The sequence below is a fragment of the Sebastes umbrosus genome, chromosome 1 (genome assembly GCF_015220745.1).
Source record: "Sebastes umbrosus isolate fSebUmb1 chromosome 1, fSebUmb1.pri, whole genome shotgun sequence".
NCBI lineage: Eukaryota > Metazoa > Chordata > Actinopteri > Perciformes > Sebastidae > Sebastes > Sebastes umbrosus.
Genome location: NC_051269.1, coordinates 27,450,167 through 27,564,989, shown reverse-complemented (window position 1 = coordinate 27,564,989; position 114,823 = coordinate 27,450,167). Strand labels below are relative to the sequence as shown.

Sequence of the window (114,823 nt, the reverse complement as noted above, 5' to 3'; positions counted from 1 at the left end):
TATTGTGTTTTATCTATTATCATATTGTATTTTTGCTGTTGTTTTGTATAAGAATAGTAATTTTCTGCACTGATAGCTCCTTACATTGTGTGTGCGTGTGTGTGCATGTGTGTGTGTGCGTGTATGTGTGTGTATGTGAGTGTGTGTGCATGTGCGTGCGTGTGTGTATCCAAACAGTGGTTTTACCTCATAATAAAGATAAAAATAAAATGTAACTATATATTATACAAAAAACATAATAGATAAGTAGGCTAATCTATACCTTTATTAATCTTAATTATTAGTTATTATTGTTTATATTAGTAAGCTATTATTGTGTTTTTTTTTTTAAAAACGTATTATTATTTTTGCTGTTGTTTTGAATCAAAGTAGTAATTTTCTGCACTGAGAGCTCCTTACATTGATATGTGTGTGCGTGCGTGCGTGTGTGTGTGTGTGTGTGTGTGTGTGTGTGTGTGTGTGTGTGTGTGCGCGCGCGTGTGTCCAGATTGAAAGAGAAATCCAATGCTGCTAGGATCTTTGGGTCCCACTGATTATAACCCATCCCGGGGTAATTTTTCATCGGTGCTGGCTAATCTTTGTTCTTTGTGAAGATAATAAATAGCCTAATCGTTATCAGCGAGCTGCTGGAGGTGTCTGGGAGAATGGGGGTCTGATCTTCCCGGGAAATAGGCTCCAAAGTGCCGCAGAATAAATAGCATTTCTTATCTCTCTCTCCCAGATTATCGCCGCCTTTTCAACACTCGCACAACAAATACATCTAATGCAGCGAATGCATCATTTACTGGAGCAGATCTGTGTAAATGATAGATAGATAGATTAGAGGAAGAGGAGGAGGTGTGTTGGCTATTATTTACAAGTTTAATGTTCTGCATGTGCAAAGTCTTTATTCTGCCTATTTAGACTCTGCATAAATATACAGCTCGCTTTTCCATTATGTTTTAGGTTATCTGAAGGAGCCATCTGAGGTTCCGGTTCTTTGTTGTGGTATCTTATTTCTTTCATGTTGGATTTTTTACTGGATACGAGTTAAACAGACGCAGCCGCTTCCACCCAGGGAGGGAAATATATTTGAATAATGTTTTCATGTGTTGGAAATTTTGCACAAATAAAGAAAAAGAAAGAAAATGCGAGCAGGTATTAAACCATGGGTGTAAAGATGTCTGTTTACAAACAGGCCATAGATTTATACTTGATATTTGAAACTCATATGCCAGGAGTAGTGTGGAATATATGCACTTTATTTTATTTTATTATTTTATTATAAATCTTGCAGCACTTTATGAGGTTGTTTGGTTGCAATCCTGAAGCATTTAAATAATGAAAACAGTGAAGATGATTTGATAAGGCCATTAACCAAAGTCACATTTGACCAAAGTCTTATTATAACCCTCCTATTTTAACAAACTATTTAATAATTTCCTCAAAACATCTGCTTGTGCAGACATACCAATTTATGTTGAAGTATATTTTATATCCATATGCATGTTTCCATATTATTATTTGTACGCTAGATATTGTTATGTACATGCACAATATACCATGAATCAATTTAAGTTTAATTGTTTTGGAACTACATCTGTATATATGTATACATGTTCTTTTCTGTCAACATGAACTAATAAAAAGGTGTTCACAAAAAAACAACAACATCTACACCCAAATTTCAGTGAATGGAAATGTGAAACTTTAATTTCTGTGCTAATTTGTCTTGATTTAAAAGACAAAGACATATATTTAGAATTAAAAACACTTTATGAATAAGGTGAACATGTTGATAAAAAAGATAAATACTTTGTATCCATCACAAAAGTTGTATTTGCATGCTTCACACAAATATAAAAAAAAAAAATCAGTGTCCCGTTAGGCCCAAAGAATGAGGAGGAACCTATTTATTGTAGTGTTGAAGCATTGTGCATGGTGAGTGTGTGGGGAGTGACCAGTTATGGCAGAAAAGGTATTTTTCCATTATATACAAACTGGATGCTTAATAACTTGGCAGCTGCAGCAGCCCTGGGTGCTGCTGATGGTCTCCAGGGTAACGCAGATAACAGCGCAGTCATTTTCCATATCTTACAGTCTATTATATTCAAGGATTAGTTCTCCTTCCCGAAAAGGTCAAACATAAAGTCAAGCCAACCAGGAGTGCTCTTCCTCCTCTTCCTCCTCCTCCTTACAGTGACAGAGCATTTCACATTTTTTCATATTATCTAGTTAAACCAGTGTGGTGACCTTTGCTGACACGCTTTGATAGATGCAAACCTCCCACAGCCGACAACAAACCTCCCTGAATTATTTTCCTTTAATATTACAGGGACTCGTGTGTTTGTGGTGAGCGGTGATTTTTCTTTGGTTAACCATGGCTCTGCACTATAGTTATATGTTTCTGTTGTGTCTTATCCATCTAAAATCATAGTTCCTTCACCTCTTTTATTCACGGTGACACAAACAGTTCTTCCTCTTGACTCAAGAGACAAAACCAAAGATTAGACTATATAATACCTCCTCAGTGGTATTCAAGGATGTGCAGTACTTTAAGCCCTAATCATATGGATCCAAAGATTTGAGAATTTCTGGGATAGCAGGCTGATAGTCCAGGGGCCGTATTTGAGTTTGAAAGTCCTACAAATACAGGGCGTGTTAGTCCTAACTTTATGACTCCTATAGCTTTTGATCTGAGAGTATTTCACAAAGTATTTTAGTAAAAGTAGCTCCTAAATCTGAGAGAAGTTCAGGCAGTCCAGAGGACTCCTAAGATCTGCTCACAGTCAGCAATGGGCCTCATTGCTTCAGTGTTTAAGAAAAATACAACAATAATGAACCTTTAAAAGCATATTTTGATGGCTGGTGAGTTAATAAGAATCAAATCAACTCGCAAACAATCCAATAACACCAGAGATGACAGTTTGCTCACCGTTCCACTACTTGGACACTGAGAAAACTGTGCTGATGAACTTGAAATATTTCAGCTGTCTGTGAGAATTATTCCTGCAACCAAAAGTGTGCTCTTCATATTCACATTTGTCTGATAATTCATTGCACATTCAAAATAGTTACCAAATTAAATAGATAAATAAATAATAAAGCTGATTTCATGGCCATCGACAGATTACCTGTAGTGTAAATGTAAAATTGTCCCATCAAAGGACTATTCAATTTAATTTAGTCCAATTCTAAAAAATAAATAAATTGAAATGTAGTAAATTAAAAGATAATAAATTAAATAATTTAACTTTTTTGTTGAATTTGTTTACATTTAATTATTAATTAAATTTTTATTTAATCTATATTTTTTTATTTGATTTTATTATTAATTTATTTGAATTTGTCATACAATTTAATTTAATTTGATTTGATTTAGTAGTCAAAGTATAATGAGTAAATTGATTCAGAAACATGATGCCATCCAGAGGAGGCAGCATTGAGGCAACAGGTAAAAAATAAGGAACATTTGAAGTGGTGTAAAGTAACAAAGTATACATTTACTCAAGAACTGTACTTATGTACAATTTTGAGCTACTTGTACTTTACTTGAGTATTTCCATTTTCTGTACTTCTACTCCACTACAATTGCAGCTGTGGCTCTGGAGGTAGAGCGGTCATTAATTAATCAGAAGGTCGGTGGTTCGATCCCTGACCCCTGCATGTCAAAGTGTCCTTGGACTGAACGCCAAATTGCTCGCTGTGAGTGTACGTTCTGAAATTGGCCATTTTGCATAGTAGTTGAGTTGAGTACTTTAACCTTTGCTACTTTAATATATTTTGATGATAATACTTTTAAGTATAAGTGCATTTTTGAATGCAGGGCTTTTACTTGTAACACAGTACTACACAGTATTGTTGCTACTTTTTAAATGTTTATTAGGTTGTTTTGCAATTTTTCAACATAACACAAACAATCGTGTATATGCATCCCATCCCTCCCGTCCCCACAGCAGAGGTGAACAATGTAAAAAAAAGCGTTGGCGTTGAGCATTGGCCTTAGGAGATCATCGAATACAAAATAGGTATTGGGAAAGTTCAGAATACAAAAACAAAGGCGTTGAGCTACAAGGCACCACATGAACATAAGGTCTTGGCAAAATAAGACATTCAACATTCAATCCTGTGTAAACCCCTAACTCACCCCTCCCATTACAATACCAATGGGGGTCCTGCACTCCGTGCATGGTAGAACAAAAAAAACCTGTGTGAGTGTGTGCTTGCGTAAGTGCATATGTATACGGTGCATTCTGTCTACTTTTCTATGGCTTTAGTTGTCTTAGTTGATTAGATTTTCAGGGTTTCAGATTTTCAAAATCTAATCTTCTCTAGCTTGATGTAATATAATACATCCTTGATCCATCTACAGCGGGTAGGTGGTGATACGTTTCAATTTAAGACGTACAAAGCGTCTAGCTAGAGGAGAGGTAAAGAACATAATTCCATTAAAACCTCAGTAGGCATCATTGGGCAAAAATTCCATAATAACCTTTCAGCATATTGTAATTCAAGTGTTCTGAGAGAAAACTAGACTTCTGCTCCTCCTCATGGCTCTGTTTTCAGACTTTAAAATATCTGGCCTGTGACGGGAGACTTTGACCAATCACAGGTCATTTCAGAGAGAAAGCGTTCCTATTGAGCGTTCCTATTGGCTGTGCTCCGGCTGGTGGGCGGTGCACTACAAGATGTTTCTGAAAACATTTGAGGAGAGAAATAGGCATTACAGTAACAGAATATTGATTCATATTTGATCAGCGCAGCCTAGTTTGACCGATTGATTGGAGTTCGAGAGTGACTGACTCGTGGCTCTCTGGACAGCAGACTTCAGGTCAACTCTGATTGGTTGTTTTGCTCCAATCTGTGAAATCCTGCAGATGCCATTAGGACACCGGAGGACACAGAGGCACATGATTTTTTTTCAGATTACCCGTCTCATGCACTAATGTCAGGATATAGTGACCGTAAAAATAACTTTATTTAATCATATTTGCTCAATTTCTACCCACTGCAGCTTTAAGATACAGGGGAGTATTAGTCCTGGGGCAAGCGGTTAAGTAAAAGTTCTTCCACCTGAAGATTTTATTTTGAGTCCGGTCCAAGAGAGAGAGACCAGTCCATCACAGTCTGTGTTAAAAATGCCACATTTACTCTTAAGGACGGGTTAACAATGATAACTTTTACCTTAAACTGTCCTCTTTCCTTCCATTATGAGCTTAAATTATACAGTATTCATACTTTTTGTTAAACTGGACTCATAATCTCCTGTTAGAGCTGGTTTACACACATCCCACTGAAAGTTTGCAGTATCTTCTGAATGTCCCTACTTGATCTCTTACTTCACCGTGTGTAGTCTTGAGAAGAATCTCTACAAAGTCATTAAAGGTCAGAGGTGCACTACTTCACTTCCTGCCCAGAGAGCAGCAGGAAGTGAAAGTTTACAACACCTTGTCACTAACAACCTGTCAATCAAACTCTGCTTCACTCGAGCTGTCCAGGGAGTTGTAGAATTCAAAACACCTCTTTTTTTTCTCAACCTGTGAGTGTTCATCGGTTTCAGACATCGTGCCTTTATTTTGTCTTTATTTGAATCCAGTTCCTGTGGGAGTGTGTGTGTGTGCTGCTGAGCAAGTGTGCAAGGTCAACTGTGTGTAATAGTGTGTGTAAGAGGCAGTTACAGGTCAGGAAATATGTGCTAACTGGCCAGAGAACTGGAAAAGCTGCATATGGTCGCTTGAACTTTAATGTTATCTGCAAACTCTTGTGCTGAGTAGATGTTGAGAAATGTTTGACCTGCTGGTGGCGCTACGCACAAAGTTATGGGATCACTAAAGGCAATAGGATTCATCCTCTGGGAACCATGACTGTACTAGATTTTATGGCACTCCACCAGTGGACCACCTCTGGGTCTGAGAAGTGAAGCCAATGCAGAAATGCCTTAAACTTTCATTCTTTCTAATAGCCAGCAGGGGGCGACCCTACTTCTCACTTGATTTATTACCTCAGTAAACATTGTAAACATGAGTTTATGGTCTCAATCACTAGTTTCAAGTCTTGTTCAATACAGCATGATGTTCATTTAGTAAATTATGGTCCCATTTAGAGTCAAATAGACCATAAAGCAGGGGATGCTTTAGGGCGTGGCTACCTTGTGATTGACAGGTCGCTACCACGGCGTTGTCCGGTCTGAGAGTTGTCCGTGTTTCTGTCTTACAACTTTAACCCTTTCACTGTGTGTTTTCAGTTCATGAAAGTTAATTATAACCTTTTTGGTCGTCTGAAAATGTCTTATTCAGCATTCGGTTGTACTTAGCTCCACCCTCTGGTGTCACTTCTGGTTGTAAAAAAACAACATGGCAACGGCCAAAAACTAAGATGGTGACGGCCAAATTGCCGAATTTGTGGCTTCAAAACGGCAGTCTACAAACCAATGGGTGGCGTCACAGTGTCTACGTCCACTTGTTATATACAGTCTATGCAATCCACCTAATAGTTGTTGAGATATTTTGGTCTACCGACTGACTGACTGACCGACTGAGTGACTGACTGACTGACTGACTGACGTTGACATCCACAGAGCCATGAAGTTATCATGGAGCTCAGATAGACCAATACTGTCTGTTGCTTTTCCTCATGTTTTCTTTCAGTCATCCAGATTATTTGAGGCCATGTTTCATAGAGAAAACTGTGTGACAGCGATGGCCTTCACCTCCAACTAGAGCTGAAGCAAAATGATGCGTCCACTCCTTACATGACAAAGACTTTACTGCAGTATGTAAGAGCAGCTGTGTGCTTTATATTGTCTAAAGGTGGAGTTTCTGTGTGTGTGTGTGTGTGTGTGTGTGTGTGTGTGTGTGTGTAAGTCTAGGTGTGTTTGTGTGCATCTCTTTGCTCATTCTGTGTTTGATCCTCAGTGATTGCGAGTCTATAAATCCCCTGACTTTCCTCCTCCTGTGAAGAAATGTCTGCTGCTTTGCTTAAGCTGATTCTCCAGAGCTAACCCGTCCTGCCTGTCACACACGCACACACACACACACACACACACACACACGCGCACGCACGCACACACACACACACACACACACACACACACACACACACACACACACGCACACACACGCGCACCCACACACACACTTTACACACACACACAGACAGCGAATAAACTGGATCTGATCTATCTCTTCCACCGCTCTGTGTTCCTCTGTCTCTCGCTCTGTTCAAGTCATGAGATGCAGTTACAAGACGTGTGTGTGTGTGTGTGTTTGTGTGTGTGTGTGTGTGCGTGTGTTTGTGTGTGTGTGTTGGGGAAGAAGTGAAGTGCAGTATGAAGGATGTGGTAAAGCAGCCTAATGGTCAGCTGTGTTTCTCTTCTTCTCTGTCGCTTTCTCTCTTGCACCTGCAGAGAGTTGTGGCGGAGTGACAAAACACACGCACACACTGTTCGTGTTTCATAATTTTCGACAGACAGTGTGCATGTTTGTTGGTTTATTAATTGTCAAAACATTTTCCTGGTATTTCACGTGGATTACGATGAGCTGCTTCTGACCTGGTGGTTTCCTTTCATGTGTGTTTGCGTCAGTCGGCATTATCAGATTAGATAATCCTTTGATTTCAGGAATAGAGTCTGCCTGATCAGCATTCTCCATCTCGTCACCTTTCCTCTCGCTGCAGCATTTTCTCCTTCTTCTCCCCTCCACATCAGAGTGACAGTTAGGTGGATTATAATGGAAACAGTCAACAACAGAGATTCTGATACAAGCGGGAGCTAAAGAGGGCAACTGATGTGAAGCATCATCACCAAATATGCACCAGAATTCCTGGATATATATTTTATATTTTACATAAATAAAAATTGGTCACAAAAATATTTTAGAATAGGCACAAATTCACTTTTAAAGCTTACACATGATAAAAAAAACTCTATAACTGAGTTTTTGACACTGACATACATCACCTTACATAGTTGAGAATGATCAGATTTATAATGGTAGTGCATGTGATAGTTGCAAAAAAAATGCAAATAAAGATGAAACGATGTTGCATTCAAATATTTAATTGCAATTAATCGCATGTTTGTCCGTAGTTAATCATGATTAATCGCAAATGAATCACGCATTTTTTATCTGTTCAAAATGTACCTTAAAAGGAGATTTGTCAAGTATTTAATATTCTAATCAACATGGGGGTGGACAAATATGCTGCTTTATGCAAGGTATATATTTATTATTGGAAATCAATTACCAACACAAAACAATGACAAATATTGTCCAGAAACCCTCACAGGTACTGCATTTAGCATAAAAAATATGCTCAAATCATAACATGGCAAACTGCAGCCCAACAGGCAACAACAGCTGTCAGTGTGTCAGTGTGCTGACTTGACTATGACTTGCCCCAAACTGAATGTGATTATGATAAAGTGGGCATGTCTGTAAAGGGGAGACTCGTGGGTACCCATAGAACCCATTTTCATTCACATATCTTGAGGTCAGAGGTCAAGGGACCCCTTTGAAAATGGCATGACTGTTTTTCCTCGCCAAAATGTAGCGCACGTTTGGAGCGTTATTTAACCTCCTTCCCGACAAGCTAGCATGACATGGTTGGTACCGATGGATTCCTTAGGTTTTCTAGGTTCATATGATGTCAGTATCTTCTCTCTAGCTTTAAGAGAGCTACAACCACCGAAAGATGATTGCGTTAATGCATTAAAGAAATTAGTGGCGTTAAAATGATTAACACGTTATTATCGTGTTAACTTGGACAGCCCTAGTTTAAAACTTTGTTATCTTGACTTTTCAAACCTTAACAACATTTTAAGGCTTCAGTGTGTACAGCTAAAGCTGTGGGACAAGCCAGGTAGAATAAAGAGTGTCTGACAACCGCCGTTTACAACCACTTGGGAGAAATGAGTAGATTACTGTAGCATCAAGCAGACAACAAGTAGATGCTGCATTATGCTGAGTGTGAATTACATAAATATTTTAGTTCATTAAAATGTTACAAAACTTCACACACAACACAACACAGCCTCTAGTGTCTCTTCACCGCCCTGAATTTTTTTTTCACTTTCTTGTGCAAATCTAGAAATGACAAGAGATGGGAGTGAGGCCTGCCACATGGCGCTCTCTGTGTCCTCCCCTCCCTCCTCTCCCCTCCTCACCCCAGCTCCTCACCACATCAGGATACACTTGTTCTAGTGAATTCCGGTTTCAAACGGAACGCTGCTTTGCTCTGGTTTTCTGCAGGACCAGTATTAAAAGCAGGCACACATACTGTCTCTCGGTGGTCCTGTGGTCAGGGAGGGGGAGCCTCCAACGGCCTGTTAAACTTTCACACCTTTGAAACCTCACCCGCTCCTGCTTCCTCCCCCCTTAGCCGTCCTCCCCTCCTCATCCTCGTCAGCCCACATGCAAACCCTTATCACCATGAGAGCAGATTAAAGAATGAAAAGTTCCTTCCACTGCAGGCCGCAAAGCTCTTCACTTCCTCCCGCCTCTTTCACGCCTTCACATCATTGATTCCTTTTCTAGTGTAGACACACTGATGTTGAAGCTGTATAGTGAATACTCTAGATATCCATCACTAAAACTGTTGTTGTGAAGTTATAAAAAAGTCTTTAAATTTCTCAAACTCTTCACATTGTAATGTGTTTTTTGTCCTTTGACCTCCAACCTCATTTATGGCGCCCTAGTGTTGAAAAGAAGCACTACAAAGAGGGTTTTTTTGGGTTCGAGTTGACCCTCAAACCCCAACAGAAACTGTATTTTAACATTTTATAAGTCAAAACTGTCTTGTTTTTGCAGTGGTTCTGCTACACTCATCACCCTGAAGCATCAAAACCACTAAAAGAAATCACATTGTACTGAATTACATAGCTGTTAAATACACATACATATGACATCATTTACTTTCTCGCCCAGCAGTTTTCACATAAACATGACTCAGTTATTGTTTTCGACTGTTTATTTATATATAGAGCACAATATCTATTGTTCTGCAGTTTCTATAGTCGTAATGTTTCTGTCTCTTTGTGTTCGTGATGGAGTTGCAGTTTCTCATGTGAAAGTGCCAGAGAGACGAGGGAAAAATCATTCCCCAGATCTCCTCTTTGCTGAGCAACATTGCCACCTGGTGTTAAACAGACAGACTGGCTCTCTTATACTGTCTCTAAAAGTAGCCAAGATGAGAGCTGATGGGCTTCAAACTGTTTATCTGTGAAAGCTGGATGTATTCTTGCTCTATATGAAATACCTCACCATATTTTTGGTCCTCTCTGTAACTGAACTAAATCTGAGGAAGAACTGGAACTTACATTTTTACTAAAGTGAAATTGCAAAGTGTAAACTGAAGTCAGACTCTGCCTTCTGGGGTGACCTGGTGTCCCACTTTACGAGGGACTGCACTTTTATCCCTTGTACAACGTCCCATATATTGAGACGATGTCCCACATTTTCATTGGCTCTAGTTTTCAAAAGTCAAACCACTGCGGGACATATGCTTCTTTAAAATCTGGCTTTTATCCAATGACTGTGAAGAAAGAGAGGGAAGGCTGTCATCACGGCGCTGTGTTTGCTGTCAAACTGGGCACACGTGGGTCAAGTGCACGTTAAATTTTCACCGTCTTTGCTACGCTATGCCCAACGGAGAAAATTGTGAGTCACCGCAAAGTCACAAGTTATGTAGATTTAGGCGGAATATGATGGAAACTACCACAAAGAAAAAGAAGAGCAGCTACAACAAAGACTTTGAAACTACTTATAAGAATGTATAAGCTGGTGGAAGGCGATGCTCAGCGTTTTTTATGAAATTTGCCAGTTATTTTTTAATTTCACACAGGGGGGATACGACATGAAGCGACACAGTTCATGTGCAACTCAAAAAGAGATGTACTGATCTATGGATGCATTCGGGCAAAGCATAGAGATGTTAGAAGATAAGGGGCAGAATAGAAATGTTTATTATTTAAATTAGATAGACATTATATCAAAATTATAGACTAACTCTCAACCTTGGTAACGTGTCCCACATTGTCCCACGCAAACATGCTCTTTGTCCCACATTTGGTTTGTTGGGATCTGGTCACTCTACAGCCATCACACGTGATATTGTCACTATTGAGGCAGATTACTGGATGATCTGTAAAGCTGATCGTCATTAAAGTTGGATGGATTGATGGATGGATTTTGCCTGGATAAATACATGATGTGATTAAGAAACTAAAACTAAATGTTTTGCAGAGGCCATTTGGCTTTTGTTCATATTATCTCTTACGTTTCTGTGACCATCATGAGTATTCAAATCAGCTTTTGCATCAAACGACATCTTGTGAATGTGTTCTCAGCGTACTCTATAAGAGCCAACAAAGTGGTATAAAGATGAGTTATATGTCTGTTTTTAATCTGATGTCTTCTTGTGGCACGCAGTAATGAGTGACACAGGTCACAGGGGAATTTCCCTCAGAGGAGCGCGGTGTTTCTCAGAGGGATGTGCTGGCTAACCGCTGCCCAGGCTGGGCTTCCGGCCCTGGGGCAGCAGAGCCTGCCGGTACCCCTCACACCCTGCAGCAGCACCACTATCACCCCACTCCAGACACTGTGCCAGGATACTGTGGTGACACAACCCTGGGCCTCTGTTCCTCCCTTGTCAACAAGACTGATGGTGATGGATGCAGAGAGGATTAAAGAAGAGGACACATTGATATATAAAAAGACTGCAGCTCGGAGTATGAAGAATTACATTTATTTATTTTTGGGGGATGAATTGAGAATGAGGGATAAAATGAAAGAAAGAAAGGTGAAGATGAGTAGAAAATGACACAGAGTGGGTACAAGTGATTTATTTTCAAATCAGCACCTGAATTATCTTTTTTTAAGGTATCAAGCAGCATTTGAGAGATTCATCATGATGAGTATTTCTCAAAGACAGAAAAATGTATTTAGACCAACAGGACAATGTGTTCACTCTAAATTAACCAAATGTTACCAGTAATCCTCAGCCAAAATAAAGCTTTTCTCTGACTCTCCAGTATGATCAGGAGCCACCAGGGGGCACAACATGGAGCCTTTCACCTTTCAACCTTTATTTTCTCCAGTAATACAACACACACACACACACACACACACACACACACACACACACACAGGCAACATCAAATGAGAAAGCTGATATGTATAATGGCTTATATGGGTGATTGGGCTTGATTACTTATGATTAACTGTCTGCAGTGTGTGTGTTTGCATGTGTGTGTGTAAGACAGAGAAAAGGGGAAAAGGAGCTTGTGGCTGCATAACAATAATTAGGGCGGCATGATCAAACCGTCTTCATTGGAAGCCATTTTATTTCTAATGTGCACTTGTTTTAATGAAGTCAAGCACATCATGCACTACTTATCTGCTGAGAGAACTACTGAGTCTCCTGTGTGTGTGTTTCTGTGTGTGTGTGTGTGTGTGTGTGTGTGTGTGTGCACTGGATGTCCCAGTGTGTGTATAAGTAGTGTATGTGAAATACCATGGCTGGTCTGGAGTCTGCCCGCAGTGAGTCTGTGTGTTTAGATCAGAGCCCGCTGAGCCCCCTCGCTGGTTAATATTAGACACCCTGCTTGTCGGAGAGACTGACAGCTCATCGTGAACGCTGCTAAAATAAGTGCAGCCATCTACGCACACACTTTGAGACACACACACACACACACTCGCTGACCAACCGTCCCCACACCACGTCCACACACACAGACACAAGCATCACACGTGCACGGCCAAAGTCAGCGCACACACACCGACCCTAAACTCCCAGAAAAGCCTTTGGGAAGCACAGCCAGTGAGCGAGGCGCCCGCCTGACGCCAACTCCAAAAGGCAGGTGAGGCCGAGTGTGTGTTTGACTCGATAGTGGTGGGCGGTTTAGGGTAAAGCTCCTAACGGTCAGCATAAGTGTATCAGACTTAGACCTGGGAAAGTATGAGCAAGGTATGGTGAGAAAAATGGCTTCTCCAAAACTGGGCTTCTCTCTGTTTAGTGTCAAACCGTGAGCTTTGGGTTTGGCTCTGTATTAATATAGTTGGAGGCAGAACACAGGGGCCTGTGAGGAGACAGCTCACTGGCGCATGAAGTTTGAATTTGCGGAGCTGTGTATCACCCAGCTGTTAGAGCCCCCTGCAGGGTCACAATGACCTTTTAACCTCAGAGAGTTAGACATTTTTTATCATGGCATCATCAAATCTAAAGCCCCAGACACACCAACCCGACATCAAAGAACTAGCGGCAATGAAGGCCGCCTGTTGCATCGCCTTACATCACCTTTGTTTTGGCCGCCAAGTTGCACTCGAAGACACCGCAAAGACTACAGCCTACGGCAAGTTAGCACGTACGTTCTCCTGCGTGAGAGGAAATAACTCTCTTTAAATTACAAGAGCCCTCTGTGTTTTTCCTCTTGACTTTACTCGTTGACTTGCTTTCATCACATTTGTTTCGCTCATGCACTGATTTGTTTTAGCTGAACAGCCAATCAGAGGGATTTCTCTCACCGACGGGCATCGTCTCCGATTCAACAATCAGAATCAGCCAAAAAACCTCCAACACGGACAGACTAGAGCCGTCAGTGCGGGACACACTGCAAAAAACTAGGCTGATGGAAGCTCACCGACGGCCCCAAACAGTCCAACGGCAGACTGTCGGTTTGGTGTGTCAGGGCCTTAAAACACACATTAGGAACATTTCTATCGCCTCTCAACAGCTCTCAGCATGGCGACTGTGAGTCGCAGCTCGCAGCTAACAGTGCTAACAACAATAAACAGTGCAACCAATAGCGAAAGTGCGGTCAGGATGGCGCTATCAGCTGTAACCTCCGTATCAGAGCAGTGCAAAGCGGCGGCCGTGAGCTAGCCAGTGGGGCACGCTCACATGCACTAAAAGCATGCACGGCAGGCCCGGCTATGTCAACAAAACGAGGAGAAACTCAGATTATAACACACACAGAGGGAGAGCGACTTCATTCTCTGCTCAGGTAGACATTACTCTTCTATATCTTTACATAGCAAATAATCTCTGGATATCAAATTTAGCACCTTTAATCTTGTATTCTTGTAGGATCACTTTTATGAACAGTTTCATCTTAACTTGTTGTATGTCAATGTTTGGCATCACAATACAATCACCTTTTACGTGTAAACAATGATTGCATTTAGACACATGTCTCACCAGGCATCCTAGCGATTAATTAAAGTACCACAGAATTTTATTCTTAATGTACAACAAAAGATTCTGGAAATTAATTGCAATAACAACTCAACAAGCAGTTTTTTCACTTTCTATTTCTTTGTATCACCGCAATAGAGTAACGCCATGAGTATGGTTTTGTACGAGAGAAACCCTTTAATAAACAAAAGAGTGTAATATGGAGTGTAGCTTCAAACAGTCTGCTAGTGAATGTTTAGACATTATATTTTTTTTCTTTAATTTATTAGCTGCCCGCTGCATGTAACTGATAAGGAACATGAAAGCTGCTCTAAGTAGAGTGATGTCCTTCACAGTGACTAAAAATAAAACTGTGGTTGACATGATCATCTGTGAGAATTGTCACCATTATTTAGGATGTTCCGACAAAGTTCTTGGGTCTCGTCTTCATCTCCACCCTCTTGAAGGAGTAGCGTTCTCCAGTTCGTCCGTCTGTCAGGATGTACCACGCCCCCCAGTAGATCCCGTTGGTCACCCCGCTGTAGCGCCCACGGTAATACCGTCCATTCAGGTTAGCTGCCAGGCAGGCATCGAACCACCAGCCTGCACCGTAGTACTGACCACAGTTTCCACCCGCGTAACGGTCGTGGTCTCGGTCAGCCGTGCTGAAGGATCTGCCGTCGTGGTTGTAACGTTTGCTGTAGCTCAGTGCGTTGCCTGCATCGCCAGAGTACTCCCGCGCTGTTAGACGATACCTGGAAGACAGAGAAACAACATATGACACATTTGTGAGGGTTGTGCGTGAAATTCAACCCTGTGTCTCAACTTGCGTACTTCCGTACTGACACTTGCTATTTTGAGTACATAAGTTCGTTCACACTGACATGTATTGTAAAAGTTGGATAAGTGGTCAAAAAAGGAGTGTAGAACGCTGGACACTTCTCCCCCTCAATGGGGTGATCAATGATCACCGTCTTGGTTATACGTAGCGGAAGGAGAGATGATGGTGGCATATTTTCCAACATGCATGAAACGGAATACGCAAGTACATGGAAGTGTACTAACGGAAGTATCCGAATTCAGACACAGCACAAGTCTTTATGTGTGTACTGAGAAAACCAAGTGGATACACATTAAACGTGCTAAATGCGAGATTGGGAGCATATCTATTGCCTCCGCTCAGCTCTCAACATGGCTACAGCTGAGCCAGCATCTCATAGCTAGAGGTGCTAACAGTGAAAAAAAAAGGCAACACTGCTGACAGAGCTAACAGTGTAAACACTTCCGTGACGCGCCGTCGGTTTGGACGGCGTTATCAGCTGTAACCGCCGTATGAGAGCAGTGCAGAGCAGTGGCCACGAGCTAGCCAGTGGGGCATGCTCACACGCACGAACATGCACTAAAAGCACACACGGCCGGTTCTGAGTTGAGCAACTTCATTCTCTGCTCAGGTAGACATTACTCCTCTATATCTCTACATAGCAGATAGTTGTTTGCTGCTGTATTAATGCTCTGAATATTGTATAGAGCACCTTTAAACACAAACACAACCTGGCATGCACTGACCCTACTGCTAATACCACAACCCAGATTTGTGATGTCACTAACTTCCATGCACCAATCAGATTTTAGCAACATTTGAATCAACACAAACCCGATTAAACTACAACCACACAGATGCAATAAGGCAGATTCTGAGAGTTCAAATCTTTATAAATGATAACCAAGACATTTCTTTCTAAACTTTGTTTGTTGCCTATTTTCATTGGCTTTAAGATCATTAATTCCACCCATCTAGCTGTTGCAGAAAGTGTTTCACCTCTGTGCCTCTGAAGCCACTTTGAAGTGGTTGTAGGTAGCCTGGCGTTTCTGATGGTGCCAATCCTCCAGCTCAATGCGAAGTTGATGTTGGCCCATGGAAGTGAGGGCGTGCAGCGCTGCGTTCCCCAGCCAGTGTTCTCCCTGCGGACCGCCAAAGCCCTCCCGGTATTCCTGCCATGTCCTGTTGAAGTCCAACGAGCCGTCCCGCCGATTCTGGATCACCGTCCACCCACCACCCGCCGTCTCCATGTCACATTTAGCCTGAGTCAAAACAAAGACTTTGATATTATAAAGCCTAGATTTTCCACAGATAGCATACACATCTCTAAAAGAAGAGGAATAGGGTGGGGGTCCGTCTGCCTGGTTTATGAGTGTGGTGAATCTGAAATACCTCCAATGCCGGCCGGTGCAGGTCAGGCTGGATGGTGTAGATTCCATTCTCTTTGATCCCGAGCTTGTAAATCTCTGCACAGTCCTGAGGATGTAACCTCTCCAAGGGGGCAGCTGAGAAGCACACACAGTATATTTTTATTCAACTTATTTAAGCAACAATCGTATGATATGATCACTCCTGATGCCCTTACCTGTGGGTGGATATTGTGTGATGCTCTTCAGGAAAAGCAGCAGGTCTCTCTCCCCCTCTCTTCCTACAGCTGCACTCTCTGTCAACCCAGAGAAAGATTAGGTTATCAGAGAGACACCGGGGTTGAAAATAGAAGCTTTGTCTTTGTATACTACACAGAGGGGTTCCAGTTTGTATGACGACGCTTTAAATCTTCTCCACAACGTGAGCCATACAGTACGTGTGTCCGTGTGTGGATGTACATAGAGTTTTTCTCATCCTTCTCAGTGCAGTTAAATTCCTATGCACTCACCTATGACCGACACTTAGCAGGCCTCATTGAGGTTCTGTTTACTATGTGTGGGGGAGTGACTGCACTGGCATTTCTATGTGTGTGTTGCAGAGGTGGGGAGGGGATATAAATGTGTACTACTCACCCAGTCGTTTGGCCATCGCCCCAAGGGCCTGGCTATGACAGTGGAGGTCACACTCTGTCAGCACAGCTGCCATCAGTGCCAGGATGGCCCCTAGAGAGCTGTTCTCCTGGCTCCCGTGGCTCCAGGGGCCCCCTGTTTCCTGGAGAGAGCGCATGCAGCGCTGCAGCTGAACGAGACGCTCTTTGACACCTCCAGTCTGCAAAGACAGCGCTCGCAGGTACTTCTTGATACGACATTGTTACACACAATATTCGCCAAGGAAACTTCATATCCATAAGTGTTGAGTAAAATAATAATGCTGTTTTTAAATACAGAAAATCATGCATCCTTAAGTTTGGAAGATGACATCTGAACGGCTAATCCACACTCAAAACTCACAGCTCAGTGGCATGTTTTCCATCAATCTGTCTCTTACATTTACATCAGTCATTGTAGTCACGTCCCTCACACACACCTGTTGCTGCATGAGCTCAGCACAACCGTATGATGAGGACATTTTTAAAGCAGATCTAATTTTATCCCTTCTTTGATTGCTGACTGTCATTGCCTCATGGCTGTTAGGTGGTGCCAAGTTTAGTGCGCCGACTGTCCCGTGAGAAAGGACCTGTTGACCTGTTCCTGATAGTACACTGCTCAGTCTACAGTCTCAGGGGGTCGGCTCTGCTTCAACCCGTCCATCAATGTTTCTGAATCATCTCACTGTTACATGGCTGAGATTAAATGTTGCATTATCTGGCTTCTCTTAGAATAACATTTTAAAGAATAAGTCTCATTGGGACTACGACTATAAGCGATGTCACTCACCTTAGGCTGAACCTGGGGGACATCGTGCCTGTTCTCCACCCTCCGAGGAACATCTGAGATGGCTGGAAGTGAAAGCCCCATCCTGCAGGCTGCTGTCCCAGTTTGACCCTCACAGGCCCCGGTACCGACTCCTGCTCCCGTCCCGGGCTGGATGGGCGCAGCCACCAGACTGTCCCTGCAGGGAGGCTGCGTGCAGGCCGGAGACGCATCCGAGGACAGCAGCGCTCCCACGTACAGCGACAGCAGAGGAAGCAAACTGAGAGGGCCGAGTGGAATCATGGGAAAATGCAGAAATGCAGGCTGACCTTTGTCTTAAACTCAGGTGGTCCACCTTCTCCTCCAGGAGGAAAGCCTTCTTTCTCTGAGCTGTAAGTTGCTTTCCCTTTTGTTGTTGATAATTCTCAGAAAACTTTCACTTTCCGTTATATCTCAACAACTGCCTCCTCAGGTGGAATTTGTTTTGATATTTCTATTGTTGTCCTTGTCTGTCTTGTTTTCTACTTTTTGTGCTTCATTCATCCTCTTCTTCTTCTTCTTCCTCTTTTTCTTCTTCTTCTTCTTCTTTTTGCTTCAGTTCATCTCACTCCCGGTCCTCCTCTTCCTCCTGCTCTCTGTCTGTTAGTGAGGTTGCTTTGGCTCAGATTCCTAGATAACTGCGGCACTCTTTGCTGTCTGACACGGACTAATGCACCCACCCCCTGATGCACACACACACACACACACACACACACACACACACACACACACACACACACACACACACACACACACACACACACAATCTGTCCATCTCCTTAACTCATCTCATGCTCCCTCTCTTAGACTCCCACACAGCCACACACAGAGGTACATGTTTACACACACACATAGTTTAACATTACGCAAATATAAGCCAGTCTTTCACAGATTAATAGACCTTTATTAATGCTATGATTGAGCTCCTCACCTGCCTCTGTGATTATACCTGTCTCACACGCTGTATGTTCATGCAAGAATAACTTTTTATTCCTCTGGAGAACCCCATTCTGAACAGGCTTTTACCTCTTCTTACCCTTACCCATCGACGTGCATACGCTGCAATGTTTGTAAAGATAAAAAATGCAGCAGATGCTTAAAGTATGTGGCTCCTTTCGTCCTGTGCACCATTTTCTCACTCACGTCCTTTTGTGTCGCAGTATTTGTGTTTACAAACGGAGTTCCAAAGAGGCCATAAAGACTCTACATTCAATAGGAGCGAGAAGGCAGGAATTCCTCTATAAACACCAGTCATCAGGCACACTCCCACTAACAAGGAGCACAAACACACGCATGTAGACACACTTACACATGAACATGGAGCAGGACGAAATCAAGATGAGATCTCTGTTAGGTTTGATGAGGAAAAAAAATAATTTGGTGAAATTGTTGTTCTGATGAGCCAATGGCAGCGGAGTCTGTGAGTTTAAATAAAGATGTTAAAGAAGACTCAAAAGAGAGTCAAGATCCAAATTTTATTTTTCTAATAGGGCTGTCAAAGTTAACGCAAATTAGTTTTAATGCCACTAATTTCATTAACGCATTAACACAACTTATGATTTTCAATTAACCTCTAAAAAATCTGACGGGCCACCATCGGGCCCGACCGATATCCAATCTTTTGGAGGTTATAGTGAATCCATCGGTACCAACCATGTCATACTAGCTTGACGCGAAGGAGGTTAAATAACTCCAAACTCATGCTAAATTTTGGTGAGGAAAAATTGTCATGGCCATTTTCAAAGGGGTCCCTTGACCTAGAAATGAGTTCTATGGGTACACAGGAGTCTCCCCTTTACATACATGCCCACTTTATGATAATCACATGCAGTTTGAGGCAAGTCATAATCAAGTCAGCACACTGACACACTGACAGCTGTTGTTGCCTGTTGGGCTTGAGTTTGTCATATTATGATATGAGCATATCTTTTTATGCTAAATGCAGTACCTGTGAGGGTTTCTGGACAATATTTGTCAATGTTTTCAATTGTTAATTGATTTCCAATAATAAATATACACATACATTTGCATAAAGCAAGCATATTTGCCTACTCTTATGTTGAAGAGTATTAAATACTTGATAAAACTCCCTCTAAGGTACATTTTGAACAGATAAAAACTGTGTGATTAATTTGCATTAATCAAGATGATGGACTAACAGTCTGCAGATGGGATGTAAAGACTGACCTGCATTCCCGTCTTTACATGTTTCTGCAACACTTTGTTTTTGTGTTTAAAGGACAAGGACAGTCTTTCATGTATCACAGCAGCAGCTCACTCACCTATCTTTGACTTCACAGTAACACTTTCTCAGCACATTGTCGACACCACAGAGTGCTGCATCACTCTACAGAGGTCCAAAACATAAATGTGGGCTGATGTCTGGAACCACCAGTTCACTTGGTTCATTCATTCAAAGTGGGTTGACGCTGTCCTCTAGTGGTGGAGCATCACAGTTCTCCCTTTTGGCCATATGATGCACTGCAATGTACCTGAACCTTCACATCTTTGACGTGTTCTGTTGATCGTATAAAGATGAAAAAGCATCACTGGTGGGGAGAGGTATTAAAAGAAGAGGGCCCCCTCTTTAGTGTGAAGCTGTATGCACACACATATTTGGTGATAAAGATCATGGGATATGAGTGAAAGCTCCAGAAGGACTACTAAATGGACCTTGAGACTGTTTTCTCTGCTGCTGTTTTCCAAGGTTGAGAGTGAACTTTCAACCTCAGCTTTTAAAGGGGTTTCGTGGTCATATGGATTAGCCTACTACTCAGCCAAAGTCTCAGAAAATGACCCTGATGATGTCATCAGGGTCATCTCAACTTGGGCTCAAGGCACACACATTTTTAACAGACCTGTGTTTCAAACTGGGGGTGTGGGGTTTGAAAAAAGTGGGCATTTAGCAGTTGCATTGTGGAAATTGTGGCTACCCGTGTTTTGGGAGTTTGACCCACAGAGACTAAAAACTTGTATATCTCAGCCTCTGCTGCTTCGGTTTCGACCTATCTTTTATTTTAATCTGTTTTTGTGAGTCCCCAATCTTAAATTGCTGCAAAAATACTACTTTTACATCCACAAGTGGTGGGACCTAATAAAACTGAACCTCTATACCAATCATGATATGATTATTAAGCCTGTCAAATATTAACGCGTTACGCAAATTCATTTTAACGCTACTTATTTCTTTAATGCATTAACACAACTTGCAATTTTTAGGTTGTAGCGGCCTAAATTTTAAAGTTAGAACATGCTGGCATCATATGAAACTAGAAAACCTAAGAAATCCATTGGTACCAACCATGTCACATTAGCCTGTCGCGAAGGAGGCTAAATAACGCTCGCAATTAACTATGGACAATCATGCGATTAATCGCGATTAAATATTTTAATCGATTGACAGCAATAATGATTATATAACATGATATGCTGTAGGCTTATATATCTTAACGTTAATTCTACTTTAACTATGAATTAGATAGATAGATAGATAGATAATAACTTTATTGATCCCGAGGGAAATTCAAGTTTCCAGCATCACAGTTCCAAAGTGCAAAACATGTTAGTAAAAAGGCAGTAAAAAACGTTAGTAGTGCAAAGTACAAAGTACAAAAAAATATACCAGATATAAAAATACAAGGAGATGAAGAAAAACTTTTAAAAGTGAATATAGTGCAGGGTAACAACTGTGATACACGACTATTAAAAAAGTGAATATAGTGCAGAAGAGACTGTTTAAAATGAATATAGTGCAGGTTAACAGCTGTGATACACGACTATTAAAAAAGTGAATATAGAGCAGAAGAGACTGTTAAAAGTGAATATAATGCAGAAGAGACTGTTAAAAGTGAATATAATGCAGGGTAACAGCTGTGATACAGGACTATTAAAATGTATAGGCTATATGTAAATATTATTGATGACAAACCTGAAAACTGAAGTTGGGTCTTAACATATAACAGTTTTCAACTGTTGCTCCACCTACCAAAGACCCGAAACTGAACTCATTTCTGCAGAAATAATGCAGAACTTTATGATACTATTAAAAACAGAAGTGTGCTGCGTCAGTGGGCTTGCGTCTGACGTAGGACGCAGGTTGCGTTGTTGTTGGAGGAGGAAGTGAAAGGAGAAGAGAGAAGCAGCAGACAGACAGATAGTTAGCTCGCTGGTAGGACAGCCCTTTAAGCAAAGTGCCAAATTTACACACCAGTTTGTAGATAATCTGCCTTGTCAATTTAAGACACGGTTTTTGTTAGTTTTCACGCAAAAGGACGACACATTTAGCCAAGAATCTGAACCGCGGCGTTGCCAAATCATCGCTCTAGCTACCGAGTAGAGCTAGTAGCCATAGCTACCGAGTAGAGCTAGTAGCCATAGCTACCGGACCGTAACGCCTAGTTAGCCGCTACCGCTGACTGTCCTGAGACAACAACAGCCAGTCAGCTTCAGTCTGCTCGCTTCTCCGGTAACAAGTCGACTCTTCGGTGTGATACAAGTTGAAAGTAAGTTCTTAAAAACGACAACAAGTCTGTTCACATGTATTTAATGTTTGCTCACTCATCAAGTCAGTGTCCTGTTAACGATAACATCTAGCTAATGGTGGTGCAATCTTTGGTTGACAAAAACAAGGCCGGCCTCTGGCTCCTCTGGGTCGGCTCACACAGGGAGGAGAACCGAGGCTAAGAGGTCGAAAAAAGCACCGAAAAATCCTGTCAAATATTGACAAGAAGGAGTATTTGTTTTCTCTAAATACTTCACTTTTTACTTTGTGGATACAGAGAAGAAGGGGTCAACCTTTCACCTCAAAACTACCACTTCTTTCTGTGTGATTAATCATCATATAAAGGTGGACAACATGAGTTTATACATGTCTTCTGTCAACAGGCTGTATGATATAACTATATCCTGTCAAATGTTGACAGAAGGAGTATTGTTTTCTCTAAATACTTCACTTTTTACTTGGCTTATACAGAGAACAGATCAACCTTTCACCTCAAAACTACCACTTCTTTCTGTTTATTAATCATCATATAAGGGTGGACAACATGTCTTGATGGTTGTCGAGTTAACACATGTCTTCTGTCAACAGGCTGTATGTGAGAGACATATCCTGTGACTGTTTGTTGTGTTGCCAGGTAGACGGGACTCTATTATGTTTGTCTGTTTTTGTTTCGGTTGTGACTCACAGGGCACGCATGTACTCGTCCTTTTAATTGGTTTAAAGCTATTTAATTTAATAATCTCATATGGCTATACAACGCCTATATTGACCTACTTGTGCCAAAAAAAGCTTGCCAAGATTAAGTGTAACCTGACTACTATCCATATTGTTTTCAAGTTCAAAGGGTGTCTGACAATGTCATCTAACTTTATTTTTCTTTACTTTGTCATCACAATTAAAAGAGCCTGGCTTTAAAATAAAAAAAAAATGATTATCAGGATTATACTAACAAATTTCACAAATTGATAGCAAGTTTGAAGATGGCAAACTAAGAATGAAACAATTGTTTAACTTTATGTGTTGCCACAATTATTTATATTTGTGTAATTTTTAGGGATCAGGCGGAGCAGTTGTGCATCAAACTCATAATATTAAAGACAGGAAATTAAATACTACCTGAAAGAGATGGATTAAATGTACTTTTTCGGCAACACTTCCCTAAACTATCTGACCTTCTCCATTGGTTTTCAAAATCATACTAATTACATAAGAGTATGAAGACTGAGACATGTTACTGCTCAGTGATTTGGTTTTAATTATAAATTGTAGTTGGCAACTGGCAACCATATTCAAGTTTTACTCTATAAAATACCTGCCTGGTAGTTTGGATCAGCTTTAATTTGAGATATACTCATATCCAATGAGTTGACTTTTTTTTTAAATATATATTTATATATATAATTGTTCAGCACAACTTATGGTTATGTGGGCTCATCATGGTTTAAATGTCTGACTTTTTTTATAACACAGTTAACATTGTAGCACACACAGCTGCGTCTCATTTTACGCTGCACAGTGTACCTTCCAGTTTGTTCCACTGTATGGAGTACTTGTTTATAGTTGAACATCTACATTAGATAGTCTCAGAAAATAACCCTGATGATGTCGTCGATTATCTCAGCTACATTTTTAACAGACCTCTGTATCAAACTGGGGGTGTGGGCATTTAGGAGGCAGTTGCATTGTGGAAATTGTAGCTACCTGTTTTTTTGGGGACTTTGACCCATAGAGACTAAAAACCTGTAGGCTATATCTCTATATTCATTAATTTATTAATTATACTAGTTTGCAACTGGCAACCATATTCGAGTTTTAATCTTTAGTACCTGCTTGGTAGTTTGGATCAGCTCTAACTGTGATTATGCAAGCTTGTCATGGTTAAAATGCCTGAACTTGTTTTTCACAGTTAACATTGTAGCATACACAGCTGCGTCTCATTTTACGCTGCACAGTGTACCTTCCAGTTTGTTCCGCTGTTCGGAGTACGTTAGTGTTTACGTCTAGATTTGTCTGTAGGCTCATGTGGAAAGCAGTCTTTTTCTTCCAAACATTTATTTTCCATTTGATACAATCCTGAATTTAATTACAACAATGTTGTAAATGTAGGGAAACAGCTCCTTTTGAAAGCATTATTTTAAAGAAATCTTTTGCTACAGATGATATTATGTACCACCAACGCTGTAGAATAGTGCTTTAATCACACATTATTTTAGAATGATGTGTTTATTGTTCTCCATTCTATAAATATTGTTTATCACATGAGCACTAACTAATCATGTTACGTAGCTAACCAGGAAATAACAAATAAAGATAGCCTAACTTTATGACGTGGAGATGAGTTTGAGCATTGAGAAACATCTGAAGCCGTCTATATTTAGTCCAGAGTTTGTTTGTGTCTGTGGGTGTGCATGCATAATCTATATCAGAGGTGATCTGTGAATTCCAGCTGCCTGTGCCGGTGATTTATGGGCAGAGGGGGTAAATAAGTTTTGACTTTTACTTTAACGCATGACTTAAGCAGTGATGGGCAGTTGCCTCTGTAAACTGGTGATATTGTTTTTTACAAATGTATAAATACAGATATTTGCCCAGACATCGTTTTTGATCCTTAAATAATATAAATACATAGGAGATTAACCACGAACAATAGATGGATAAAACATCACAGTTAAAAGAGCGTGGTTTAAAAAATAATTTAATTATCAGGATTATACTAACAAATTTCACAAATTGATAGCCAGTTTGGAGATGGCAAACTAAGAATAAAACGATTGTTTAACTTTATGTGTTGCCGCAATTATTTATATTTGTCATTTTTAGGGATCGGGCGGAGCAAGTTGTGCATCAAACTCATAATAGTAATGGCAGGAAATTAAATACTACCTGAAAGAGATGGATCAAATGTATTTTTTCTGCAACACTTCTCTAAACTATCTGACCTTTTCAATATTTTTATGCAAAATCATGTAATAAATGTTTGCACAATTATTTAAGCTATTGTTAACAGCAGAACAATGGCAAACATATACATCCAGACACACATTATTTCATATTAGGACTGTTAATTGATTAAAATATGTAATCACGATTGTCCCTAGTTAATTGCGATTAATTGCAAATGAATCACACATTTTATCTGTTCAAAATGTACCTTAAAGGGAGATTTGTCAAGTATTTAATACTCTTATCAACATGGGTGTGGGCAAATATGATTGCTTTATGCAAATGTATGTATATATTTATTATTGGAAATCAATTAACAACACAAAACAATGACAAATATTGTCCAGAAACCCTCACAGGTACTGCATTTACCATAAAAAAAATATGCTCAAATCATAACATGGCAAACTCAATGTCAGTGTGTCAGTGTGTCAGTGTGCTGACTTGACTACGACTTGCCCCAAACTGCATGTGATTATCATAAAGTGGGCATGTCTGTAAAGGGGAGACTCATTGGTACCCATAGAACCCATTTTCATTCACATATCTTGAGGTCAGAGGTCAAGGGACCCTTTTGAAAATGGCCATGACAGTTTTTCATCGCCAAAATTTAGTGCAAGTTTGAAAAGTTTAAAATCATTCACAACAACCTAGTATGACATTAGATTGATTTCTTAGGTTATCTAGTTTCGCCTTAACTTCATTGTATAAATAACTTCAGTTTTTTTTCTTTATCGATATTCATTCAGTTTGTCACAAAATGCTCTGATAGTAGATATCTGCCTGTTAATGTTGGTGTACTAATGTATTTCTTGAGACAGAATAACTAAAGGTGGATAACATCCAGCTGATTTCTGAACCTCCTGTCAGAGATCATAGTCTGCACTCAGAAATCGATGTCTAACGCGTTGCTGTTTTTTTAAAGACCTGAGTTGAGTTTCTTTTGTAAACATGCAACTGCGGTCTGAGCATGCCTAGACTTCAGTGCTGTGCTGTTGTTCATGCTCCTGTCAGCTAATCAGTCACTACCATACTGTGCTTCACATACTGTTCTTCACAGTATAGCAGTCACTGGAGTGCTGTACTCATTCCTCTCAGAAAGAATGCAAGTGTACTTTCTAGTACCCGATGGGAACTGAAGTGTTTGTGTTTTATAGGCTTAGTTTCAGAATTTGGATTCAATTTATGGGCTTGGGTCATACCAAAAACCTGTTTGAGTTTATGGATTGGAATGTCTAAAACATCTTATGTGCTTTGTACATGATGTTTACTTACGTGACGAGCTGATGGGAAGTGGTCATGTTTTGTTAAACCGTCTAACAGGTTATCATGTTTCACTGCCAAAAAAGGAAGAATGTTATCATTTGTTTTCCCCCATAAGGGACAGAATTGTTCATTAAAGCCATTTTGTTTACTAATTGCAAACAATATTACACTCACAAATAAATCCGCCTATATATTTCTGTATACTATGTACTGTATACCTACCCACATATTAATTTGGCCTAGTGCTGGGCATACACTGTACGATTTTAGCCCGTTTCTGGCCCCCTAATTTTGAGCCGCACAACTCATTTTTGAGTCGGACTGAATTTCATCTTCGTCAGGCGTTTGCCGTGCAGTGTAAAGGGGCGACTGAGGCCCAATTAACTCCTCCCAACCGGCCGTTGGACAGTTGGATGAATCAGCTTTACTCACAGTTAAGATCACCTTCACTGTTATGAGGAAACATTGTATTATAGGCTACATATTCACATCAGACAGCTGCCATTCTCACCGACAGTATATGCATACAGTCTATGATGCACACCTACAGTAGACTTTCTAAGTTTTTATTCTCTTCAGTAGCAATATGCTCAAGTTGGCACAGATAAGACAGAAGTGTGAACAAAGATAAAGCACCCTCTTATGAAATCAAGGTTTATTTTGGTCTGTTTAGCCTATTTGTGTAAGGTTTTTACAGATAGCCCCGTAAGATTTGAACATAGCTGTTTTTTATGCCTCTGCCCCAACGTCAGACGTGTTTTCAAGTAGTCTGTCCCTCCGTACCATTCTCGTGAACCCGATTTCTCAGGAACACCGTGAGGGAACTTCTACACATTTGGCACTTGGATTTGGTGGTCAAAGGTCAAAGTCACTGTGACCTCACAAAACACATTTTCTAGCAATAAGTCTATAATTCATATGCTAATTTACAATTTCACACAAATGTCTAATAGGATAAAATGATGACGTGATGACATTTTGGATAGACAATGGCTTTAAACTGCAACTTAACTGGTTAGCGGAGGCATACAACCACAAGGCGGTAATTCTAGTTTTTGTTTATTTTACTGCCACACAGTTCATTTTGTAATATGAGTTTCCTCCATGAAAAGTGAAGCCATTATATTTTTGTCTGCCATGATTAAGTCTTTGAAAGTAGGGGGAATGACTTATTTTTGTAGGCCAACCAGGAAGTTAGCATCGCCCTGGCTCCCTCGACAAAAAGCCAATGGGATTTTTCCATTGGGTTTTGGATTATTGCAGAAAATGAACAGTGTGGCAAACACACGTTTATGATACTTCTCTTCAGCAATATAATCTTCACAAATGAACATCACTTTGATGATTTTTTGAAGCGTGAATGCAATCACCAGAAATAAAAAGCTGACGTTAGGCTATAAACTTAAATGTGATGACGTTTAGTAGTTTCGTTTAACCACTTGTTAGCAATTGCCTTTTTTAATACACATAAAGACTTCAAAGTTCACGAGTGTGGTATTTATTGATGTATTTTATATCGTAGAGCAAAACGTTAAAATCTCTTAATCTTGTGTTAACCACAGACCTTATTTCTAGGCAACTAAAAACCCATTAAAAAAACACATTGACTTCCAGACGAGGGTACCTGAAGTGCTAAAAAGATGACGGAGGCTCATCTTTGCTACTTTCTGGTATTTCTACAATTGCATGTTTAACTTCCTCACTTTTGTGGAAACGTGGTTGAATGAATCATCTCCCAGCTGCAGTTTAGAACTTTTCTAAATGAATCACAGCAGCTACAGGCGGGATAATACTTAATTTGCTCACTCAGTCATATGTTGGGCAATATTTCAGATATTGCTGACTTAATTTTGACAAGATGTGGAAGAAATGATGCACTCCACTGCCTAATGGTGAACTACAGTTCTTGCCAAAAGTCACATACTGAATCTGTGACTGACCCTAATCATTAGAGTTTATTGTTGCTTTGTTGGGAACATCAGAAAGTCATGTATGAAGACCTAGACATTAGGATTTTAGATACAAAATATATATGTACAGTGTCCCCTAGCTCATGTTGTATATGTAAGGGATAATGTACAGCGAGCCGGTCATTGTTGTGAAAGAATCCCCGACAGGGCGATGCTGCTATACATAGCAACGGTCTGCTATACATAGCAACGGTCTGCTATACATAGCAACGGTCTGCTATACATAGCAACGGTCTATTATACATAGCAGCGGTCTGTTATAGAGAAATTACAGACCGCAGAACGCCATGATTGACCAATCAGAATCGAGTATTCAACACAGCCGTGTAATAGGCTGTTGTAAATGATGGTCATTTTACATCAACATTGTATCTGACTGATAACTGAATATAGGATGATTGATGCTGTACTTAGATAAACACATGTAGTAGTAGGTTGTCTGCTTAGTGACCGCCATATCAGCAAAAACCGCCATATGAGCTCCTTGGTTTGGAATAGTAGTACAGAGAAGCAGTCAGTTGTCAAGGAGGTAACTTCCTGTCGTGCATGAGAGAGAAAGAATGATGTGTTCCTCGTGATTTGACCAACAGCTTAGAAAGCACATGACTGGAATGAATGGTATTCTAACCTGATTGGTCCAGGGGCAGAAAACTCTACACACAAATTTGTAGGCTAATGTTTTCCAAAGGGCCTGTCTGCATAGAAACAGATTCACCTTTGTATTGATTACATTGTCCCTGACCAATAGGAGACTGGTGATTAGGTTGTGACTTGCCATGACGAGGTTAGGAGGTGAGTACTGTCTGTATGCTTAACGTTTTGTTGTTTTTCTTTCTGCAGCTGTGGAAAAATGACGTCCAGGAAGAAAGTGCTCTTGAAAGTCATCATCCTGGGAGATTCTGGGTGAGTCAAAACAGGATATTTCTCTCCTACATGTCAAAACCAGCAATTCAGAGTATGAAACTATCCGTTAAGTCTGTTCTAAAAATAGTTTGGTGGGAAAAAACCTAAATGCTATTTTGGTTTTGAGTGAAATCATAGAAGACTGGTTGTATTGGTGTTACTTCCTTGCTGGCAGGAGTTATTATTCTGCCATAAGCTGTCTCTAGGCAGAACAGCCCTACAGTTTTTCAACCACTTTTTTTTTTACCTGTAGACCTACAGTAAGTAAGGGATAATGTACAGCGAGCAGAGGGGTTTTATTTCACAACAATGACCCACTATTTGTACATTATCCCGCTTATTACACGGCTACTTACTCAATAAATAAATAATTTGACACAAAAACGGTCCTCCAGAGTCCGACATCAGAACTGTATTCAACAAAGCCGTGTAATTATGGGACATAATCACTGTCATTACCTTTCATGCTAAGTACTGCATGGGATTGTGTGTGAAAAGTAATTGCATTGTTATGCAAAGACTATTGTAAGGGCACTTGATGTTTCACAGCCTTTCTTAAAAGGTTTAAGTTTAATAAACATTGTGATAATAGATACTAGAGCTGTGTGATATTGGAAAAATCTACTATTTTTTAATTGTTTCCTCCACTGACAATGTGACAATGTTTTGCCTGTGACATGTTCCTAAATTATTTACCATATTCTAATGGCTTGGTAATGTTTCTTCATGGCTAAAAAAATCCCCAAAAATGATGGCCAAGCGAGTGGAAACATTCATTGTGGTAAAAGTCAGAAAATTGCATCACTTTAACTGCAGCCTTTCAGGCATTGAAAAGGGAACATTAAGCTTAATATTATGAAACTACAATGAGCAAGATCCCAAACTGTGACCAGTATCTGTATCTTATTTCTCACAATATTGGACCCCAAGGGTGTGTTAATTTCAATGTCATTGCCTTTATCACATGGGTAAAGACCCTGTAGGTGGCTACGTCAGATTTCAGTCCGTCTGTAATGCCTTTTGGCTGCATTTACACTTTGCTTATTTGAGACGACTAAACGATCCTCTCAAGATGCATAAAGTGGTAAAAAGTGTGAATGGGGTCTTGATTACATCCATAAATCCCCCCATGCTCTAAATAAACATAGGTAATCTAATGACTGCATATTTCATACAAGCTACCAGTCAATGAATACCAACTTTTATTTTTGCTCTTGGTCTAACATCTACAGTATCTGTTATCCTGATGTTTGTTGTCTTCTACTCTCAGTGTTGGAAAGACCTCCCTCATGAACCAGTATGTGAACAAGAAGTTTAGTAACCAGTACAAAGCGACAATAGGAGCAGACTTCCTGACCAAGGAGGTGATGGTGGACGACCGACTCGTTACAATGCAGGTACAGTACAGCTGGGAAGGGAACGTCTTGGAGAATGAAACTTATTTGTAACTTTCTTCAGTGTTGTGCAAGTTCACACTTCACAAGAGCTAACGTCACACAGATTAAAATGAAGTAGTTCACTTTCATAGATCACAATTTAGAATTTTATATATATATATATATGCGAGTGGAAAGCATCCTCGCGAAGGAGCATTTCTGCTCCGTGTGCACAAATGCGGTCTTGCGAGCACGGGATTGTGACGAGCTCGACGCTCTCGCGTGCTAGCAACTAACACTTGCTCACTTGTCAAATTGACTTTGGAGGCGAGGATGGAATAGTGAGTGGCTGATATCTGACTCCGCTCCTTTGATTGCACTGCCATGGCTGCATGTCGGCCATACAGTACGTGAGCATCAATAACTGTCCCGGGAGCTAACAAGGCTCACGTTAACACTCATTAGTTGCAAACGGATATATTCTGATCATTGTTCACCAGAAACATGAGCACGTTCCATGCACAACACTGACTTCCTTTTACCAGACACCATGGTATCAGTGTTTTGCATTTTCTCCATGGTTGTTAATATTTGCAGCAGGCTTCTCCTCTGTTCTGTAATCTTGTCCATTTACTTAACTTTTCATCTCCTTGTCGTTGTTTAGATCTGGGACACAGCTGGCCAGGAAAGGTTCCAGTCTTTGGGTGTTGCGTTCTATCGTGGAGCAGACTGCTGCGTGCTGGTGTTTGATGTGACCGCACCCAACACCTTCAAGACACTCGACAGCTGGAGGGATGAGTTCCTGATCCAGGCCAGCCCTCGAGATCCTGAGAACTTCCCCTTCGTGGTGCTAGGCAACAAGATTGACTTGGAGAACAGACAGGTTAGTATTGCTGGATAATGCCTCCATGATGATGTAATCTTAGATAACTACCCATGCTGCATTCAAATGTCATCCCTCAAAGTTCTAAAACCCATTTCCAATGTCCACCCTAACAGGCTGTCTACACCTACACATGTTTCAGCTGTGTTTTTTTCTTCTGACATTCACACTTAACTACATTAATGGGTATTGAGCTGAGAGTGCTGTTGAAATGCTTCTGAGCACAACAGTGTGCTGTACAAAAGGAGTGAGGCGGAGCCCTCAAAGACTTAGATTGACATCACAGTCATAATCCACACAAGTGCCTGAGTTCAAGGGTATAAACACACACACATACAGGCTAAAACTGCTCTATGAGGAATGGCAGAGCACTTAGTGAAAAACACAGGAGTCACTTTACCTGTGCAAAGTAATTTCTGTTAGTAAAGGTCAAGTCTGGAGAAAAGGTTTGGGAACCACTGCCCTAACAGAACAAAGACCTTTGCACAGTGCTTGCTGCAAGGTACATTTTCCATTTGTTCTCGTCAGCTTTTTTGAACTTCTGTCATTTCAGTTTCTAATATTAAAGTTAATGTTCATGCAGAGGGTACGGAAAGAGATCAAAAGGTTGGAGAACCATAAGCAGCCTCGTGCAGCTCATTCTTTTTTGGGGAGGGATGCATTTTGCTTTTATGTAGGGAAGTACCGATATTGGATATCAGGCCAATAGTGACTCAGATAGCTGGATCGGCTATCAGTGACGATGGGGCCTATGCTATTCAGTTCAGTTCTATATGTATATAATAAATACATTATATACTGGACTAATTTGTTGCTGCATTAAAAAGGGTTTACACTTGAATTGTAATTCCTGTTAAGTTTTGAAGGTTTTTTACAAAGTTGCCGGTGCACGATTTATTGTTTTAAAATATCAATTCAGTAAATATATATCTATGTATTTATTTGTTACATTTTGATTTACAAAGTTAGAAAAGCAACATTTAAATCAAGCGTGATACACATTACACATAAAAGAATAATCCCAGTCACTTCCACACAGTGAGGCATACAGCTGATCAATTAAACACTGACTTTATTAATAATGATTTTTCTTTTGGAGACAACCACGAACCCATCCTTGTACATTCCAGCTCACCTTATTGATGAATCTCTTCCTGTTCATGCACACAGGTAACCACCAAAAGGGCCCAGGCTTGGTGTCAGAGTAAGAACAACATCCCCTACTTTGAGACCAGCGCCAAAGAAGCCATAAATGTAGAACAGGCATTCCAGACAATTGCACGTAACGCCCTCAAACAAGTGAGTTACAGTTGAAATGAAAAATGAAAGTATGCACTTTTACAGTCTTTATTACTTTGTCAGTTTACTGATTATTTTTCTCTCTTTTTCTGCCTGTCAGGAGACAGAGGTGGAGTTGTATAATGAATTCCCAGAGCCCATAAAACTGAATAGGAATGACGGAGCTAAACCTTCAGCAGAAAGCTGCAGCTGCTAAGGGACAACTTGGACCATCTTCTCACTTGGCTTTCTGAATCACCCCGTCACCGGTTACATCACCTGCACCTCACCCCCCAGGGAAAAGACTTCCCTACTGGTCTTCCTCCTTCACGCCACTTTTCATTCCATCGACACAACCCCTCACGCAGTACATGGAAGTACCTCCCCCACCCTCACTTAGTACACAAATTAATACACTAGCGTACACTCGCTGACAAATCCAGTGCTGAAAGATCACACGAGAGAGGAATGACACCCCTTCTGACCTCAAAGTCCCTGACGCGATAGTGAGTGATCTCCTGCCCCGACCACCCGCTGTTCTGACTTTGGCCCCCGACTCTCAAACCGAGGGGGCAAGATGGAGCCATGTTCAAAGAGTGCAATTGGGACCTCTAGATGGACTGGCTGAAGCTCTGTAATGTGAGATGATGTTGGCTAATGTCAGCATCCCACGTATCTTATTCTCTTTCTGTTTTCTCTTAGCTTTCTATTGCCTAGCTGTCAAAAAATAATCAAGTTGAACTATATATATATATATATATATATTTTAATTGGCTGATTTCTCAAGCCAATCTGAAACACATATTTGTTTTTTTGCACTTTCTTTTTATGTTTTTTGCCTTTAAATATTATAGAGGGATGACTGATTTTGGGCAACGTCTGCTACCACATGCCTTTTGGTAAGCTTCAAATTACACCTCCTCACTTGTTTTCCCTGTCAATTATGTCCCCTGAGAATCTGTTGGAACACTTTTGGTGATTGTACTGCCTTTTCCCTTCAAGTTTGTGCGTCAGTGGGTTTATAACTGCCTCACACTGCAGATGAAATGTTCCTAAGTAGACATTAAGTAAAAGCTGATAATGCAGTCACAGTGTAAAACATGGATTAATTCCTTGATATATTAATATTTGCCTTTTATGTAACATTACTTGTACTGCTACTATTACTGCTGTATATGTTATGTCCTTCATCAGACATCTTTCAACGCTATGGAATTACAATACGTGTCACCAACACAGCATACACCTGTCTTCTGTCATGTCTTTGTTATTGTTGTTCTCTCTCTATCTGCTTGTAGCTCAGGTTGGCTAAGTACTTAATATTTTTAACGGATTGTGCATTACGGTGTATAGATGGTAAAGGTAAAATGGCTGATGGATTCAACTGAAATGGATGTTCTCTCTTCCATTTAAAGAAAAGATCAAACTTTTTGCCCTGGTATTACTCCTCCTTATAGAAAAAAATCACTGCGATGCCAATGATGTTGTCAAAGAAAATTGGGACGTCAAATAATAAAACTCTTGAATATATCAATGGTCTCGCATTATGTGTCTCAGTTTCTGTTTGACTGTTTGATTCATTTCTTATAATTTCGTAATGCATCCACTTAGTGAGAGATATTATTTTTCTTGGCATTTGTATGTTTTCAAGTGTGACTTGAAAACATGAAATAGGACATTCTCACAGGAAACATTTTGACTTGAAAAACACAGTCGTGACAGTGAGCCAGCATGCACAATTCAGCCATCATTCATTTTCCTACATTTACAAGTCAAAATGTCCTCCATGAAAAAGGCCTCTTTGTGTGATGCTATACATGGATGAACTGCAGTGTTTAAAAAAACATGGTAAATGCCCCCACACCAAGGTTTTTTACTCCGTGGGCTTCAATACCCACACTGCCCTACTATCTCAAAATCATTCAATTGTTCATTTTATAGTGATTTCACTATGGATAAGACTAGTGCTGGAACTCAAAGTGAAAATAAGATAAACTGTTAAACAAATATTTGCTTAAAGTAATAAGCAGGTAGACTGGTATTACACGTTGTGTCTCCAATGAGCTCATTATTCTGTGGTGAGGAAAAAAGAAAACAGGAATTATTCTGCTTTTTCTTTCATTATAGTATTACTGAAAAGCACACAGTTTAATTACATGTATTGTAGATTCATAATATTTAAACAGAAGAAGCCTTGTGGACAATCATCTCAGTGCTTTAAGACTAATGAAAGGACAACATGCAAAGTCTCTCTTATGAAGAACTGAACATATATGATGATGACCCCTAGAGCTACTATGGCAGAGTGCAGTCTTATTATTATTTATTTATTTATTTATGCACATCTCTTTTGTTCCTTGAATTATTTTCTACCCCCTCTTTTATTTTTGTTATTATATATATATATATATTTTTTTTTTTTTATAATTTTAGTTATCTTTCCTATCCAATTGTGCCTTGTATGTTAGAAGTATTGAGTTTAGATTACAATGCCTTAATGTTTGTAAATGAATTATCTTCAATAGAAAAAAAATAAAAATAAAAAATAAAAAATAAAATAAAAAAAAATAATCTTTACACCAGAAGCAGCTCGGAGGCAGAGCTGAGTTCCGGTATGTTCAAGGACGGTGAAAAGAGGAGCTATCACGCATCATATCATCGAGTGCTACGCATGCACAGTCTGCACTGACCGCAGCTCCGGCTACACTGCGCATGCGTACCACGATATAGCTCAAGACCCGTGTCCTATCCTCTTTCAACAGCCCTTGGTATGTTCACAGAAAAGCCCTGACAAGTGCAGCTACTTCCGCCTTTAGCCGCCTCTCATCACACAGAGAAATGGTAAGAGACAAAACAAGACATAATGTGCTGATAAACAGACACAGTTTAACAGTTACTTGTCCGTCTTTGTCGATGTAAAGGACGTTAACGTTACCGCTCCTCGACGACACTGCAGGAAGGCGCAGCTCGGTTGCTAGGCAGCTAGTTAGCTACCAGCAGGCTAACGTTAGCTGGTCTCCTAGCTACAAGAGAACACATCCGAGATAATACAATCCTACTTCATCAAAGTACAGACATAATAGTGATTATGACAAGCTGGATATGCGTAATTCAATTCGTAGTTTCATATTAACAGCTTAGATTTCCACAATGATATTCTTCTTATGCACAATTCATCATTTCAGGTATCCACTACGTCATTCTTACCTAGGAAATATGACGTCACTTTTGCCATTCGTGTGTATTGGGTTTTATATTTCAGATAATCTACAGTGACATTTTTATTATCTAGAATAAACATTCTGGATATCTGCAATATAATTTCTTACTGTAGTGGGGCGGCATGGCTCCACATAACATAACAATTGTTCATGTTGCGATAAAAGCACCACATTTTGCAGATGTGTTGATATATTGGGAACAAAACTAGATATTGGGCCCCATCACAAACTCACACCCTGGTCAAGGCCTATGGAAAGGAGGCTGGGTCACGCGTCATCAACGCGTCTTATCTTTGGGGGTGAAACACATGCACAGTAAAATCCAGTCTGCACTCGCCGAAATTGAGCCAATTGCAAAGCACGACCGCAGCTTCAGTTACACTGCACATGCGTTATACCCCATACCCCAAGACCCATGTCCGATCGTGACCCAGCCTCCTTTCCATAGGCCTTGGTGGCCGTGGCAGCCATATTTCAAAGTGGCCACCAGCGGTGGGTCAAACTTTCCTATCCCATTAGACCCACATGCATCACCGGACAGAATCTGGTTTCTAGTAACCCTGAGAACCAAATAAAATACTCACTCACAATTACATGGAATTTTACAGAGAAATGGGTAATTTCATTATATTATAATTTGATTATAGTGCGACAAATTTTATTTAAAAAAAAAAAGTTAATATTCCTGGTTTAGATGTCATAGGTATGGAGATTGGAGCCTTAATTACCTCCACCAAGGCCGAAGGCCTAGGAAGGAGGTTATGTTTTCACCGGCGTTGGTTGGTGGGTTGGTTGGTTTGTTGGTTTGTCCGTTTGGAGGATTACTCCTTTTAAACAGAAATTCTGGTCAGATTGTACACATTGTACCTTCAAGGCCATTACAGCTTGTAAGGTCATTTGAGTAAAAAATGTTCAAATCTCCATGTGAATAGATGATATAGTAGACTCAGAGAGTTATCTAAACATTGTTTCATGTCAGGAGCACTTTCCTGGCACCATGGAGTTAAGATGAATTGCTGGTTGTGTCATGGGTAGACCCAACAGTAACAACCAGAAGCCCTCTCTAGGTCGAGACTTGAAACTTGTTGATCCACACGAATTCTCACAAGACGTTCTCAGTTGTACCTGCTGCCGGTAGATTCTTCTTTAGGAATGATTCTCATATACTCTTGCTCGCTTTCCTCCCTCAGACGGCAACCTTGCGCCCATATCTCAATGCAGTTCGTGCTACCCTGCAGGCCGCCCTCTGCCTGGAGAATTTCTCCTCGCAAGTGGTGGAGAGACACAACAAGCCAGAGGTGGAAGTACGGTGAGTCTTTCACCGCAACTTTGAGCGGTTAACACCCAGCAGTGATTAAATCTGAGTTTCACCTCTTCGTGCTTGTGGACTGACAGAAAATGAATCGTGTGTTTCTCCCTATTTATAGAAGTAGTAAAGAGTTGCTCCTCCAGCCTGTGATCATCAGCCGTAACGACAAGGAGAAAGTTTTGATCGAGGGCTCCATCAACTCTGTCAGAGTCAGCATCGCTGTCAAGCAGGTCGGTCTGGCTGCTGTCTGGGTGCCAAATGGTTATGATACAAAACACATGGTTGCTTACTAGAAATTAGTGATTAATATGATTGATGTAAAGATCAGAACTGTATCTGTAATCCTGACTATTCCTTTTAAATATTCTGCTGCTGCAGGCAGATGAGATTGAGAAGATTCTGTGCCATAAATTCATGCGTTTCATGATGATGAGAGCGGAGAACTTCTTCATCCTGAGGAGGAAACCAGTGGAGGTAAGTGGGCGGTGAAAGTGGGTCAGACACATTTACAGGGTTCCCACACATACTTATTCAGTTATGGAAAATTACTCAAAATAGCCTAATGTGGAAAACTGTTTTTAAAATGTTTTCCTATATGAACCGTTAAACATAGTTAACCCTGAATGACCTTGAGTGGGTATAACTTTTGAATGCATCTTGAATGTTCCAACTAGAGGAGACAGCAGAAACAAAACAATGATGTTCAAATGATGGTTGCCATTTTTTATATTTAAAGGTGCTAAATGCGAGATTGGGAGCATTTCTATTGCCTCCGCACGACTCTCAACAAAGCAGCCAACGGTGCTAACAACAACGCTGCTGACAGAGATAACAGTGTTAACCTGGGGGGGAACAGGAGGGTGGGCGCTACGCTCCGCGACTTCAGTCGGGAAGGCGTTATCAGCTGTAACTGCCGTATGAGAGCAGTGCAGGCCATGAGCTAGCCAGTGGGGCACGCTCACATGCACAAACATGCACTAAAAGCACGCCTGCCCGGCCCGGCGATGTCAGAAAAAACAAGCTCGGATTACCACACACACACACACAGAGGGAGAGAGACTTCATTCTCTGCTCAGGTAGACATTGCTCCTCTATATCTTTACATAGCAAATCGTTCTTGGATGCTTTATTAATGCTTTGAATATCATATAGAGCAGTGGTTTTCGAAGTGGGGTCAGGGACCCCCAGGCGTCCCTGAGAGGGTTCCAGGAGGTCCCCAGCAAAAAGGGGAATCATTTTTTTTTCCACTATAATTCCATCCATAACTAACACAATAACAGAAACTATGACTATTTTGGTCATGGGTTTCATACACTTTCTGTAATAAAACATCTAAAAGCAAAAGTCCCATCAGACGGTGAACCCAGGGACAAAATCTTATCACATGGGTGTCCGTGGTCTGAGTTGTGTCAGTTTAGGGGTCGTTGACATGAAAAAGTTTGTGAACCACTGGGTATAAAGCAGCTTTAAGCCACAAATGATTTCCAGAAAATGTCCTGTAAAATGATTTGTTGCAAGTTGCGGGAACCTTGATTAGTGCCTCTTTTTTTGTCCTCCGTCTTCATTTCGCAGGGCTACGACATCAGTTTTCTCATCACCAACTTTCACACAGAGCAGATGTACAAACACAAACTGGTGGACTTTGTCATTCATTTCATGGAGGAAATTGACAAGGAGATCAGTGAAATGAAGCTGTCTGTCAACGCCAGGGCTCGTATTGTCGCCGAAGAGTTCCTCAAAAATGTAAGTTGTGGTTTTTCTACATTTTTCTGTGTTTCTGTGCTCGCATCGACGCAGCATTATGCACAAGGGGTTTAGTTTTTGCATTATTTTTACATTCGGGTGTCTGAGTTACGTATGATAGGACTTTGATTCAGTCATGTATTATGCTGTTATTTTAGGGATATAATGTTATGTTGTTGTATGTGATTAAAGTCATATTGTTAGTAGAGAAAACGTTTATATAATTGTTATGTCTTTTAGATTTATTGTAGCTTAGACATTGTTTTTGTTTTCCCCTCACAGTTCTGAAAGAGAGAGAAAACCCGGGAATACATTCCTTTTGCAATCTTGGTCGTCACTGTGGAGATTTCGCATCACAGAGCAGAGACGAGACAAAATCAGCTGAGAGAAGTTGAGAAACATAACATGTACAGTAAAGATGTACAGGCCAATTGGGTATTGCCCTTTAACCTTAACATGCCCCTTTGCTCAAAAATATTGATTTTTGTACATAATGAATATTCACACAAGACATTAATATCTGCCTTTAGAACATTAGAAGTCAGGGCAGGTCCTTAAAAGCTATTTGTAGTCAATATTTATGAGCACAGGGTAATATGGATTTAAATTTAAATGTTTTTTTAATATATATATATACATATATATATATTATATGCACATACATTTAATTTAGCTATGTTTTGTTATGACAGCCCTTAAAACCACGAAGGCAATCAATTGGTGCACGTTTCTTGTATTAGTACACAAGTCCACAGAATAAACCCTATTGTAGATGGAAATAATTCAAATAGATATACTTGCTGAAAGTGAAGATAAATAAAAAACATTATTCTTTGTATTTTTGTGAATTTATAAAAAAATAAAAGCACAAACCACAGCTCTGACTTTACCCCAAACATTGGAGGTTTATTCAGATTTTCACAGCTGGAGAGAAACAAGGCATTTGGAATCATATTTTCAGTACAGTAATATACAATATCAAATGTACAACATTACAGAAATTGCAGTTCTCCAAAGAATGACATAGCTTATAATACATGTTGATTCACACACAAAATTTACAGCAAACAAACATGCGTGTGCAGTTTGCACGGCATCAGGCAGGCATTCATTTGAACGATAAAATCATTGGTCAATCACACGCTGCCTTTATAAGTGACAGACTTAATGACTGAAGATTTGTCATAGCGGTTCACTGTATTTCTGAAAAACTGAAGCCCCACAAAGTCAATCCCAAAAATCCTTTTTGGTTTCTGATTACAGAACACAAGCTACATCTGTGTGCAGAGTGTTGCATTTACAATGCTATTTCCATTTTTTGTAGTGAAAGGATTTTATCTTCACCACTGGAATGTTTTAAGATTTATATTAATCTTTGTTTACTCAGGGTAGATACACCGAGCACAATGGCTGCATTTTTAATATAATTCAACAGCTGTTTGTGTTTTCTGAAAAGTTTCTCCTCAACTGTTGGGATTAAGTACTTTGATCAAGAGCATCTTAACTGAATTGGTTACAGTTGTCGGGGGGGTAATGATACTTCATAAAGTAAAACCATCTCCAGAAACACTGGGAGCATATGGCAGTATACACAGTGCACAAAATACAGTAGATATTAAATGTGATCATGGAAAAAGGTGCAGAAAGTTAAGTTAAGGGAATATCATCAATTCAACAATAACAGTAGACCCACATATCAAAAATATTGGCATTTTCCTTTAGTTTTTCCTCACTGGGAGTCGAGCTACAGCACAGACGTATAAAAATGGATTACATTTATAGTGAGAGTGCTTTACGGTTTGAGTCTGGGCAGTTGAACAGGACCGGTCCAATAATACAGTTCAGAGGACCAAACAGAAAGTCTGATGAGGTTGCGGCTGGAACAGGAAGTGCAGGAGGTTAGAGGTGAGCCGGGACCGTCTGCAGAGCGTCTTCTGCGGTGCGCTTCACTTTCACATTCTGAAACAGTGATGAAAGAAAAGGACTGAGTTATAATCCTACATTCATTATGACATTTACATATTTTGTTCATTGACTACTTTTTGATATTCACATCTTGATCAAAAGTAAAAATGACTCGGATACAATTAGTTTAATTAAGGCAGAATTCATGCTTTCATCTAGTATTCATAGAATATATGAATGGACCTTATGGGTGCTGTTACAGTGGTTTTGAAATTACATCTTAAAAGTAGATTTACATTAAAACATGCTCACAGTTCAGAGCTCTTAAGTGCCACAGAACTATCTAAATTATTCATTTCAAATAAGCGACTTTAAGCAGGCAATACAGAAGTCAGTATTTTACTGTAGATAAAATACTTACTGCTTTATTGAGACAAATCACTCTATATCTTGCTGAACCACCACTGACATGTGACATGTAAAGCACTGTACTTATAGGCACATTATAATCATCGTCTGAGTGACAAAATAGCTGATCACTGATGTATTCACCAGAAGAAAGTAACAGGAGAAAGAGTGATTTTTTTGTTTTTCCAATTTAGATTTTTATGTTTACAATTATCTTCACAACACAAAAAGATCTGAAAAAAGTTACATTTAATGAAATAATTCAAGCATGTGTGTTCTCCAACAACCGGTTAACACTATTAGTAATTTACAGTAAACATCTTGATTCGAGTTGAGGTCTAGAGATTAAAATGTCGGTGGGCATTAACAGATTAACCCTTCACATTTAAGCAGAAAACAAGTTTTAACAGACAAAGTTAAGCTTAAAAAAAGCAACAACTGTAATGAAAATTAGATTGTGTCAACATATGCAGCAAAAACATATGTTGAGGTTAAATGTTTTTGTTACTTATATACATAACTATAAAAAACAGGTTTTATGTTAATACAAATCAGGGCAACATTCATTATTAAAAAAAACAATGATAAAAATGACATGGTATTTTAAGACACATTTAAAAACATTATTAATGGTTTGTTGTCATGTTCTCTCCATTCACCATTTATTCTGACACACACACACACATACGTTTGTATTTCTATACTTGTGAGGAACCTCTTTCCTTCGCCCCCTTAACCTAAACTGAATTTAAACCCAATTCTAAACTTGACCAAAACCAAGTCTGAACCCTCAAACAGCCCTTTGAAGGTCCAGCCCAAATGTCCTAAAAAATGTCCTCACTCCCAAAATCCAAGTCAAATTAGTCCTCACAAATGTAGACACACAGTACACACACACACACACAACTGAGGGATTTGTCCTAAAACTGGATTCCAGTTATGTAGTTCCTACAAAAGATGTAAAACGGAGGGAAATACGAGGTCCCTGAGAACTCAATGCACTGCAACTAGACAAAACACAAGCAAATGAAGAAAATATCTTCACCAATTTGACAGCACATGTGCAGAATTTAGGGGAAAAAGCTGCAAAGTGAGAAAGCACAACCAAATACAGAGATGCTGCAAGTCAGAACACAACAGAAAAGTAATGAACACACCTGGGACACGCTACTTGTTGCCATGGTTTGCATGATTCAGATATTTGCTGTTAATGTAGCGTTAGCCTTTTGCTGATTACTAGTTTACCAATACAATTCTGAAGCATGCAATGAGAATGTTTAGATAAAAAAAAGGTAAATTAGTTTATTTATATTAAGTGACAATAACTGTTTTTTTTAGAGCTAATTTCTGTTGTGTTCTGTGTGATTTGTAGAGTTTCTGTATTTGGTTGTGTTTTCTCTCTTCACTGCAGCGTTCAGTCTCATTTCATGGGCTTTTCTAATGTTGCAGTGCATTGAGCTCTCAGGGCCGGCTGCTCCGACTGAGAGACAAAAGTTAAATGAGAGAACGTTATAGCTGACAGGATGGAGGTAGGAGTGTAAATGGTAAGTGATGTCACAGTTGTCTTGATTGCTGTTGGGGATCACTGCTGGGTGAAGAGCGGGACGGATCAGCACTGATTGCTGGTTTGCTTCAAGAGGGAGGAGCAGACTAAACACGATGGAAGACATGCAATGTGTCTCTCCAGAAATCATTAAAGAAAGTCACACACAGCTTTTACAGTGGAGGTGTTTACTGCGAGGCATTCTCCCGAATCCGATGAAGTCTCCGGTGACAGATGAGCTGGAGGGAAAACGCTGTGAGGGGAATCACACCGGCAGCGGATTCAAGTTGGCTACGTCGTCTGCTGAGAGACATTTCTGAGTACTGCCTGGGATACCTACCTCTGGTCTGTCTCTATGTGTGTTCACAGAGTCCACGCCTAAATACACCGACTCCACTTTACATCCTGAGGAAGAGTAAGGAAAGTAAGAATTATTAATAGTTAGACCAAGTAGAGATCATTGGTCAAGTTATCTTTGGTCGTAATATTTGTCTCTAGTTGGCAGTAGGGATGCCAATTTTGAATTTTTCCTCAAACCGGTAGCCGACTCTCGTTAACCGACAAGATTAGTGCTTATTAGTGCTCAGCTTATTATTTCATTTTTAATATTTCAACTGATAGCATTAATCGGTCAAAATTTTTAATATCGGTTAACATCTCTACATAGGAGTGCAATTAAGAAATAAAAACAGAGTTATCCTATTATGTTTCAGACAAAATAATGCTACAGAAAACAAGGATGCACTTTTGGGTTACTTAGTGTGGAAGAATAATAATAGTCAATATTACAAGTCAATATAAGCCTAGAAATGACAGAACTCACCGTAAGCCATGGGGGTCAACTTCAACACCGTGTGCAAAGGGCACTTAAGATAAGGCAACTCATCTGTAGAGACAAACACAGAAAGTTATGAAACATCTTGGAAGTTTCAGGGTCAACGTGTACAGCATATTTTCATTTAAGGCTGCAAATGGGTCTTTTCAAGATGTTGCAATTTAACCAAAGAAAATATTTGTATGCCTCTGTGCCGGTGACAGCCTTCGACGAGCATTATGTTTTCGGGTTATCTATACCCATCTGTGAACGCGAAATCTCGCCTTGGACTCAAGGATGAACTTTCAACATACTACACTGACTTTTTTCGACATACTATACTATGATTTTTATTTCCATGAAATTTTTCCATATACTATACTATGACATTTTTTATGAAATTTTTCGACACAATATACTATGACTGTTTTCATGAAATTTTTCGACATACTATACTATGACTTTTTTTTAATGACATTTTTCAACATACTATATACTATGACGATTTTTCATGAAATGTTTTGACATAAAATACTGTGACTTTTTTTTTTCCAAGAAATTTTTCAAAGAACTATACTATGACTTTTTTCCATGAAAATGTTCAACATACTATACTATCATAAATCAGTAAATAATTAGAATATGTTTATACACTTTACAATTTTGTTTATGTCCTTCATACCTGCAGTCTTGTCCAGGAAATATGCAAGAAGACAACGCATGACAGCCTGGTGACAAACAACCAGAACATTCTCCTGTCTCTCCAACTCCATGATCACAGGCTCCAGTCGCTGCACCAGGTCTTCATAGGACTGACGGAAAAACACAGAGCCGTCAAAAACAGTTTACAGGACATAAACAAATCCATTCACCGCTAAAGAATAGTTACGAGACATCTGGAAGAATCAGGTTATCACCTCTCCTTTAGGATAGCGGTAGCGGTACTTGTCCTGGTCTCTCAGTGCAAACTCCTGAGGGAAATGCTCTTGGATCTCCTCGTACATCATTTCCTCACACACACCCTTTGTAAAGAGGGGAGGAGATATGTTTAGCTTGAGTTAACAAATGCTTAGAGGCTGTTGTATTAATTTTGATTAATACGGGAATCAACATACAGCATCTATTTCGTTGAGGGACTTCCACTGTTCGTATGGCCTTCCCAGGCTCTCCGCTGTCTGGATTGTCCTCTTCATCTGGCTGCTCCACACTTTTAGATCTTTGATGTTCTGGTCCTGGATGAATTTCCCCAGACTTTTGGCAAACTAGAACGCAAGAGACCAAATCCATCCATTGAGAACAATAATTTCTCTTCAAAAACCATACTGACATATCTACTAACTATAGCACTTTGTTGTACACGTTGTACCTTGAAAATCAATGCATTCTTATAGTAGGTAAATTTTACCCATTGGCGGTTTTAGGTATACAGCGACCCCTGGTGGTTCTAGTGTTAAACTCACACATGACTCGTGCTCTCATACAGACTCACCACACACACAAACACACACCTCTTTTCCTCTGGCGGACAAGCCAGAGTCTCCTCCGATCCTTCCCTTGATGTTGAGGTCGCTCTCCCCGTGGCGACACAGATAGATGGAGCGTGGCGTGATGTGGATGTTCATCAGGTAATAGACGATTCGGCTTTGGATGTGGTCAAGGACGCGGTTCACCAGGTAACGACAGCCCACGTCCATGATCTTTATGTAGGACAAATCCCTGGAGCAAGAGATTCAGTCAACTGTCTGCGATCTTGAGGAGGTAATTTAATCTGATCTGAAGTCATTTTGTGTTTCCTCACCTGTCCAGAACCTCGTCCAGAGGCTGGTAGGAGGACTCGTAACACTTGATCCTCTCCATGAAGTCCTCAATGGCCTCCTCTGTGTTGCAGTGTATGTAGTCTGGACTGCTCAACTTAACTTGCTACACAGGGAGAAACACAGGGAGAGGATGTGAGCAGAGAAAAGACGAAGTGCTGACACTGCTTTCAGCCATTTTCCTCATGGAGTTTGTTTGTTTAGATCTGAACCAGTCTTCTTGTTCTACACTTTCACTCTGACTAAGCCTTCATATGACCAAATTTTAAATTAAACTGCTCTTGGATTTGGACTAAAATGCCAGTGTGAAAATGCCCAAAAAACGTTGCAATGTCACGTTATCATTTGTATGGAGGACGGAATATAATAAATGAATAAATGACTTGATAAATAAATAAATAAATATGACAATTTAACTAAAATAAGTTTGGGGAAATTGTGCATAAATGCATGAATACATAAATAAATAAATACATACATTTAAAAATAAATATAAAATTACTAAAAATAAATAAATGCAAAAATAAATACATTTAAAATGTATGGAAAATAAATACATAAATAAATAAATAAAAGGGAAAATAAAACAGTAGAGTAAATAAATATGGGAAATAATATAAAGATAAATAAAGTACATACAATTAAAACAGAAATATCAATTTATGTCCCATTTTATGAATTAATTAATGGCTACATTTATTTTTAATATTATATTTGCTATATTTAATGACCTATTTATTTATTATCTATCAAGTTATTTATTTATTTAATTTTGGCAGGGTCCATCCTCTATACATCCTGTATGTAAGGAAGAGTGACAAAATAAAAACAGTACATTGTCTGCTTATTGTGTTTTCAATGATTTATACTGCATAGAATAAACAGAGAAAAGGCTTACCACTATATTTTGTGCAATGACGTCTGGGTCCTCACACACAGACTCCACAAAAAATACCTGCATTGATAAAACAATCTAGTAAACTTAGAGGCCATCAAGTCAAGATGACTGATTGAATTTGATAAAACCCTTCCTTGGTTAACGTACCTTGAACCCATTCTGCTCAGCGAACTTAACGATGGTCCCTCTTCTTTCTCTTGTTGTATTTGTGGCATCAAACACCTGAAATGGCAGGTAAAGAGATCATTATGCAGCTCTTATGTACAGTTGATGAATTGACATTATGATCATTTGCCATGGTGAACTCAGGGACAGCATCAAGGACTCACCGCCACCTGTCCTCCTTCGACACTCAGGTACTGCCGAACATCATTAAGTGCTGCCAACGCACACTGACTGTGGAAGGACAGCAGGCACAGAGTTAGTGAACTGCAAAGATCTGTAACATTTGTTAGCCAACTACATCGACTGCTGAACTTTCATTTAGGCTGGCACACTGTACAACATTTCAATCCTATCTTTAGGTGGTGTGTTGTAGACATTTTTCACGTGAAAAACAATATGAGACATCCTTGAATTATAAATGGCTTACACAAATTATAGTACAATGAACTTTACAGCCACAAACTACAGACCTAGGGCATTCAGAGGATGGATGGCTTTCCTAGGTATACTGACAGGACAGAAGTGCTCGCCACCCAATTGCTGAAAAATGCAATTCTTGCAGAAATCTCCAAATGTCAAAAGTTTTTGATACTAAATCACAGCATGGATTTTTCTATGGTGTTCCTCAAGGTCTTGGTGTCTTAATGTGGTATTCTGGAGGGATTATTATCAATTCTCAAGTGGTAAAAAAAGGTTAAATTTAGCACCAAATCTGTGTAACAAATGTTATCAACCCAAAAATTGCTCCAACAATTATACATAATAGAGCATGGGAATGGCCATCATATACTTCCATCATAATCTTCTAAATCCTTATATGCGTTCACAATTTATTTTAATTAATCAATTAATCAATCAATTATTTATTATTTAATCTTGTCACACAGTGCTGAGCTGCATCTCAAATTAATCTTCAGGTTCCCAGCTTTCAGATGATGTACACCACTTCTGTGACATGTGACATATACTGACAAAAATGGGTCTATGAAAAAGAGGAGGGGAGTGGAAAAGGTTAAAAAAAAATCTGTGTGCACAGTAAGTTAAAGTTGAACCAGACTCAACTCAAAATCTGGCAGGCAAACAGACAATTTGGGTAATATCATTAATGTAGTTTAGGTCCTAAAAACATACTTTTTCTGAAATGGACTACAGAATTATTTACAGAAATATAAGTTGTTGCCATCTGATCTATAGATATACGTCATGCAATAGTAGCACAGCCTTACATACTTTTCACTCAGCTTTTGCTCCAGTGCATTTATTTTCATATAATACCAATACTGTAGGATACAGTACTGTGGTATTATGTAATTACTGACTGTATATCAGGCTGGTCAACCGTATGTCGTAGAGAGCCAAAAGTCTGCAGGTTTTCATTCCATCCGGTCACCTCAGCAGGAGACTTCACAGACGACCTCCTCCTTTCTACTTGATGGAGTTATCAGTGGGTTAAGTCTTTGGTTGTAATGAAAACCTGCAGACTGTTGGCTCGTCACTGCTCATGGTTGGCCAATCAGAACAGACTTACCGTCTGATTTTTAACCCCTCTTCATTATCTGGACGGAAGAACTCAAAGGACTTGTAGATCTTCAGACACTCCCTCCGGTACTGGCCAACGTTGAACTCTGTTTCAGATGAACATTTTGTATTTTTAAAAAGATTGGAGTATAGCTTGTTTCTACTGTAAAGTTATATGTAAATATTAAATATTGTAATATGTGTGTATGTGATGGGGGTGCAGCTGGTACCTTTGGTTGGCACACCTATCCAGTTCAAGTAGCGCGTGAGCTTCTTTGAAATGTAAGTCTTCCCTCGAGCTGGAAGTCCGACAGTCACAATGAGGGTCGGGCAGTTTGTCATACACACTGTATGAGAGAGAGAGAAAAACACAGACTTGTAATGGATTTAACTCACTTCTCACACATTTAATTAGCTGAGCATGGCTTGTCAACATTATTCCATTCAGCAGGAGATTAATTAGTCTTGAAAGTTGCTAATAATTACACCAGATAGTGAGAACACTTCTGCGTGACAGTGACTCACATTTCTACAGAAAATCACTCCCCAGGAAGCGGCGATATCGTTACTACAACAACAGAAACAGTAAACAAACCACATGCTTCTCTAGACCATGAAACATTTTAATCAGCATTTCAGATTTATGTCCTATCGGGGCTCGAGACTAGCTCTTAAGGAGAATGAGATAAAGGGATGACAAATGAACAAACGACTGGATACCAGGATGAGATTAGCATGTACATGTAAACAGCAGAAGGTGTTGTCTCCAATTTGTCAACCCTCACGCACTTCTGAGGAAGCTGACCAGAGCTACAGGATGGTTAATTACAGACAGCAGCATCATGTTGAGAACAATAAAGATCTCCTTGTAAAGCATGCCGTACTGGGCTCCCAAGTACGGGGAAATTTGGAAGCTGTATCTCTGAACGTTGAGGGATGTTTTTGTAAATTACATTTTGTTATCTAAACATTTTGTTCTTATTCTTAAACCTGCAGCAGGCAGTATATTTTTGGCATCATTGGGCAACAATTCCATAATAAACTTTCAGCATATTGTAATTCAAGTGTTCTGAGAGATAAGTAGACTTATGCACCTCCTAATGGCTCTGTTTTCAGGCTTTAGGAACCGGGCATGCGATTAATCGATGCAGCTTTACCACATTTTGAATTCTGCTGACAAATTATTTCATCTAATTTCCTTTAATTGTTAATTGCTTTATTTATTAATTTGTTTTGAATTAAAACTCAAATTTTTAATACACTAGTTTAAAAGTATTGGCTCAAAATGCCAAATCCCAAAAGCTTATAGAACAAAAACCTTAGTAGTCACAACCCTGAGCACTTCCCCCTGCAGGACAGTGTCCTCCTTATGGTCACTGAGACACTCCCTCACCTCACAGACCACATGGGACAAAGGATTCATTAACAAAGAGACTCTTGCAGTGAGTAATGAATACTAGGCAAAAAAAGAGAAGATAAGTAGATACAGTTGAAGCAGGTGTTTAGTGCCGGATGCAGGACTTGACTGCTTGTTTGAAAAAGAAACAACAATGAAGAAAGCAGAGCTTGACTCAGCAAAAAACAAGACGACCAACAGAGAGAGAGCAAACCAGACTGAGAGCTTCAATAAAAACACAGCTGCAAGAGCGATTCAAATGCACCTCTGTCCATGTGATATTATGGGGCAAACTGGATTAGCTGGATTAGCTGATGCAACACATGCCCAGCACAAAAAAAGGCAAGAATATTCAGCACTTTATTCGTGCGCAGCATCTAAAACCACCGTGCGCAAATGGCACATAACGGAATATCTTTATGACAGACTGGAATTAGGAAAACATGAATAAAATGTAATATGATTAAAAAAAAAAAAAAAAAGGAGAATATTATAGCAGATGCACATCAACTGGAACTATGAAAACATTAATTAAATGTGATTTAAAAAATAAATTAAAAAAGGGGAATATTAGCAGATGCACATCAACTGGAACTATGAAAACATTAATTAAATGTGATTTAAAAAATAAATTAAAAAAGGGGAATATTAGCAGATGCACATCAACTGGAACTAGGAAAACATTAATAAAATGTAATATTATAAAAAAAAAAAAAAAAAAAAAAAAAAAGATTTGCAGATGCAACTCCCAGTCCCATCCTCTGCAGCACATGCCGGCTGCCGGCTGCATCTTACCGCGTCTCTGAGCTATGTGTCCGTTCCTGCTGCAGGGCATCCAGACCTTAATGAGCGGGTTCTGGGTGAGCTCTCCTGGAGAAGTCTCCCTCAGGAACTCCTCGTTGTCTAACATCCTGGATGCTGGATGATCAGTGATGTTACCCTGCTAGTGTGAGACTGATGGAGGGGTGGAGGATGGATGTCACATATCAGCTGAGAAACAGCAGTTTCTCGTTACCGTAACGACTGGAGACGGAGCGCAACACGTGAGTGAGTGAGGGAGCAAAACAAGGAGCCATGCAGGTACAGGATGCAACTTTGCTTCACCAGCATTTCACTCGTGTTATTTTAACCTCAACTAACTGCCTCGATTGTTATTTCCAGTTATTTACCAATGTCAGTGTTATACCAAGCATTTATCACAGATATGTTTCCAATTTAATTTATCAGCACATAAACACATCTTCTTTTTCCTTTTATTTTATTTATTTATTCATTATTATTATTATTAATATATATATATATATATATATATATATATATATATATATATATATATCTTTTTTTATTCTTTTTTTTCTCTTCTTCTTCTTCTTATTTCATGACTTATTTATTTTTCAAAATCGTGCAACCCTAATAGAAATATAATGTTTGACAATCCTAACTCAAGGTCTACTTACTATCTTTTCCAGAGCTTAAAAATAAATAAATAATGTGAATTTAACCAGTCCATTGAAAATGCCAAAATATTGCTTAATTCACAAATAAAGGATATCTTTCTTTTGTCAATCATGTCAATCAAACAAATGTACCATTATTCATAGAGAGATATGGATGGGGGGGGGGCATTGTTTTTGTTATCTTATATTGTTTTGGACAGTCTTGTGAAGTTTTACATTTTACTGAACTTGTTGCAGCCAATGCATTTCCTTGAATTCAGTATCCAAGACTAAGAAAACCAGAAACAAACATCTCACTTCTAAGAAACCCTTTTTCCAGGGTTTACCGTAATGACGCGGAGAGTGCGCAAGAGAAGCTGAGCAGACGTTCAGCTGTTCACATGCAGCACACATGGGCAGTGAATGCAGCTGAGAAGGGAACCAATCAGAGAGGTGACGAGGAGGTCCAGCAGCCAATAGGAGAGGCGGGTCGGCTTTATGGAGGGCGTGCTGACTGCTGGGAGCTCAGATAAACATCCTCAACAAAAACCAGCATATAGACACATGTTTAACACAACCCAGTCATGAGACCCACAGAGAGCACCAGATCACACACACACACAGCCCAGATCACACACACAGCATGCTTGTGGCAAAAGTCATCAACAACTTCAACACCATGTACATTTTTTGTCAACTAAGGATTTCAATCAGCTGCTATTAGCTTGGGAAAAAAACATTATTATTATCATCATTATTTTTATTATTTTTTTAAAAGTCATCCACACTACAGTTTAATTTATTGGTCAAAACATAATTAATTAAGAGCTGCAACTAACGATTATTTTCATCAATGTATAGCTTCATATTTTCCTGATTATTGATTCATTGGTTGGTCTATACCAGGGGTCAGCAACCTTTACTATCAAAAGAGCCATTTTAGGCAAAATATAAGTATATAAGTCTAATGCAGTGAGGGCCAATGTGCAAATGTACTACGTAGTATTATGACCATAATACTACGTAGTACATTTGCACATTACAGGAAAAAAAAATCGGAGATTTCCAGAATAAAGTCATAATATTACGAGAAAAAAGTCATAACTTTAGGAGAAAAATGCCGTAATATTACGAGAATAAAGTCATAACTTTAGGAGAAAAATGCCGTAATATTACGAGAAAAAAGTCATAACTTTAGGAGAAAAATGCCGTAATATTACGAGAATAAAGTCATAACTTAACGAGAAAAAAAGTTGTAATATTACGAGAATAAAGTTATAACTTTACAAGAAAAAAAGAAAATAACACGTTAAATTACTACTTTATAATATTATGACTTTATTCTCATAATACTACAACTTTTTTCTCTTAAACTTATGACTTTATTCTCTTAAACTTATGACTTTATTCTCATAATGTTACGACTTTTTTCTCATAAACATTTGACTTTATTATCATTATATTATGACTTTTTTTCTCGTAAACCTATGACTTTATTCTTGTAATATTATGACTTTATTCCCGAAAAATCTAATTAATTAATTTTTCCTCAATGTGGGCCTAATACTCCGTCGTACCATAGACCTACAACAATGATAAATAAAAATGAAATTCAAACAAACAGTTATTCATTTCCATGTTTAAAAATCCACAGGGAGCCACTGGAGAGGGGCTAAAGAGCTGCACGTGACTCCGGAGCCGCAGGTTGCGGACCTCTGGTCTATACAGATGTGTTTCTGTGCAACGTCATCACAGGGATGACCAACCACAGAAAAGATGGGTTTAAAATGTTTATTATTCCGAGGGGATTACAAGCCTTTGCTAAAAAGTGATTTATTTATTTATTCTTCAGTTTAATTTATGTATTTATTTTTTTTATTTTTTTTATTTATGCATTTTTATTTATTTATTTTTGCATTTATTTTGTATTAATGTATTTATGCATTTTTATAATTTATGCTCGATTTCCCCAAACTTATTTTTGCTAAATTAATGACATTTATTAATTTATTTATTTATTAAGTCATTTATGTATTTACTCATTTATTTTTTATTTTGGCAGGTTCCATTCTCCATAGTCCCAAGCCAAAATATGTGCAATTAACATTTGTATAAATAAAACAATAGATGGAAACTTTAGAGAAAATGTTGACTACAGCAAAGTCCCGTTTGAGACAAGAAAAAAGGAAGTCCAGTACAGCAGCCTTGCACAACACTTATTAGCAACTATCTATATACAACTGGTTCAAGTTTCACTCAAGTAAGGATGAATCATATCAAATTTACAACATCCTGAGTTGTAGGGTTCTTTACACACCAACACTGGTAGTTGAGAGACAATGACCACAACCTGTAACTCAAGTAGCACCCCCCTCAACCAATGCTGCTAAAAATACAAGCACAATTCCTGCTTTACACTCAGACTGCATTTTCAAATGACCTTTTCAAAACACTACACACATTCTCTACATTCGGCACAATCTTCATGAATAAAATCTCTTGTGTTCACATGGAACACGCTGCCATTAAAAATGCAAAACTTAAATTTCCTACTATCCATCATGAGTCCTCCTCACATGGGCAAACTGCACAGTTGTTCAATTAGAGCTTTGGTAATAAAAGGGCCACAGGTGAGCTCTTGTGTTTTGGAGCAATGGATGCCAATATAGGGGAGAGAGATATAGAGGAGTGAGAGGAAGAGGAGGAGGACTAGGAAGAGGAAGAGCAAGACTAACGAAAGTCATAATCTCTGATGAGATTTTGGCCACTTTGGTTGGTCTAACAATGAGGGAAACTGAGAGTACAACCAAACGTGAGCAGGTTCACAGTAGGTAAGAAATATACTCTCATTACAGTATTGTACTGCATATCAACACAGTATTCAATGATTACTGTAGTACAGTATTGCAAATGGTCCGTAGTACTGTAAACGGAAAGCATGCTTCATATATGTATGAGATTGGGTACTATAATCTAGTACTGCACTGATTGATCAATTAGTTGTCAACAACTATTAAATCGTCAACTATTTTGATAATCGATTAATCTTTTTGAGTCATTTTTAAAAGGAAAAAAAAGTCTTAATTCTGATTCCAGCTTCTTGAATGTGAATATTTTGTGGTTTCTTTACTCCTCTATGTCAGTAAACTGAATATCTTTGAGTTGTGGACAAAACAAGACATTTCAGGACGTCATCTTGGGCTTTGGGAAACACTGATCGACATTTTTCACCATTTTTCTGACATTTTATAGACCAAACAACTAAACGAGAAAATAATCGACAGATTTATTGACTGAATGAAAATAATCGTTACCGCCCTACTATATTCCCACCTACACAGTATTTACAGCATTGGCCAATGAGAACACTGCCTGTGATGTTGATGAGGTGCTGTGGCCAAACAAAAGACAGGATGCAGACTAATTTTTACTTTCACATTTTTCTAATGTTTGTTCTGTATGTAGAACACTTTAAACATTGGACTTTGTGTTTGTTGGGATGTATAGAGTATATTGGGGGGAAAAAACTATTTAAAAAACATGTTTTTGTTTTTATTACGGTATCTTTTGAGTTTCTATATTTGAGTATAACTATACAAATATTTTACAACTGACTACTGTACATACAAAATAAATGTAACACTGAACATGCAAAAGGCACACGTCTCCTGATAAGGCATTCATACTAGTGTTTTCCATTCATGATGGTGTTTTACATTGAGCAGTCTAATGTCAAATGTCTACTCATATGATGGTGTGTGTGTCATTTGAACACAAAATACTATAATTTTTAGACATTTTGAATGCTGTTTCATTTAGCAGGAAATGTGTGGAGTTTTGACTTTTGTGTTTTTGGGGATTTTGTTTTTATAGAGAGAATATGCTTTAAAAAAATGTCTGTAAACAATTGAGAAACACTGTAATACTATAGTAATACTATAGTTTGTTCTCAGCCCAAATGAGACTTTATGTAGTGTGAGAGCTGTAACACCAGGTGGAGCTGTGTATTCACTTTTAAAGGCCACGAGTTTGGACTTCAGTGAAGTAGATAATGTAGTTGAGATAAAGATGTATCATGCTGGCAGCTGTTATCAACTCAGCATCTACTGTGACAGTAAACACATCCAGAGGTCAGATGGTGCTGCCGTCAGGGACAGGCAGCATGTCAGCAGGACTAATCCCATCAGCAACACACTTCACTACAGAGCTTTCTAGCAACACTCACACACACACTGTACAGGCCTTTGAGTTGGTAAAGGTTATTTTTCAACACGCACGCACGCACGCACGCACGCCTTTGAGTTGGTAAAGGTTATTTTTCCACCACTGATTTAAAAGCTGTTTTATTGACAGTTAAAGTAAATACAATACATGTAAATACATAAATAAATGTACAATATTTAAATAAATACAACATATCCAGTATTAAGCATTAATAACATATCTCTAAGCTCGACCTGCTTTAATATTGCATCTAAAATAGATGATTTGGCTGTGAGAAAGAAAATTAAGAACTACCTAAATAAGCAATCAAATGGATACATTCATAAAAATACAAATTAAGAAACTAAATTCTATAAAGTATCTCCACCTTTAATGTCTTGATTACATTGTAGCTCGCTGGCCTGCTTTTACTACCTCACTGCAACAAACAGGTCAGGGCTCTGTGCTGGCAAGTCAAGTTCCTCTGCACCAAACCTCAAAAACCATTTCTTTAGGACCTAGTTTTGGGAGGAAGAAGACATTTCCTTTTTCAAGATCACAGTGTCCCTGTACACAAAAACAGCAGCACACTATTGCCTAAAATATCATTGCATGTTGTACCAAGATGTCCATTAACAAAAACTATAGGATCTATCCCTCCAAACCATGAAAAACAGACTCAAAATGAAAGTATGTGGACAAGGGCGTTCACATGAAGCTCAAGGTGACACCTTAAAATAGCTGGTTTTATCCAATCAACAGTCAGAAACACAAATATATTAATTTTGCACTGATACAAGCTTAAGAAAAACAGCAAACACCCACACTGGAGATGCTGCAAACAGAGAATTGTTTTGCATTTTTTGCTTTAACAATTATTTCATTATCAAATATGTTCAATTCATTCTGTGTCTATATCAACTATGATTCATCTTTTCGGTACTAATTCTGTATCTAGTGTAATCGGTATATATATGTTCTTTTTGTGTGTTACATGCGACAGAGGATGACAGCAGAGGGGTTTTCATCAGAGCCTGAACTAGCGAGATTCATTTCTCCATTGTGCAGAAATGTCGCAAGAATAAAAATATCACAAACAACCCTGCACTTGAATGCTCCCAGATGCAAAACATCAGCAAGATCAGCGCACTGCGCAGGCGTACGATGACTGCATCACACATACACATGTAGGCTACAGCAGCTCTGCCTGAAGCCTATAATGAGATTCTGAGCGAGCTGGTGAACTTTCCCCCAGATAGAGAGCAGACACAGGGAGGGAGGGCGAGAGGGAGTGAGGGAGGCGCAGTGAGCCAGCGAGCGAATCCATGAACAAGGATGAGAAGGAGTGCTTTATTGTGATTATTCAGAGTAGAGATCTGACGAAAATAAAAACTAAGAAAATAAGGATTATTGAGTATAATAGAGGGGTGGAAATAGAGGGTGGGAGAAGGTACTGCAGCTGGCAGCGTCTGAGGCATGGGCGTAAATATCTTGTGCGGTACAGCCACTGTGGAGTGCATTTAGGGATATAATCTGTGTTGGGTCTGCTGCACCCACTGAATCCTCTCTGTCTGCAGTTATAAACAAATACGGGCTATGTGGGCACTCTAGAGACGAAGCTAACTCAATGCTTTCACACCCAGTGTGTTGTTGACATCATATTTACATCAGCAGGGGCAGCTTAATATATGCACTTAAACAGTAATCACCATACAAACCAGCTAAAATACAGCCGTTTTTCATTTGTTCTTAAAATAACTATATCAATAACACAAGTATGCAACTTTATACCATGTTTTTCCTGTTTTTCTGCTTAGCCCCACCTCTCTGTGATGCTGGCACACAGACAAGCCAGCAGAGCAATGTTTCCTACTCACCAGCACAGCCTGAGCTCTGTTCATCCCTCCTACATCTGCCACAACATTTAAAACCACTGTGACCACATTTGCACAAGCAACAGCCGCGAATCCGTACCTCAAAAGCCTATCAGAGACTTGTTAGAGTTTGTCCTCTCTGCATGGCGTTTGTCAACATGACAGCACGGTAAGACAATTTTAAACAGGCCCAGGCGTCATGACGAATATGAGTTGCGTAATGGCCTATTCTTATAATAACTGAGTCACTGGATTATATAGGCCATAGTACAGTATTAGCATCGGTTCAGCTGCCATTCATATGAACATAATCCTTTGTACTATGTGAAGTATTCATCGAGGAACCTCAATAACAGGCAAAATATAGTAGGCTGGGTTGACAGCATGCAAAAGTTAACACAGAGGAGTTCAGGTACCTTTAACACAAGCCAGCTAGGCCAAATGTGGGACTAAAAGTATGTTTGTGTGGGACAATGTGTGACACGTTACTAATGCTGAGCGGTAGTCTTCAATTTCAATATAGTGTCTATTGGATAAAAGACAGATTTTAAAGAAGAGTCTGTCCTGCAGTGGTTTGATGTGGGACATCGTCTCAATATGTGGAACGTGGGACAAGGGATAAAAATGCTGTGCAGTCTTTCATAAAGTGAGACACCTGGTCACCCTAAAGCCAGCAGCACCCATTAGACCAGGATTTTGGAGCCAAATTAACACTGAAATCTCTTCTCCATCTGTCCACAGCCACTGCTACACATGCTACTTAATCAATCTTTGGCTACAAGAATCACTATAACAACAATAAAAGACAAGTTTAAAAGCAATATCCTTTGAAACAAAACAGTTGTGTGAGCCATAGGCTATATGATATGGGGAGCTCCTAAATTAGTGATGCCCAATGTTTAATTAAATTGAGCCTGGAGGTCAGGGTTAAGGTGACCAGGTGTCTCACTTTATGAGGAACTACACAGCAATTTTATCGGCTCTAGTTTTCAAAAGTCAAACCACTGCAGGGCAGACGCTTTTTCAAAAATATGGCTTTTATCCAATGGCTGTGAAGAAAGCAGGGAGGGCTGTCATCACGTCGCTCAAGTGCAGGTTAACCTGTCTTTGATACACTACGGCCAACGTTGGAAAAAAATCACAAGCCATGCAGATTTAGGCAGAATATGATGGAAACTACCACAAAGAAAAGAAAAAATGCAGCTACAAAAAAGACTGTTAAACTATTTATAACTGGGTGATGCTGGTGGACAGTCATTCTCAAAGAGTTCTTGCAAAATGTGTTATTTTTCAACCAGAGGGGCAAAACATAGAGATGTTACAAGATGAAGGGGTGGAGTAGAAATGTTTATTTAAGTTAGATATATCAAAATTGAAGACTACTCTCATCCTCTGTCTGGTGAGTTCCAGCTTCTCCCATCTGGTCGGAGGTTTAGGGTCCCAAGGTGTAGAACAAAGCGCTACAGGAACAGCTTTGTTCCAGCTGCAATTGATCATTTAAATAAGTCCTAGCAGCTTTTGCACATATTTATGAAAAGTTTATCCCTTTTCTCATTTTATTGTCTTTTTTGTCCTGATATATTTCAGTGTTTTTTTATATTGTTCTTGTGGCCTTCTTCTCTTTTTGCTGGGTCCTGATCCCAGTAAGCCTTTTGAGTACTCTTTGTCATGTCTTTGGTATGTCTGTCTCTTGTCTGTGCTCTACCTTATTGTCAATACGGAAGCCATCCTCTATTTTTGCTGCAAAACAAATCTACCTACGGGTACAAATAAAGTCACCTGAACCTGAACCTTCTTCTCAGACTTGGTAACGTGTCTCACATTGTCCCACACAAACATACTCTTTGTCCCACATTTGGTTTGTTGGGATCTGGTCACCTTATAGTCAAAGTCTATGCAAAGATGACATCTAATCATACATTTTACTCTCTCTTCCTGCTACACAGTGTGGTCAGACATTACTTTTTACATATATGAGCAGACCCATAATAACAAAAACTAACTCTAGTCTAGATATTGTTCTTTTTATTATGGGTCTGCTCATAATAACAGAAACTAACTCTAGATATTGTTATTGTTATTTTTATTATGGGTCTGCTCATAATAACAAAAACCAGCTCTAGATATTTCTCAAACATCTTGAGTCCCAGATTAATCTCTCAGATCTGTCTGGAAGTCTTTGACACATCATAATAAAGTGATAGTTGACCATGTTTACATCCTGTCATTAGTCCATACCAGCTAGCTCCCAGGCTATAAGCTACCCAGCAGCTGCAGCCAGGCTTCATTAGCAGCAGATAGGAGGATGCTTCTCTACCAACGCGTCAACCTTACTGGCAGACTACTTCTTTGCTAAATGAAAGCTGAACTACTCAGTGTTTCCCTCACACTGTGCTGCTGCAGCCTGTCAGCTCTGGAGCTCTGGAGCATGCCTACGTGACACAGACTTGTTTACTTCATCCGCTTGCTACTAGCCCAGCTGCTCTGAGTGGAGCGCTCACACAGCACTAGTGTGAACATATTTATATATATATAAATATAAATATATATATAAGAAGAACAACAGAGAGAACTCTGCAGGAGTTTGCATCCTACCTGCTCTGTCCCGCGTGCGGCTAGATACCCTCATGGTTCCGGTTTACAGCGTCCTGTTCCCAGCGTGCTGATCCGTGTTGAGTCTCCAGCAGCTCAGCAATGAATGAAGAGAGCGAGACAGCTGAGACAGGCGCGCGCTCATCAGCGCTTCCATACATACTCACGTGCGCACAAGCCCATCCACTTGTTATTGTTTACTATATATATACAGTATATATATATCCTCATGCACCTCCATCTTTACCTCTACCCTTGTCTATATATATATATATATATATGTATATATATAAAAAAATATGAACAAGGGTATATATATGTTTATATATATATACATATATATATTATATATTATATTATTATATGATGTATGTATATAATATATATATATATATATATATATAATATATATATATATGGGTCTATATCCCTCACAGGTACTGCATTTAGCATAAAAAATATGAACAAGGGTATATATATGTTTATATATATATATACATATATATATTATATATTATATTATTATATAATGTATGTATATAATATATATATATACATATATATATATATGGGTCTATATCCCTCACAGGTACTGCATTTAGCATAAAAAATATGCTCAAATTATAACATGGCAGACTGCAGCTCAGCTCTGATTGGTTGTTTTCCTCCAGCCTGTCAAATCTTGCAGATGCCATTAGGAGCACCTGAGGACACAGAGGCACATCATTTTTCTCTCTCCTACACTACTGCCAAGATATAGTGACCGTTTTTTATAAAAATAACTTCTTTTAATCATATTTGCTCCATTTCTACCCACTGCTGCTTTAAGTAGGCTACTATATCAACTAATGGGTCCAGCATTAACACATAATCTTCAGGCCAGGCAAAATGTAGATATGATCACTTTATTATTTCAAATGCAGATTCTTAAATCTTAAATTACTAAATTTTTACATTGATCTTCACATTTTCTTGTATTTGTCAGTTACAATAAGCAGTGGTGTAGTGGAGGGTATACGCGGGTATACGGGGCATAAACACCTCTTTTTCTGGTATTTTACAGTATACCACCTATCAGCCAAAAAACGTTGGAATATATAGGAGAGTATACCCACTTCCTTCTCGGTAACCTACTACCAATCTGCCTAGTGGTACACCCACCTCATCAACGACCACTACACCACTGCCTATAAGTCAAGAACAGAAACAACTTGAACAGTATCTGTACAGTACAAACCTGTACAAAATGATTGAAACGGTGGGATTTAAATAATTAAGAAATCAGTGAGCATACTGTATTGAACCTATACCTGAACACATCTTAGCTAATTAATTTAAATTGCTGGCTTCAGGACGTCTCTGCTCTACCTCCCAGTAAAATTAATCTATACACGGAGCTTTTTATTTGCTTAATCTTCACAATTTTTCATAGGTCATCATTTTATTTGTTTGCATGGCTTTATTAGTTTATGAGTCTTTACATTTAGGGATATTATGTATTTAATAATAGGTTGTTGTTTTTGACCAATTCCACATACAGTTTTTAATCTTGTAGTCTTTGTTTTAGCTTTGTGATTAACAGTTTTTCATGATTAACTTATTTATGTGTGTATTTGCTGAGGTGGCGAGCTGCATACAACTGATTGTTCATTTGTAGGGTAAATAAAAGGGTTAAATAGAGTTGTAATGAGTTGAATTGAGTAAATAAAGCTTTGCACAAACAAACTGACACAAAGAAAACCTGGGGCCATGTGGTGTTATTACAGCGCAGGAGTACTAGTTGGATTTTGGGTAAATAATAAAGCTTACTCGGACGTGACAGGGAACACAATGCACTGAGCTGTGGGGCACAGCAGTCACTTTTGCCGTAAGAGGTTTGTGTGAGAATAACAGACAACACGCAGCATCTCATCTATATCACACATTTGTTTAAAGGTGCTCTTCTCTATTAGTGTCCGGCTACATTTGACTCCCATCTGTACTTGACCTTTGCCGGAGCAGCTGCTTTTGTCTGAATACTTCTCTCAGTGAAGTCAGAATAGGGTCACTTGCTTCTGCAACTGCTGAAGAGCCCACCTGACGCCGCAAAAACAAAAGTTGAGATCATTCAGACCACACATTTTACATAATCAAATTTACAGAACTGTAACAGCATGTGTCCTCTTACCTGTTTGAAAGTTACACTCTTTCTGATCCTCTCTGGGAGAACTGGAGCAGGAGCAGGAGGAGGAGGAGGAGGAGGAGGAGGACCAGGATGAGCAGGAGGAGGAGGAGGAGCAGGATGAGCAGGAGGAGGAGGACAAGGGGGAATCTGAATCAGGTGTAGTGTGTCAGTGCACTGTGATGTCTGCTGGGAGGCTGTGCTGCCTTTGACGGAGGGAACCGGTGGCAAAGGCCCTTTCCTCAGAGCAAGCGAGATGGACCCCCCTGCAGCTCTCGGGAATGTCTGAGATACTGAGCCTGTCAAATATGCAAAAGCACGGTCTTAAAAAAGACTCTGTATTACTTTTAAATGTTTACTTTTGGTGTATAAAATAAACAACATAAAAGGAGCATTAACATTTTTCAAGATAAAGTACCTCTGCTCCTCAGCTCTCTCTGCACAGCCTTCAGTCCAAATTGGTTGATGATGCAGTCGACAGCTTCAGTGATGTCTTTGTCTTTCAGGTCTTTCTCATCATGTCTTGACTGCATCGACAGCCTCCTCATAGGGCGGTTAAGATCCTTAAACTCCTCCAAGCAGATACAGCAGGGAATGGACTCATTTAGCATGTTTGTTTGTCTATTTGGCTCATGTAAGCTGTTAGCATTTGACTTACTGAACTGGTAGTTAGTGTAACCGGTGGGGATGGTGGGGATGGTGCGTTCATGGGGAAATGTTGCTCTTTGTCCAAATGGTCAAGTGGCTTAATTCTACAGAGATAAAAATCACTTTAATCCTCTGCTCTCATCTCCTCCTTACGTCTATAGAGTCGTAACATTTTTGTCACCCTGAATCAGGAGGATCACTTGTTGTCTTGTTTTCAGCATTTGTTCTTTCACTCATCCTGGTCATCTTTTCTGCAAAACAGATGAAGTAAAATGAAAGGGAAACAAGACACCGATGAGAACTGACAGGTGTTTCAGGTGAAAAGAGAAGCACACCTATAAAATGTGTTGACACATGTGAGTCATCTACTTGTAATTATTCTTACCTCGGTTTCTTTGGGCAGCCTCCACTGCCAGGTGAAATTCCTCTGCCTCGGTCTCTTCTGCAAAGTTGAGGCCTACATGATGGCCCTGTGCAAACACAGTAAATCCACATTAAACCAACTCAAAACTAATATATTCTCGTGAGCATGTTGCAAGCAGTGACACTTTAAAACAAGGTTGCTTACATCTGCAGGGAACGTGTGGAAGAACATGCTTGTTGCTGTGTACATGAATGGGGTGTACAGTTCCTGCTCCCACAGTAACTTGGCACGCTGTGTTCAAGGAAAGATAAGGAAAGGATTAAAGGAAAGGAAGAAAGGAAAGGTGTTTTATAGTAGACGCATGAGGACAAGTACCGGCACGCCCACAAAGACAATCGTTACTAAAGGAAACTAAATCAAAGAATACAAACTGTCCCATACATGCAACTGTACTCGAACACACAAAATGAAGCTAACATGTCACTTCATTGAGAGAAGTAGATGTGTTATCAGATGTGAGTATAGGTGGAGTATCTCTTATCAGTTCTGCAGTTCCTTTTACCTTGACACAGTACAGACGCAGGAAGTGTGTGTGAATGGACTTATCCTCAATGAGACACACCGAGCCACAACCCAAACAACTCCAGCCTGGACTCTCATCCTGGGTGTCTTTGTCCACCAGTACCTGGGCTACTGTACTTTTGATCAGCTGAAACACAACAGATCATGACAATAGAATACACTTATCCAAACTTGTGCAAAAATACTGATTCATCAATACTGTGATTGAGAAAAATAATTCAATTTTACATATCATCCTATTACCAAAGCAGAGTAAAAGGATTCAACTGTGCTGAGCTGTTTTTCTTCTCTGCTGGTGCAGGAAGGGAAGACTTTCAAGTCCCTAAAATCTTTTTGGGAATATGGTTCAACCAGTGTTTGTGCATCTTCTCTACAATCAGTTCTATTTTTTTCCTCACGGCTATTTTCCTTTTAGCTTCAACCATTCCTTAAAGGTACAGTGTGTGGGATTTGGCGGCATCTAGTGGTGTTGTTGCAGATTGCAACCAACTAAGTACCCCTTCGCTCACTCCTCCCTTTCCAAGACTGCGGTAATGTGAGATGCGGAGTGCAAAACCGTGGTAACGCCATTTCGCCTCACTCAGAGGCCATCCTCACCATAATAACACTACTTTAGGAGCAACGGAAGTCAGATGGCGGCTGACTGTACCACGGTTGCACTCTGCAGCTCACGTTACCGCTGTTTCACATGCGTGTCGGAGAACGTGAAAGGCTCTCTCTAGAGCCAGTGTTTGGTTTGTGCGTTCTGGGCTACTGTAGAAACATGGCGGAGCCGCTAGTCGCCGTTAGTTCTTTGATGTCGGGTTGGTGTGTCTGGGTCTTTACACTCTGCAGCTGACATTACTGCACACTGTTTCACAAGCGTGTCGGAAAACTACGGTGGCCTTCAGGTGATGTAAATACATGAAAGGTTCTCTCAAGAGTCAGTGTTTGGTTTGTCCATTCTGGGCTACTGTAGAAACAAAGCGGAGCAACATGGCGGACTCCGTGGAGAGGACCCGCTACCTATGTAGATATGAAGGGCTCATTCCAAGCTAACGAAAACACAACAATTCTTAGTTTGAAGTGATTATACACTAATGAAAACATAGTTACGAATATTATATTCCATTTCTGTTAATAGATCCCCCGAAATGTTACACACAAGTTTTTTTCAACCAACTCATAGCTTTTGTGACTCAGAGTAACCTTTGAGACATTCTGGTTTAGTTTCAGAGTGTTTCATAGCAGAGAGGCAGCTCCTCAGAGAGACCGTGACCTCTTTTTAGAGGCTGGTGATGCTGGGAAATGATCCATTTAACTTTCCATTATATTACAGCCCTGACATTAATTAGGTTCACTCATTCAGGTCCTACATCACCATGGCTGCGATGGCAAATCATCATCATCCATAGTACACAAAATATGTGAAGGTCTCATCTTTTCTCTATTAATGATACACTTTGACATCTAATGTTCACTGTTATGCTGACGACACGCTGTTATACCTGTATTTAAAGCCAACTGCAATCTCTTCTTTCATTTAGGACTATTTTCAAGTAGTTTTCAGTGATAACGTCAACAGTCAACGTTTCTGTGTCATCTTCAAGTTAAGGAATGAATCACAGAACCTAAATCTTGTGAAAAAATGTACATTACTTATTTCATTCCAAAATTAAGATCTTATTGTTAATTTTTATGGACTTGCTGTTATGTATTGATATTGTATTAATTGTGACTGACATCTTTTATATTTCCCTCTCTTCTTTCTTTCTTTCCATTTATTTCATTATTTACTTCTTTGCTATTTTCAAGGTCTTTAAAAAGCATCTGCTCTGATAACATGGCGTGATAGTGCCAGGAAATACAAGCAGCAGATAGCAACTGTAAACAAAACAGCCCTCACAGAAAGCCCATTCATCTACCAGGCCTCCTCTGATAAATGTTACTGATAACATGAAAACAACCCCAGGAAATACAAGAACATCCTTCTTCTTTCTTTTCAAATATTTCATCTTTATAACACACATTCACTTTTTGTCAGCATTATTTATTTATATGTTCCATTCATTCTTAAAATGTATTAATTTATGGCAATAATAAGTATATACCAGTCTCAGACAATAATTTAATTTGGCTTAAAACTGGTTAAAATGTTTAGAAATACAGAAAAATCCTGAGGTCAATTTTTATTAAGTTGTATTTGACGGATGTTAATTTGAAGTGATAATAATGAACTGAACTGACCTTACACTGAGGTTCGAGCAGAGCGAAGAGGATACCTTTCTCACGGACAGTCAGGAGATCACTCATTACATGAAATCCAGGAGTCAGATTTGATGCCATCACAAGACCCTTAATTTCACCTACTCGCGATGACTTTCACTATGTCGTCCTGTCATTGATTTCTGAACCCAATACTTTCAGTCCTGACTGTAACTGGTCGTCAATCAATGCAAATTTCATGCAAATTTATTTGACTTGGTGTACACTGTGTACACACTGTGGCTTTCCTTCCGTAACTGAACAACTGTGTCTGCAGTCATTGGCAAAAGATAACAAGAAGACATTAGTTGATAATATGTATTCAAAATGTATGATGTGCGTGCATGTCCAGAGTGTGAATAAAATAATATATAAATAAAATAATTTTAATCAGTTATACTGTATACTTCACCCTGTCACTATTCTGTTCCAAAATGAAACACTTAAACAATCAAAAATAATTACATTTAAAGTACTTAGTATTTAAAGTTAAGTTCAGTTTTGAGGTACTTGAACTTAGTAGTATTTATTCTACTTTATACTTCTACGTTGCTACATTACAGAGGGAATATTGAGTTTTATAATACATTGTTATAGATTAAACTTCCCCACAGCATATAAAGTAGTTATAATTAGCCCAACACCAAACATACATTACAAAATAATAATATAATTGTGAATAATATATAATAATACTGTATAACACTGACATAGGTCATTCTGCTGCTTAATGAGCACTTTTTCTTTTGATATAAAAATTATATTTTGTTTATATTGTGTACTTTTACTTAAAGGTGCAGTGTGTAGGATCTGGCGCCATCTAGACTGAAAACTCCTCCTGTGTGCCAAGCGTGTAGGAGAACTACAGCGGCCGATGTGAAAACGTGAATGATTCTCTAGAGCCAGTGTTTGGTTTGTACCTTCTGGGCTACTGTAGAAACATGGTGGTCGGCTCCATTATGAGGACCCGCTCCCTATGTATATATAAACGGCTCATTCGAAGGTAACAAAAACACAACGATTCATATTTTCAGGTGATTATACACTATTGAAAACATAGTGATTAATATTATATTGCATTTCTGCCGATAGATCCCCCTAAATGTTCCTTTAAGTACAATTTTAACTGCAAGACTGTTACATGTAATGGAGTGTTTTGACATTGGAGTACTGCCACTGGCTACACCTGCTATTATCCTGTGCACATGAAAAATTAACGGTGGGTGTTGAGTTTGCACTGCCATCGGTCTTGTTCACTGAAGCTCTAACGCTTCCATTTCCCTCAGTTTACTAAACAGTCTACTGAAGAAATGAACATTTATCTTGCAGCCAAAAACTCATGAGTTACTGGTATACAGGCAGTATTAATTGTTTAGCAGAGGCTCTCACAGGAAGACGTTTCAAGTGTGTGGAAATGTCTGGTAAGGTTGATAGATCACACAATGCAAGAGGCATGTTATCACCTTGACGTCTCAAAGTCTTAATGTCCCTTGAATGTGCGTGTTACAATACCCACATAACTAACCATCATAAAAGTCCCCTAGAGGACTTTTCAGTTGGATGTAATCTTGCCTTTTATGACTTCCATATACAGTCTTTCTTTGTTTGCAGCAGAAGAAGTAATTTCTCACATTTCTGGAAAATCTCTGCACTAAATTATTTTGGGATTTTCACGACACAGCAATAAGAAGTCCCCAAAGAGGTTTTATAATTCTCTCAGTGTCAAAAAAAAACATGTAAAATAAGATTTCCTGTACACAAATGACAATACAACACAGCTGTAAAACATAAAAAAACAAGTTTATTTTAAATGTTAGAGTGGTAACAATGAAAATAAATGACATTAATTAGACTATTGAGTGCAGTGATACAAAGAAGGATAAAAAGTAAGTAAAATACAATCAGTGATATGTAGATGGGATGAAGATGCTCACTTTGGCTCTCATGATTTTATACTACTTTTGTCCAACAATGATTTCCCCAAGCTCTTCAGCAAATGTAACTTCTCTGTGGCTATTACACACCACTCCTCCATCTCCTCCTTCAGCATCTCCTCCGCTGTGAGCTCCTTCAGGAATCGGCTTCCTCCGTCTCTTGTTGAGCAGAGGGTTGTTGGACGTGTCCAGATCTTTGATCTTCACCTGGTCGTAGTCCACACGCATGGTCGCCAGGGCGCTGGTCATTTCCTCCTGTTGGAAGATATTTTGTGCTGTAAATCTGGTGCTTTACTGCCACCTCGTGGTCATATTCTGAAAATAAACAGAGTGGGTCCCACCTTCACGTCGTCCCACAGCTCCTTGTCCTCTGTCAAAACACGAGAGGTGTGGAGGGGGGTCGGAGGGACCACCATTGACTGCTGCAGTATTAAAAAAAACACAAACATCTTATGAATAAAAGGGGGAAAAGCACACAAGTGTAGAGACAAAGTGATAAAGTGATAACTTACACTAATCCAGGGATGGTTCACAAACTGTCCAATGGTCATCCTCTCATTGGGGTCTGTCTTCAGCAACTGAATGATGAGCTGTTTGGCTACAAAACACAATTAAACAACATCAGGCATTTCATCCAATAAGTCTTTAGTGCAATATGGACCTATAATGATGTTGGCTCTTCTGTGTTAACCGAAGATGTTGTTCAGGTTGAATTTTCAAACACATGATCGGGTCAGTGCAGCACATTTAAACTGCATTAATTGATTTTTTTGCCACTTGGGGGCTTTGGAAACAAGCTGTAAACACAACACTGACATATCATCCTCTTTTAAGTTCTTCTGGTTCTTATTTACACATCCAGCTGTTACAGAGCAACATTATCGTTCATTTAGAGTCGTGTTTCTGGCCACCTGATGAATGTAAGTCTGTTAGTCACTCTCTTTTGGTTCTTTTTTGGTCTCTACCAACTCCTGAGAGAAATATTTGGCTCCTAAGTTGCTAAATGCTCCAACATGTTCACTGGCTAGTTGCCAATTTTGTCAACCTGTCATTAGGTGCTGGGCAGATAGAGTGGAGTCAGTTTTTTCCCCCTGAAAACAGCTGCTTGTGGCTAGAGACAAGGTGAAAGAGAGGGATCAGACTGAACCAAAATAGTAAAATTGCAGGTAGTAAAACCAAAACAGTGAGTTAAAAGATGCTAAAGCTCTTCATAGAGCTGAGGGGAACTGCAGTTGGGTGTGGGTTCAACACAACACGTTCTCATCCCAACTCGTCACATACCGCCGCTTTGTCGCACCCCTTGGCGTCACGTCACGCCCCCTGGCATCACTTTATTTTTGGCATCAAAACCACTATAGTTAGGTTTAGGAAACAGATACATGGTCGGGCTTTAAACTACCACGTTTTTAGAGTGTAAATGACACTGAACATTGTGAACATGGGACTCGAATGAACAGCTGATTGTAACGTGACGCACAGGACACACACAGCGGTCTCCTGGATGAAAGCCTTGTGTTTGTTGGACCCATCCACCTCCCCTCCCGCTCTGCCCTGTGTGTCTTTTGCTCTTTAAACTTCATCACCACACACCCAGCGCACTGTCCCAAAGTGTTTACTGTTGCCACAGATGGGTTTAGATTGTAGTTAATGGGCCGTGCGCTGAACCGGCGCTAAAGGGTGCCGTGTACAGCAGTATCAACATCGACGGCCATGACAAAGCCTCGGTATTTGGCGCCCTGGGAATGAGAACAGGCTGTTGGTCGCTACGAGCAACCCCTTTTACAGTCATTTGATCCATTGTAAATATAAACATATTGACTATAGCAGCTTTGAATTGGAATACAATTTTTTATTGTGAATAATATTTATTGTATGCCATATCTATGCTGGATTCATACAAAGTAGGAACTTGTAATAAAAATTTTGCACAACCCCGTTACAGCTTTGAAATCTTTTCCTTGATATTTATGAATTTTATGTGCAAAGCCTGACCTTCTTCAGAAACGTCAGCCCACTCAGGGTTGGGGAACTCATATTGGCCCAACCTGATCCTCTGCTTCATGCCTGGAGAGATGGCCTGACCTGTGTTTGAGTAGAACGGAGGAAACCCACACAGACTAGAAACAGAAGAGAAAAAGACTATTTTACTTTGCTGTCACCAAAACGCAGAGTTGAACATCTATATACCAGAACAGTTATAAAAGTTGAATCAGTTGCAGACGCACATGATACTCACAGAATGTACATGATTACGCCCAGAGACCACATGTCACATGATTTGTCATATTTCTCTGGCCCAAGCACTTCTGGGGCTGAATGGACAAATAGATACAGATAAAACCAACGCAATAACGTGGAGGATGACAGACACACCCACTACTCAATATGCAGACAACACATAGACAACATGTGAGTGAATGACATATCAGAAAACCATGCCTGTAATAGCATATCTACATGGCAGCAAACACTCACCAACATAATACGGAGTGTAACAGGGAGTTTGGAGGGAGTTGTGCAGCGTCGTCTCTTTAGCGAAGCCAAAGTCAGTCAGTGTCAGCGTGGCGTTACTCTCCTTGGTGGTATACAGCAGGTTTTCAGGCTGTATGAGAAAAAGGAAACAATTAGAGATGCGAAACAATGTGATTATCTAGAAATGATTGCTGACAGCAGCGGGCGGCAGCACCTTTACATCCCTGTGAGCGATGTCCATGTGGTGGAGGTACTCTATGGCCGTGCCGATGTCGTGCATGATCTCTGACGCTTCTGATGGACAAACATGACATCATAGATGTTACACGTTCAGGATGCAGTATAGAGACCCATATATTTAAATGTGAACTCTGACGCACCTCTCTCTGTGAAGGCCTGGTCCCCTCTGGCCTGAATGCGACTGAACAGCTCCCCTCCCTCCATACTGAGACAAGATTAACAAAGAGATCAGAACTGGGGCAGCGAGGGGACTCTTGGCAGATCTCCACTGTGATCGTGATTTGACAACAAAGCGAGTCATTGTGAGTCACAATTTACTGTTCATGATGAGTCTCCTGAGCCTCGGCAGACCCAGATGACTCAAGCAAAAAGGACGTATTAAAGGGAAAATAACTATTGTAGCCATTTCCCACGATGAAGTTTATACAAACGTAAATTATATGACGTGTTTGTTCAGGATATTACATACCAAAATTAGCTTTTTTTTGAAAATGCAACTCACGATGTAGCTTTGCATCAGAAAATGTTTCCTTATTCTAATAAAAACTGCCTTCTGTCGACCATGTTAACTCTCAGCATTAAAATATGATCTGCGTGTTTGAATCACAAGTGGACGTTGCTAAATAACTACAGGTATGAACACAGCCCAGAACACAATGGGGATATGGTGGCATCCAGTCACTCAAGCTGCATTAACACGTGTCCAAGGATGCAAATGCATCAAGTCTATTCTGTAGTAAACAAATAGCACAACAACACTCGCAAACAGTCCGTATCGGATTATTATCATCTGTTGCTCTGCATTGATCATGTCTCACTTTAGTTTTCACTTTGTCTTTGAGCCTGAGTTTAATTATCTGCTCAAGTTAAATTCAAAAGAAGGACAAAATAACAATGGAAAGTAATGTATATAGACAGAAAAATGAGTGTATTTGTTATTGCTACCCAAAGAAAAATATTTCAAAGAAATATTTCAGTCTTTTTTAGCATGTAGTGTGGGATTTTAAAGGTGCAGTGTGTAGGATTTGGTGGCATCTAGTGGTGTGGTTGCAGATTGCAACCAACTGAGTACCCCTCTGCTCACTCCTCCCTTTCCAAGACTGCGGTAACGTTAGCCGCTGAGTGCAAAACCATGGTAACGCCGATCGTCTCACTCAGACTAACACTATACTCTAGAAGCAAAGGAAGTCAGACGGCGGCTGGCGGTACCACGGTTTTGCACTCTGTGGCTCAAATTACCGCAGATTCACAAGCGTATCAGAGAACTACGTTGGCCTTCAGGTAACGTACAAACGTGAAACTCTCTCTCCAGAGCCAGTGTTTGGTTTCTGGGCTACTGTAGAAACATGGCGGATTCCATGAAGAGGACCTGCTTCCTATGTAGATATGAAGGGCTCATTCTAAGCTAACGAAAACACAACAATTCTTAGTTTCAGGTGCTTATACACTAATGAAAACATAGTTCTGAACAGTATATACTATTTTTGCTAATAGATCCCCCGAAGAGTTTCAACATATTATGTATCTAAGAGCACAAGCTGCGATGTGGAAGATGCCTCGGGCAGCAAAGAACAATCTGGATTTCTAATTCTTAAGTCGACAGAAACAGAAAAAGTATGGGAGAGTGCAGATGTTTATCAGCGGCAGTTTTTCCCAAAATCAAATGCAAGAGCAAAACTAAATTCCAATCCCAAGCGGTAACTGAAGATGTATTTGATTTGCATTCTTATGCCAGGTGTGAGCTGAAATCAAGCTCAGCTGGATCGAGATACCATCCAGACATTTCTACATACAAAATATTCTGAACAGCATCAGGGAGCTTCACATAGTCCGTCTCTCTGCTGTTCCTCTGCTTCACCCTTTTCAAATTCCTAAATTAACACAAAGCTCTACTACATTATAGAAAAAACACACGAGAAATCTGTTTGAGCATTCCCCTTAAGACCTAAAATAAGCAGACAGTAAATAAGGTAGTGCTGGTAATGCTCACCACTCCATTATGATGAGGAGACATTTCTTCCCCTGGTGCATGTTCTCATACAGGCTGAGTATTCGGACGATGTGGGGACCTCCGGAAACTCGCCAGTGCAGCTCAACTTCCCGTCTGGCTTTAGGAACATCGTACAGGATCTGCTCCAAAGAACAAAAACATGCATCAATGAAAGGCTTCTGCTTCTTATGCTTCTTTTATATTTGTCTAAAGTAGGGCTGCAACAATAATCGATTAGTCAATTATTAAATGAATTGCTTGTTTTGAGTATTTTTTTTCAAGAAAACAGTCAAATTTCTCTGATTCCAGCTTCTTAAATGTGAATATTTTCTGGTTTCTTTACTCCTCTATGACAGTAAACTCAATATCTTTGAGTTGTGGACAAAACAAGACATTTGAGGACATCATCTTGGGCTTTGGGAAACACTGATCGACATTTTTCAAAATATTCTGAAGTGATTTTAAAAAGAATTAGTTTGACATCCTTGTCAAGAAATCAATAAGTCCACACAGAGACACTCAGTGTTTACAGCACCGTTAGTGGCCGCTATTAAAACCATTAATCTACATTTACAAGACAGGACATTAAGAGTGAAGACTGCATTTAGCAATGTACTCCATCTTTAATGTGCAGCTCTGGTATCAGAGCTGCGGGGAGGAGGATATCCTAGTCAGACCCCAGTCCACATCCTCATGGGCATTACAATGCATTTTGAGCCCTGGAGGAGGAAAAGGGGTTCAGATATGTGTTTATAAAGGTGTGACTTTCCTCTGAATTCTCTATGCACTAATCATTACCACTCACAGAACACTTCCACAGATTTTCCATTTCATTGTATATATTCGGTTGTGGCTTACCACGATATTCCAAATAAAACATGCAGAAGCCTTCTTAGGGCTGCTCTTCCTGTTTGTGTTTTCTTAAGGCTTTGCTGCAACTCTATAGTACAGACAGCTGCTTATCGACTTACCAGCACTGGAATTCTAATAACTTGTATTACTGAAATTGGATTTTATAAATCACTGTAAACATTTAATAACACTTAAAGCAGCAGGGGGTAGAAGTGGAGAAAAGATGATTAAAAAAAGTTATTTTTATAAAACGTAAAAAATAATTTTCCTCTGTGTCCTCCGGTGCTCCTAACGGATCTGCAAGATTTCACAGACCGGAGGAAAACAACCAATCAGAGCTGAACTGCAGTCTGCCGTCTTTGAGCAGCTGTCAATCAGTCACGAACTCCGATCAAACGGTCAAACTAGGCAGCGCTGATCAAATATGAATCAATATTATACTGTAATGCTTCTTTGTTGCCTCAGATGTTTTCAGAAACATCTTGTAGTGTACTGTTTAGCTGTAAAATGATAAAGTTTCTGACCCGGCCGCCATGTTGAGATCAGTTGAGGAAATACCAAGCACCGCCCACCAGCCGGAGCGAACTTTCTCTTTTTACAGCTAAACAGTACACTACAAGATGTTTCTGACAACATTTGAGGTGATAAATAGTAACAGAATATTGATTCATAATCAGAGTTTGCAAGTGATTGACGGCTGCCTCCGTTGAATGAACAGCCAATAGGAACGCTCTCTCTCCTGTGATTGGTCAAAGTCCCCCGTCACGGCTTAGATTTTTTAAAGCCTGAAAACAGAGCCATGAAGAGGTGCAGAAGTCTAGTTATCTCTCAGAGCACTTGAATTACAATATGCTGAAAGATTATCATGGAATTTTTGCCCAATGATGCTAAAGAATATTCTCCCTGCTGCAGCTTTAATGTTGCGTATAGAGGAGTAATAAAATGTGTTAAATGTCAGATGATAAAGTACTAACAGGGCAGATCATTGTCCTCAACAACAACCAGCATAGCAGAGTGGAAACTGTGTCAAAGCATCCCAGACAGCACACATCACTGTCTTGGTATAGCTCAGAGACTGAATTCAGATTATTGCTTCATCCATCCATGGTTGAATTTCATCTGCATCATATCATATAACTGATCATGCAAAATCATTATTGGACATACATTTTTTTTTATATATAAAGTAGTAATCAAAAATCCTGGACACATTTCCTCAGTATAAGACACCATAACATGGTGGAGATCACAGAGAAGAAATGAATAATTGATGCTCTCTTTCTTTCCAGTGGCTGCTCCAGAGGACTGTTCACATCACATCACACAGGGTAAACAAGGACACAACCACACACCTTCAGGGCACATTTCACTCCTGTTTTCTTGCAATAACATTCCAGCACTTTGCCATTGATTCCCAGGCCGAGGACCTGGGATGTGATCTTATAGTCATCTGTCACCGCATGTCTCCTGAACTCCAGTGAGGAGTAAGGAGGAGGAGGAGTAGGAGGATGAGGCTGCAGGTCAGAGCTGCTCCCCAGCAGGCTGGTGGACTCACTGTACTGCTGCTGCTGTTGCGCACTAATTGAATTGACCGACTGCTCCTCCTGGTTATGATGCATTATTTATTTTTTTCTGGAAAATCCAACAGTGATGCAGAGCAAATCCCATCAGTGTGTCTGCCACAGAAAAACACCCCGGTGTTATCCTAGTTCATCCGCAAAGGTCCAGAGGACTTTGGTGCTGCCCGACACAACATCTCGCCCACTTTGACCAACATGAGGTATGCAAATCTATAAAAGCTCCTTAGAGTACCAAAAAAATGGGCGGAGTTGTGAAACCTTGGCGTCAAAAGATCCCAGCTGATCTGGATGTTTAGAGTAGAGATGGTACAAACACACTAGATGAGTGAGAGAAAGGAAAATGCTACAGGAGTCTGGTACTCTTGTCTGGTCCTCATCACGGTTCTCTGCCTCTTCCTGCAGGCTACAGCAGGCTCTCCAATTCCCTGACGTCAGCGAGGAGCGCCTCAAATTCATTCTCTTAAAGGAACAACCACGCGTAAAGACGCACGGCAGGAGTGCACCAGTGGGATTTAAAAAACAAGTTATTTTTATAAAACGGTCGCTTTATTGTGACAGTAGCACATGAAACATGTAACCTGAAACAAAATCATGTGCCTCTGTGTCCTCCAGTGCTCCTAACGGTATCTGCAAGATTTCACAGACTGGAGGAAAACAAGCAGTAAGAGCCAGCGTCGGCGTTAGGGGCGGGCCATGGGGGTCCAGGCCCGTCCAAAAAGGTCACTGTGCCCCCTCAGCTGAATTCTCTCCTGACAAAAAACTAAACTGAAATAACAGCTAAACTATAAGTAAAATGAAGTCATTCAGTTTGGTAATGGAAGGACTTAACACTGCAATGCAAAATAAAGCACAAAACAGTGATAGTTTTGCATTTAGGAAACAACTAAGACATGTACTTGGGCTTGATTACATTGTTTTCTATTGGAGGGTCCTAACTGGCCGGGAGCAACACAGCGCCGCATGACGTTTTGTCTGAACTTCTATCAGATACATGGTTCCTATTTTTTCCTGTCACTCATATTGAGAGGAACGGCTGATTAGTTTAGATAAAATGAGCCGAGAAAACCGGGTCAGTTGTCCTGGATGTAAATGAAAATATTAACTTGATTACTGACACTTTCAGCAGAAGCATTGACGCTCGCAGTTATATGTAATAAAGTTCACTAGTGAAACTTTATTACGAGCTACCTGTCAAAAAATATAACAGCCACCTCACTAATGGTTTAAATAAAACAGGAACACACAGCGCAAAGACACAACTATGGAAACTCTGGGAAATATGAGCCGTCACTACAATATGTCAGTAAGGAGCCTCGTTTTGATCCGCTCCATTTGCGTGTTTTTTTTTTTTTTAATCTAGCTCAATAGAAAAAAATGAGAGAAAGTAGACCTACAAACCTGGTGCATTAAAGCACAATTAGGACCAAGAGAGTAACAAGCATCCTGTGCTCCTCTCACATCTTACTTCTTCTACCTGTTTGGATTATTCTGTTCAGTATTGTGGAATAAAACAATGGACTAATGTTAGCAGGCTGAGCAGAGACAACAACTGGTGAGTGTAACATCCACATTTAGTCGTTATTAACTTAAATTATAGTTATGAAGAAATCAGTCAGACTGTTAGATTAATGTGTTGTTTAACTTTCTGTTTACTGTATCTCGGCATCCATGTGTGCACATTTTGACCCTGGCACGAGCAAGATGCAGGGCGTGCCTGAGGAGTTATCTGTAGCCTCCAGTACCTCCTCATTTCAAAACAGAAACCAAAATAAGGTGGCAGCTGGCTGGAGAAGATCACTAGATAACAACCGACTTGCTCTTGGCTATATTGTATGTTATTTCCAGTAAATATCACAAATAAAACGTGTTTTCTGATAAAAAAAAAAAGTACGAACGTAAGAAGATAACAAGTACTACTAACCCATCTTTGAGTTGGTTACGTCTTCAGCTCCAGTCTGATCTGGAGCTCACAGCTGATATGTTCCTGGTTTGTTTACATGATGTAACAGATTTAACGGATTCAGTGGACAGAGAGCGTCCGATGCGCGATGCAGCGTGATAGTCGGACGCTCGCATCCAGTTAGGACACGGTGTTAGTTTACAACCTGTTTTTGTGGACATAACAGCATGTGTATGCGTGCGTGCGCGCCTGTGCGCATAAGTGTCAGTATGTATACACCTCTCTGTCAGTTTATTTCTTTCATGAAACATGATAATGTTAAAGATACACTTAAAGGGACTATTTGTAACTTTCAGAGGGAGGGAGATAGCGGAGGCAAAAGCGGGTCGGTGCCGGAGGCTGAGCAGGAAGAGAAACGCTACCAAATCCGCCCGGGTTTCGATGATAACGTTTCTCTCTGCGGATCCCCGTCACTTCACAAGACACGGAAAACCTCTGTTGGTCTGGAGGAGCTGCAGCATTTATTTCTGCACAAACGTCCACTGTTCATTCACTAGATATTCTCAGAGCTAAACTAACTGTTCTGCAGTGTGGAGTGAGCGCGCGTTCACTTCTAGAGGTGGAGCGAGACAGCAAGAACGCGCGCTCAATCCACACTGCAGTCTGAGTGAAGGCAGGCAGAGGAGGAGAGGCTCCGGCCACACGCGACCCGGTACATTTATATGCTTAAAAAGTTACAAACAGTCCCTTTAATAAAGGCTATATGAGGTGAAAAAAATGCCCATCCCCTGTCAAAGCTGATTGCCCGTCCGCCCCTAACACTCTGGCGCCGACCCTGGTAAGAGCTGATATGAGGTCTGCTGTCCAGCTGCCGTCTATGAGAGCCGGCTGTCAATCACTCGCAAACTCTGACCAAACGGTCAAACTAGACAGCGCTGATCAAATATGAATCAATATTATGTTACGTTAATGCCTATTTCTCGCCTCAAATGTTTTCAGAATGATCTTGTAGTGTACTGTTTAGCTGTAAAATGAGTAAGTTTGTGACGCTGCCGCCATTGTGAAATCTGGTGAAGGAACGCCAAGTTCCGTTCACAGCCAATAGGAACGCTCTCTCAATGAAATGACCTGTGATTGGTCAAAGTCTCCCGTCACGGGCTAGATTTTCTAAAGCCTGAAAACAGAGCCATGATGAGGTGCAGAAGTCTAGTTTTCTCTCAGAACACTTGAATTACAATATACTGAAAGGTTATTATGGAACTTTTGCCCAATGATGCCAAAAATATACGGCCTGCTGCTGCTTTAATGTAGGAAGTACACAGTTAAGCGAGGTTGTAATAGTTTTGAATTTTCAATTAGTTTTTATTGTATTTTAGTTTTGACTTTTAGATTTCATTCTAGTTTAGTTTTAGTTAGTTTTCAGAGTGTGTTTGCTAGTTTTAGTTTAGTTTCAATTTTTCAGAAATGTTTAGTTTTAGTTTTTATATATTTCGTTTGAGTTTGTTTTTGTTAGGGCCAGCTATAATGTCTCAGAAGAAGCTACATATATATACAAAATACATGGTTGGAGAACTGTAGGAAGACCATTATGTTCAATGTTTAATCTTCGCGCTACTTTAATATCTGATGTGAAGCAATTGTTGCATAGCGTCATCTGCTGGAAGGTCAAATCCGTGTGATTGTCAGGTATCTGTCTCTTTCAGCATCAAAAACATGGTTGAAGCAGACATCAAAATGAAAAATATGTGCAGTTGAAGACAGAAAAAATTCCAGCCAGCTGTGGCCAAAACATTGCTTTGGCATCCTGATTGATCTCTTTTTCCTTTGTTTTCACACTATAAAATAAACAATAACTCTCTACTTCTAACCTGTCATTGATAACTTGACTGATAGTTTTGGACAAATTATTTTGTAGATTATTGACATACAAATGATTCATATATGCTTTATCATTTATACATACTTGTAGTTTAATTTTCAGCACAAAAAATAAAGAATATACTGTGGCAGATTAAATTATTAAAACAGCCTATAGCACAATATTGTAGCCTACTTTGCATTCATGGCAAACAATTTATGTAACAACATTGTCACTGATTCATGAACTAGTACTGACCGTCTGCAGTGCTCATTTAAACAGCTGCATGAGGCCTGACTCAGACACTTCTGGAGGGATTACAGCTTTACTAAGTGACTGCATGTAGCTGGCTGTTAAACCTGTGCTACAATGTTGGCTAGCCCTGCAGGGCCCGGTCCAGCACGCGTTCATCCTGTACAGGAAACGGCATGGTGACACGCAACTGGCTGTTCTCCTCCATGGTGTGCTGGATGGTCTCATAGGCGTTTGAGTTTCCAGACCAGCAGCGACGAGCCACCTGCAGCACGCAGAAACAGATCAGAGCCATTAGAGCATGTTGTAAACAACAAGTGAGGCTGGACTCTATCACACTGCTTTCCTCTCTACACTCTCACCCCGTTGGAGACGTCCCAGTTGAGCACCAGTCTGGCACGCTTCGCTGCCTCCTCCGAGCCGTCCAATAGCAAACCAAACCCTCCGTTCATCACCTCGCCCCTGCAGGAGAGAACAGCCATCATTAATGAGTGATAAATTGATAGTTAACTAAACTTAAGTTAATATTTATTTTACTGTTAAAGTGGCAGTAGGCTGTATATTTTTGGCATCATTGGGCAAAAGTTCCATAATAACCTTTCAGCATATTGTAATTCAAGTGTTCTGAGAGAAAACTAGACTTCTGCACCTCCTCATGGCTCTGTTTTCAGGCTCTAGAAAATCTAGCCCGTGACGGGAGACTTTACCAATCACAGGTCATTTCAGAGAGAGAGCGTTGCTATTGGCTGTGCTCCGGTCACTTGGCATTCCTTCGCCAGATTTCACAATGGCGGCGGCGTCACAAACTTTCTCATTTTACAGCTAAACCGTGCACTACAAGATGATTCTGATTCTGATTCTTCGTTTGGTAATCATTAACAAAAATACTTATATATTTATAGTATATAAAATGTTTTAATGTCTGAAATAATAAACTGTTAAAATAGAATATTTTTTTGGAGCATTACTAATAATTAGTAAACATTATTAATTATTTAATTTTTTGTTAACAGTAAAATAACTATTAACTAAAGTTCAATACATTATTAATTTACCATTTATTAATGATGGTTATTATAAAGTGTTACCTAATGGAATAAAAACACACTGACTATGTGACAGATAAGTATTGATGATTCAAAACCTTTCACACAGATTACTGTTTACTGGATGAGCAGCCGTCCTTACCAGCCAACGCCACCACCGTTGTGCAGGGCTACCCATGTGGCGCCCCTGAATGCATCACCGACAAAGTTCTGGACCGCCATGTCTGTAAAGGAGGAGACGTTGTGAGCTCTGACTTCTGAAAATGATTCCTGCAACTGTTACTGGTTCATATGAATGAAGAGAGACAGGAATGGGATCATCTGAGCCACTGGTTTCCGACAAAGCTGTAGTGAACATACCTGCACAGAAGGCAGATCCATCATACACATTAGAGGTTTCTCTGAAGGGGCTGTCTGTGCCACTGACATCATGATGATCTCTGCTAATAACCACAGGAGCCTGAACAACAGAAATAACGTAACACACTGTTGAGACCGCAGTGAAAACTTGATATCTTGCAGACCGCAAGTAAACATGAAATAATCTTCTTAGCAGACAATTTATCCTCTTACTGAAACTCTTCCATCAGCGATGGCCTGGTTGATAGCCAGAGCAATGCAGACTCTTCCTCTCTGGTCAGAGTAGAGGATTCTGGCTTGGGATCCCACAACCTAAACAAAGAGAATACACACAGAGGAAATCAGCTCACTGCAGCTACGTATCATTTCATCAGATTTCCATTGACTGATTGGTTGGTTGGTTGCCAAAGAAATTTTACTCACCATTTTGTGTTTTCCAGCCTCTCTGATCCAGCGGATGTTGTCATTGTACTGCTGTTTGATGCGATCAGTCACGTTGGCGCTGATCTCCTCCAGGACAGTAGCGGCGATATCGTCCGTTACAGCAAGATCTTGGGGGTCGCCAGATGTGCACACCCAGCGAAATGGGCCAAAGCCCAAAGAGAAAATGTCCCTGTGGCAAAAGGCAGAAGAAGAGAGATCACAAACTATTAATCGCGAGAAGACCAGATGTGACCACAGTTTACGTGTCTGTCTTTTTATAAAGTTCTATTACATGATCAACACTAGATTGAATAAATGTCTCACCCCATAATGTGCTGGACATACGAAGGGTAACGGAATTCTGTTGCTCCTCCGCCGACCTTTTCTACCTCCGCTCCTATAAAAACAAAGAACACAAGCCTCTATATTGGTGTGACATAGACTGAATGATAATGATGATATGTTTATGTGAATATTAAATTACTGACCAGCTCTCTGGGCCTCCAGGAGAAATGCATTGCCGTAGTCCCAGAAGAACATACCAGCATCAGACAGCTTGTTGATGGCCTTGATGTGTCTTCGGAGGCTGTGATCGCATGTAAAACACATTCAGCTCAACAGACCCAGATATTGCAGATAGGGTACCATAGAAAAACCATCTGTGTGATTAATATTACCTTTCTTGGACTATGGTTTGGAAACGGTTAGAATCAGTTGTCATGAGCTGGTTCGCCTGGCGGAAGCTGAGCTGGACTGGGTAGTAGCCTCCGTTAAACGGGTTGTGAAGGGAGGTCTGGTCTGAACCCAGATCCACCAGGAGCTCCCCGGTCCTCTCATACTCCAACAGCAGCCTCTCCCTGGTTACAGAGTGAGAACAAAGATGTCTAGAGTATGTAACTAAAGGTGTCTCTTTCACTGCAGCTGCAGACCTGGGTCGTGTCTGGGCAGCAGGACGTTTTTCACCTCGCACTCACCACAAGTCTACAATGTTGCCATGGAAACCCATACTGAGGGGAGTCTTGGAGCTCTTGGCCTCTCTGAAAAACACAACATACTGAATTACTGACAGGGTTACATTATAGGATCCATCTTACCGTCTTTACTGCAGCACAGCAATGCTAACATGTATGGAGCTTTCTTTGCAAGAGTTAGACAAGAAGATCGATACCACCACCAGCTGGGAGAGTGATAATGATCTTCTCATCATTCTCATATTCTTTTAATGATCTAATATATAACAGTATTCACAGGAGACATTTGTCTACATTGAGGACTTTAACTTGATACTTTCGGTACATTTTGCTAACAATACGTCCGTACTTTTACTTTTCACTGAGTATTTCTACAGTGTGGTATTACTATCTTACTTAAAGGTCCCATATTGTAAAAAGTGAGATTTTCATGTCTTTTATATTATAAAGTAGGTTTAAGTGATATATAAATACTGTGAAAGTATCAAAACACTCAATCCATGGAGAAATACAAACAGCCCGTATTCAGAAACTGTGCGTTTGAAACAAGCCGTTAGGATTTCTGTCCATTTGTGATGTCACAAATATACAATATTTAGACCATTATGCGTTTTTTAATGTAAACATTCAAAATGTGTCCCAGTTTATTTCCTGTTGCAGTGTATGTGAATGACATCAGCTGACAGGAAACTGTTGCCTAGCAACGGATTTCAGTTGCCATTCCGTTGAAATGCACTAAAACTCCGTGTTTCAGACAGAGGGTGAATACAAGTATATTCAGGCAGACAGTATGAGGAAAATAAAGTTTTTTTTTCGAACATTAAAGCATGTAAACATGTTCTAGTAGAAACACAAAATACAAGCATGAACCTGTAAATGAGCACGATATGTCCCCTTTAAGTAAAGGATGTGACTACAACCTCCACCACTGCCATGTAGGGCTTTTTTTTTGGCTAACATGGCTGCCAATTAATATTGTATATATAATATAATATTTTATAATAATTTGCACACTCAATTACTTTTCCTCTTTGTTACCTGATGCGTTTAATGCAGTGGTCCATGCTGCTGGTGACCTCCATCAGCCAGCCCTGCTCGTGTCTCTTTCTAAGAGGAGCCTCATCCACCTACACAGAAATCAAATTCACAGTCACGCTGACACACATACAGGAGATCCTTCGTTGAGTATTAACAGTTGAGTATTAAATGACCGGACACCAGCTGACCTCTGCAATCACGCCAATGCAACCTGCGATGACGGCAGCTTTCGCCTGAGCTCCACTCATACCCCCGAGGCCAGAGGTCACAAAGACGCGGCCGCTCAAGTCATCAGAGCCCAGGTACCTCCGGCCGGCGTTCAGCACAGTCAGCTGCACGGAAAAACACAAGGGAGGAAATAAAAAACAGGAACTACAACATACAGGTATTGTGTACACTAAACGTTATGATTCCAAGCAGTGGTTCCCAACCATTTTAACCTTGACTTTCTCTCCTCAGATCATTTAATTTAAATTATTCTAAGAGGCCTAAAGAGGTGAAATTATCCAGTATTTCACAATAAAAAAAAATCGAAGAGCTAAGACTAGAGAAAAGACTAACAAATAAGTAAAATTTTCTGGGGAAGGAATTCTTTTTTTCTTTTTTTTTCTTCTTTTTTCATCTCTTAACACTCATCGTACAATCTCTTTCAGGGGTCCTGGCCCTCTGGTTAGGAACAAGGTTATAATAGTTTTGAATTTTCAATTAGTTTTTATTTTATTTTAGTTAAGTGTGTTTGCTAGTTTCAGCTTTGTTTAATTTTTTTAAGCAAGGTTTCATTTGAGTTTTTATATATTTAGTTTTAGTTTTGCATTAATTTAGTTTGTTATTGTTAGGGTTAGGTATAATGTCTCAGAAATACGTAGCTACATGCATATAAAATACATGGTTGGAGAACTATGTGGGAATGGCCATCATGTTTAATGTTTAATCTTCATGCTACTTTAGGGAAGCAATTGCGGCATAGCGCCATCTCAAGTCCGTTCAGTTTCTGTGGTTTAATGTCATGAGAGTTGATGGAAATTCTTGCGGTTTTCTTTTTTCGGTCATATTACAGATAAAAAACTAAAATTATTTATTTATTTAATTAATTTAGGTTCATTTTTATTTAATTTGTATTAGTTTTTTTTAACCAGGCAATATAGTTTCAGTTACGTTTTAGTTTTTCTTAAAGGATATAGTTTTTATTTACTAAAAATATTTTTTCACTGCTTATTTTCATTTTAGTTTCAGTTTATTATAATAACCCTGGTTGGGAACCACTGATTAAAAGTAATCCATGATGATTTGCATATATATATATATATATATATCTTTTTTAATAATTTCCCAAACCATAGTGCCATGAACGATCCCTTGAGGTCCGATGTAGCAGTAGCTGCCTGCTGTCATTTGACCGTACCTGAAAACGGACAAACAAAAGAACACAGATTACATCAAGATCAACATCTGCTCCCACATGAGGATCAAAATAGCATCATTTTCTTCCTGAAAAGCACCTTAAGAACTTACATCGACACACCGAGGGCAAACATCTTTTCATATTGATTTCTGGAGGAGTAATTTGGAATAACCTGAGGGATGAAACAAAAAAAAAAAAAGAGTGAGCATGTCAGTACACAAGGATGCATGTGTTGTTTAATCAGGTGTGTGTTGGGCAGTTACCATGCCGTTGGTGATGATGGCACGAGGTGATGAAGGCAGGCTGGGGAACAGGCCCATGGGATGACCGCTGTACATCACCAGAGTTTGTTCCTCGGTCATCTCGCTCAGGTAATGCATCACCAGGCGAAACTGCACCCACACAAGTCATTAATATTTATCTATTTAAACTCTATACATTGTTATTGAACACAAACTCAGGGCTTACCTGGGCCCAGTTACTAAACACCTGTCCATTCCCTCCGTAGGTGACGAGCTCCTGGGGGAACTGAGGGATAAAAGAAATTGAAGCCGTCATCGAGACAATGAATTAAACAAAAGACTTCACACACTTAGTTAATATGATCTGTGTTAGAGGCTCACCTGAGCAACTGCTGGGTCCAGGTTGTTCATGATCATTAGCATTATGGAGGCAGCTTGACGTGTGCGGCATGGGTACTGATCTATGGGGTAAGCTCTGAGGAGACAGAGGGAAACTCACATCACTGCTGTGGAGGAAGGAAAACTAGACAATACCATCTTAAAGTGAGACTATGTGCTGAACAGAAGCCTCTGTGGAAACAGATTTTAATTATAGGAGGACACATTGATTTCTATTTATGTCTGGCGAGGTGCAGTGTGTTTACTTGAGAGTGGTGTGAAAATGGTCGGCAAGCGGCGCTTTGTTTCATGTACGTATCATAACAACGGCTTGTATATCCGCAGTCCTCGGTCTTCCAGTTTCCCTTTCTGCTGGTGTGGAGAGTTATTTCCTCTCAAGCAGGCGCAGAACGTATGTGGTTGTTTGCCGTCGGCTGTAGTCTTTGCGGTGTGTCCGATTGCATCTTTTTGGCCAAAACAAAGGCGGCGTGAGGCAATTCAACGGCCTGCTTTCATCGCCGCTAGTTCTTTGATGTCGGGTTGGTGTGTCTGGGCCTTTACACTCTGTAGCTGACATTATTGCACGCTGTTTCACAAGCGTGTCGGAGAACTACGGTGGCCTCCAGGTGACGTAAATACATGAAAGGTTCTCTCAAGAGTCAGTGTTTGGTTTGTCCATTCTGGGCTACTGTAGAAACATGGTGGAGCAACATGGTGGGCTCCTTGAAGAAGACCCGCTCCCTATGTAGCTATGAAGGGCTCATTCTAAGCTAACAAAAACGATTATTATTTTCAGATGATTATACACTAATGAAAACATAATTATGAATATTATATTCCATTTCTGCTACTAGATCCCCCGAAATGTTACACACCGTTCCTTTAATTGTATGTGCAAAAAAAGGAATACCAGCCAATACTCATCATATTCATTTCACTCTCAAATATCAATGTGGATACTGACGTCGTCAGGAACATCGTCAGGTTGCCTCACCTCATGCGTAACGTGGGGCAGAAGCGGTACATGTAGATGTGCCCGTACTGCCGCAGCTCTTGAGCAAACTCGGGTGCAAGTGTTGCATGGTGGGACGGAGGAAAATAACGCAATGCATTTCTCAACGCCAACTAGAGGGAAGAGGTATTTACAGCAGGTTAGTGAATACACACTGCACAGAGCAAATCAATGTTTCATACAGTCAGATAGAGGAATAGATCTTTTACTTCATTAGGGATAACAGACTCACTGCGTCTCTTTTAATCATTGACTGAAGCCTTTGCTCTCAGTTTGGGCAATCAGTTGAGGACCGTAGAGAATAATCAATTTTAGGAAAGCCCATGAGACAACAATGGTGATGCAATAAGTCAGAGTACACAGCATGGCATTAATGTTACAAAGTGAGCTGTAACCTCCATTAGCTCACACTCACATTGTTTCATGATCATGTCTAAAGGTAGCTTTTGCTTTTGATAGTCGTTTGACAGTTTTGACTGCAGCTAAGCTGGTAAGCAGGTCATCTTCATTTTAGAGTTTTATTCGGAGGAAGTATTTTGACTTGTTATGGTGGAAAAGCACAGGATTAATGATTGCTCTGTTTCATTTAAGCATAAATGTACTGCAACCACTATCCATCTCAATAGTTACACCTGTATGTAACGGATCTAAATGTCATAAAATGTACCCGAACTACTGATTTACAAATTACTGAGTGACAAAAGTGATAAAAAATGTTGAAGTTACTAGTATATTGACTCACCCGCTCCTCCTCTGCTGTAAGGTTGGGGGTCCGTGTAGGTGCATGTGGCACATTGGTGTCTCTACCACGATTAGCTGGCAAAGGGTCCAGGGGTAAACCGTTGCATATCTCTTTTAAAGAAGACATCCTGTTGAGGATTTTCTGTCACACGCTTGAGCAAAAACCTGAACACGGAGTCCACGCTGGAGATTGAAGGCAGCTCTCAGCCTCACTGCAGACCGTCCTCTATGAAGAGAAAGACTGTACGTGTGAAGATCGGAGGGCGATCACTCTTCACCTTAATGTCTCATTGGCTTTTTGGTCGTCTTTGCCCTTTGCAATCCACCAATGGTACGGCGCGGATAGGAAAGTGGTGTTTGGTAATTATTGATCCCTGAGAGAGTTTGAAGTGGCGCATGCTTCAGTGGACAAACGCCGCCACTGACCTCTGACCTCTGACCCCTGATGCTTCAACATATAACTCTGGTTAAAAACGTGCATGCCAGAACCTTTGGACAGGTCAACAACTGTTATGTAGAATGAAGTTATTTCCTGCAGATACTCCCATCTTTAACTAATCAAGTCTCATGTAAAAAAAAAAAAAGCACATTTACAGCTCATTATCATATTTTTGATGAGGTCCAGTGGATGCATGTTCAGACTATCTAATTATAAAGACAATGTGAAATGAGATCTAGAAAGTTGTCCTCCCAGAAAGTATAATAGTTAACCTACTAATTCTAAATGTTGAATTATATTGTGCTACTGACAACACTGCTGATTATAAAAATAGATTATCAGTATAGTAGTACATTATATACTGTATATAACAGGAAAACCCACATATATGTCAGCCTCAAGAGATCCAATGACAGGGATTGTTTTTTGTTAATATGTGTTGAAATTAATCAGTTTACTTTGTTGTTGTTTTTAAATCAAAGATATTATTGGAGAATTTAATTTTCAGCAAGATTACATGGTCAATATTTTGCATCTAAGGAGGGTATAAACTAAGCACAAACGAAATAACATTATTGGTTAATTATTATAATAATAATTATTTAATAAATAAACACATTACACCTCTTCATAAAATACCTGATCTAGGGAAGCCCCCTCTTTGTCGATTAGTCGACCAATCTGTCGTTTTGTTCTTAGTTGACTAAGATTTCTTTAGTCAACTAGTCATTTTTTATGCTGAATGATTTATTTCCAAGAAACTTATGAGCACATCTCTGTTAAACACAAGATTTAAAGTGGTGCTTTTGTGTGATTCTTTGTGGAGAAACTCAGTTTTACAGATTAAATCAACTAATCGATTAGTCGACAAAATCGTATGTGTTAGTCGACTACGAATGTCTTTGGTTGAGGACAGCCCTAACCTGATCTTTGTAGAGAAACTCACTGGCAGAGAGCAAACAACGTATTTGGAGATGCTTTGCAGTATTTGCTTAATTCTGCTTGAATTAATTGAAACCAGATCAAATTCAAAAGAAATAATAATATTGGAGCAAAGAGTTTCTTGTGTATCTTGTTTATGGTCATTTCAAAGTTACCGTCTGCTGTAGCTGCTCATGAGCTCACACATTTGCTCTTTTTGACAGTGTAGACTTGCATCATGGTGATCACAGTATACGGTCATTATTGCAATGATATTAAACAATAATAATGTTGTGAGATATAATATTTTTTTATTATAAAACGTTCAACAATATTCACTTCAAGTCACTTTAAGTCAGTCCTGTGCTGGACACAAATTGTTCAGTTAAGTTCAGCCATTGAAAAGTTTTAAGTTAAAGTTATAAATTAGCAGAAGAAATGCAGTCCTATAGACTCAAGACTACACAGTAGAAATTAGTCTTCAGTACATTCTTCACACCTCTGTGAATTTAGCAACTTTATCTGTAACATTACTAATATAAACGTTGAGTCAAAGTTTAATATGAATATAAACTTTACATGAATGCACCTGTAAAACACAATATGTTGCACATCATTAGAAAATAGCACAGATACGAGAGAATGGAAATGAAAAGGTAATGAGCATAAAACATGTTTTTACTGTTATCTTACGGACTCAGACATTGTTATGGTAAATCACAGCATGGGCACGTAGAACCATCTTGAATTGAGACAAAGATACACTGAAAAATACACTGAGGTGTAAAGTGTATGTTAAGCTTGGTCCTCTTGGCTCTTGATTGAATGAAAGATTCTTTAATCTTGTTCTGCCTGAACCCAAAGGCAGAATTCGATTTTTTTTTCATTGATAGCATTGTATTAGTTTTACAAAAGTATAAGCCCATCTTATTCATAAATAAAATTTATGTTTTTTATCTACTCTGTAAACTACATGTCGTCTGTTCCCCTCTGAGGAAAGCGTATATATTCAATTAATATATAATATACATTTATGATTAATTTTAATATTTTTTGGGTTTCACAATGGCGCCCCCTACTGGTTCATTGGAATACCTTTAGCTCTCCATCTATGTAGATGTAGAACTTGTTACAGCCAATCACATCGCATCATTTTGAAGCAGATTTCCATAAAGCAGTAGCCACAGCCTTTGAGTAATAACCCACATTAGCATTCCTTCCTGTTGAGGTCTCCTTCTTATCCAACTTACAAACATGAACACACGTTGTTTTCCTGCACCGTACCTTGTTGAATGAGCGACTAAACAAACATTAAATGGGCACTGCTAATGTCAGTTTGCAGGCTAGATGGACAAGCAGCTGGTCAGCTGCAGCATATAAAACAGCAGGTAAACTTACCTACAAATATCACTTCGGTCAGGTTAGATGCTGGTGTGTGGACTTTACTCCTCAATGCTAAAAATACACTGTCTGCAGGTTTGTTACCAGCCGCTTAAGCAACGCTTTTTCCCCAAAAAACATTTCCCTCTCCCTTTTAATAAGAAAAACTATTAACAGTAACTGTGAAAAAACAAACATGTTGATGTTATTTTTGGCTATCAATGACTAAATGTGATTTCAGTTGAACTTTAAAAGTGTTAAATCCCATATCCAGAGCATTCATATAGCAGCAAACAACTATTTGCTATGTAAAGATAGAGGAGTAATGTCTATCTGTGCAGAGAATTAAGTCACTCTCCCTCTGTGTGTGTTGTAATCCAAGCTTCTCTGTGTTTTGTTTACGTAGGCAGTCTGACTGCGCGTGCATTTGAGTCCCGTGTGTGAACTGGATAGCTAATAGCCACCGCTCTGCAGTGCGCTCATATGGCAGTTACAGCTGATAACGCCGTCCCGACCGACGGCGTTGTCGTGAAAGCGTAATCATATATATGCTCTGAATTTGGAATTTAGCACTTTTAAAGCCTCGTGGCTCTCGAGGCTCATCATTAGCTTTTCACTGAGCCCTCTGTGTTGGGTTGTGTCGTATCAGAGTCTTGCTCAGTGGCAGATGTTGAGTTTGCACCTGATGTTTCTGCAGATGCAATGTCCTGTGAGGTCTGGTCCGTTTCTGATAATTGTTCTTGTTGCACCTTCTCATCTTCTTGTGGATAGAGATCCGGGTAACGCTGCATACACTCCTGCATGGCCCTGAACTGCTCCAGGCACTCAGAGCCCTTCAATTCCTCTGTACTGTAGTGGAAACAGGAGAAGGCGTCCTTAAAATCCGTCCCACAGGGTCCACTGGCCATCCCACCCAGGCAGGGGCAGTTCCAGTTGATATCCCCACTGGGAAGAATCAGACCTAGGATGAGAGAGGAGGTTTAACTTCATTATGCGGGTAATAATTTAGCACTTTTTCAAACCTAACCCGAGCTATAATTAAACCTGACGACAGGTTTCTCTCTACTGCTCCTCACCTCGCTCCTCGTATGGGTCGTTGGGATCTTCCTCAACGAGCTCAGCACTGCTGGGCGTTGCATGATCCTCTTTGGTGACAAAGATGATTCGGTCTTTACCTGTTTGTAAAATGTGGAAGAACAACGCAAACAAATTGTCAGTGATAAATACTGTGTTACCTAATCCAAACCAAAGGCCGGCTATATTATATCTACAGCCTCTACTAAATTTAATATTCTGACATTAACAGAGTAATAACCGGTTCAACAGTTAAACAGTGTACTGTATGTTTCTCACTAGAGTCCGCTAAATCATCCAGGCCTTTTGGTCCATATTAGATTGTGACATCCTATGTCGGCCGATAAATGACAAAATACTGATGTTTGAGGTATCCAGAAACAATGTAGACTAAGGCTGAACGGTTTTGATAGAATATGATGATTAAAAACTGCTTTTTGTGAGGGGGTCACCAGCCCAAAAGAATGAAACCACTGGTTTAATATCCAACAATTCACTGTATTTTGTAAGCTTATCATATGTAGCTTAAATATGAAAATGAAAATGAAATGAAAATGAATGTCCCGCTTCCCTTTTCCTGGAATACACTGCAAGCTAAGTTGAAACTGGGAAATCTGATTACTTTTGATGAATTTAACACATTAATGAAAGACCTAGAAGCAGAGTCACTCTGGAGCTGTCTGTGTTTCTGAATATTTTCACTTTAACGCTTCACACACTTGACTTTAATGTGTTTTGTATGATATTATGCTATGTATTTATTTTGCATTTGTTTTATGTTGTGTCGTCTGAAACTTTAATGTATGTTTAAATGCTGCTGTCTTGGCCAGGTCTCTCTTGCAAAAGAGATTCTTAATCTCAATGAATACTACCTGGTTAAATAAAAGTTAAATAATAATAAACACATTAATCTGCAAAGTGTTGTCTATAGTTAAATAAATGTAATGGAGTGGAAATCTAGTGGATTTAAAGTATAAAGCAGCTCAAAAAGGTACTTAATACTGTGACAGTGGAGATGTTTTCATGATGAAAACCTTGACTTAGTGATGACAAGTACAAGGACAATCATTTAATGACAAGACTCAAGGTGACTTTGTGAGAAGCATCAGCAGGTTGAGTCACTGTAGGAGAGATAACAGTCTCATGATGTAACAGGTAGACATTTAACAATCTCTGCTTCTCATCCCAACAAAAAGATAGTTATTAGACTTTTATCAGCCTGGTACAACAACAACATCCATCTCTCATTCAGACTAACATCAACTTCAGGTTATCTTTAACAGATGAGGTTAGCAGAGCAGAGATAACCTTTATTACCTTCCTCTCTGACTGAGCTCATCTCTTCAGATTAAACTCCTCTTTTTGGTTTTACAGCAGCAGCTCCGAGGATAACGACTCTTACTGACACACAACACAAGACATGAAGTCCAGCAGCAGCAGCTAGTTAGCTCGTTTCACAACTATCCTTGCTTGACTTGTGCATGGAGTCTTCTTCTTCTTCTTCTTCTTCTACTCCGGTTCTGTTTCCGGTAGCGCAGACACTGCGGGGCGCACTGCTGCCCCCAACAGGTCAACACATCACATGCAAACATGTCTAACTCATTAGTTTTACTACTAAAGAAAAATAAAATAAATAAAATAAATAAAATAAATAAAATAAATAAAATAAATAAAATAAATAAAATAAATAAAATAAAAACTTATAACTGCTTACAACTACATTATAGTGTGTTTTGTAGTAGGACATGGTGTAGCTACTAATAGGGCTAGGCAATAAATACAGTTAAATAACAATAAATATGATCCCCTTCATATAAGGATTGTGAGTCCATATGTTGTGATCTACAATGTATGAGAATTCTAAATGAGTAAATCATCAAAGAGCCATTTTGACAATAAGATGAATGAGTTTATCCAACTTTTACTATTACAAATATCTTTGTATAGGATAGATTTTGTTATTATAATGGCAAAATTACTTTTATCCTAATATCCCACCCCTAAAATGAAAAATTCAATTCAATTCAATTCAATTTATTTTTGTATAGTGTCAAATCCCAACAGAAGTTATCTCAAGACGCTTTATATATAGAGCAGGTCTTAGACCTTACACCATAGTTTAGAGACCCAAGAATTAAATTTTAGACCCCTAAAATGAAAAATGTATACATTTTTCATTTTAAGGGTGGGATAGTATTATTATTTTTCCATAATAATAACAAAATCTATCCTATACAAAGATATTTACTAACAAAATACTATTTTTCCAATATTAATGTATATAAAATATAATTAATTCAATGTATATATATATATATATATATTTTTTTTTTTTTTTCATTTTAGGGGTGGGATATTAGGATAAAAGTAATTTTGCCATAATAACAAAATCTATCCAATACAAAGATATGTACTAACAATCAATCACATAGTAAAAGTTTGATGAACTCATTCATCTTATTGTGAAAATGGCTCTTTGGTGATTTATTCATTTAAAATTCTCATACATTGTAGATCACAAAATATGGAATCACAATCCTTATATGAAGGGGATCATATTTATTGTTATTATTTAACTGTATTTATTGCCTAGCCCTAAAAGTAGCTACACCATGTCCTACTACAAAACACACTATATTGTAGTTGTAAGCAGATATAAGTGTTTCTTACTGTTTATGTCAACAGCTATAATTCCTCCGTGGGCATCCATAAGTGGCAGCTGATGTATAAACAGATGATGGACGACTTAATAGTAATAATATAAATTATGTCTTCATAGGAGGTCATAATTATTGATAAATACGTATAGATGACTGGGACACTTCAGACAAGTAGAAGAGTTACAATATTGAGCCTTTTTCCACAAAAAGGTTTTATTGAGAATGTTTTTCTATAAGTTTGTTCTGAAATGCATTTATTTTTTACATATTCCAAAGACTTTATTTTACACTTAAGACAAATTCAAAGTTAATCAATGCATGGCCTATGTACAGAAAAATCATCTTTTTTTTCAGGTGTGGAAAAGTGATTAATGCAAGTATGCTTAGAGCAGACAATTAAAAAAAACAGAACAAAAAAAAAACCTTTGAAAGTGGGAGAGGAAAATGAATGTGACATGTGAGTTAATACTGCAGTTCCCTGGGAATGCCATACATTAAAACAGCGACAGGTGGACCCCAATGTGAGCTCCACATCCTAGTCTTACCACACCCTGTTCTAATAACAGCTATAACATGGGGTTACAATCAGGAAAATGACAGTACTGGACTCAGAGTTTGACAGTTCAGCTTCTGTTCCACACCTTCACATAATTGGCAGGTTGACAGAAAAATAAAATAAAGCTGAAAGTAAAAGTATAAACTAAGATAACACCAAGCAGAACATCGAGTGCATGTATGCACACAGCAGGCAGTTGACCTCCGTCATCCCTGTTGAGTATGCCTGCATACTGAAGCGCTCTATTGTCAGTCTGAAAAAAGGACCCAACTCCCGCTGGAGGACTTCATGTCATACACAGAGGAAACCTTTAAATTAATCTTGGGGAGCTATAATCTCGAGTCAGTTAGAAAAATCTGATGAAGTACAACTGAAATGTTGGTCTTTGTGTTACTTTGGAAGATACGAGGTGGGAGCGACGAGCTGTGTAGCCCCACCGCCTTGCAAGGTCCCATTTCAGCTGAGATTCCTGAAGATTCCTCAGTCGTCCTGAAAGTGGAGAGCTGACGATGCAGGAGCTTCACAAAGATGTAAAATAAATGCAAAGTTGGTGATCCTAATAAAAGTTGGTAGAAGTTGGGAGGATGTTGTTGTTGTTTCTAGAAGAGCAGAGCCCCCATGCTGCCTACTTCACTTTGTTCTTTCACAAAGATCTCAAAGTACTGGTAGATGATGGTGACAGCAAGTAGGATACCGGTGCCAGAGCCAATGGCTCCGAGGAAGTCAGCCATTACTGATAAACCACCGATACACAGTCCACCGAAGGCAGCAGCAGTAGGAATGTACCTGGAACACAAATCAGGGAGATTGAGATGAATATTAAGCATCTCAATAATAGATATTACGCATCTAATTTGGCTCTGATTGGTTGTTTTCCTCCGGTCTGTGAAATCTTGCAGACGCCTTTAGGAGCACCGGAGGACACAAAGACACATGATTTATCTCAGATTACCTGTCTCATGCACTACTATCAGGATATAGTGACCGTTTTATAAAAATATATATTTTTTTAAATCATATTTGCTCCATTTCTACCCACTGCAGCTTTAAGAACAACATGGATTAAAGATTTGTGGCTGTGTTTTAGTGGTTAAAAATACATTCATCCTCATAATTATTTTGTATCTACAGTATATTTCACATACAGTGCCTCGTAGCAGGAGAACGCTCACATTTCTTCTACTACTTGAAAGACTAACCAGCAAAGAAGGCACACTAGACTAGGCGCGTATTTTTAGCAAAGCAGAGCAGAGCAGAGAGCCACTTCTGGGACGCTTCTGAAACACGCTGCAGCACATCTGGTGGAATCACAAGCATCGTTTAGAGAGGCTGTGATCAGCTCTGGCGGCCGCGTAGCAGCTGAAACATGGCGCAGCTGCACCCTGTGTCAAACAATCGTCATAAATAGCCCGGTTTTCCAGCTATTCATACTAGACTCACCACATGGTGTGCAGTGTTTCACTTGATGTTGCCCAAATAAAATTCAGAATCTCAACAAAAGACACTGGTGTCTAAAAGCCGTATTGACAGGAAAGAGTCAGAGGAGAAAATGGCAAAATCAGCGGGGGCAGTGTGGGCATCAAAGACAGACAGAGGGAACCTGGCAGCCATGGCCGCCGGGGAAATCCCTGCCCTGGTCGCACTGCTGAAGTGGTTACACGTGGCAATAAAGGAAGGTAAGGTGAAATATGATGACAATGTGTTGCTTTGATTATAAGATGGTAGTTATTTGCTTGTCAGTGTCAAAAACATTAGATAATGTAAATTCATAAGGAGGGCTTATAATTATTCTAACTGATAAAGGTTTGTGCGGCTGATGAGGAATGTAAAAGAAAAGGTTTTTGATTTTACCTGTTCAGTTCATGGACCATTGAGGTTTCTCTGTGTCCCCTCATCACCATCTGCTGCTCCTTTAGCTGTTTCGCCACCTGGATGAAAGTGAAGAGCAGAGCTTTAAAACACAGTCTGTTTGAAATAAACCCATAACACCGCCTGCCCGAAAGTGGCTACAACTTACATCTTTCGCGGAGGAGCCTGAGACTTCAATCCAGGTCTTGGAGAAGAAGGCACATGATCCGAGCATGAAGACGATGTAGATGGCTGCATGGACAGGGTCATCGAGAACAGAGCCAAATGACTCCGGCGGAGAGAGGTAGTAACAGAGTCCACCTACCGGGTAGGCCCGGGCTGGACCACCTGACGTTGCGTCCTACAAAGAATACAAGATTTAAAAAGGGCAGAAAAATGTTCTAGCAGCTGGGGTCATTCTTAGACTAAAGCTCAATAAACTGAACAGAAAGGAGTAATTAAATATATACTTACAGACCAAGTACCAAGCAGATTAACCAGGAAGTTGCCACTGAAGCGTGTGGAAAGCATCTGTGAGATAACATACAAGTTGGAGACCAAGGCAGACTGCAGGATGATGGGGATGTTGGAGGTGTAGAAGAGCTTGATGGGGTAGGTGTTGTACTGGCCACGGTAGCGAGCCGACTTGATAGGCAGATCAACCCTGAAGCCCTGTGAGAAAAGCAAAACGTGTGAGCAATTAAACTGTTTACATTTTTAAACTTTGAGAAAAGTTGCATGTTAAGAAAGGCCAAAAACTCACCTGAAAGTATATCACTACAGCAAAGACGAATACTGTGGCGATGAGGTTCATGAGGTTGGGCAGGTTCTGTCTGTAGAAGGCCTCTCTCAAAGCGCGTACTTTGTCGGTACGAGTGGCAATCAGATGGAAAAGAGCAATGATTGCTCCCTCAAACTCTGTACCTAGAACCGGAAAAAGTCACAAGTATGAGACACAGTCCTGCGTAGTGCAGGGGACTCACATTTACTATGAATCAAAATCACATATTCACCGAACACTTTGTGGTTTCTTACCTCTTCCGGTGTTCACAGTGGTGGGGCTGAAGGCCTTCCAGACGATCGTCTCACAGATGTTGGTAGCAATGAAGAGCGAGATCCCTGAACCAAGACCGTAGCCCTTTTGGAGCAACTCGTCCAGCAGCAGCACGATCAGTCCAGCCACGAACAACTGTGGAAGAACACAACAGATTCAGTCAGCTGAAAAAGCACAGAAGCACTCATATGAAAATATTTCCCTTCGTAATGAATTCATATTTCTTTGGAGAGTCTTAGGGCCTGTGTCTATATAGCATTTTTTCTGATCGCAAGAATGTTTTTTCTATTTTCTGAGCGCTCTGCTCTCTGAAAATCTCTGAATCTTTCAGAAAAGCGCTGGCCACATCACCGTCGCTTCTTTTCAGACAGAACTTTATGAAATGTCAGACAGACATTATCATAACAAAGACAGAAAAGCTCATTTATGGGTGCAGATCGGCCGGACACTGAACGTTGCTGGTGAGTGTCGTGCTTTTGTCATCATACTCGTTGTAAGCTGTACAGTCAACCTTCTGTTAATGTAGCTTTAAGTTAATTACCATGAGTCAGCACCAAATAGATAATAAAAAGCAAAGGGGCGATGCTAGTCCATCACACAACGGTGGTTAGAGTGGTGATATGTTATTAAGAGCGCTTGGAGGGCTTTTTTGATGAAATGCTAAGACTGTTCAAAGGTAACTATGTACAATCTTCACGGACCCATTATACTGTATATAGTCACAGTTACTAATGAGGAACTTTTGTTTTTTGGCGGTCCACAGAGTCCCTTTGGAAAACCCCTCATTTTACTGCAAGAGGGTCTGACTGTCTACCCCTGCCTTCCTGGTTGCGGTTCTCCCGTGCCTCCCTTCCCTCCTGCGGGCCCAGAAATACGGCCATGGCCTCCAGCAGCGTGGTGTTGGCTCTGAGCAGGGACCGGCAGGGCAGCAAGGCAAAGCTCTGCTCCTGGCCAGAGTAGGAGCCGCCGCTGCCGGGCGTAGAACTCTCCACCTGCCGCCGCAGCTCCGACTGCAGGCCGCTGCACTGGAGTTCTGAGCTGAAGGAGTTTCTGGTGAACCTGCATGACTTTGTCTGATTTTGTTCCTTTGTTTATATTATCTCTGATTCGTGCCACCCTGACGTATGTTGAAGTGTGTTTCTTTTTGTCAAGCTTGTCCAACCTAGCGACGGTGACTAAGGGGGGCGGGACTTAGGATCGGTCAATCGGTTATAATAAATTTGAAGAAAATTCCTGTTCTCACCTGAATGATGATGAGCAGACAGATTCCTGCACCCATCTCAGAGGGATCTCCATACATGCCGGTCATCACATATACGATGGCCTGGCCGATGGTGATGATCATTCCAAACACTGAAAAATATCAACAGGGGTTAGACAATCTATAGACATACTTATAAATTATAACCATATGTTCACAAATCACCACCTGATGAGAGTTTACTTACATTTCTGAGCTCCATTGAAGAGGGCTCTGTCTTTTGGTGTGTCTCCAACCTCAATGATCTTTGCTCCAGCGAGCAGCTGCATGATCAGGCCTGAGGTGACGATAGGCGAGATACCCAGCTCCATCAGGGTACCTGGAGGGAGATATTCAAGTTAGGATACACCAGCAAGAGAGCAGACACACATTCAATCTTTTATTCTGTTATTGGCAGGACAGATACCTCTGTTTGAGGCCAGAATGACTCTCATCCAGTAGAAGGGATCTGCAGAGTCTGAAGACATGATGCCAAAGAGGGGGATCTGGAGGAAAAAAGTGTGAGACAATTAGATTTTTTCAGTTATGCACAAGTTTAAAATTGCTTCTATGAGCCTTTCATTCACAGTTTGGATAGTTTGACAATTGTCAGGACACACATATTCCTAAATAGACAACATACTCATAGCGCGCAGTGCTATGAGTATGCAGGTGCTCAAGTATGCCGTGATTTTTCGATTAATCGACAGATCAATCAGCAGAAAATGAATCAATGAAAGTTTTTATTGGTTTAATAAGCCTCTTAAAGCTGAGAGCAAATTCTCATTTTACAGCTAAACAGCAGTTTAGCACCCACACTCAGGTTCCCCCTCAAGTTAACACTGTTATCTCTGTCAGCACTGTTGACGTTGTTTGCACCGTTAGTGCTGTCAGCACCTTTAGTTGCTAGACGCCAGCACAGCCATCGCCACGTTGAGGCAATAGAAATGCTCTCAATTTTGTGTTTAGCACCTTTACATTTTTTATTTAAAAGCACCAGGTACTCTGTTGTTGCAGGGATTAGTTGTGATGGGCAGTTATCAAATTTCTTGACATTTTTTGTACAAAATAATCAAAAACAATTGATAGTATATCAATATCTAATATATATCAGCTTTCAGTTAAGTGCAAAATGTTTACTACAGTTCTATCACACCAAAAAGTCTTTTTGACAGGTGTGTTGGATTAAAAAAAAAAAATGTTGCACACAGCGACTAGGTGAACTCAACCTCTACCTTTGATGAAGGTCATTGAAGAAACTGATGAAATCAAATCTGACCAAATTGTCATTAATCAAGTCAGTGAGTGAAAATGATCGTAGTGCGCAAGATCAAAAGTGTTACAAATCATATCATATTGATTGCACTTCCATTTAGAGTAATTTTGAACAGTAATTAATTGTGGCACTTACCTGGCAACAAACCAGGAAGATGAAGAGAGTGATGGCAGTCCATAGTACCTTCTCTCTGAACTGGATCTGTTGGACAATCACATTATTAAAAAAAAGGTTTATAATAAATATCTTAAAGCAACACCAAGGTGTGTTCTTTTATTGCCAAAATGCAAAATGTACTAAAACATACCTTTCGTTCAGGTTTTTGGATCTCTGGCAGCACTGCACAGAAAGGCTTTATCACCTCCAGGAATTTGACTGTAAACAGAATAAAAGATGAGTATTAATGTGAGTAAACTAGGAGTATTAATGTGAGTAAACTAGGAGTATTAATGTGAGTAAACTAGGAGTATTAATGTGAGTAAACTAGGAGTATTAATGTGAGTAAACTAGGAGTATTAATGTGAGTTAAACATGATATTAATGTGAGTTAACTAGGAGTATTAATGTGAGTAAACTAGGAGTATTAATGTGAGTAAACTAGGAGTATTAATGTGAGTAAACTAGGAGTATTAATGTGAGTTAAACATATTAATGTGAGTTAACTAGGAGTATTAATGTGAGTAAACTAGGAGTATTAATGTGAGTAAACTAGGAGTATTAATGTGAGTTAAACATGATATTAATGTGAGTTAACTAGGAGTATTAATGTGAGTAAACTAGGAGTATTAATGTGAGTAAACTAGGAGTATTAATGTGAGTAAACTAGGAGTATTAATGTGAGTTAAACATGATATTAATGTGAGTTAACTAGGAGTATTAATGTGAGTTAACTAGGAGTATTAATGTGAGTAAACTAGGAGTATTAATGTGAGTAAACTAGGAGTATTAATGTGAGTTAAACTAGGAGTATTAATGTGAGTAAACTAGGAGTATTAATGTGAGTAAACTAGGAGTATTAATGTGAGTTAAACATGATATTAATGTGAGTTAACTAGGAGTATTAATGTGAGTAAACTAGGAGTATTAATGTGAGTAAACTAGGAGTATTAATGTGAGTAAACTAGGAGTATTAATGTGAGTTAAACATGATATTAATGTGAGTTAACTAGGAGTATTAATGTGAGTTAACTAGGAGTATTAATGTGAGTAAACTAGGAGTATTAATGTGAGTTAACTAGGAGTATTAATGTGAGTTAAACTAGGAGTATTAATGTGAGTAAACTAGGAGTATTAATGTGAGTAAACTAGGAGTATTAATGTGAGTAAACTAGGAGAATTAATGTGAGTAAACTAGGAGTATTAATGTGAGTAAACTAGGAGTATTAATGTGAGTAAACTAGGAGTATTAATGTGAGTAAACTAGGAGTAGTAGCTGGTCACCAAGGGGACGTGGCAGTGAATGGTGGGCGGACCAAAGACAATAACCTCTACTAAACACATTTTAAATGTCAAATAAAACATTTTGTTTCTAAATATACATCCCTAGATCTTTACACTATCATTACAACGTGTTTCCTATCATTAGGCAGCTGGTTTGTGAGCAGCAGAGTGAAGAAGACACCGGTCGGTGTTATGCGTCGTCATCACTAGACTGTCAATGTCTTTGAATGAGTGGCTAGCTGGAGTTAGCTTAGCAACATGTTTCCTCCCGACAAAAAACACTTAAACGCCTCTACAGTCTCACTACAACCACGGAATACAGTTTATAAACACACTAACTAACTGTTTAACTGAATACACCCACAATTTATCCACACAAAATCGCACAATAGTAGAAAAGCAGATGCCAACTAGCTAGCTGTAGCGTGCTAACAGTGCTAGTACTAAGCCGTTAGCTTCGCGTGGTAAGTGGAGCTGAACCTGTGAGGCTGTGTTCAGGGAGAAGATACTCACGCTGTGTTTACATTAAGTCTACTATAACTAAAGCCATACTCACTGCCCATGATGTCCTATCGGTCCACCGTACGTGTTGCTTCGCTGTGTTAATGTGACCAACCTCACTACTGACTGACTGAGCCACCGGGAGGAGGAGGAAGAGGAGGAGGCTGAGGAGGAGGAGGAGGAGGAGGAGAAACTTTAGAGACACGTCACCACTACAGACACGAAGAGAAACCATTTAAAGGACCAGACGCGCTTTTATTTTGAAAACCAAGATAAGAGAGATATAGTACATGCAGTCAATTTGAATGATAATAATAATAATAATAATAATAATAATAATAATAATAATAATAATGACATTGATAATAATAAATATAGTAATAATAATGATAATAATAATAGTAATAATAACAATGATGATAATAATAATAATAATAATAATAATAATGATAATAGTAATAGTAATACTAATAATATTAATAATAATATTAATAATAATAATATATTATTGTACATTATTATTATTATTATTATTGGTATTATGTTATATCTTTAACTTGTGTATTTCATTTTTATTTTTCATACTTTATTTTTTCCCTTTTTTCGAGGTTGTTTTCATATATGCAATTTACAGTTTTATTTTGAAAACCCAGATAAGAGTATAGCACATGCAGTCAATTTTATTGGCTAATAATAATAATAATAATAAGAAGAAGAAGAAGAAGAAGAAGAAGAAGAAGAAGAAGAGGAAGAAGAAGAAGAAGAAGAAGAAGAAGAAGAAGAAGAATACATTATTGTACATTTGTATTATTATTGGTATTATGTTATATCTTTAACTTGTGTATTTCATTTTTATTTTTCATACTTTATTTTTTCGAGGTTGTTTTCATATATGCAATTTACAATTTTATTTTGAAAACCCAGATAAGAGTATAGCACATGCAGTCAATTTTATTGGCTAATAATAATAATAATAATAATAATAATAATAATAATAATAAGTAGAACAGGAAAAAGAAGAAGAAGAAGAAGAATAAGAAGAAGAAGAAGAAGAAGAAGAAGAATACTACATTATTGTACATTTTTATTATTATTGGTATTATGTTATAGCTTTAACTTGTATATTTCATTTTTATTTTTCATACTTAATTTTTTCCCTTTTTTCGAGGTTGTTTTCATATATGTATGCAATTTACAGTTTGTAATTACAATAGTTTATAAACCAATTTTTGAAGTAGTTGAGCTTAGAGACGAACACAATAAGTATGCTAGGGAAAACAACTTCAGCATTCAAAATTGAAATAAAATTAAGAAAATACAAAAAAAAAAAATAATAAAAAAATAATATTAATACAAATAAAATAAAGTAATAATAATAATAATAAATTAAATAAACAAATAAGTTAATAGAAAAAGGGGGGGGGGGTGTATTTCATTTATAAGTTACCTTAAATATCTTACAAGTGAAATTTCTATTTCATGTCACCATCTTGTCATTGTTGTTTGTTAATATGTTGACTTTTAGTTGTGTGGGAAAAAAAGATTTAAACAGGGATATAATGCCATGATTAATGGAAAATAAGATGGAAAATAAAACACTTGATAAAATTAAATAAAAATAAGATAAAAAATAAGATGAAATACCATGCAGAACATAAGATAGAAAATAAAACCCACTAAATAATAATAATAATAAGACATTCTTATACATTCTTATCCTTATTATTGATGTTATGTTTATATCTTCAACTTATGTATTCATTTATAAGTTACCTTAAATATCTTACATGTGAAGTTTCTATTACATGTCATCACCTTGTCATTTTTGTCAGTTTGTTAATGTGTTGAATTTAAGTTGTGTGGGAAAAAAAGATTTAAACAGTGATATAATGCCATGATTAACGGAAAATAAGATGGAAAATAAAACACTTGATAAAATGAAATAAAATAAAAAGATGAAATACAATGCATAACATAAAATGGAGAATAAAACCCACTGAATAATAATAATAATAATATGTTCTTATATACAGTCTATGGTTTTAATGTTTCCATATGCCATTATTATTGTTATTATTATCATTATGATGATAATAATAATGAATATTATTATGAGCACTTTTTTTTGACACCTTGAGTTTATTTTGTTGATAAGCGGCTTCTTGTTTACTTTCACTCGAATACAGTACCTGAATCAGATTTGTTTTACACTGTATTCCTACTTTTGCTTCCAGTAACGGAGGATATGACGACTCCTTTCTCCACTGTTGACAGAATTACGTTTAAAGGGAAAGAAACAAGTAGCTGTATGTTTCCACGTAGTAATTATCCCTTTAAGAAGCTATACTTTTGGCTTCAGGCAGCAAATCTACTGTGACCAGCAGACATTTACTATTCCACTGTTCCTCCCTGCATGAACACATGCAAGCCTCCACCAGAGAGCAGCAGTTGGCTGAAAATGATCTATGATCCAGTCCAGGAAATGCAGGCTGGTGAAGACAGTCTGAGATAATTTGCTTCTCTCAAACCAGCCTGAATGTCAACAAAGTCAGAGCCACACACACATGAAGGGTTTGACAAAATAACAGGAACACTTCACTGTAACACTTCGCTGTAAATGTCAATAAATGCCATGCAATATGTCTTATATTTGTGAATATTATCATGTTAAATTATTGTGTTTGAGAGATACTGATTGGTGTCAAATAATAGTAAGAGTGATAGGAAACACCATAAACTTGCATCAACACCCGAAGGAGCCCCAGGCAGCAGTATGGTTAGTGCACGGAGAAAGGTTAACTGAGAACAATGATGCAACTGAGGCCTCAATGTATCTCTGAGTCATGTTAGTTGAAATAAATGTATGTGGAGGTTTGCTTCTATCTTTCTTTCAAGAATGCAGTAGGCTAAATGATGGCGGAGTATCAGTCAACAGGACGTCGTAAAAAGTTGGTGAAGCATTTCTCACATAGTTGAAAGAGGAGGACGGCACACACACAGTGTAGCAGAGAAAGAGCTCTCAGTATTTCAGAGCCCTTCCTGATAACAGAGTGCTCCATAGTGTTGGGGCACAAGGGAACAGATAAGGGAGAGGCTGGCTCTTCATTCGGTTCTTACACTGCAGGACAACAGGTGTGCTGAGGTCAGTGTACAAGTCTCTGCATCTTCTACAGAAACTCACTCATGCCCAGTGGTGGAAGAAGTATTCAGATCCTATACTTAAGTAAAAGTAGCAAAACCACAATGTAAAAATACGCCACTACAAGTAAAAATCATGCATTCAAAACCTTACTTAAGTAAAAGTATGCACGTATTATCAACAGAATTTAGTTAAGTATTTTCTTTTAGTATCAAAAGTAAAAGTATGCAGAAAAAAATTTCAGCATTAGTGTTAAATTTAAGTACTTCTTATACTGTTGCGATAGATAGATAGATCGATAAATACTCAAAAAAAAACAACTCTCACCATGTCACAGCAGCAGTACACGAACAAACACACTGAACAAAGAATAGTGCAAAGAAACAGATGTCAAAAACACAAGCACTAACATAAGAGTTAAAAGTAAAAAAGTATGCACTTTAAACATGTGCGTGCATACAATGTACACATTGTTGTAGGGTGTGCAAAGGAACTACATGGATAATAACAGACATACAGTACTACAGGAGTCTCTGGTCATCACCAGACTGTATGAGTAAAATGGCATCTGCAATTAAAGCAAGACTCAAAACAAAAGTCTAAATGACACCAAAAAAGGTAAATCTATACATAGTTTGGTAGGTAAAGATGTTACATGCTATTTTTTTTGTCAAAAAAAAAAGAAATGCTCATTGACTTTCTTGCTGAGAGTTAGATGAGAAGATTGATGGGAAGCTCCGGCCGGCAGCCAGTTAGCTTAGCACAACAATGAGTGGAAACACAACTAGCCTGGCTCTGCTGGCAACCAGTGGACATCCCAGGAAGTAAGAGCTCCCAGCCAAGCAATAGCCCGTTACATAACCTCCTGTTTTTGAACAGATAAACAAAGAAGATAAAATGAGTTGATTAGTGGGCTTTAGAGGTGTTTTCTAGCTGCTTGGCTCCAGCTTCATACTGAACAGAAAGACATAAAAGTGCATAGTATAAATCATGTCAAACTTTTCCTGTAAGCTGTCATTGTAATTTTTCTCTTTTATTGGGCCTAAGATTTCCGACTACTTATCTAAAACACACGAAACACACGAATTAACTCATATAATGGTACACATACATGTAGGTTACTGTGTAAAAGTAGAACTTGTATGTTGACTTTATCCAACGGTGTGGTGGTACAGTGATATTCACTTGGATATTGAACTGAATTGACTCACACTTACAGTATTTATCGGTCTAAATCAATAAACGTCTCATATTTTTCCACAATCTCTAAACTTTAAGTAATGCCAGCATTAATGACAGACACATTTGTGTGTAACTCAAGCTTACACACTCTTAAATTAATACTCCTCTTTGCCAGTGTGGACACGGACACATACAAATGTTACTTGGCAGCTGCGTTACATAAGAGTCCTCGCTGAAGGAAAGTTGAATTCCTTTTAACTTGTTCTCTTACTCCCCTGCTGTTTTTTCTTCTCACATTCATCTCATTCATTGTTTTGTCCCGGAGAGTTCACTGATGCAAGAGACGAGTGTTTCACTCTCGTGTTATCTACCACCAGTTAACACTCTCCATTGAAACCAGGTCGCTCGCCACACACAGTCCCTCTCTGTTCCCATTAGTGAGATCGAAAGGCCCACAGTCGCCTCTAATTTGTTTTGTGTGTCTTTGAATTGTTTTGTTTACGGCACATCCATGGTAGATTACTGGGAGTCTGACGTAGGACGGCAGACGTCAGGGGGCCACAATCTGATGTTTACAGTGACAGGACAATACTATGTTCTCTGCCTCCTCCATGAGGTTCTTGGAGGCGAGTGGGGGGAACAGTGGATACACAAGGCACAAGGGTGGGAGTAAAGAGTCACAAGATCGCCATGAGACCGAGCACAGTGAGTCACTCCCCGCTCAGCTGTCTTACCCGCTTCTCTTGTTCTCTGTCCGCCGCCACTCTGGAAACACTGTACAACACTGGTTAGTCAAGAGAAGCTTGTTTACACCTCTGAACCTCTACATCTGCGTCTCTCTATCCCCTCTTATAAATCCTTTTTTCATTATAAAGTGGATTATTTGCGTTCACTGTTGACCGCTCTGATGTCTGAGCCTTCGCTGCTTTGATTCAGCGGGTCGTCTCTGTGGTAAACAGCTGCTCTGATCTCTTGGCGACCCACAGACGGCTGATATATACTCCGCCACAACATGCCTACAGTATATCTGCTGTACAAGAGGTCAAGGGTTAAAGTCGGTTTAACTGGTGGATTTAATTGTGATCCAGCAGACTGAAGAACATTGTGTCCTCGACCTCATGCACCAGGTTACGTAAACATGATCATCTACAGATCAAGTAACTCCTCCCTGCAGACATTTTCTCACACGGCATTAGAGAGGTTAATGAGGGACGCCTCGGCTCTTCAGCTTTACAGTTGTGTCATTTATAACCAAATCTTTAGGATTAGAGAGCCAAACACAGTCTACAACCACGCTACCGGTTCTGTGACACTGTGTTTACTGTAGGCTTTGAGCTAAATGCGAACGTCCTCATGTTAAAGCTGCTCACCTTGGCAATGTTTGCATGCCGATGTTTAGCACGTATAATGTTTACCATGTTCACCGTCTTAGTTTTGCATGTTAGCATGTTAACTTTTAGCTCTAAACACAAGGCACAGTCCTCTGAGACTGATGGAAATGTCATTAGTTTGGCAGGTTTTTGACCATAAACCAAAGTATTGGGCAAATTAAATTTTGACCTGATGAAGGCACTAGATGGAAAGTCAGTCACTAAAGTTACTACATCCTCAGGGGTACAAAATTTCATGTAAATCCATCGAAGTTGTTGAGATAGTTCACTGAAAAACAACCTGCTGTTCGCACTAGAGGAAAATTCAGGGGATCACAAAAGTCAGTAGAACATAAAGAGAAGCGAAGTGTCTCCCCTTCCGGTGGACCACCATGGGACCTTGTTTCAGAAGAAATATGAACAAAAGTCAACGGCGAGTGCCAATATTTTTTGTGCAGTGAGTCACACATATGATGTTTGTCAATTTAAAAGATCATTTTGCAAGTCAAGAAAGTCGCAGTTTGTTGTAAAACTGTTGAAGTATCTGACTGTGAAAATACATAATTAGAAAGACTACAAACCCAAAAGTTGCGTAAATGACGTCTCTCTCTCTCTGAAGCTACGATGCCTGTGTGTTTCCTTCTGAGCGGTGTCACACAAAACTAAATGATACTAGGACAAACCTACGACAAACTTTCTTGAGTGACAAAAGTATTAAATTGACAAACATCATATGTGTGAATCATGGCGCAATTCAAACCGAATCCAAAAAATATTTGCCTCTCGCCGTTGACTACCGTACAGATTTTTTCCAAAATATGGTCCCATGGTGGTCCACCGGAAGGAGAGGGACTTCTCCTCTCTATAATCTGGGAACGATGAATGTCTGCACAAAATTTCGTAGCAATCATCTAATAGTCGTTTAGATATCTTAGTCTGGCCCAAAGTGAGACATTCCCATCCCCAGAGCCACACTGCTAGCAATGCCCAAAACAGGTGTCACTGTCCATACAGACTGTTTCAATGGAGATGCATTGCTAGGCAACAGTTTGGGTCCATGTTTATGTCAGTTGATGTCATTCACACACTGCAACAGGAAATAGACACATTTGGACTGTTTACGTAACAACAGTGAGATGGTCTATAGACTGCCGCTAGTCCTGCTCAGTTTACAGAGAGACAGAGCTGGAAGGAGAGAGGTGATACAGAAAAAACAAGTGGCGCGTGTGATGTCTAAATTGGAGATAAAGCTTTGTTAATAATCACACCTTCATATCCCAGAGGTGTAAAGCGAGGAGGCGTTTGCTGTGTAAGCTTTTGTCATCGTGCTTAATCTCACACTACCAGCAGCTGTGCGCAGTGCAGCTTCAATGCAACTGTCTTATGTAACCGGTTTAAAGGTTCTCTCTCTCTGACCTCTATGCTCTTAATGCAAACACAGCCATAACAGACAAATTACCCCAGCGGAGATCTCTTGTTTTAACTAAATGAATTAAAATGACCAGTTGTTCATTGATGATAACGTTAGATTAATCGCATAATTGTCCATAGTTAATCACGATTAATCGCAAATTAATCGCACACTTTTTATCTGTTCAAAATGTACCTTAAAGGGAGAGTTGTCAAGTATTAAATACTCTTATCAATATGAGAGTGGGCAAATTTGCTTTATGTAAATGTACAGTATGTAAACATATATTATTGAAAATCAATTAACAACACAAAACAATGACAAATATTGTCCAGAAACCCTCACAGGTACTGCATTTAGCATAACAAATATGCTCAAATCATAACATGGCTAACTGCAGCCCAACAGGCAACAACAGCTGTCAGTGTGTCAGTGTGCTGACTTGACTATGACTTGCCTCAAACTGCATGTAATTAACATAAATTGGGCATGTCTGTAAAGGGGAGACTTGTTGGTACCCATAGAACCCATTTTCATTCACATATCTTGAAGTCAGAGGTCAAGGGACCCCTTTCTTTCCTCGGCAAAAATGTGCGTATAAGTTTGGAGCATTATTTAACCTCCTTCAGGACAAGCTAGTATGACATGGTACCTATGGATTTATTAGATTTTCTAGTTTCATATGATGCCAGCATCTTCCCTCTAGCTTTAATACTGAGCCCGCTACAACCTAAAAATTGCAAGTTGCGTTAATGCGTTAAAGAAATTAGAGCCGTTTATTTGAATTTGCGTTAACGCGTTATTATGACGTTGATATGAGACAACAGCTAAACCTTAGTTATTGCAAAACTTAAATAAATACAGCTTTTGACAACCAAGAGAAGTGTACAATTCTATCTGAACAGAAAAGATGAAATATCTAAAGCATCACTTGAAACAACACACAACGAAGACATGCTTTGTCTTATAAAAGCAAGACAACCTGCTGAAAATAAATCCTCTGAGAGAGATAAACGAGCCAACATGACAGGAAACCATTGTCAGTGTTCACTGCCATAACCCTTATTATAGTAATTAAAAGGTATTCAGCTACAGAGGACTTTTCATTGAAACATCCTGCCTACACCTCCTCCACCCACACACTGACACACTCACTCATTATAATCCATCTACGGGCACTGCAATTACTTCAGGGAAAGAGTCACGGCAGTTATGAAGTGGAAAATGTATGTGAGGAGGATTAATAAAGAGCAGAGAAACCAAAACAATCCCACTGACAGGAGAATGTGGTGCGAGTGACAAGCCACATGACCCTTCAAGGGTTAACCGCCCTTAACCAGACTGCAATCATCAGGCTTAATCCAGATTATTCCAGACTACGAAGCGTACACTCATAGCGTTCCCGGCCTGTCTTGTCCTGTCTGGGCTATTTTAAGCACACGTACTCTCACACTTCTCTGCGGTTGCTGCAGGGAGAATGAGTGTTCTGTGATGTGGGTACAAATATCTTTCCACATCTCGTTGGGTGGTTTGACGGGCCGAGAAAGGGCTCACATGCTCGCACGCTTACTCACGCTCATATAAAGTGCTCACAAATATCATCACAGTTGATGATGTGTCTCCCTGTGAGTTTAACACGTGCTATAATCAGAATCAAAGCGAGTGTGTCGACATCACACACATCACTATTCTTTTACTCCGGATAACTCTTACAGCCTCTCTGACCTTGTGTTGACTGGCTTGAACGTGATTTACTGCATCTAACTGGCTATTTAACTACCAATTCGAACATTTGGTGCCTTCAAATGGGGTCGTATTTACCGTGTTCACGAGATGAGTCCATATGAACGCCCCCCTCTTGTGGCATTAACAACCTCGTAAGTGGAAAGCTCTGAGTTCACGACCTGTGACGTGTTTGTTGACGTCAGAAATGACGGAGGCCATTGAAGTAAATTTTTCGGCGCATAACAAGTTAATATATTGTAATTTTCGTTGTGTATAGTTTTTCTTCGTAATTATATAATATGCCTGAGGAAAATGTTGATATTCCCAACAGTATCACCCTTTTCCTCTGTCATTATGCCTTTGCATTTACTGCATTATGTTACCCACTTGCTAGCTTGCTAAATTGTTAACCTCTGTGACTTCCAGATGCCGACAGTAACGTTAATATTGCCGTTGCTTAGCAGCAATGTTCTCACCACTTGAACGCCAAGCATATCATGTAAACGACTTCCTATGTTGGAAACACGAGAGCACAAGTTTCAGGCACCAATACAGCCAGGTGACAAATTAAAGGTGCTAAACACGGGATTAGGAGCATTTCTATTGCCTCTCAACGGCTCACAACATGGCGAGGGCGAGCCGGCGGCTTGCAGCTGATGGTGCTAAAAGCAAAGAATGTAAACTGCCAAGATGTGGAAGTCAATTGTTTGTTCCACTGCAACATCAGCGCCCAGCAGCGAAGCTATGCCTCCGCCATTCTGTACTGAAAGTGAAACTACCGAACGCCAGTAAAACGTTCGCCTGAAAAGTAAAACAAAATTATTTCTATTCTATTGTCATATTCTACAGAAAATGGCCTGTGTTGAACAATCAAATATTATAAATATAATAAGCGTTGTGGCGGCAGCGGCTGAGTTTTGTCTCTTTACTTCTATACGCTTAGCTAACAGCAGTAACAGCACTAACAGCGCAAACAGTGCAAACAACAGTGAAAGTGCTGACAGGGATAACAGTGTTTACCTGAGGGGGAACCGGAGGGTGGGTGCTACGCTTCCATGCATACGTAGCGTACTGCATGATACAATATAGGCCCTTTTGACCTGTCACTGCAGGGTAAACACAGGTGTAATTAATAACATTAATTATGGTCCTGCTCCATTTAAGTGGGCCATGGCCCTGGTATTGTGCACGCTGGCTCACTGGAATGGCTGTGACACACTAAATAGAACGGGACCATAATTACTGTTATCAATTACACGTGTTTACTCTGCTAGGTCATGCCAAAATGACTGCCATGAAAAGGGCCTGTTAATTACTTCACACCATTTCATGCTCAAGATTGCAAAAGGGCAATATCTGAGTGACTTTGTAATGACGTTACTTACTGGGATAGGAAGACGCTTCAGTCACAGAGACGGAGTGACTGAAGTGGCGTCTGTATGTAGGTCTATCAGAACTGTACAGGCCTCAGTGCTTTGCCCCTACAGCGAGGGGGTGTTGGACATTTCCCTGGCATGATTTGGGTCCACCTGTCACTGTATAAATATGTCAAGTAGACGCTGTTCAACAACAGACAATAGACTGTTGTGGATTTGGTGATATAAATAAAGTTTGAGAGCAGCTGTTGAGGGCCTGACACAACCCCTGATGACAGCTGCTGGTGAGAAATGAGACAAGACTGTCATAGACACCACTGAGGAGTTATATAATCCCAGCTCATATTTGCTCCTGTCCAAAACAAAACTGACAGAGCATCGGTCTCTGTGTGTAAACTGTGTACGTAACCTCCACATGCAGGACTCGTTGATGTTGTTCACACATGGGGTAAGTCAGATTTACTGCTGTTGTGCTGCAATGAGGTCAAGATAATGATGGAGACCTTTTCATGCTGCTTTGATGTTTGGTTAGTTTTCCTGCTTTATTTTGTGTGCTTTTGTTGTCTTTATCTTTTTTTAAATTATTTTTAAATTTCTTATTTTAAAAAAAAAATGTTTTATGAAGTTTTATGTGTGTGCAAATAAACATAAACATGCTGCTGTGTTTATTGATGCATATGTGCATGCTGCAAATATGGGTACTGATTTTAATATTTATTATTTAGGGGGGGTTATTTTCCATCTTATGTCATGCATACTATTTTACATTTGTTTTTTATATTATTTGTATTTTTTATCTTATTTTATCATGTGTGTTTTATTTTCTTATTGTGCATTAATTTTGCCATTCTACTCTGTTTTTATGTTCACTCTATGTCTATTTACCTTTATTGTAAAGCATTTTGTGCTGCATTTCTTCTATCTATCTATTTATTGCAGACAGGCCGTCAAGGACAACGGTTAAAGAGGTGATAAGACTCTACATTAAGACAGTGCCAGCAGGGTTACTACTACTGCTATGAAAGTACAACTGTAATACAGCTGGTCTGATAGGAAAATGGACCAGCAGATGACGCACAGTGTGTTCAGGTATCATAAATTCTCCCTCTGATCAAAATGTAATTTTGTTCTCCGTCCTGGAGGCCGTGTGTTGCTATCTGATCGCTCTGTTGACCAGAGTTCAAGGAGGGTTGCATAACATGCTGGGACACCATAGTCTTTGGACATATTACATGTTGCGTGTGGTCCATACCTGCACACATATACTGTAAATACACACACACACACATATTCTAGTTTAGAGTTTTACAACTTGTTCTGCATCATGTTTCATAGAAATGATCCACTTTTCCCATTTCCTAAGTCCATTTTTCTATTGAATAAACTTCTTGAACAACCTCAAACATTACTCTTTCCCTGGAGGATCAGCTCTACACCATTGTCTTGTTATAGCTTTTTTTGCTGGCTATGAGCAAAACGTGTGCCAGGTACATATCTCTTCTTTGTATGACCTCTTTTATGTTCCCTAGATCAGCGGTCCTCAACCTGGGGGGTCGGGAGATCATTTCCTGGGGTTTCTAGATGGTTGTGTGGAAAAAAATAAAATAAATAAGACTGGGGAATGTTTTTTTCAATACATCAGCTGTACCGGTGATATGATTTGCCTCAGAATAGATTTTATTGAGTGTTTGTGAGAGTCAAAGTGTGCATGAGGGATTTCCTGCAGGTCAGGGGGAGAAAAAACGTCATGAAACCCATCAAAAATCCATGGTACCTGGAGCTAATTGGACAACGCCGAGGTGCTGCTAGCTGTTCAAACTAAACAAAACTGTCAACATAAACAAAGAATTATTTATTAAGCTGACGTTTATCAATCAGAACAGTCACAATAATCAAAATCAACAGGAGGAGACGTGTCGAAAACAGCTGTTTACGCTGGGCAAGGGCGTCACGAACACAGACCTGATTATTCTGAGGGGTCGGGACTCAAATGATTGAGAACCACTGCCCTAGATGCATCACAGCACAGTTGTTTGGAATGATATATTCCATAATGTCTTTTATGGTTGCATTTACATTGTTACAGAAAGGGTTTAGGTGACTGTAAATCCCCAAAAACATGAGTATATGGTTGGCTTCCAGGTCGGTTGTTGGGTGGTTAGCTGTCTGCTTTTGATCTGCAGATTTATGAAGAACCTGGTCATATTCTTTCAACCAAACTTCCTCCATGCATGAGTTAGTGGTAGTGCACTGTGTTAGACACATTTTGTACCATTTTGCATCGAAAATTTCAATATTTAGCTCTGATTCCCATTTGTTTTTTTTATGTACATCCTCTGCTTTCCCCTATAAGGCTTGGTTAGCACGAGAAAAAGGCTAAGACAACATGAGGTCTACCCTGGTAGTATCCATACGCAATCAATTTTAATCATACCATTCATATCTATATTGGGATCATTCATCACCTCTTTAATAAAATAGCCTATGTAAAGATATCTTTGTATTCCTGACTATATTTCAACTTTAGTTCTTGAAAGCTCATACATTTCCAAACTATGGCTTTGGTATATAGAGCAGAGATAACTCATACTCTGTGTTTTTGCTCTTGTCTGCGTTATTTTAAGCTCACATTCACTTCTCTGTTGTGGCTGCAGGGAGAGTGAGAGTACATGTACTGTACGGCAGATTTACATCCTGTTACTGCTTCGAGTGGATTCTTGTTTTGCAGCACGAGATCACGTCTGCAGCAGAATGCCCTTTTAAAGCCGTCAGGCCGAGAAGCTCAGGTTGCCATGATGAAGATAAGAAATTCCATAAACTTTGATCTGTGACGTCTGTCGTACCGGGTGCTCAGGCACACCAACGTGTTTCACTACAGGCCTCCATGAAGCAAAGACACACACACACAAACAGCTGAGTGTGTACCTCCACGTTGCATTCATGCGTTATCGCCGGAATAGGATTAATCTCACCAGCTCTTACATCATAACTCACACTCACCCGTGTGCTATTGGGGTCAATCAGGCTTTACTAGTTGTTTTTGTACATTGCAAAATCCAATAACATCCAGTTTGAACGTTGTGCTAACTGATGTTTATTTGCAATATTTCTAAATCAAGCAAGCTACCTAATGCAGTGAAAACAAAAGGGTACAGTTTCACTTGGGTTGTCAAAGTTAACGTGGTAATAACGCGTCGACTTCCAAGCTCAGTTTTTAAAGCTAGAGTAAAGATACTAGCATCCGGTTAAACTACAACAAATGTAAGTAATCCATTGGTACCTACCATGTCATACTAGCTCGTCGAGAAGGTGACTTAATAACGCTCCAAACTTGCGCTAAATTTTGGTGGGGAAAAACTGTCATGACCCTTTTCAAAGGGGTCCCTTGACCTCTGACCTCAAGATATGTGGATGAAAATGGGTTATTTGGGTACCCACAAGTCTTCCCTTTACAGACATTAAGTAACAAAGAGGAGCATCAGACCTGTAACGGTTCAGTCGGAGACCCAGACACTGACCTGCAGCAGCTCCCGGCCTCTCTCAGCCCAGACTCTGTCACTGTGGAGCTAAAGGAGGGAGACGAGGAGGAAAAGATGGGGGAGGAGATGGCCCCCAAGAGGAGACAAAAAGAGAGGAGGAGGAAAAACACAGCCAGGATGGTTAGTTTCTATATGATGGTGCAGCACCTATATGATGGTGCAGTATATACAGTATATAGATGTTTTGCATGGTTTATATAAGTGTGTGATCACACACATTGCACTGAATCTTTTGTTGCGGAATACACAGTATATT

At 39.5% G+C, this 114,823-nt stretch overlaps 9 protein-coding genes across 13 annotated transcripts; 2 read left to right on the top strand and 7 right to left on the bottom strand.

The window, feature by feature from the left end:
• Positions 1-13,957: 13,957 nt before the first annotated feature.
• si:ch211-157b11.8 (fibroleukin) lies at positions 13,958-18,507 on the bottom strand. The gene is made up of 6 exons (XM_037752067.1): positions 17,773-18,507; positions 16,969-17,164; positions 16,554-16,631; positions 16,361-16,473; positions 15,968-16,230; positions 13,958-14,903 (listed from the first exon to the last, which is right to left on the bottom strand). The coding sequence occupies exons 1-6, from the start codon at positions 18,049-18,051 to the stop codon at positions 14,561-14,563; spliced, it is 1,272 nt and encodes a 423-aa protein (XP_037607995.1). The 5' UTR covers positions 18,052-18,507; the 3' UTR covers positions 13,958-14,560.
• A 3,373-nt stretch (positions 18,508-21,880) lies between these two features.
• On the top strand, positions 21,881-34,441 carry LOC119497536 (ras-related protein rab7-like). 2 transcript variants are annotated; one of them, XM_037785737.1, is made up of 7 exons: positions 21,881-22,289; positions 25,109-25,152; positions 29,308-29,370; positions 30,641-30,767; positions 31,411-31,629; positions 32,800-32,928; positions 33,029-34,441. In XM_037785737.1, the coding sequence occupies exons 3-7, from the start codon at positions 29,318-29,320 to the stop codon at positions 33,122-33,124; spliced, it is 624 nt and encodes a 207-aa protein (XP_037641665.1). In that variant the 5' UTR covers positions 21,881-22,289; positions 25,109-25,152; positions 29,308-29,317; the 3' UTR covers positions 33,125-34,441. The 2 variants fall into 2 exon arrangements, with proteins under 2 accessions (XP_037641665.1, XP_037641655.1); XM_037785727.1 differs by lacking the exon at positions 25,109-25,152 and having other exon boundaries at positions 21,882-22,289.
• Positions 34,442-35,595: 1,154 nt separating this feature from the next.
• Positions 35,596-40,016, top strand: arpc4 (actin related protein 2/3 complex, subunit 4). The gene is made up of 6 exons (XM_037785750.1): positions 35,596-35,748; positions 37,319-37,437; positions 37,556-37,667; positions 37,816-37,911; positions 39,010-39,180; positions 39,463-40,016. The coding sequence occupies exons 1-6, from the start codon at positions 35,746-35,748 to the stop codon at positions 39,466-39,468; spliced, it is 507 nt and encodes a 168-aa protein (XP_037641678.1). The 5' UTR covers positions 35,596-35,745; the 3' UTR covers positions 39,469-40,016.
• A 45-nt stretch (positions 40,017-40,061) lies between these two features.
• On the bottom strand, positions 40,062-59,902 carry pfkfb4b (6-phosphofructo-2-kinase/fructose-2,6-biphosphatase 4b). 4 transcript variants are annotated; one of them, XM_037785705.1, is made up of 14 exons: positions 50,437-50,551; positions 48,476-48,592; positions 48,256-48,352; positions 46,892-46,958; positions 46,710-46,784; positions 46,563-46,619; positions 45,649-45,770; positions 45,359-45,566; positions 44,966-45,112; positions 44,768-44,872; positions 44,533-44,662; positions 43,860-43,922; positions 43,377-43,441; positions 40,062-41,139 (listed from the first exon to the last, which is right to left on the bottom strand). In XM_037785705.1, exons 1-14 carry the CDS (start codon positions 50,549-50,551, stop codon positions 41,080-41,082), a joined length of 1,428 nt encoding a protein of 475 aa, XP_037641633.1. In that variant the 3' UTR covers positions 40,062-41,079. The 4 variants fall into 4 exon arrangements, with proteins under 4 accessions (XP_037641633.1, XP_037641641.1, XP_037641615.1 ...); XM_037785713.1 differs by lacking the exons at positions 40,062-41,139; positions 50,437-50,551 and adding exons at positions 41,666-43,289; positions 59,750-59,902; XM_037785687.1 differs by lacking the exon at positions 40,062-41,139 and adding an exon at positions 41,666-43,289 and having other exon boundaries at positions 50,437-50,624.
• A 735-nt stretch (positions 59,903-60,637) lies between these two features.
• On the bottom strand, positions 60,638-65,972 carry si:dkey-197j19.6 (wiskott-Aldrich syndrome protein). The gene is made up of 9 exons (XM_037784411.1): positions 65,728-65,972; positions 63,482-63,628; positions 63,124-63,210; positions 62,941-63,025; positions 62,737-62,806; positions 62,566-62,659; positions 62,326-62,479; positions 61,914-62,206; positions 60,638-61,822 (listed from the first exon to the last, which is right to left on the bottom strand). Exons 1-9 carry the CDS (start codon positions 65,824-65,826, stop codon positions 61,706-61,708), a joined length of 1,146 nt encoding a protein of 381 aa, XP_037640339.1. The 5' UTR covers positions 65,827-65,972; the 3' UTR covers positions 60,638-61,705.
• A 1,552-nt stretch (positions 65,973-67,524) lies between these two features.
• LOC119496813 (MAP kinase-activated protein kinase 2-like) lies at positions 67,525-75,239 on the bottom strand. Its single transcript, XM_037784397.1, has 10 exons — positions 74,586-75,239; positions 72,382-72,521; positions 70,532-70,596; positions 70,366-70,445; positions 70,155-70,281; positions 69,916-69,991; positions 69,672-69,796; positions 68,192-68,277; positions 68,021-68,101; positions 67,525-67,934 (listed from the first exon to the last, which is right to left on the bottom strand). The coding sequence occupies exons 1-10, from the start codon at positions 74,850-74,852 to the stop codon at positions 67,701-67,703; spliced, it is 1,281 nt and encodes a 426-aa protein (XP_037640325.1). The 5' UTR covers positions 74,853-75,239; the 3' UTR covers positions 67,525-67,700.
• Positions 75,240-78,658: 3,419 nt separating this feature from the next.
• uroc1 (urocanate hydratase 1) lies at positions 78,659-86,709 on the bottom strand. The gene is made up of 19 exons (XM_037783934.1): positions 86,438-86,709; positions 85,678-85,808; positions 84,687-84,780; positions 84,532-84,591; positions 84,327-84,455; positions 84,174-84,235; positions 83,997-84,063; positions 82,850-82,993; positions 82,662-82,750; positions 81,627-81,689; positions 81,330-81,509; positions 81,141-81,238; positions 80,977-81,049; positions 80,653-80,842; positions 80,443-80,541; positions 80,230-80,329; positions 80,012-80,093; positions 79,186-79,285; positions 78,659-79,088 (listed from the first exon to the last, which is right to left on the bottom strand). The coding sequence occupies exons 1-19, from the start codon at positions 86,561-86,563 to the stop codon at positions 78,948-78,950; spliced, it is 2,028 nt and encodes a 675-aa protein (XP_037639862.1). The 5' UTR covers positions 86,564-86,709; the 3' UTR covers positions 78,659-78,947.
• A 2,770-nt stretch (positions 86,710-89,479) lies between these two features.
• Positions 89,480-91,819, bottom strand: chchd4b (coiled-coil-helix-coiled-coil-helix domain containing 4b). Its single transcript, XM_037774204.1, has 3 exons — positions 91,568-91,819; positions 90,253-90,351; positions 89,480-90,137 (listed from the first exon to the last, which is right to left on the bottom strand). The coding sequence occupies exons 1-3, from the start codon at positions 91,587-91,589 to the stop codon at positions 89,782-89,784; spliced, it is 477 nt and encodes a 158-aa protein (XP_037630132.1). The 5' UTR covers positions 91,590-91,819; the 3' UTR covers positions 89,480-89,781.
• A 1,279-nt stretch (positions 91,820-93,098) lies between these two features.
• Positions 93,099-101,041, bottom strand: sec61a1 (SEC61 translocon subunit alpha 1). The gene is made up of 12 exons (XM_037774202.1): positions 100,881-101,041; positions 99,192-99,259; positions 99,020-99,085; positions 98,036-98,114; positions 97,817-97,948; positions 97,612-97,721; positions 96,350-96,503; positions 96,078-96,238; positions 95,789-95,986; positions 95,484-95,675; positions 95,318-95,394; positions 93,099-94,252 (listed from the first exon to the last, which is right to left on the bottom strand). The coding sequence occupies exons 1-12, from the start codon at positions 100,885-100,887 to the stop codon at positions 94,066-94,068; spliced, it is 1,431 nt and encodes a 476-aa protein (XP_037630130.1). The 5' UTR covers positions 100,888-101,041; the 3' UTR covers positions 93,099-94,065.
• Between the last annotated feature and the right edge of the window lie 13,782 nt (positions 101,042-114,823).

Excerpts from the sequence above, each read along its gene's own strand:
- si:ch211-157b11.8 (XM_037752067.1), bottom strand. The coding sequence starts at position 18,051 with ATGATTCCACTCGGCCCTCTCAGTTTGCTTCCTCTGCTGTCGCTGTAC. Across the intron at positions 16,632-16,968 it reads GGCGATGGCCAAACGACTGG|AGAGTGCAGCTGTAGGAAGA; the intron begins GTGAGTAGTACA and ends CTGGGTTGACAG. Across the intron at positions 14,904-15,967 it reads GTGGCTTCAGAGGCACAGAG|GTATCGTCTAACAGCGCGGG; the intron begins GTGAAACACTTT and ends TCTGTCTTCCAG.
- LOC119497536 (XM_037785737.1), top strand. The coding sequence starts at position 29,318 with ATGACGTCCAGGAAGAAAGTGCTCTTGAAAGTCATCATCCTGGGAGAT. Across the intron at positions 30,768-31,410 it reads ACCGACTCGTTACAATGCAG|ATCTGGGACACAGCTGGCCA; the intron begins GTACAGTACAGC and ends GTCGTTGTTTAG. Across the intron at positions 32,929-33,028 it reads CACGTAACGCCCTCAAACAA|GAGACAGAGGTGGAGTTGTA; the intron begins GTGAGTTACAGT and ends TCTGCCTGTCAG.
- arpc4 (XM_037785750.1), top strand. Across the intron at positions 37,438-37,555 it reads AAGCCAGAGGTGGAAGTACG|AAGTAGTAAAGAGTTGCTCC; the intron begins GTGAGTCTTTCA and ends CCCTATTTATAG. Across the intron at positions 37,668-37,815 it reads TCAGCATCGCTGTCAAGCAG|GCAGATGAGATTGAGAAGAT; the intron begins GTCGGTCTGGCT and ends CTGCTGCTGCAG.
- pfkfb4b (XM_037785687.1), bottom strand. The coding sequence starts at position 50,551 with ATGTTAGACAACGAGGAGTTCCTGAGGGAGACTTCTCCAGGAGAGCTC. Across the intron at positions 48,353-48,475 it reads GATAGGTGTGCCAACCAAAG|AGTTCAACGTTGGCCAGTAC; the intron begins GTACCAGCTGCA and ends CATCTGAAACAG. Across the intron at positions 43,923-44,532 it reads TTTCCTGGACAAGACTGCAG|ATGAGTTGCCTTATCTTAAG; the intron begins GTATGAAGGACA and ends TTGTCTCTACAG.
- si:dkey-197j19.6 (XM_037784411.1), bottom strand. The coding sequence starts at position 65,826 with ATGGCATCAAATCTGACTCCTGGATTTCATGTAATGAGTGATCTCCTG. Across the intron at positions 62,480-62,565 it reads TTACACTAACTACCAGTTCA|GAGTTTAAGGATCTTAACCG; the intron begins GTAAGTCAAATG and ends ATCTGCTTGGAG. Across the intron at positions 61,823-61,913 it reads AGAGTGTAACTTTCAAACAG|GTGGGCTCTTCAGCAGTTGC; the intron begins GTAAGAGGACAC and ends TTGCGGCGTCAG.
- LOC119496813 (XM_037784397.1), bottom strand. The coding sequence starts at position 74,852 with ATGCATCATAACCAGGAGGAGCAGTCGGTCAATTCAATTAGTGCGCAA. Across the intron at positions 70,597-72,381 it reads CTCCTCATCATAATGGAGTG|TATGGAGGGAGGGGAGCTGT; the intron begins GTGAGCATTACC and ends ATCTTGTCTCAG. Across the intron at positions 68,102-68,191 it reads TGAACCATCCCTGGATTAGT|CAGTCAATGGTGGTCCCTCC; the intron begins GTAAGTTATCAC and ends TTAATACTGCAG.
- uroc1 (XM_037783934.1), bottom strand. The coding sequence starts at position 86,563 with ATGTCTTCTTTAAAAGAGATATGCAACGGTTTACCCCTGGACCCTTTG. Across the intron at positions 81,510-81,626 it reads GGCAACATTGTAGACTTGTG|GGAGAGGCTGCTGTTGGAGT; the intron begins GTGAGTGCGAGG and ends CTCTGTAACCAG. Across the intron at positions 80,330-80,442 it reads TCGCTGATGGAAGAGTTTCA|GCTCCTGTGGTTATTAGCAG; the intron begins GTAAGAGGATAA and ends TCTGTTGTTCAG.
- chchd4b (XM_037774204.1), bottom strand. The coding sequence starts at position 91,589 with ATGAGCTCAGTCAGAGAGGAAG. Across the intron at positions 90,352-91,567 it reads GAGCTCAGTCAGAGAGGAAG|GTAAAGACCGAATCATCTTT; the intron begins GTAATAAAGGTT and ends TTTTACAAACAG. Across the intron at positions 90,138-90,252 it reads CGACCCATACGAGGAGCGAG|GTCTGATTCTTCCCAGTGGG; the intron begins GTGAGGAGCAGT and ends CTCTCATCCTAG.
- sec61a1 (XM_037774202.1), bottom strand. Across the intron at positions 97,722-97,816 it reads CTTCAATGGAGCTCAGAAAT|TGTTTGGAATGATCATCACC; the intron begins GTAAGTAAACTC and ends GATATTTTTCAG. Across the intron at positions 96,504-97,611 it reads GTCTGCTCATCATCATTCAG|TTGTTCGTGGCTGGACTGAT; the intron begins GTGAGAACAGGA and ends GTTCTTCCACAG.